The sequence below is a fragment of the Thalia democratica genome, chromosome 6, assembly GCF_965202585.1.
Source record: "Thalia democratica chromosome 6, ktThaDemo2.hap1.1, whole genome shotgun sequence".
NCBI lineage: Eukaryota > Metazoa > Chordata > Thaliacea > Salpida > Salpidae > Thalia > Thalia democratica.
In genome coordinates this window covers 48,860,111-49,000,394 of record NC_139170.1, presented here as the reverse complement: position 1 = coordinate 49,000,394, position 140,284 = coordinate 48,860,111, and the positions used below count along the sequence as shown (strand labels likewise).

Below are 140,284 nucleotides of genomic sequence, written 5' to 3'. Positions count from 1 at the left end.
TGCAGCAGTACTAAAAAAGATTTAATTACAAAGCTTATAGTCCAACAGGTAAAAGTAGTTCTAAGACCTTAGAAACCTTGGAAAAAAATATAAAAGAGGCTTTTTAAAGAAGGTTTTGCACTATTTATAACAGGACACAAATAAACCTTCATGATAACAACTTGTTTTTACTCACAACAGCTGTTGATCCATAGTATTGACTTGAAATTTTTCCAGTTAATCTCAAACAAAAGGTTGTAAGACTACTGAAATCAGAAGTAAAAAATTATAGTTGTCGTGAGACTGGTCAAAAAGGTCAAGTTTTTCTAGTATGGCCTAATAAACCTAAAGCTCAACTACCTAAAAATGATGTTTCCAAAAACTTTTTGTTGTTCTATTTTATATTTAAATTGGAAACAAGTGTATACACTCACAAAAGTGAGCAACAATATTTAGTTGATCAAGAGATTAAGACAGAAATTAAGTTTTTTTGAGTGAATAAATTAATTTGCTGAAGAAACTAAAGAAGCTGAAGTCTTGTCATAATGGAACTCAAACAAGAAAAAATACACACATGTTGACAGGTTTGCAACTTTATAACAACTTAAAATATCAAGAATAGGTTTGTTTGTAGCTTAATGGCGTTGATATGAGTAAATGTTATGTACTATATTACTTACTTTTATATATCTAAACATAAACAGTTGCTAAAGAAGTTAATGTTCACCTTATAGTTCAAACTTTTATAAATAAAAGTATTTGAATAGTTTGGTTTGGTACTGGTTTTAACTAAAAAGTTTAAACATAAGTCACTCATTTAAAAAAGGTTTATTAATTAATTTTGTTTAGATCTTCATCAGAATAAACTTGCTAAAAACTGATACTTATATAGTGCAAATTTAGTTGTAAACAGTAATTTTTAAATACACAGCTAAAAATTGTTACACCATAAAGCAAAAAATTATGTTAAAAATGTTTAAATTATAGTTGAATTATACTTAGCTGACTTGAAGTTGTTTGTAAAACAAAAATGTTAAAACAAAAACATTTAAGATAGTAGAAATTTAACTGAAACAAAACCAAATAAAATGTACATTACAAAATTACGATAATAAACAACAACAACAATAATACTAAAACACGCTTTTTAAAAAGTCTCAAATTGTAAAAATCTCTTTGTTTGCAAAAGTTGTTTTAAATTTAATATAGGTATTTTATTTGTACAACATTCTTTTTCTTAAAGTTAAAATACAACATTTTGCAATAACATTGTATTTTTTTAATAAGATATTTGATTAATCTTTTTTTTTCTAATTAGTTTTATTATAATTAAAAATAATAAAATTAATTAAATAAATTTAAAAAAATTTCAAACCTACAAAAGTGTCTTTGTGCAAAAGTGTCTCTTTTTGCAAATTTGACACCTACCCGTAACTTTTATTTAAAACGATAACTTTTAAGAAAATACTATAAAACTGTTGTGGTCAATAAAATGAAATTAACTGTTGAAATGAGATCATAAGTTTTAGTAAACTTGTAAGAACATGGTAGCCACACTGAGTCAAAATTTTTCTGATAACCTTAAACTAAATCATCCTGAGAATTTTTGAAATTAATAAAACATACTTTCAAATTTTCAAAAATGATGAAATCAAGTTGTTGAACAAAGTTAGTTATAAAATAATAAAATATTGAAACTAAATCAACAAAATTTCATTCAAAATCTTTAAAGAAGCCTGATACAAGAATATTAAATGTACATAAAACTACACAGAGTTTTTCATACAAAAATAAAACTATGCTGAGTCAACCTGAGTTTGAAGATAAAATTCAAAATATCCTAAGCTGTCTTCAATGATCCAAAGATTAAAAAAGACTCAAAATATCAGGAGTTATCTTGAGTGTGTGGCAACACTGTAAGAATGAGAACCTAAAACAGACAAAAATAATATTTAACTATTCAAAAATATAAATTTAAGGGTTTGTTAACAACAGATTCTAGCAAAACTAGTTCACTGGAATATTATCATTATTGTTATTTTTAAATAAACATCAAAATTTTGAGGTAAAATGTGAAGAAAACTGCTTTAACTTAAACATTTGAATGAATTTGAAAGTCCCTTTTAAAGCAAAAGTTCAAATTATGGCATTATGACCCACTTAGGAAAACTCTGGTCTAAACATATTACTTTTGTCTTATTCTAAATAAAACTACTTTTAAATTTCAAGATATTTCACAGGTTATAAAACTATTCAATACCTTTCAATAACTTAATGATATTATTTCAATATTTACACATACATTTATCTGTCCTTAATAAAACACTAAACTGTATCTGTAGTTTAAGACTGGATAACCAAAAGGTTTTTCATACACCAGGTTCTTGAACTAAACTTTTTTTTTCATTTAATAAACAGAAATATGTTAAGAAGTCTTTGTCCAAAAACTATTGAGCTTTTTAACCATTTGTCATAATGAACAAATCATTAATATTCTAACTTCAAGTTTAATATTTCAATAGGAAGTATGGTGTATATAAGATAGCTTAATAAACATGTCATTATGATATTTACATCCAATACACCAGACGCCTCTCAGGGGTTCTGCGAAGCCTTTTGAAATTTAAAAAAGAACATTTATTTAATTAAACATTTTATGTAAAATTAAAATTAGGGGTTCCGCGGAAAAGTTGATCTTTGGAAAAGGGTTCCGTTACTACAAAAAGATTCAGAAGCACTGCAATACACTATATAAGGATGACATTCATTAGTAACTTATCATTGTTATGGTTGACTAGATAATATTTAAGTTCTCCATAAACTCAGAAATGTACATTTGTAAATTAATAAAGTACCCTAATTCGTAACTACTATAAAATACATACTGGTATGGTACTGTACTATTGTTTATTGAACGGCAAACAAAGCGCTTAAAATATTTGGTCCAAAATCCTGATTATTTGAACCAAGGAAACTTTCGGTTATCGAGTCGTTCACCTTTCGGATACAGTTTAATTTTATTGTCCAGGACTATTTGAGTACGGGCCACAAATGCATAGAGTCACATTTGCACGAAACATCACTAATGTAAAAGCTTTTTTATACTAAATTAAGAAATTTACTATTCAACTTCTCTATTTTAAACTTTGTTTTCAAATAAATAAACAAAAGTTTTTGTAAATTGCTTAAAATTTGGGCTTTTTCAATTAAACTAAACATGTGTCACTTACAAAGTGTTGCTACATGTAAAAGTAACACTCGTGCATTTCTGACACGTACCCATATTTTTATTAAACACGGATAATTAATCTACGCTTATAAAAATTATCAAAGGGCCTAAAGGGTTAATAATATATATGTAATTCAACTAAAGTTAGCCATCATTTATTTAACTATTTTGAGAAACTTATCCTCAATGAAAGACATACAATGAAAAAAACTACTAAAAAGAATAATAACTTAAAGTGAAAATAAATGAAACTTATATGGTAGATATAAATCTATTTAGAAAAAAATAAGTTTTGCTAAAACATTAAGTTGTAAAAAAATATTCTATTACGAGTTTTGAAAATAAAATGAACTAAAACATTTAAAATAGTTACAATCAACACTTAACCAATATTATCTAAACCTAAAAAAACACAATATAAAATGACTAGTCATTCTAACAACCAAAATAAGAGCACATTTCGAACTTTTTTTTATAAAAAGGGTAGTCTTTTTTTAGTTTGTATTTAAGCAAAAAAATTCGTCTCGGGCTAGATATTTCTGTTCTCAAGCCCACAGGCCGTACATTGCCCTGTAGCAAACCGGGAATTTTTTATTATTGTTTATTAAACGACAAAAAAGTGCTCAGAATATTTGGTCCTAGGACCTGGTGCACGAAAAAACCTTTCGGTTATCGAGTCGCACACCACTTTATTTTTTAACTTTATTTTTTAACTTTATTATTTACCTTTTAACGTCTTGTCCAGGACTTGTGATGTATTGTATTTTTTTAAAAGTTTTTTAATGTTAGAATGTTTTTAACTACTAGTTTATATTTTCAAATAATAAAATAATGTAAAGTGTTTGTCAAAATAAATTTGACCACTTTGCATAAAATTAGTTTTGTCAAAAAACACTTTCTAAAAATGCTTTACATACTACTTAAGTTGTAACTAAACAAAAACAACTTCATAAAGGCAGTTTTCTGAATGTAAATAACAATAAAAACTAAATTCACACAGCAGTTTAAGTTGTTGGATATCGACGTGAAAGTCTTATTATTTTCACATTGATTGTCAAATATCGAAGTTTTACTTAAGTTTATTAAACTATATTAAATAAACTATTTATTTGAAAACTCATTGAATAATAAAAAACTTGTAATTTAACTCAGGCTAGTTTGATCTAACTCATGCCGATTTATTTTTAGTTACAAGAAAAGCAAACCAATTTTTTTTGATGTCTTCTGGATCTAACATGAAATAACAAGTACGAATCTTAGCTTTTTAATTAGTGCACCTTTAAAGATTTTATAAGAAAAATTTAAAGTAAAATATTTAAACTAAAAAAAAACTTACTTAACATGATACATACGTTTAAAACTTTTTATTTTTTAAACTGAACATTGTGTTTCTTAATATTAAAAGGTATAACTTTGAAAGAAAAGTAAGTTTTAATACCTTTTTGACACAAAGCTAATTTCAAAGATAATTTTTTGCAGACGCCAGAAAGAGTTGCAAAAATTCCGAAGTTCCACCGCTGACCACTGGTCGGTCCTCGAAGACGTAGTCCGTCCTCGAATGTCACGCCAGCATCGAGTTGTGCAAGGCTTGCGCGGACGCGCGGTTTGGAAGCCACAAAAAAATTCCCACGTGCGAAACTAACTGAAGATGTTGTGTTGGTTTTGCATATCAGGTGTAATAAAACTGACATAAATATATTAAACTTCTTATAAGTATGATGACGTTAAGTAGTTATTAGTCTTGTGTCAAGGAACTTATTAAACTTTATTTGCTAAAAATTTTTTGTAACTAATTTAACATATGTAGTGTATATTTATTTAATTGTAAGGTTGAAAAAGAAAAGAGTGATTAAACACCAACTCTTATAAAAAAACTTATGTTTCCTTATAAATTAACTTTTTAAAAACTTGTAGTAAAAACAATGTATGAATTAAGCCGTGTGACAAACTTAGATATAAACCAGAAGTTCGATTAAAAAATATAATGAGTATTATTTTTAAACCAACAAAAAATTGTCTAAACTAAACTATAACCGAAAGGTGTCTTAAACTTGAATAAACTGATTGCTATATTTTTACAAGCTTGTTCAGGATAAAAAGACTAAAAAATGCATTCTTACGGATACTTTAGTTTTCATTCTGTTGTTTATTTCTGTCTTTTAATAATCCTTAAATTGAAATAACTTTCTTAATATTTTGACTACTTTATATTCTTTAAGTACAAATTCTTGAAAACATTTTTGAAAAACGTAAGGTTTTGTTCTTTGAAATTTATTGTCCTAGTGTAAGTTTACTATTTTCCATAACATGTGGTTTAAGTTCAAAACTACCCTTAAACACTCCTAAGACCTTTTTTTTTTGCTCTTCACCATGAACTCTATAATATCTAAAGCAAGTTTAAGTTATGGCCCTCTTACTAATCACAACTTCCCTTTGCAGCTTATGACCCCATTTCAACATGAAATGGTCGCAGTTAACGAAACCCTGGTCCAAACGGAATATTCAAAACTGCTGTATTGCCTCCCGAATTTAAATGATTTTTCTTTACTCTTAAATTCGTGGCAGACCATCAGCGTCGGATGCAGCTTAGTGATCATTTCTATTTGTACTCAAGCTGTAAGCTATTTTGTTGAGGATCACGAGATTTGAACTTCTCTTTTTTTTTGTTGAAAGTTTTCGACGCCGATTGACAGCTCTTTTCTGCCACAGAATTTTCATTATTTGATCTCAGAAGAAACAAACAATCAGTAGAATCTGAGGCAGAAACTAGTTTGGCAGTTTTGCTTTCTACTGCAAGTGGCAATCGTTTGTTTTAATCGGTTGATTAAATACAGGAGTCTGTTCAAATTGAAAATTCGTATAATAAAAAATACAATTTATTACAAAATTTACAGTTACTAAGTTTCACCGCTAAACAGATTTTCATAATGCGATTCTTCTATAAATAAAAACTAAAATGACAAACTCTTCTAAGTTTGCTAAAACATCTAGTCATATATTATAAAAACATGTTGTTTCAATTTATAACTATACGATTGCTAATAAGGTTGTAATAGCATTTGTTCCAATTGACAGAATTAAAAAAGATAAAGTTAAGTTAAAACTCATAAAAATACTACAAATAAAACAAAACCTATTATACATTGTTTACAAATTAAGTTGCTATGGTTTAGGGTTGTAAGCTTTAGTCATACAAAATTATAAGTAAGTATAAACTTCCTTAAACTTTTGTGTGATTCTACTATTTAAAAATAAGTTTAAATTAACTTCGTATTTATAAGGTAGTCTTTAAATTAACAACTAAAAAGTTTGCTTTATTTTTGAAAGTATCAAAGTAACATGGTGTGCAGGAATAGCTAAGCAAAAAATGTCTTTTTATTTTACTTTATTGAAATGCAAAAGCTCAAGCTATTTTCTGTCATAGTTAAAAATATCGAAATGCAAAACCGAAATTGTCTACAAAAGTTTAATAAATCATATGCAAAAAATGAAACTGCAAAAATGAATACTGTCTAAATTTCGGGTGAGCACTTTTTATCATCTTAGTTTATCAGGATCTCTATGTATTTATAGACTCTCAACTCAACTTAAAAGTATTTTTGCTTTGTTTACAATATGACAGTCAATATTTCTTACCTACACGGTCTTATTGAAAAAGATAGAAACACAAACTTGAAATAAATGTTGCTGATATAAAAATAAATTTAGTTTTGTAGGCTGAGCTTACTCATCAGAAAAATATGACTTAGTTTTTTCTATTTTTTCAAAAGTTTTTCATCATTAGCAATAAAATTTAAAATAAGTTAGTAGTGAAAATTTTGTTTTACTTCAGGTTAAAAAATTACAAAAATTATCTAAATTGAACACGTGTTTTTTTATAATCATTTTAGCGGTGTAATTTTTTACAAAAAACTTTTTAACTAATTCTAATGAGTTGAAGTAATACAATAAAAACAGTTTTATTTCTTTTTTTTTGTATAAAAATATCCTTCAAAGACTATTATCTTGAAACAGTTAGTACTTTATAATCATAAACTAATATATTAAACAAAAACTCGAATTTTCAAACTTCATACAAAGTTTGTCTAAAATATAAGTCCATAAGTAAACAGAGAAAAATCACATTTTTAATCTCTAACTTAACATTTATTAAGAGAAAAAAAAGAAAATGTGATTGTCAAAATTAAAGACGCTTAATTGGTGTGCAGAAGGACCTTTCAATCATGAGCTGCGCAACATTTGCTTACAAATAATACTTTAAGCTAAATTAAAAATAGTAATAAACAAAAAGTAAACCAAAAACTTAAAAAGTAATCTATATACAATAATAAAATGGTAAACATCTTTTTTAGCCTATTACTACCAATATTGACCATGGATTTCATAATCTACCATGGGCTCCACCCACCTTGTCTCCTACCCTACCTTAGATTTTATTTTTATAATCCTTACATTTTCCTTGTTGCCCTTTCTACAAGAGCAACGAAATAAATGCATTAAATAACTCAAAATTAAATAAGAGCAAAAAATTGGTAATGTCACTACGATAAAATATTCAGTACAATCATAATACTTATGAGCACGATGTATTTAAAACAGTATCTACAAATTTTGGTGTATGTAGGCAAGTAATAACTTTATATATTTGCCTAACTGTTTTATTAAATTGTAAACTTGTTTTATTGATTAAAACAATAAATGTGTTAAAATGCATAAACTTTGGTTTAATTTGAGTAAACTTAATGAATATGTTAAATTATGAATATTTAAAAAAATTGTTTTAAGTGCTAAAAAGAGTTAAAAAAGTTGCTTTCTCCGTTGCTTATGGTTACTTATGAACCAGTATTTAATAAACTTTTATTTGAACTTTATAAAGTAGATTTTTAATAAATAATTTATATAAAATGAGATGATAAAATACTTTCCATTAAAAAGAATAAACTTTGAAGATGTAGTGGATACAAAAATTAAAAAACAAATAGAGAACCTAGCTTGTTTTTAAAGTTATTGAATTTTTAAACTAATATATTAATCAATTGAACTTTTTGATATATTTATTTATTTAAAAAAACATCAGTCTCAAACTCTAGCCCCTTTTTTATTCTAACAATGGAATTATTTTTATTATGTTATATAAACAAATAACATTATTATTTACTTAACCTTTTTAATAATAGCTTTTAATTAGTTTTTTAAAACTTTTTTTTTAGGAAATAGCTGATTGTAATAATTTTACTTTTATCATTCATCAAGACCTTGTAAACAAAGTATTAGGTAAAATTTAAGTTAACTTAAAACTCATATTTTAACTTAGTTTTCATTATCATACATTAATTTCAGTTTATTAGTTAATTATGTTGTTTAATTTTTCTGAAAGCTTATTTTTCTGAAAGCTTATTTTAGAGCATAAAACTATCATATGTTAACTAAAATTAAAAATCTTCAAGTTTTATGAAAATAGAGGGCGTTATTTTTTTAAAGAACTAAAACGCGAAAAACGCGCTATATTTTCCTCCATAATATTAATGTTTAGAACCACTTGTCACTATTATTTAAGAGCTAAAAGCTTACTTACTGCCAACTTCCAAGAAAAGCAATTTTTTACAAAGATGTATTGCTTTATAGCTACTCATGAGAACTCTTGGTCGGCAAACCGTTCTCGGATTTTACTCGGTAGGAAATGATTGCGGGTGGGATATGAGCGGTTCCCGTAACAGCTATTTAGTTGGTATATTGTAAAAACTATACAAGTTAAGCGATTTTAAATTGAAAGTTAGTCAAATATATACAATGTTCACCAAAAATTGGCTTATACCGTTTACTTTGTTAAGATCAAAAGTTTTTCGCGAATTTGTTTATTAAATTACTATTTAAGACAAATAAGAAAGGCATAGTCAACAGTTAAAACGTTTTACCTATTTAAAGGTTTTAGACATTTAGGTTTTTTAACATTAAAATACTTAAACTAAAAGTAAGACGCTTAATAAATATAAGTTTTTAAACCTTTATAGCAGTAATAAAAAGTTTAGCTTGAACGCTAAAAAAGTAAAAAAAAATATTTAAGGTTCATATATAATTTAAAAATCGAAATTTACACTGAAGTATCTTTATAAGTTTGGTCAGAACTTCTAAGAAATAATTTCTTTGCAAGTTGGACAGAAGTAAGATTTTTTCAGCCAGTTTTTCAGACATTTTCGATGATAAAGGTGGCCGCACTTAAGTTTAAACAGAATTGCATTTGTTTTATAACTTTCCAAACAGATACTACATTCACCTTCTTTTTCGTTTCTGTTGAACCTAATAGTTGGCAAGTTTTTAACGTGTCTCCGATCTACTTTGTTCTCTACAAAAGCGTTAACTCGATCCTTTATATTGTTTGTATCGAGAGCGTAGCGGAAATCTTCATTCAGTCCTAACTTTGGACAAACCTTTTTTGGTTGGAACACTACATCTAGCACTACTTTTTTATCTTCGCTATCAACCAATGTTATATCATCCTTTATATCATGAACAATTGCATTACATTGTTTTGTAAATATATTCATGCTTTTCTGATCAATAAACTCTTTTGGTGTCTAGTAATCAAAATTAACTGTGCATGTCTTTGAAGCTTGTTGGTTTTTACGGCTCAAACAAAACGATTTTAGCTCTATTAAATTCTTCCAACGCGAGCAAAACTCATACAGCTCACACATAACTTCGTCGTACTTACGTTGAAAGGAAAGATTACTTGGGTCATTGGCATCGTCGTTCAGAAGGTTTGCCATAAACGAACAATGATCGCTCACAATACCATAGAAAATGAATACATACTTTTCTTTTAGCTCGTTTGCTTTGGCTTCTATTTTTTTAAAGCAGCTTCTTCTTGGTCTTTTATTTCTTGCACTAGAAGAACTACTTTCCACGTTTCGTTTACTCATGTTATTATATTTATAAAACAAGCTTGTCTGAGGAAACATTTAGATAATTATGATTTTTCCAAAATTTTTATTTAATACAGAATAAACGTTAAAATATTTTTAAATTATACTATGCAAAAGAGTGATAGTTTAAAGTTTTATGAAAAAAGAAATAACATATTTAGATGATTAATACTAGATAAATAATAAAGCTCACCATCAAATTTGGCCATAAAGACTTTTAAATTTAGAATAGCTGTAGTAACTGTAATTGCATATTTTCTACTTGACTAAGTTATAATAGCAGATTTCGTAAATTGACCATTCATAATATATTATTTACGTAAAATCATATAAACTGTTAATAATTACACACTTATTCATTTAATGCAATTAGACAAACTCTATACTACTTTAAAGTTGTTCAAGCAATTCCTTAGGTATAACTAAACAAAATTAAAATTTTTCCTTAGCTTACTTATTTTTCTAAATACTAATAAGAATATTGGATATCTTTACTTGGTTAAGGTTTATTAATAATTACCTAATAAAGTACTCCAAAGAAAATAGCATGCTGTGTTTTATTAATGAGAAACATGTAAAGTTGTTATTAGTTTGTTGCTATATAATTAAATAGTTAATAACTAAACATCTTTATTTCAGGTTAGCCACTCCTTAAGTCTAAAAATTACCCTGATTGGCTGATTCTTTCCTAATACACGCCAAGTTTAAAACTTTTTTTTAAATTTAATGTGAAAAAACGTTGAATGAACTTTTTATAGTCAACAATTGTCAAATTCAAAAACAAGATTGGCTTTGAAAGACTGAAATATTAAATCTAGACAGATATTTTGAAAATAGTCTGAATTATCTTGAGTAAATTAGTTATTATAAATGCATCTACTCTATTATTTAGTTTTAAAATATTAAAGCAAATATCAATTATCTCTTTATCGGTTTAGGTTAGAGGTAGAGAAACTCCTTTTTGTCGATCCAGAGCATTTGAAATCAGTTTTGTGTAATAAATTTACTTAAGTACCAGTTTCATTTCTTCATAATAGAAATTACTTAAATTTTCCTTTTTGTTTTGTGTAATGAAAATTTATAATTTCCGTAAATAACATTTATTCATTATTTCAAAACCGGTGTGTCAAATGCAAATTTCAATTTGTTTTTTTTGGCAAGGTAACATAAACAGGCTTTAAAAAAAATTCCTGAACTAAATATATAATACCTACAGTTTATTTCTATAAATTCTCAAGCTAACCTGTATCACTAGCATATTACAAACTATAACTAGGTTGAACAGTTTTTCAACTTGAACAATTCTTAATAAAAAACAATTAATAAAGAAGAAAGTTTAAATATTTTATAAAAGCAAAGCTTCATTATAGTTATTTTTTTTAAGATTTAACAAATACCTAATTTTTGCTTTTTTTAAAACATTTACTATTTATTAAAAGGTCAAATAATTCATTTCATTTTAAAACTACACTAAATACTTTTTCAAGTTAATTTTAAAGATATTTTATCACGATTGTGATAACACTCCAAAATTACTTTAGTATTATAATAATGGAATTGAAATAATAAAGATATTTTAAAATTAAAAAAAAAATAGTTTATTTTTTTTAGCATTTACAATCTAGAAAACAAAATAATTATTAACTTGCTATACATTCAAGGTTACCATTCTTAAAATTAAAAAATACCTTGAGTTACTTAAATATGCCTCGAGTCCTTCGGAGGTTTTTTTAATGTTTAGATAAATTATATTATTAATAATAATTAAGTTAGCTTTACCATAAATTTATGATAATTAAAAAATAAAATAGCTGCACTTTTGCAACCAAGTTTATATATATGAAATTAATTATGTAATTTGATACTTTCCCTCTAACAAAACAAAATATGGTTTAATGTTCTTTTTTATGTCATTGACTGGCGTTGACGTTCTATATTAAATGTATGAATTAATTATGAAGAACTTTTTATAGAAGAAATAAATCATTATAAAATCTATTAAAAATTTTTGCAGATTAGAATTATGTATTAAATGTTATTTAAAATAAAAAAACTTGTTTACTTGGCTTAATTATTTGGTGGCTAGTTGTAAGAAAGAAAACAAACAACTAAATTTCATATTATACTATGTCGTCAAAAAGTACGCACTACCCGTGCTAAGTACGCACTTTTTGGTTGGATTCAACTTGCGTACTTAAGCGGTAGTCTACTGAAGTTTGTTTTTGAAATCTTAACAAAAAATGGCATTTTTCAAAAACACAATGTAAAAATCATACTGGCATACAGAACTAAAAAAATATTAAAGTACTTAAACATTTAAAACAAGCGATCAGATAAAATTGACACAAATGTCAATGTAAAGTAAACCTCGTCTGTAGACCGAAAAATCCTGCATAGTAGAGACATGTCGTCAATTATATCGAAAAGCTGCTAAGAACGAAACGAGCATAATGCCCTAGACTTGAGCTTTGTAGAATCGAATCTAGCCGTAAAATAAAAATCGAAGTTTAGTACACACGTAGTGCAAATGTAAACATTACTGTATTGACATTTAAAAATGTCACTTTCGCTTTTATTTTTAGTCTAAATAGCTTGTAATAGTTTTTTATACATTTATATAATTAGGTCACAATCATTTGATGCTTTAAGTTCTCTAAACTACATAATTTTGATAATGGATAAATAGTCTGAAAAGCGTTAAGCATTAGTAAATTTATAAAAATGTAGTGGTTTTAAGTTGAAAATGTTTAAAAAAAATTCTTTCGACAATAAAACCAAGAAAAAATTTAATTAAAAAAAAATTCTTCATTGAATTCATTACTTAAGATTTTAAAACTACGTTTAAAAAAAAATCATGTTTTTGTTGTCAAATCTTATATAGTTATTTGTCTCATCTAAAACAGATTGCTCATTTTACTGAAATGTAAAGAGCTTATTTAAATAAAGTTTGTTCGATGTCAAACCTTATAAACTACATTAAACATACAATCAAATTAATTAAAGAATGGTTTTATGTTGTTTTTAGATTTTTATCACTAAAAGGTAAAAGGAAGACAAAAATAATGTTAATAAAGCTGCGTAAAAATATATATATCTTAATAAAAATAGTTTTGTTTTATATTCTGCTATTGTTAAGGTAACTGTAATACTTTTTCCATGTTTGTTAATATTTAAGTAGCTAAAGATCAAAAAAGTAAATTTTTAGTCTAAAGCAGGGTTTCCCAAACTCATTTACTAAATCGCCCCCTTTTCAGTAACTTGAAAAAAAATCGCCCCCACAATTTTACAAAATAGTTTTTCTTTTGAGTACAAACTTTTGAGCTAAAAAAAGTTATGTTCGAAATGTAATTTAGTCTTGTACTTCTTATGCACGCACTTTTGTGTTCAAAGTAGTTTACAGGGCTTGAGAAAATAATTTACAGTTACTTTCTTAGAAGCCCAGTAAAGTGTATTAAAATACTTAGTTATTAAAAAGCCTTGAGTAATCTGTAATCAATCCTGTTTAAATATGATCTGTTTTGAAACTATTGAAACTTTTAGGTCAGTGGTGGACAACTTTTGTAGTCAGCAATTCATATTTACTAAAAAATATTTTCTATTTTCAACTCGTTAGAAAATGTAATTGCGGGCTGCATGATTTAGTAAAATAACAAATAAGAAAATTTAAAAACTCGAGCAAAATTGTAATAAAATGATGTAGTATTATTGTAATTGCACAAGTAGTTTTCAATTTACTTAGCGGGTCGAAATTCGACTGGGTCTGCGACTTGATCTGAGCCGTACGTTACCCACCTGAAATCTTAACTTAAACCTGACATTTTAATAATATCTCATATGACAAATTTCGGACATTTAGAAGTTAATACTAAGTAACTTATTTAAGCCGCACAAAATACTTAAATTACTTTATAAATAGGCTTTTTTTAAATACCTATACCAGAGATTAAAAAACTAAAAAAGAATCAACAGTTTATTTTACACATAATCAAATAAATATTAAAACATTATTTCTGATCTAGTTAAAGGAAGTTTGATCGACTGGTTGATTATCTCACATGAAAAGTGGTTTCATCAACAGCTTCAGTTAATGCAGTAAATTTACTAATTTCATTGCTAAGATATATTGTAAGCAAGTTAGTTCTAAAGTTAAAAACTTAATTTTTAAATTTTTAAACTACTTGTTTCGTAGTAGAATACCATGAAATAACATTTGACTTGGAACAATCTTTAGGGAATTAAACCTTAATTCTAACATTTTTTTTTCTTTATTTAAATTCAAAAAAAAAAAATCCAATGTTTTACAGTTAATTCTGTGAAGAGAAAGTAATCAATTAAAAAAAATATTCAACTAGGTTTAAATTTTGTTTTGTAACTGTAGCAGTCTTTTTGATGGCTTATTTAATTCTGTTTAAAAAGTTTTTTTTTTCTAGCTATTAGCCTACAGTAATTTAACAGAGGAAAATAGTGAAAAACTAAAAGCTAGTGTTAAAATGATGTTATGAATAAACATGAAATCCACTATAACATAAAACAAACTTTCATTAAAAAAATAGATCTATATAAGCTATTAAGTATTATATATACTTTGTTTTATTAATATTTAGTTAGTAATAGACTTTATTTTAGTTAAATTTAAGAAAATATAAATTTGCACCTTTTTTTGGGTAAAAAGTGCGAACTCAAGAGGAAGTCTACCGTAAATAATATTTATTAGGCATTATGCAAACCTGTTGTACAATAAATAGGTTAATAAGGTTGTTACTATAAAAAGACTACTTAAATACAATACAAACCAGGTTAAATAAGAAATACATCAAAAGATCAAATAAAATTTAAAAAATTTCATAAAATAATGTCTGCTACTGAAGTCTAATATAATGTGAAGGATGAGGAATATGACTGCTTGCAAGTTTTTCTAATCTGATTCTTAATTAGTTAAGTAGAGCCTTAAGTCACCTCCTTTATAAATATCTAGATTAGTCCTTTTGCTCAAGATGTTGATAACTGAACTGAAAGCTTTCTAAACAACATAGCTAGAAGGAAAAGCTATAAACAACAATCTAAATTCCTCTAAAATGATTGGATACTTTTGCCTTAGTTTTTGTTGAGTGCAAAAGCTTTCATATCGTTCTTTGGAAGAATTTACTTTAAGTTCAAGGTCAGTTTGTAAGTCTGAGAAGGTTTCCTGTAAGTCGTTTACTTCAAAAGTATTTGCCTCGAGGGGATCCATACTTTTATCTATATGATAGCCTTTTTGTGCCAAATCTAAATTTTACTACTTAATATGTTAAAAATTCCAGATTTTTTCCAGGTTTTTTTTTTGCTTAAATTGTCAAATTCTAGGTTTTTCCAGGTTTCTAGGTAAATTGGCAACCCTGTATAGTTTTATTTCTTAGTCTAACTTATTGACTTTTCAAAAAGCAACTGGAAATATCATGAGGTGATAGTTGGTAATAAATAACATAGATTTTTACAAACCATTTATAACCCCAAATAACATATATGTCAGGTTATAAAATAGTGAGAGGGATTTTAATCGTCTATGATATATGTAATTGTTAAATATGGAAATATATAAATGAAAATATAGTATTTACTTGAAAGTAGGAGTCATAAGCACTAGATTTTTTTCTTTTTTTTTTCATAAATAAAATAAACTTTTTTGTTTAAGTTTTACCTCAGGGTCAAATAATTAATAGCAAGCTAATAATAGTAAAATAGCAAGAAAAAAAGTAAAAATCATATGACAACCCAAAATTTTAAAATCGCCCCCTTACTAGTTATCGCCCCTTACTAATTATCGCCCCCCAAAATACTAAAATCTCCTCCAGGGGGGCGATATCGCCCACTTTGGGAAACCCTGGTCTAAAGCGATTTAAAGCTTTTGAAACTGTAGTTTAAATTTGTTTTGTCAAATAACTTATTGTTTTTTAAACATTTAAGTGGTTTACAGCAAATAATTACAGTATTTGGTCAACAGACAACAACTAATGTTACATCAATCTTCAATTTTAGGGTTTCCAAAACTCTTTTTTGATAACATAAATGCTTAGTATAAGCTTGAAAAATATTAGCCAATCGCGTCCAAGGAAGTAATATCGACAACTGTTCTATAAAGGTATAAAGCTAGCTGGACAGAAAATTTTTATTTGAAAAATATTTAAGAATTTTGTTTGTAACCTGTATTGTGTTTGAAGCAACAATAAATAGTCAAAACTAAACTATAACCGAAAAGTAACTTGAATTAAAATAAACTGAATGCTATATTCTTACAAGCTTGTTCAGAAAAAAAAAATGTATTCTTAAGGATACTTTAGTTTGTATTCTATTGTTTATTTGTGTCTTTTAACAATTTTTTGATTAAAAAAATTTTTGACTAGTATATGTTTTTTGAGTACAAGATCTTGAAAACATTTTTTAAAAACTAGAGGTTTTGTTCTTTAAAACTTATTTTCGATACTCACATAACTTTCAAACTACATAGACACACTATAGTTACTAAAGCAAAAAAATGTTTGAAATTTATTTTGTGATATTTTAATCTTATTATACGTTTCATAAACATTTACTAACCAAGTTTGATTCCTTTTTAAGTTAAGAGATCATTTTATACTAACATTGATTTCAAATAAGGTGAAACAGAGTTTGGCATAAAACTTGAGGCAAATTCACATTGTAAATTATATGTTTAAAGTAGTTTTATAGTATAATATAAATTTGTTTTAAAGCAAAATCATAATAAATTTTTGAATTTATATTTGACATATTTTGTAATTATTAAGGAAAAAATACGTTATTTGGTATTTAGTTAGTATAAAAACTGATATAAATCTATAAGCACACACAAAAAGCAAAAAAAAAAAAAACAAGTTTCAATTTACATTTTATTCATTAACTACCACATTTTTTCTATATTATATATTATAAAAATGGTATAGCATTTATGTGAAAGCTATTAGTAAAAACTGTAAAATTACAAAATAGTAGAGCTTGAAATTCAACCATAACACTAAAAAAATAACAAAAAAACTACTGTTTTAACTTTCCTAATAATTTCTATTATAAAGCAAAAGAATTGTGAGAAAAATATTACCTAAAAGATTAAATTTAATTATTTTTTATCAGGAAGTTTCCATTCTTCATCCGAACTTTCAGAGTCTGAATTTCCATTTTGAGTTTTCTAAGAAAAAAAACAATCAATTATTTTTATCTAAATTTTGAATTAATATACAAGCAAACACATTTTGGTGATTTTTAAAGCAATGCTTTTACAGGAATTAACATTATTGAATTAATTTTGCATTTCACCTAATATAAATAGATAAATATACTTCAAATATAAATTTAAATAATTACAATTCATACTATCATTTGCAAAAAGTCGATAAGTCGATATATATTAAAGTTATAATTAAAAAACAGGTGGGGATACTGGAATTTTTAAATACCAATTCAGTAAGAAACACATTCTACGTTTAAAATTTATTCGCATGACGACGTTTCGACTTTCAATAAGTCATTATCAACAAATTACTGTGCAAAAATAAATAAAATTAGTGATAAACAACTAAGTATACAAAAAAAAATTTCTAAGTGATACATTATATAAAAATTTTATAAACTAAGATTATAAACTCTAATACAAAAGAAAAACATTTTACATAAGTACTAACAAATTGTTACACTAATATATATCAAACTAATCAAAAATTCTTAATGTATGGGTAATACCCGGTTTAATTAATTGTTTATTTAAAATTGGATTATAACGTTTAATTAGTAGAGCTTCATTTATTAGGGTCTCAAATTTATTTCTACATTCTTTCAAAATTCCAAAATTATTAGCAGTTATTTTTTCATTTTTACAAACATTACAATTGCTAATATGGTCCGATACCGATGTTTTGCCCTTTAAATGTTCTTTAATTCTTTCTACTAATGGTCGTGAAGTGAATCCAATATATTGGATACTCTTATCATAAGAGCATTTGTACTCATAGACCACGTTTGATTTTAATTCATGGGGTGTCTTATCTTTATTACTAAAGTAATTGCTTACTTTTGTTGTGGTAAAAATTACTTTGAATTCTTCGATGTAGTTGTTTAGGAGCTTTTCTAGTTTCTTTTTATACTCGATACTAGGTTTTCCAATATAAGGTACCTTTACAACATTTTTGAAGTCTGAGTTACTTAGTTTTTGTTTAGTGCAGTCTTTATTAATATCAAGAGATCTTTCAATTATGTCATCAACAAATTTCTTTGGATATCCATTCTTAAAGAACTTTTCTTTTAAGCTTGTGATTTCTTGTTTGTAAATGTTATGCGTAGAAGCTATAACTCTCGCTCTGTTTACAAACCACAGTATTAGAGCTCTTTTCCATTTAATTGGTGCCACTGCACTAAAATTTAAAATGACATCTGTATCAATTTCTTTTTTATGTACCTTTGTTGTTATTTCCTCTCTCTTTAGTTTGATATTAATGTCCAAAAATGGGAGTTCGTTTCCACCTAATTCATATGTGAAGCTGATAGACTTGTGTAGTTTATTTAACTTTTTATGGAATTTTTCGAATGAGACATCTTTTCGGAAGATACAGAATATGTCGTCGACATATCGAAGGTATAAAACTGGATTATTTTCATCTTCGGTGTTAAAGAGACTTTTTTCCAATGTTCCCATAAAATAATTTGCTATAGTAGGCGCTAATGGGTTTCCCATACTTACGCCATCTATTTGTGTATATAATTGCTTATTATATTGGAACAAACCTCCAGTAACAGACTTTAAAAGATTTAACATATTTGATTGTGGTATGGTACTATCACGTACTCCATTTGCAATCATCTGTAGAGTTTCATTTAGTGGTACATTAGTAAATAGTGAGACTACGTCAAAGCTTATGCAGTAATCACCGTCTTTTCGTTCATATTTAGAAAGTTTTTCTAGAAACTCTTTGTTGTTTTCCACACAATATTGTTTTGGGATATGATGTTTGATTGTTACATCCAGATATTTAGCTAATTTATATGACGGTGTGTTTAGCATTGATACGATAGGTCTCAATGGGTAATCTGTTTTATGGACTTTACACGTGCCATATAACTTGCCCGTCGAGTTGCCACCTGTAATTAGGTTGTTATATGTCTTTTTATCTATAAAAGGTTTAAGGTTTTGTTTTATCATTTCTCTTATATGTTCTATTCTTCTTACTAGGGGGTGTCTGGAGTTTTTCCTTTTGTCCTTTTCTACTAATTTGAATTTAGTTTTATCTTCAACAATAGAATTGAGTTTATTCAGATAATCATCTTTAGACATTAAGCAAATTCCGTTACCTTTGTCATATTTTACGATTTTAATATTTGTTTTATTTTTTAGATTTAAAAGAGTTTTGTGAAACGCTTGATTTTTCCTTGTTTGACAGATTTGTTTACTTTTATTGAGAAATGTTCTTGTTAGTCCGTTAATTTCATATTTTAGGTTATGTGGTAAATTTTCTTTTTCATTAAAGCATTTTTTAATTAGCCGTTCAATTTCTATTTTTATTTTATCTGCATCTATCTTTTTTGGTAAAATGTGATGCTTTAATCCTCTATACAGACAATTCTTTTCCTCAATTGTTAGATTATGACTAGTCAAATCTAGTTGACAGTTTGGGCTTCTTGGTCTTTGTCTAAACCACATTTTTTCTAATTTAGAGTTATGTTTCATTCTTATTCCATTTTCTTTTTTGTTAACCACTTTACTAATAATCATATTTAATTTACAATATTCAAAAACTGATAACTTTTTACCCAATATACTTTTTATTTCAGAAGCTTCTGACTTAATTCCAATTAGTTCATTTTCTGTTGTCTTCAGTGCTTTATTTACGACAAAACTATGGAGGTCACTACTATACTCAAAAAATTTATTTTTAGGTGGTTTCAATTTTAAAAAATCAGGGCAGAGTCCAATATTCAAACATTTTTTCCAAAAAATTATGTCAAGTTTCCTTTTATTTGATTTGATCATTAGATTCTCATATCTTCTGATCAGGTTTATGTGTATATCCCTTCTCTTATCCAATCGAAAGTAAAAAACAGGTGGGGATACTGGAATTTTTAAATACCAATTCAGTAAGAAACACATTCTACGTTTAAAATTTATTCGCATGACGACGTTTCGACTTTCAATAAGTCATTATCAACAAATTACTGTGCAAAAATAAATAAAATTAGTGATAAACAACTAAGTATACAAAAAAAAATTTCTAAGTGATACATTATATAAAAATTTTATAAATTAAGATTATAAACTCTAATACAAAAGAAAAACATTTTACATAAGTACTAACAAATTGTTACACTAATATATATCAAACTAATCAAAAATTCTTAATGTATGGGTAATACCCGGTTTAATTAATTGTTTATTTAAAATTGGATTATAACGTTTAATTAGTAGAGCTTCACTTATTAGGGTCTCAAATTTATTTCTACATTCTTTCAAAATTCCAAAATTATTAGCAGTTATTTTTTCATTTTTACAAACATTACAATTGCTAATATGGTCCGATACCGATGTTTTGCCCTTTAAATGTTCTTTAATTCTTTCTACTAATGGTCGTGAAGTGAATCCAATATATTGGATACTCTTATCATAAGAGCATTTGTACTCATAGACCACGTTTGATTTTAATTCATGGGGTGTCTTATCTTTATTACTAAAGTAATTTGTACTTTAGTAATAAAGATAAGACACCCCATGAATTAAAATCAAACGTGGTCTATGAGTACAAATGCTCTTATGATAAGAGTATCCAATATATTGGATTCACTTCACGACCATTAGTAGAAAGAATTAAAGAACATTTAAAGGGCAAAACATCGGTATCGGACCATATTAGCAAAATTACTTTAGTAATAAAGATAAGACACCCCATGAATTAAAATCAAACGTGGTCTATGAGTACAAATGCTCTTATGATAAGAGTATCCAATATATTGGATTCACTTCACGACCATTAGTAGAAAGAATTAAAGAACATTTAAAGGGCAAAACATCGGTATCGGACCATATTAGCAATTGTAATGTTTGTAAAAATGAAAAAATAACTGCTAATAATTTTGGAATTTTGAAAGAATGTAGAAATAAATTTGAGACCCTAATAAGTGAAGCTCTACTAATTAAACGTTATAATCCAATTTTAAATAAACAATTAATTAAACCGGGTATTACCCATACATTAAGAATTTTTGATTAGTTTGATATATATTAGTGTAACAATTTGTTAGTACTTATGTAAAATGTTTTTCTTTTGTATTAGAGTTTATAATCTTAATTTATAAAATTTTTATATAATGTATCACTTAGAAATTTTTTTTTGTATACTTAGTTGTTTATCACTAATTTTATTTATTTTTGCACAGTAATTTGTTGATAATGACTTATTGAAAGTCGAAACGTCGTCATGCGAATAAATTTTAAACGTAGAATGTGTTTCTTACTGAATTGGTATTTAAAAATTCCAGTATCCCCACCTGTTTTTTACTTTCGATTGGATAAGAGAAGGGATATACACATAAACCTGATCAGAAGATATGAGAATCTAATGATCAAATCAAATAAAAGGAAACTTGACATAATTTTTTGGAAAAAATGTTTGAATATTGGACTCTGCCCTGATTTTTTAAAATTGAAACCACCTAAAAATAAATTTTTTGAGTATAGTAGTGACCTCCATAGTTTTGTCGTAAATAAAGCACTGAAGACAACAGAAAATGAACTAATTGGAATTAAGTCAGAAGCTTCTGAAATAAAAAGTATATTGGGTAAAAAGTTATCAGTTTTTGAATATTGTAAATTAAATATGATTATTAGTAAAGTGGTTAACAAAAAAGAAAATGGAATAAGAATGAAACATAACTCTAAATTAGAAAAAATGTGGTTTAGACAAAGACCAAGAAGCCCAAACTGTCAACTAAATTTGACTAGTCATAATCTAACAATTGAGGAAAAGAATTGTCTGTATAGAGGATTAAAGCATCACATTTTACCAAAAAAGATAGATGCAGATAAAATAAAAATAGAAATTGAACGGCTAATTAAAAAATGCTTTAATGAAAAAGAAAATTTACCACATAACCTAAAATATGAAATTAACGGACTAACAAGAACATTTCTCAATAAAAGTAAACAAATCTGTCAAACAAGGAAAAATCAAGCGTTTCACAAAACTCTTTTAAATCTAAAAAATAAAACAAATATTAAAATCGTAAAATATGACAAAGGTAACGGAATTTGCTTAATGTCTAAAGATGATTATCTGAATAAACTCAATTCTATTGTTGAAGATAAAACTAAATTCAAATTAGTAGAAAAGGACAAAAGGAAAAACTCCAGACACCCCCTAGTAAGAAGAATAGAACATATAAGAGAAATGATAAAACAAAACCTTAAACCTTTTATAGATAAAAAGACATATAACAACCTAATTACAGGTGGCAACTCGACGGGCAAGTTATATGGCACGTGTAAAGTCCATAAAACAGATTACCCATTGAGACCTATCGTATCAATGCTAAACACACCGTCATATAAATTAGCTAAATATCTGGATGTAACAATCAAACATCATATCCCAAAACAATATTGTGTGGAAAACAACAAAGAGTTTCTAGAAAAACTTTCTAAATATGAACGAAAAGACGGTGATTACTGCATAAGCTATGACGTAGTCTCACTATTTACTAATGTACCACTAAATGAAACTCTACAGATGATTGCAAATGGAGTACGTGATAGTACCATACCACAATCAAATATGTTAAATCTTTTAAAGTCTGTTACTGGAGGTTTGTTCCAATATAATAAGCAATTATATACACAAATAGATGGCGTAAGCATGGGAAACCCATTAGCGCCTACTATAGCAAATTATTTTATGGGAACATTGGAAAAAAGTCTCTTTAACACCGAAGATGAAAATAATCCAGTTTTATACCTTCGATATGTCGACGACATATTCTGTATCTTCCGAAAAGATGTCTCATTCGAAAAATTCCATAAAAAGTTAAATAAACTACACAAGTCTATCAGCTTCACATATGAATTAGGTGGAAACGAACTCCCATTTTTGGACATTAATATCAAACTAAAGAGAGAGGAAATAACAACAAAGGTACATAAAAAAGAAATTGATACAGATGTCATTTTAAATTTTAGTGCAGTGGCACCAATTAAATGGAAAAGAGCTCTAATACTGTGGTTTGTAAACAGAGCGAGAGTTATAGCTTCTACGCATAACATTTACAAACAAGAAATCACAAGCTTAAAAGAAAAGTTCTTTAAGAATGGATATCCAAAGAAATTTGTTGATGACATAATTGAAAGATCTCTTGATATTAATAAAGACTGCACTAAACAAAAACTAAGTAACTCAGACTTCAAAAATGTTGTAAAGGTACCTTATATTGGAAAACCTAGTATCGAGTATAAAAAGAAACTAGAAAAGCTCCTAAACAACTACATCGAAGAATTCAAAGTAATTTTTACCACAACAAAAGTAAGCAATTACTTTAGTAATAAAGATAAGACACCCCATGAATTAAAATCAAACGTGGTCTATGAGTACAAATGCTCTTATGATAAGAGTATCCAATATATTGGATTCACTTCACGACCATTAGTAGAAAGAATTAAAGAACATTTAAAGGGCAAAACATCGGTATCGGACCATATTAGCAATTGTAATGTTTGTAAAAATGAAAAAATAACTGCTAATAATTTTGGAATTTTGAAAGAATGTAGAAATAAATTTGAGACCCTAATAAGTGAAGCTCTACTAATTAAACGTTATAATCCAATTTTAAATAAACAATTAATTAAACCGGGTATTACCCATACATTAAGAATTTTTGATTAGTTTGATATATATTAGTGTAACAATTTGTTAGTACTTATGTAAAATGTTTTTCTTTTGTATTAGAGTTTATAATCTTAATTTATAAAATTTTTATATAATGTATCACTTAGAAATTTTTTTTTGTATACTTAGTTGTTTATCACTAATTTTATTTATTTTTGCACAGTAATTTGTTGATAATGACTTATTGAAAGTCGAAACGTCGTCATGCGAATAAATTTTAAACGTAGAATGTGTTTCTTACTGAATTGGTATTTAAAGTTATAATTAAAAATATTTATGCTACAAAACTCATCGAGCCCTAGTTTTTAAATAAACAACTACCAATATGTACACACCTTTGCTGTAGTTTAAAACTTAAATTTTCTGGCTAACAACTAGAACAGGGGTCAGCAGCCTTATGTAACTCGCATTTTTAGAAAAAAAAATCTTTGAGGGTTTCATTGATACAAAAAATTAGTAATCAGTAGCAAAATATTATTTAATATCAAAAATGTGATAAATTGAGTAATATTAGAGCCAGTAGCAAAATATTATTTAATATCAAAAATGTGATAAATTGAGTAATATTAGAGCACTAATAATAGTATTTAATGAATTAAAAGCCTAACCGTAAGTTTTTATTAAAATATGTTTTTTTTTTGATTTTAAGATATTTTTTCGGCTGAAAAGGAGCTCGCGGGCCGCAGTTTGCCGACCCCTGAACTAGAACCATAACAAGATAATCAAATTTATATTCATTCAGTATAATAATATTTTATCAAGAATACCATTCACAACTTAAACTTTTTAATAACTACAATTTAATTACCATTCTCATAAAGTCGATTAATTTTTTCGGATCATTTCCCACTGACAGGTCGTAGAAGTCCTGAGGAATTCCGTACTTCATGTACTCCGAAGGCTGAATGTTCACTTGCTTGTTCACATACCTCAGTTTAACAGTTCTGGAAGCTGCGTAAAGTTGTAAAATATAAAATCTAAAACGTGCGATGCAATAAGATAAATTTTCTACAGTAATTTTGATTATCAAAAGGTGATAATAATTACTCTTTTATTAAAAAATACCAATTTCACAATGCTTGAAGCTGAAGGTATTAAAGTTGAGTTTTATACGTTTTCTAAAGAAAAATAAATTAAAAAAACGTAAAAAAAATATTTTAATACTTTTTAATAATTTCTTATAAACTTTATTAGTATTTATAATTTAAGCAGTAACTTAGACTGACAAAACGCAAACAAAGCACCAGTGTTATTTTAAAGGGAATATTTTAGGGATAAATTTGATAAGTTTTTAGTTACATTTATTGAGTTTAAACTTCTTAGATTTCTAAACTTTTTCAGAGAATATGTCCGAAATATTAGGCCTCTAAATAATATGAACACATAGTATTTTAACAAACTTACTAGAAAATCAACGTGAAAATTACTATATGTTTGAGCAAAAAACCTAGCTGACTTAATCGATAAAAATAGTTTTGATTCCATAAATAAACTACTTAAAATTATAATATTTTTAATATATATGAGCCAATGTTTATTTATCTTAATTAACTTACAATACAGAAATTTTAGCTATAAACTAAGTTTGCAAAATATAATCGAAACATTTAAAAATTTCTCCCAACTTCTTATAAAGTTTATTACTTTTTTAAAAGTAGCTTAACCTCACAAAAAAGCCAACCATTAGTGTTGACTTCAACTTGGGTTATGTGATCTGGGCACTGGTCGAATTTATTTTCTTTTATTTCGTCCCACCCGTACAGCAGCCCGTCTGTTTCCTCGCAATACGGGTTGAAATCGACTATCAGGAAACCGCGCTTCATCTGAAATTTTTATTTAAACACACTGCATAAAATTGCATTCACATAAAGAACATAATGCTTCATCTGAAATTTTTCATAAAACATACTGCATAAAATTGCATTCACACAAAAAGCATAATGATTTATCTGAAATTTTTATTTAAACATACTGCATAAAATTGCATTCACATAAAGAACATAATGCTTCATCTGAAATTTTTCATAAAACATACTGCATAAAATTGCATTCACACAAAAAGCATAATGATTTATCTGAAATTTTTATTTAAACATACTGCATAAAATTGCATTCACACAAAGAACATAATGCTTCATCTGAAATTTTTCATAAAACATACTGCATAAAATTGCATTTACACAAAGAACATAATGCTTCATCTAAAATTTTTATCAAATTGTGTTTTATTTTACAAATTTTAAGAAAAAACAACCCACTAAAAACTGTTGATGAGAATATTGCACAAAACATGATACTAATAATGTTTGTACACCATTTAATTCATCAAACAATCAAAGAATAAAATCAAAAACTGAGTTTAGCTTTTAGTGAGATGGTAAAGCTTAATAAGCATTATAGATAAAAGATTACTTTTAATTTAAAACCAAGACCCTTTGTTTGTCAAACGACTTACAAAATAAAATGCAGAAAATAAAAAAAAATGATTTCAGTTAGGAAAAAACAGCAACTCACTAAGTTGTTTTTTGAAACGTCCAAGACAACTGAAAAAAAGTATTTGTTAGTACGAAATTTTCACTAGATACAAGCTTGCTTGTTAAGTAATGCTTCTAAGCCATGAATATTATACACAAGAAAGTGTTTAAATCTTATGATTGAAAAAAAAAAGTAAAAAAAATATTTCTAAAATTATTTTTATATTAAACATAATAAAGATCTATAATAGTTCTACAAAATTTAAACCTTTTTTTCCCTAAAAAATTCTAGAAAGCGTTAGAGTACTTAAGACTATCTTTTAGCTTTAAAACAGTCTTTTGATTATTAAAAATATTACAAAAAATTCCCATTTTTATTCCTACCAAACAAAACAATTTTCAAGATGATTTTTAAAAGATATTGACAGTTTTGCACTTAATGTTAATTATAAGCTTAATGAAACTGACAAGTATTAAAATAAAAAGTTATTATTAAATTGTGTAAAACTTTAAAAACTCATATTTTGATAGAAATGCAAGAATTATAACAATAAAATAATTAAAGTTTACATGAGTATATGTTTAAAACAACGTGTAATTATAAGAATAAAAAAATAAATAACCTACTTTGACCAGTATACTTTTTTATAAATAATGAATAACCTTACAATATGATAGAAACACAACAATGAAAAAATATTTAAAAAAACTCACAAGATTGCAATGGAAACTTTTTGACAACAACGTCTTCAACGAAACGGCGGAGATCTTTCGCCAACTTGGCATGCTCCTTCTCAATGTGGTCGTAGTGAGTGGTGGTGTTTCGCTGGCAAACTAACATCAATTCACTGTTGCTGACGAAGCACCTGAACTCGCTACCCGGGTGAATGTCCACCCATTTTCTCAGTATAATCTGAAGTATATATTTGAAGCTAATTCTACTTTCATTTTATTTTTCTGAAAATTTTAATTTTTTATTTTACACGTTACAACTCAAAATCATTATGTTGTAAATACCACATTTACTTAAAAGTTTTAATAAGACTATTTCTATCTATTTTCCCAGAACTATCTGAACTGAGATGTTGTTTAGTATGTAGCAAAAAGTTTTAAACTTCTTTAGATTAAACTGAAAGTACAAATAGTTAAACTGAATGTTTAAACGCCTAACTTTTTTAAAGAAGTTTAGTTAAGTAAAACAAATTTAAACTAGTTGTAAATGTGAGACCTGGTGATTTTCAGGTTGATGGTTTTCAGGTTGAACGTCCTCGCAGCAGGAAAACCTGTTTGTCAGGTCGTAAGTTGTGAAGGTTGAACTTTTTATCAGGAGTAATACTTCTCCTGAAAGTTATAACAAATTTTTATCAGCAGCAACACTTTTCCTGAAATTATCTAAATAAAATTGTAGTGTTTATTTGTATTAAACTAAATTTGTAGTGAAACTGCTGTACTTTACTTGTTTTTTCATTGTTTTAACTGTCTAATATCTAGAGTAAAAAAAAAATCATAAAATGAAGTCTTGATGCAGTAAAGTATAGCGTTGAAAAACTTTTTTTAGTTGCATTTATTATTATGATTGTTGTTGATAAGACCTAAAGACTGAGAGTTAGACCTATATTGTATAGTAAAAACTGTGTTTAAACTTATTAGTGTATTTTAACGGTTCAAGTATAAGAAAAATTATCTAAAAAGTATTTTATTGTTTTAGGGTTCTTTAAATATTTTATAGTTCACACAAGTTAAAGTTTTAAAGTATTTTTCACTTTAACTTAAATTATCAATAAGTTTTATATATTCCAAGTTATTATTAAAAGTAACTTATACTTTTTTAAATAGTGTATTTATAATAGTTTTTTGAGGTTCTTTTCATAAAAAATCCATATATCAAACTGTCTGTCTGATTTATATAAGATAGTATTTAATATTTACAACATAAAAATTAAATAAGCTAGAATAAAATTATGACAATTAGTAGTAATAAATTAAGTAACAAACAATCTTCAGTTGCTTAAAAACTTTAATTAGCACTAGCACTTCTCTGAAATCATAATATATTAAATCATAACAAACAACATACAAATAAATGAATTATCAGCAGTAACAACAAATATTTATACAACATTGTAATCAATTCTATATTTTGTAGTAGACTCAGGAATGAAAGTTTTTTAGGTTGCGGTTGATTGGCGCGTTTCTATGAAAACATAACGTGAGTTTCAGTTTGGGGAAAGTTTGCAGTCAGGTACGATCAAAAGTTTGTTTCGTGTATTTTTTTAGTATTTGAAGAATTAAGAAATGAGAAGCATAATAAATTTTTATACTTGTATTTTTATTTATTGATTGTTTTATTTATTGCATCACTGTGCTTTAAAATTTATAACTATCATTTATCTTTATTCTCTATGCACATTAAGGCATAAACGATCTCGACAGATAGCAGGCCTTTTATTATTATAGTTATTATGTTAATACTTACTAGGAGTCATGCATTTTAATGTGCTGTCTTGGAAAACATACATAAAATCATAAAAACAATTATATTTTAAATTATTTTTAACACTAGTATCTACCTGAAGTAATGACCTTAACAGTGCTATCTTGGACAACAAATACATTTATATAATAAACTAACAAATTATTTTTATTATTTACCGGGAGTTGTACACTTGAGGGTGCTGTCTTGGAAAACCCACTCAGCATCCTTGGGTGAGCTCCACCCACATTTAGGGAAAACTTTTCCGCCCAACTCATTGATTGCCGACTTCATTTCATTTAATATTTCAGGAAAGCTCTCCTTGGCTTGTATCTCCTGTGTTGTGTAAACCTTTATTTCAAATAGTGTTAACAACTATTTCAAATAGTGAACTCTGAAGTATTTCAAAATATTTGTAATAAAGAAATGTTTTATGTAGCAATAAAAACAAGTAATTGTTTATCATATGCTTGGAGCTGTTTATGAAAATAAAATATTTACATATACTATATTAATTATACAAAGAAAATGTGTTTCAAGCAATTATGCAAATATTTTTTTTTTGAAAACTTTACAAAAGTGTTTTGGAAGCTGTAATAACTTTTTTTTCTTATAAAATATAACTTTTATTTTAAACTTAAGAAAGCATTACTTCTTTATCAACTTTCCCCGAGATATTTATAAAAACATAACAAAGAAAAATATATTAATTATAATTATTTGTTATGAAGAATATTCTATTTATAGACACATAAGACATAATTAATTTTTGTTCATATTCGTAACTTATTTTTAAAAGAAAATAATTACAGATATCAGCTATGTTGTAAATTTTACAAACATTAGAACTTGTATATGAATTACGATTATTAAAAGTCTTTTTGATAAATATAAACAAATTATTGTAAATGCACTATCAACAAAACTTTTGTGACTACAGTAAAAAAATTTTTAAGATAACTGAAATCACTACGAAATGAAACCATATTAGTAATGTATTAACTACAAACCTGTTAAGGTGAATATTGAAAGTTGTTCTCAAATTGATAAAAACGATTGATATTAGAGTTATTAATACCAAGAAAAAAAAAACATTGTTATACTTTTCTTTAATTGATCATTAATTTTTTCTCATAAATTGATCAAATCAAAATTATAAACTTGTAAAAAACAATTCACATCACATTGTAAAGAACCAAATAGTTTACATTATAACAAAATATACCAAATTAAAAACAATACCTCGTCATCAGACCAAGCTTCATCTTCGCTGCTTTCGCATCTCGAGAATGTCGGGAGATCGAAACCCTCAGGCAGGATCAGGTGGCCCTCCTCCCTTGTCAGGTATCTCACGAAGTTCTCGTCTTTTATCGGAACTGCAATGCTGTGTGGTATACAATTAGTTTTTGTTTAACTGCATTGCAAACACTAAGATCAATTGAACAGCTTGCAACTTACTAAGAGTGTTTAAAGTTAAACAAACTCATAATAAAATGAATTTGTCAGTGACGAAATTCTAAAACCTAATAAAATGATATGAGAAGATTGAAAGTGGTAGATAGAAATAAACAAACTTTAAAGTTTTGTTATTTCAGTATTTCAATGAAAAAACAATTAAAGTAAAGTTCTTTAAATTAGCATATTTTTCTAAGTGAACCAATTTTTCTTATATTTATCAAAATCAGACTAAATTGTAAATATAAGCAGTAAATTTCATTAAAATATATAAAAACTTGGCTAAAATGCTAAATATTATTCGAACTTGACTACTTTTAGTTCTAAGTTCTCATAAAATTAAAAACAAGTTAACACACAAACACGAAAAATTTTAACCTTAATTCTCATTGACTACGTAGATAAATGTTTTTATCTCGTAATTACTTTTATTGTAATAATTATCTATATAAATAAAAATAACAAGCATCTATAATATAATGAACAAACATTCGTATTTAAAAAAAAATCTTTCTAAATCTAGATAAAACTTCTTATGTTGTAAAGTTTCTATTGAACTAGATAAATTGCTAAAAATAAAATAACAAGTATTTATTCAGCTTTCGGCCACCATTCTGGCTTTGAACATTTTATGTTCACTTCACTCCTGTTCATCAGAGGCTCGTCGTTCAAAAAGTCCAGCCTCAACACAGCGAGCCCGACATCACCGTTCACACAAACAATTTTCCCCGCGGATTTCTTCGACTTTATTTTCTTGTACAACTTATCACCAACTTCTAAACCCTCAGAACGATTTAAAACTTGAAAGGGGACCACCCTTTTCCTTTTGACACCAGTAAAATGGGTCCTAGCCGTCAGCTCCTGCCCGATGTAGCAGCCCTTGACAAAACTCACCCCCCACATGAGGTCCAGGTTGTAGTCAAACGGGAGGGACTTTCCCTGCACAAACTCGTCCATACCTTCAGGTATTCCCTTTTGTATCCTGAACTTTGTGTACTCATCAAAAAGCTGACTTTCAGCTTCCAGAGAATTTGAGAGAATTCTCATTCCCATTGAGGATGACCTGGGGTCTTTGGAGCACAAATAACTTTCATTTGCTATCCTATCCATGTTGACTTTGCCATCTTCTCCAAAAGCTTGAAACACTTTGAGGTCGTCTCTGGCTTCGATATCCACTTTCTTTCTCAGCTTGTACCTTTTCAACACTTTTGTCATCTTATCCACTGTTGGCTTGTCACAGTCCAGCAATAGTGTTTCATTTTTAACTTTGCTGATCAACAGATCTTGCTCCACCCTTCCCTGGGTGTTGAGCATCATGGCGTACATTGTGGAGTTGTTTTCCAATTCCTCAACATCATTAGTGACCAGACCCTGCAAAAAGTTCACCGAATCCTCCCCGCTCAGTTGCAGCACAGTGCGGTTCTCCAAATGCGCCAGCTTCGAGTAGCAGTTGAAGGAGAGTTTTGACATGCATTGTTCGAGAGGTCGGTGGCTTATCTTTGTTATTAGTTTAAACATTTCTTACACTAGTTATCTAGAAACAAATACTTGATTATACTAACCTTTTAATAGTGTGGGACTCAAATAAATGGTACCAGTTTGAAAACATGCAAGCGTCTACTTCGTATTTTTTCATCTTTTTATTTTTAAAAAACAATAAAAATATTTTTTTTTTTAATTCCTGTATTAAATTTATCTAATATAAGAACATAATTGGCTAAAATTGTTATACACATCTTTAATACTATTCTTCAATAAAAGACAAAAATTGTTAATTAATATTTCAGTTAAGGTTTTAGGTAAATCAGATATTTAAAAAAAAAGATATAAGCTACTTAAAGTTAAAGCAACAATACATTCTAATTAATTAGTAAAGAAATTAAGTTGAAAGACTATACTTTTTATACTTAAAATAACAGTTTTTTTTTGCACACTTCTCATATATATCAAATAGTTCGAGCATAAAGCAACTGTTACTAATAGTTTGCTGGTGGCAGTTCACACAAACTTGCTCAAAAACTCCACGTATTTCGCCTTCTCAGCGCTTGTGGCCGGAACAAAATGTCCTCCCTTATGCTCCAAAACCATCTTGTCCATATACAGCTCGCTCAGCTCCACGCTCATCTCCTTCTCAATCACCTTGTCGGTGTCTCCCATCACGTGCAGCGTGGGCAGGTTCACTGTGACGTCATAATGCTCCTTGTGCATGGACTGCCTGCTCTTGTACCCCGACACGAATATTGCAAAGTTGAAGTTTGCAAACCTCTCGTCGCTCTTTTCTTTCAAGGCGCAGACTATTGAGAGCAGGGAGGCTCCCTGACTGAAAGCCAGGATGCCGTCAAAGGGGCCTTCCTTCTCCAGGCTGTCAGCTACAACCTGTAGTGAGCTTTCAAGACCAACGCAGGTTTCCGTGTACTCGTGAGCGTCGTAGGAGCTGTCCTGGGCGGAGAACCACCAACCGTACTGCTTCTCCTCCTCCTCCGACTTGATCTCGTTGGGAGCGGTGACAAAAGTGAACTCTGCGTATTTTTTCAGGGATTTTCTCAGCGCGCCCGTTCGCTGCCGGAACACCTGCCCGCTCTGCTTGTACCCGTGGACGCATAATATTTTCAGCTTTCTGTCTGGCATTTTAATATTATATATTTCTGAAAAGATATTCAAATATTTTAAAAATGACATTTTTGTTTTTTACAAAAATGTTTTATAATGCTAAAAATAAAGTATTTAACAAAAACGATTATTTTACTGCTTATGAACGTTTTGCCTAGTTGTTAGAAAGTAAAAAATATTAGTAAAATTCATATTGGTGTTTTAACATATGAAATCTAATACATTACTGCTACTCATACATAAAAAATTGACAACAAAATTGATTATCATGGGTTTAGTTTACTTCAGTTTTAATCAGTACTTACGAAAACGACAAGTCTTAAACATGGGCAAATAAAAATTTTCTGGAGTAAGAATGTTTTAATTTTTATAGTTTATTTAACACTACTGTTTTACAGCATGCGTTTGAAGTGTCTTTATTAAATGGACGTGGCAATTTAAAGGACCACTAGCTGTAGTTTTTGGCAATTTATGTCATAGCAAATTGTTATACCTTTTACCTTTTTAGTTAATAACAAATATATAAAATGCTAATTTAAACACAAAGTAGTTATATTAATTTAATCGAGAACTTGTTATAATAACTTAAGTGCAGGAACATAAAGTAGTTAAAAACAAAAAAAAGTTTGTTAGAATTTTATTTATTTAAATGATACAAGTATTTAATTACTAAGTTAATACCATCTTTCTAATATATTTTTTAATTAAACCGTAACATTTTTATCTTATTTTAGATGCAATTAATTAGCCTCTGTAAACAATGACTGATACAGATTAATAACAAATTTACAGTAAACCACTACGAAATTTTTACACTTTAGTCTTTTTAACTGGAATGTATTATATATATTTAAGATTGCTTATTCATAAAATTATTTCAGAACTTAAATACAAAAATTTTTATCAAAAAAAAAAGGTTTTGTTTAAACAAATAAGACATTTTTTAAACTTCTACTGAGCTGTTTAGATATCAGGGTTGTCAAATTTTTTTGGAAATTTTCTCCAGGTTTTTAAAATTTCTTCGAGATTTTTAAAATCACACGTTTTAGGGTATATTTTTAATTTAAATCAAGTTTAAGGTAGAAATCTGTTTTGTTAGTATAACAACATTAAAAAAATTCTTAAATCTTCTTTTAATGTGTTTTTTGATGATGACAAATTTTTTTTATCTATATGATAGATTTTTTGTGTCAAATCGAAGTTTAACTACTTAATGTGTAACAGTTGTTAAAAATTCCAGGTTTTTTTCAAAGTTTCTCAAATTTTAGGTTTTTCTGGCCTAAATTGTCAATTCGAGTTTTTTTCAAGATTTTTGGCAACCCTATAATATAGCATAATTTTAACTATCTATTTTCTAATACTATAATCTTAAAGCTATAAGCACAAATATTTAGAAAAGTAAAGAAAAGTTTTTCCAAATTAAGTGACATTTCCAAGTAATTTAGTTTAAAAGATAGCTCTTCATTATTACAGGGTTTCCACTGACTTTTGGCAAATTTTTTCAGGTTTTCAAAATTTCTACCAGGTTTTTTAATATACTTGTTTTATGGTCTATTTTTAGTTTAAATTTAAGTTTAAGGTAAAAAACTGTGTTAAATGTTATAAAAACATTGAAAAGATACTGTAAAGCTACTTTAAATGTGTTTTTATATTAAAAAAATTGATGATGACAAATTTTTTTTATCTATATGGTATATTATAGAGTATAATTTTTCTACTTAACATGTAAACATTTTTTTAAATTCCAGGGTTTTAAATGATTTTTGTTCAAAATTCCAGGTTTTTCCAGGTAGAGTGGCAACCCTGTAATTAATTTTGAAAATTTAAATCAAACCAGAATGTTGATAAAGAACAAAATTAAAAAAAATGTACATACTTTTTTAAAATTAGTTTTTATAAATTAAAAATATTTTAAAAACAAAGTTAGCTTCCACGAGAAAAACTAGCCGGAGTAAGACTGAGGTTGTTGCAAAATCCTTAAGAAAATCATACTTTAGTTTAAAAGAAACCTGTTTTTCACAAGCAAATTTGCCTATTTAAAGTTAAAAACTAAACAGTTATACTAATGCAGTTAACAATATTTTTATGGGTAAGCTTCAAAAATAAACTTAAACAAATGTTAAATACAGTACTATATGATTCTAAAAAAAAAGTTTTAATTTACTGAAAAGCTTTAAAAAAAGAGCCTTAATTGACTTACACAGGGTTTAGAATCTTTGAAGCAAAAAAATTAGCTGACTAAAAACAAAAATAAAATTAGTAAGAGTCAAAAATTGAAAACAAAAACTAAGCTTTAATACCCATAATTACTATTGCAACGACAAAAGAATTAGTCTAGAAAAATCACAACTTAAAACAAAAATTCATTTATACTCATAAAAACTAGTTTGATACATATATTAAACTAGCAGGAGTCTTGCAGAAAATACAGTTAAAATTAACTTTAAAAATATAAAATTTATAAAAATATTAATAGACATAACTACTTTTGGAGGTAGCTACGAAATAAAACAAAAATCTAACTGTAAAGAAATTATAATACTATAAGAGTGTAATAACTTAATGATTGACAAAATTTTTATACAAAATTATCTAAAAAGATTGACTAAAAGTTTTTAACAAAAAAATTGTCTAAAATACAACAAGCCTGAATAAGTAGAAATTATGCTTAATTTACAGACTTGAACTTTCACCTCAGAGAGCACAAATATCAGTCCAAACAACCTCAAGTTTTAATTTATGAACACAAAAAGAATAATTTTATTTACTAGATTATTTTTAATGCTTTAATACATTATTTTGTTTGCTACAATAGAGATATAGTATTATAATTATCATACATACTAACAATTGTTTATAAATTCATTGGATTTAAACTTAATGCTTAGCAATGAGAAAAACTTTAGTATCGAACTTATTTATGTAAGGTATCTTTAAATTAAGTTATCTACTTTTTTATATTATTCATTTTCTAAGTTAAACACAAAAATATAAACAAAACGTAATATCAATAAATTTAAAGTACATAATTGTTTATTTTTAATTGTATATTTCAAGTCATAAGTATGTATGAGAACTACGTTCTCAAGTCAAAAATCTGATTAGCATCAGACCCCTTTTCAAGCAGCAGTTTTTCAAACCTTGTGTAATACTTGTCATAATCAGGCTTTTCACTGAAATCTAAACTCCTCACTTCATCAAGAAATGTCACAAATTTGTCACTCAAGCCCTCGCAAATGCTTTTAGCTGATGCTCTTTTGCACTCCACCAATTTTATTCTTTTAGCTTTCTTACAAATTTTATTGTCTCTCAAAAGTTCATCCCAGGGCAGATTCCCTCTCCTGAGCTTTATTAAAGTGTAGGCGAGCGATTCAAGATCATCTCTGCGGCTCAAACTTCTTCCATTTAGGGAGTTCGCCGTACAGTACTTCCATGTTCCCCTGATCTGGTTGGTTTGAGCTTCCCTGATGTGCTCCCCTTCATTCAGGTAGTAAGATGCAAAACCAAAGTCTATCAAGTAGATTGTGCTCGGGTCTTTTCTCCCAACCATCAGGTTATTTGGCTTGATGTCGTTGTGAACAACGCCGCAGCTGTGCAAACACTTCAGTGCATTTAAAACTTCCAAGGCCACCCTCAGTGTGGTTTCCAGCGAAAACTTTTCCTCTTTTGTGTTTTTCACCAACTTCTGCAGGTCTGCTCCTAGCTTTTCCATAATGAAACTTTCCCTGCCTTCGTGAGTGAACCTGAAACTCACTTTGGGTACGCAGCGGAACTTGTGCTTTTTCAGTAGCTTCAAAAATTCATACTCTTGAATGAGAAAATCATTTTTCTTTTCTTCTGGCAGTGAACACTTGACAACCACTGGAACGTTTCTGTATGTGGCGTTGTAAACACAACCAAAACTTCCACTGGCAAGCTCATTTAAGATCATCAGTTTCTTTGGGTTGAAAGAAATTTGCTTTTTTGAGCTGTCCATTTGTGTTTAAGAACTTTCTGAAAAATAATTGTACTTAATAGAAGTTTTTAAGCATGTAAATTAAGTTTAATATGGTTTGAGAATACTTGCTATAGTTTAGTTTGACCTTTAAACGAGAAGGTAGACTCAATTTAGTTATCTATTTTCTAAAATTAAACAATTTTACTAAAGTGAATAACTACATTCAACTTAGAGTAAAATCGAAGTTAGTTTTTTTGCCTAAATTTTTAAAACTCAAGTTTTTTTTAAGTTTACAGGTAAAATTTTTAGCAACTTGAGTTTTTAAAAAAATCTTTATTTTTTTATAGAAACAAGTAGTGCATTATATACTTAATGATGTAACTAAGATTTATAGGTAACATATTCATATGAACAAGTAAAAAAAAGTATTCATTACTTTTAAAACCCAAAATACACTCTGTCATTCAGCAACAGCCAAAAAAATATGGAAGCATGCAAAACCATTAGAGGTGTGGAGCTCAATTCACACCAGACAATTAATCATGTAATGAGTACTCAATTAATTCATTAATGAGTGTGTTTAATAAACTGTTTAATTCCAATTTAATACTTAACAATAATTTAGTAAAGTAGACTACTTGTAAGAATTTTAAAGGGTTTCAATTTTTTTAATGCAATGTTAGACAAATAATATAATTCAAGAGACCTAAGTTTAATTAACAAATAAGGTTAAAAAATATGAAGCAAATAAATTGGAAAAAGTACAGCTTTAGTTGATTTTTAACTATATGTTAATTTTACAAAAATGACTTAAAGTTTTCCATCCACCCTGATAAAAACCACATAACTAACAGTAATTTTAGTAGTTAAATTAAAAATAAACTTTTCTAGTAATGAGCTTTGAATTACAGATAAAACAGATAAAATAAATACAACTAATAAAAACAATTTCAAAATAATAAATCATTACAATTAACTGAAAGTTTTAAATGTAGGGTAGCCACTCAATTTAAGCCAGCCTAAGTGACCGAAAACTAGCCTGAATTAAAAAAAGCTAGCCTGAGTCAGCAAGACTTTATAAGAAAATTGAAAAAAGCTTTGAGTTAAAGCTAAAAAAAATGAAAAGAAAACTTTTGTATAAAAAATACAAAAATTATTAACAAAAAGATTTAAACCACTTATTTAAAGAATATTAAAAAATTTAAAGTAGGAAATACTAGCCTGAAACTAAGAAAAAAATTCTACAGAATTATGTAATTAACAAATCAAGCCTAAGATTTTTCAAAAAGCAAAGATTCCAAACTAGCTGGAGTTGGCCTGAGTTTAAAAAATTTAAGTTAAACTTAGTTATCTTGGGTATTTAAGAGGGGTAGCTGTCAATTTTGCACCTGTGTACAAAATTGCACAAAGACGTTTTTGCACAAGGGGATAAAATTGCACAAAGATACTTTTGCACAAAGGGTCACTTTTGCACAAAGATATTTTTGCACAGGTTGAATATTTTTTAATTACTTTAAATTATCTATTTATTTTTTTATTTTCCTTTCACTGTTACTCTTAACCCTTACCCTTGGTCAGTAGCTTTTTTTTTTTAAATAACCATTTATATATATATATATATATATTTTTATAATAATTTGTATTAGTAATATTTCTTTACTATCACTGTTACCACTAACCCTTACCCTCAGTCAGTTACTTTTTTATTTTTGTTTTAGTCTTGTTATTGATTTTAGTTTTTTTTTGTTTTTATGTTTTTCTGTTTTTTTACCCTTGTGCAAAATTGACCCTTGGTGTAAAATTATTTTCGTGGAATGTTGTGCACTCCTGCAATTTTGTCCTTGTGCAATTTTGATCCATAACCATTTAAAGCATGGTAACCCAGAAACTGCTAAATTATTTTAAAACCAGGTAGCAAAAATTTTGAGAAATATCTTATAGATTTTCTGATTTTCTTCCAAGTTTTCAAAGCACAATATTTCTTGTACTAGTGAAAACTAAACTTAAGGTAAAAAATATTTTAAATGTATAAAAACTTCTTTAAAAATACTGTAAATATTTAAAGTGTGCTATCTTTGAATAATGTATATTTGCTTGTGGTAAATAATAGTTGTTTGTTATATAAGCTAAATTCAATTATCTAGCATTAAAAACCTCTCAAGTTTTTAGGTTTTTTCAGGTTATTTTTACCTTTGTTAAGTTATTCAAATTTTTTGAAATTTCTGACAAAAACTAAATGTTGTATTAAAGATTACAGCAAAAATTGAGCATAAGTACTTCAAACCAGGTAAAAATTGTTATCATTTAGCTAATGGTTTCTTTGATATTTTTCAAGGTTTCTATTTTTTTCCCAGGTTTTTTTAAGTACTTCGAGGTTTTCCAACTTTATTTAAGATGTTTTAGAACTAAAGTTTTACTGGTATTGTTTATAAAACTATTTAAAAAAAATATTTATTAACATAATAAAATACTTAAGTATATTTGAATTCTTATTTTAAGATTGATTGAAATTAAGGCAACTGAGTGAGTTGAACATTTTCCTATTAGTTTATTCTTTTAATACATAAATAAGCTACCAGTAACTTTTACATCTCTATAAAATTTAGAGTAATTATAAATATTAGAAGGTCAAATTTTAAGAGATATCTAGGTTCTTTATGAAACACACAAACTAAAAAAATTAAAATATTATTACTTAAAAACTAGTTTTCTTCTAAACTTCTGAGCAACTAGTTAAAACTAATTTAGTTGAATCTATATAGAACTTAAAAAAACCTGCTGAAAAAAAGTTTAAAATTTTTAATTGAAAGTTTTGTTTTCTTAATGAATAAACTAGTGAAAAATATATTTAAAATAAAATACTTAATTGGTACATCCCAATGTTTTTGGCAACTTTTCTCCAGGTTTTCAAAATATTTACTAGGTTTTTAAAATTATATGCTTGATGGTCTATTTCTAGCTTAAAATTAAACTCAAGTTAAGAAACTGTGTTAAATAGTATAACAACATTGAAAAGATATCCTAAAGCTTCTTTAAATGTGTTTTTTAATAAAATGAATTTTTGGAGATGACAAAAAAAAAAAAATCATGCATACTATAGATTTTTTGTGTCAAGTTGAATATTTTACTACTTGAAATGTTAAATATGTTTAAAATTCCAGGTTTTTCCAGGTTCTTTTAGTGATTTTGTTCAAAAATCCAGGTTTTTATTAAAATTTCTCAAATTTCAGGTTTTACCAGGATTTTTTAGTCTAAATTGTAAAATTCCAGGTTTTTTGGCACCCTGTACATTTATAATTTTTCATCAACAAAATCAGACATAAAAATTATATCATTTTAATTTTCTTTTAAATCTGTTTAAAAAAAAATTCATATTTTAAGGAATACTTCCTGAAAATTTGAGGTCTTTACAGGGTTGCCAAAGGTTTTATGCAAATTTCTACCAGGTTTTAAAAAACAAGTTTTTTGGTCACCTTTTAGTATAAAATTAAGTGAAGTTAAAACAAAAACTGTCTTTATAGCATAACAACATTAAAAGGATAATTTAAAGCTACTTAAATTGGTTTAACAATTGAAATTTTTTTCAATGAAACAAAACTTTTGTCATCTTTGTAATTGAAATTGTAGAAAATTTGTTAATTTACATGTAAAAATAGTTAAACATTCCAGGTTTTTAAGTTTTTTTCGAATAAATTGTCAAACTACAGATTTTACTGGGATACTTTAAAAGAATTTTTTAAGTTTATAATTTAAAAAAGAATAAAATTAACAATTGCAGGCTATAGGAAACCTTTAAAATTATATATATCTCAGAACAGGACAGTAAAGTGCAGTTCTGATTACTAAACTTACTTTTAGCAAGTTACTGCACCAGGCACGTAGCTTGGTACGTTTCTGCAAATCTATAGAAATGTAAACATTTGTGCAAAAAAAACTTGCTTTTCTTTCGATTATTCAGCTTTTAACACCTTGTTTCTTTAGCTTTAAGTATTGGTTTATACTTAGTTTTACACTCCTGAGTGATAAATTTTATTTTTACGGTACTCTCTAGCACTTTTAGTGTTGTAAACATTGAACAAATTGAATACATCTAAATTGTATACAAATTGGTTGGTGTAGATTTCTTTTATCAAATAGCAAACTATTATAAAAAGATCCATTTAAAAGCTGTAGATTTGGTTTAAATGATGTGATAGAATAAAAAAAGTAAGTGTGAGAGAGGATCTTGTACTATTGAAATGTTTATGGTGAGTCAAAAGGAGCTTAACATTTTTTGTGTTACAAAAGAGCAAATACAGATAGAAGATATATAACAAGATGAATTTCAAAGTAGATGAACCTCAAAGTAAACTAACATGAAGAATTAACTTTTGTTTTAAATCAAATTGACTACCTGAGTTTAATGTTTTATATTAAATCCCTGTGGTTGACAAATATAAAAAAATGAAAAACTTTTGAAACAGTGATGATAATATCATTTTCTAAAGTTTTATCAAGAAAAATTATGCAAATATTATTTGAAAGTAAAATCAACCACTTGGTACCATTGACACTCAAAGCTATTAACAAATTCGATCAATCTGAAGTTCAGTTTGTTACAAAGAGTTCCAGATAAGTACTTCAAGAAAAAGCTCTTTGAATGATGTTTTCAGACAACTATGTAAATTATAAAGTTTGTTTCAACTTGTTTTTAAACATTATTGTAAATTTTATTTTTCTACAAACATTGTTGTTTACAATATGAAGATTTTTGTATGTTATATTTTTTTTAAACGTATCAAGAAAATGTATTGTATCTGTTGTTTTAAGATAAGTTTATAAATTTTAAAGTTGTTTACTAAATTTATAAAATATATCAGTTTAATTCTTTAATCTACGTTTGATAAATGATAAAAGGTTTTAAAATAAGTTTTATGTAACTTTTTCAATCTAAGATTAAAAAGAACAAGTTAATACTATTTATTTTAAGAAGTGTTTAGTTGTATTGTTAATTCATAACAAGTTAAAAAAAAAAAAATTTTGTTTTTAAAAATCTTTATGTTTAATTCATTTATATGTTTTACTTGTATCTGAAAAATATTGATGTTTTTTAATATTTAAAGTTTGTGGTTATCTAACTAAGTTTTTTTATTTAACAAGTTTGTTTTGTAAAAAAAAAGTTTGATTCTTTTTTACAGCTTTTATTTAACTTTTTATTTTTTAGTAAGAAAATGTTTTATTCTTTTTTACAGCTTAAATCTTTATGCTACCAAAGCTAGTAATAACATTTACAAAGACGTATACTCTTCCTTTCTTATTATGAATTATTTTTGACAAAATAAAGTAATTGTACATCTGAATTTTATCTAATGTTGTTAACTTTTTTATTTTATATCTCTTTTATTCTTTATTCAACTCCTAAATTTATGATTTTTATTTAATTTTTGTAAATGTTTTCTGAATTGGGGAAACTGTTTTCAAGGTTTATATTTTAGGCCTATCAGTAATACTATTAAAGTTAAGTTCTTAACTAATGTTTTTATTTCAAATGAAAGGTTAATAGGTTCATAAAAATTTCAACACATAAAGAATTATAGGGGGTCAAGAGCAGTACAAATTACCTTGTATTCAGTTATTCATTATACTTAAACTTTCAATTTATTTCAAAACTTTTAACAATACTGCACTTTTTCATATAAAATTAAAGGTAATTAAAACTACTCTTATTCTTGTATATTTTTTTGCAGATTTTTAACTTTTTTGAACTAGCTACGTTCCTGTAGTGCACAAATATATTTATGAAAATTAGTGTAAATGCTGTTGAAGTTTGCTTTAATATAATAATGAAAGTTTAAGCTAATACACTTAGTAATTGTGACTTAATAACTAAAGATATAAAAATTTTTTTATTCACACATTACTATTTTTCAGGGAAAGGGTTAATATGGACCATGACACTTTTGCACAAAGGGTCAAATATGTACCAAGAGATACTATTCCAAAAAGGAAAATTTTTAAACAAAGAAATTTTTGCATGAAGACACTTATGCACAAAAATATATTTTTTTAAATATAAAAAAAACATGAAGATAAGTTAAAAAAAAAAAGAAAAACAAATTACCAACCAAGGGTATAAGGGTTGGGAGTAACAAACATAGTAAAAATAAAAAAGAATTAATAAGTTTTTTTAATGAAATAAAATTAACAATAAAAAACAAAATAAAACTATTTAATGAAAAAATAGTAACAATTAATTAATAACTTGATAAAAGGAAGAAAAAAGTTACCAACCATGGGTAAGGGTTAGGGGTAACAGTGATAAAAAAAATATAATATAATAAAATTAATAAAAAATAAAATTCATAATATGCAAAATATGTCTTTGTGCAAAAATGACCACTTGTGCAAAATTGCCTTTGTGCAAAAGTGTGCCTTTAAGCAAAAGTGTCCCTTCAAGCATATTTGACACCTACCCATTTAAAAAAGGATTGATTTGAGTCTAACTAGTATTAAATGTTTTAAAAATGCTAATATTTTTATCTCGTATATCAGTATTGCTGATAGTTTTTGAGATATATCTTCCGTGTTGTTGATAGTAAAAGTTTTTGGGAATATTATTGGTAGTAAATTAAGTTTAAAGTAAATAACTGTCTTTAATAGCATATCAACAATGGAAAGATACTGTAAAGCTACTTTAAATGTTGTTTTAGTAGTTAAAAAAAACTAAATGATAAAAACAAATTCAAATATACAGGGTTGCCAAATGATGTTGACAAATTTTTAAAACTCGTTAAGGTCTTTAAAATTACACATTTTAGGGTTGATTTTTAGTTTGAAATAAAGCTTAAGGTAAAAAAAAAATTGTTATATAGTATAACAACATTTAAAAGCTACTGTAGAACTTTTAATATGTTTTTCAATAAATTTTTTCAAATCATAATTTTACTACTTAACATTTAAAAGTTGTTCAAAATTCCAGGTTTTTATCAAAATTTCTCAAATTCCAGGTTTTTGACAACCCTGAACATATAATACTTTTTTTGTGCAAAAAAAAAATTCATTACTTAAGATTACATTATTAACTGCTTAAAACTTCAGATCTTTCCCTTTTTTTTTTACTAAAACTCAGAGAATTTCATAGCCTAAATTGTTAAACACCATATTTTTCCAGGATTCCAGGTTTTATAGCAGCACTGCTATATACACAAAAATTTCAATAAATGTGGCCTGAATATGAGGGCTCTTGATTTAAACTTTTCAAGATCTTCCCCAGTGGTTGGTATTTTCTAGGTAGAAAAACATAAAATTGCTTCTTCCCTTTACAGCAATTTAAATTACAAATTACAAAACAAACATTTTATGAAAGTCAAGCAAACAATTTGTCATCACTTGTAATTCTACTCGTTGTTGTTATTATTTCATAATTAATAATCAGATTTACTTTTAAACTGAAGTATATAAAATGATGGTCATCAACAATATGTATACAAAACTTCTAAATATTTTCTTTTTGCCAAAAATAAATAAAGTCTGGAGTACATTCTAAACGTCCTCCAATAAGAAGTCTAAAACCTGAGATTTAAGAAAAAAATTCAAACTAGCCTAGAATTTTCAAAAGATTTTAAAAAGTTAGGATTTTTAAGTAAAGAGAAAAATAAATCAATTATTCTGAGTGTGTGGCGTACCTGTAATAAAGGTTCAAGATACAATGTGATGTTAAGAGGTAAAAGATGTTCCATAGTCTGACTCAAGAATATCAGAAGCTAATTAACCAATGTTGTTTCTTTATGTTTTCCACTTTAGGGAAATCAAAATATACCAAACAAAATGACTTTTTTTACAGCTATGGTTAAAACAGCGTCGGCTGCAGTTCTATGGTCGCTTCTGATTAGCTAATAATTTAAGTTTTAAGTTCCTAAACTCTTATTTTTCGGTTTAAATTTTATATATTTGGGTAAAGTGAGTAAGGGATAAGGGTATGAATGTACTTAAAATTTTGCTGTATTATCAATTTACCTAATTTGTATAATGTTATAATTAAAAACACTTTTTAAGACTTTCAAATGCAGCCGACCCATAAAAATGACAATCTGTCTTTAAATTAAGAGGAAACTTGAGTAATTTTTCTTAAACATAAATTTTTAACATATAACAACTTAATGAACTTCATTCTTCAAGTAATCTTACAAAAATTAAATAGCTAAATGTTACAGATTTAGAAAAAAATCGTTTTTTTGTTTTATTTTAAGTTTATGGGGTGCACGACAGTTCAGAAAACTCGGAAATTTAAATTCCGAAACTTCAAACTTAAAATAATAAAAGGCAATTTCTCAAAAAATAAATCATTTAAAAAAATTATAAATAAAAATACTGTATAAAAGTTTGTTTTATATTAAACACTTTTTCCTAAAGACATTTTTTAATACTTTAGGAGATATGGCTAAAATAGGTTTTAAATTGTAGTAACTTTAAGTATTTTTTAATTTTGTTTTGAATAAATATACTTTTTGTAAAAATGAAATCACAAAACCATTTGAACCTAACTTTTTTTTTTCAATTTTACAACTGATAGCTATAGTTAACCCAACTTTTTTTTATTTAATATTTTAGTTTTGTTAAAACGCTACACGGAAATACAAAATAAATTATCTTCAAAAAAGTTATTTCTATAAGATTCAAAGCCACACAAGTGATTAATTGACAACAAAAATATTATGTGGTTTTAGCTTAATAGTAATAAATCTACTAGAATTGATCGTAAAATAACCTCAAAAGTAAAAAAGTCTAATTTAGGCCATAAATATAAAGTTTAACACTAGAAATGGGCCATTTAAAATCTAGAAATAAATTATTATTAACACGTTTGTCATTTTACGATGTGAATAAAAACTTTTAGTAATTTCTAATTACTCACATTTTAAGTTTTCCCTCAAAATAAAAACCTATTTTACCTTCTGTCGTTAGACTTTAAGCGGCTATATACCAATTACCATTTCAACAATATGTTTAAACTTTTAAAAGTTCTTCTAAATAGCTTGTAACTTAATTCAAATTATGAAAGAAGGTCAAGTTTTATGAAGACTTACCTTTAAACGCCCTTTATTAATTTAAAAACATAAACTTGTACAAAACTGTTTTTTCAGTTTAATTAAGTCTAAAATCAAGTAATTTTTTGAGATATGAAACTTTCTATATAATAAATATATGTTCATAACTGTTATTCAATATAAAAAAATTATTATGGATCTTAATGACGCTTTGAAAACTTTCCGAGTTGAACTCTAAGTTGAAAACCTAATAGTTGACACTAATACAAAAAAATTTAACTGCATAAAAGGTAGTTATATGATTTAATTTTATATTTGACAATACAATTTTTGTTAAAATTCATTTTTAGAAGTTATTTATACTTTTGGTTGTTAAAAACCTTACTTAAGTTCAACAAGATAATTACAAATTTTTTACATTTTTGAAATAAGCTTATTAGTAAATCTTTATGCTGCTACGTAGTTCTTAATGTATGTTAAAGTACATGATCTTTAGTTATGCTTCATAATTTTTTACGTACATTCGTTATTAAACAATAACATAAGTTTCCTTTAACATAGAAAGCAAGTTTTTAAATATAAGACAATCAAATTTGATACAAAACTTTTGCAATTTTATTTATTAGAAACATAGGCAGAAACAATAAAAATAGTTGAAATTATTTAAAAAATTTAAGTTTCTGTACATGAAAAACAGTTCCTTGTATACCAGGGTGAGATGAGAACTGGACTTTACCAACAGAAACGGGCATCATATTGTTATAGAAACAAAATTAGCATTTGTTTATTTCTGCTAAAACATTAGGTAAAACTAAACTATTTGTGAACAAGTAGAACTTTTAAATATGTAAAAAGTACTGTGTTGCAAGTTACTTGTAATATGAAAAAAAAGAGTTGTTAATAATGAACAATAATTATTGTGTTTTGACTGAAATTTAATACTCGAGTTCGAGTAGTTGTGTGGCTTTTTGTTCATCGAAATCTAGCAACTATGGTGTATATTAGTATGGGCAATGTACGGCCCGCGAGCCGGAGTGATTGACCTCTAAATCTTTATTTAGTTTTAACGGAACCCGGCCCGCCATCGAAAGTGACCAGCCCGCTAAGTATTTTCAAGATAGGCAATCATTTAAATGAAATCCGGCCCGCCAATGTAAATATTAAAAAAATTGTAGAAAACTTTTTCTCGTAATTTTCACAAAACAAAACTGTAAGACTTTGGTCCTGACAAAGTTTTCATAAATGGCTTTTATATTTGTGTAGTAATAAAACACCATTTTGTTCTAGTTTTTTATTCTGTTTTAAGACAAGTGAAATACTCTTTTCTCAAATAACCGAAAATCAATTTGCTTACTTAAAACTGATGATCTTACCTACCATAATTTCATTTATAAACAATGGACGTGTCAAAAGTTGCTGTTATTCTCATATAAATTGTGAGTTGTTTTTATAGATATCAAGAAAAGTAAAAGTTTTTCTTTCCAAACAAAAAATTGAAAACTATTTCAAGTCAAACTGCTCATTTTTACATTTTAGTATAATATTTTGAAGGCAAAATATAAAAACATTTTAAGTTTTTTAACTTAACTTTTGTAGTTATGTTTGATACTTTTATAAGAGTTGCCTAACACTCAGACTACTAAATAACTCTGGCTAGTTTAAAGTTCTTTAAAATCTCAGCTAATTTAGGATAGTTTTTTTTTTTTTTGAATGTCAGGTAAAATTTTTTTTTTTACTAATAAAAATTTCCAGGGGCCACGAGCAGCAAGGGGTTAAGGGGGGGCATGATCAGTAAAGGAGCCTCAGGGGAACCATGAGGTCATAACCTGAAACTTACACTATATATTCTGGAGTTGATGATGAAAAGCAAAGATGAAGATCTTAGGTGTTTCAAATGGTAGTTTAATAATATTCTTGAAAGGTTCCATTTAAAAAATGTTTGAGAAACCCTTATGTAGAATAATGTAATTTAAATAGATTAAAAAAACAGTTATATTCAAAATGTCTTATATATATGTTTTTAATTTTGTTGATTATCAAATATATTAAAAGTACTTTTTACTGTATACTTTTATTAACTCTACACTACTAAGCTCAATTGGACCAAAATGTAACTTTTTACTAAAAGTAGATGGAAAAAACTGCACTTTTAAAAGTCTAAAAAAGACCTCTAAAATCTCAAGGTATCCACAAACTCTGGATAACTTAGAACAGTTTGAAAAATTTTAAAATCTCAGGACTACTCTTGATAGTTTGAAATTATAAAAAACAAACTAGGATCACTGAGGCCAGTTTAGTTTTTAATAAAAGTATTATTATAGTTATATGAATCCTGAAACTCTAGGGGCATTTTTTTATAGATTTTTAAATAGATTCAGGTGATTTAGTTTCAATAATTTGTTATTTTATAATTATTTTTGTTAAATTATTAAATTTGTGTAGATTTTGAGAGTTTTCTTTCAAAGATAAAAAAGTCAGGATGTCTCAGGACAACTTTTTTGGCTCTCTTAGCTGCAACCCTGCATCCTGTATTATGCCTTTATGTTCATCAATTTCTTGTAGTTTTTATTTTTTGCCTTTTACGGTAAAGCTGTTTCATATATCAGAACTACTTGTTGTTATGTTTCTTTTATATGTGCAATTATATGTTTAAATTTAGTTTATTAAAATTAAAAGCTAGTAGTTTAATACTGTCATATTAGTTAACTTTTGGGTAAACATTTTCAATGTAAACTCCAGCCAACGGTTACCAAAATGAAACAATTCCAAATACTTAACAAATTTTATAATGTTTTAGCTTAAAATTTAACGCTCGAGTAATTTTAAGTAACTAAATTGTTGTATTTAAAATACTAACTAGTATTAACTCGGTATAGAGATATAATAATTATAGAATAATGAATAATTTATACTGCTGTTGAATATTTTTTTTATTACTATTAATTAATTTTCTTTTTATTTTTTTCACCATCACTGTTACCCCTAACCTTTACCCTCGGTCGGTAGCTTTTTATTTAATTGTTTTTATTTTTTTTTAGTTAAATAATTTTTATTTTGTATTTTTTATTTTCAGTTTTACTATCACTGTTACCCCTAACCAGGGACGTAGCTTGGTAGGTTTCTGCAAATCTACAGAAACGTATTCTTATGTGCGAAAAAACTTGCTTTTATTTCAGCTTGAAAAGACTCTGCTGTCTTAGCTTTTAGTATTCATTTATGCTTAATTTTGCACTCCTGAGAGATAATTTTGACATATATGTACTCTTTAGCATTTTTAGTGTCGTAAAAAAATTTAACGAATTTAATACAATCAAATTGTAACATTTAGGGCGTTAAAACTTTATTTTGTCAAAAAGCTGCAATGCAAAATTGATTCTAAAGGAAGCTGTAGCTTCAAAAATCAAAATCATACAATTTTATGTTACAAAAATTTGCATAATTTGTTGTTACTATTGACTACATTAAATGTTTGATTTTCAAAACAGTATAAATGTTTTTGAGTTAAATGGTGATTTTTTACACTTGTTTTGAATGAAGGGTAGGACTTTTTAACTTTTTATGGGTAGTTTTAAGTATTGGGTACTTTTAATTGCCTTAATTTTGCAAAAAAAAAGTACCCAATGTTTTGATGATGTCATTAACTTTACTTTGGGTAGTTATTAAGGTTAAACTTTGTAAAATAAATGAATTTGCTGTCTAGGCCTATGATAAATTCACTTTGTTTATTTTTCTAAATGTAAAAATAATTGTATCTGAAATAATACAATACTAAAAATTTCACTATGTTAACAAAATTAATAAATATAATTTTCAACCTTGATATTTTTTGTGTAACTTACAATTTTAAATTCAACCACAAATTAAGCTATTGACTATGAAAATTTTTCTTTTATAGATTATTGATGACTTTAAGTTTTCATATTTTATAAAAATTTTATTATTTTACATGTAGAATTAGTTTAAAAATTACAGATTTTTTTATGATTTTTTCTTTAAACACTAGATTTTTTCAATTTTTTTAATTTCAAAAGTTCAAGGTTTTTCCAGTTTTTGTTTAAACTGTCAAGATCCTGGATTCCAGGTGTTTTGGCAACCCTGCTCAAATTTTAAGGAAGTATTCCTTTCAGTATTTAAAAAGTAGTAAAAGATGACAATTAAAACCTAGTGTATTTATAACCTACTCTCCTATTTTAATGTTTTATATCAAAAATTTGTTTCGGTATAAAAAATCTGTATAAAGATACTTGTAATTTGGATTAAATTTCATAAAGTGACATCAACTTGTAATAAAAGTGATCTACACCCTCCCTGTACCCAAGGTGGCTCCTAAAGTTTTTTTGAAACTTCTTTCAATTTTTCAAAATTTAATATATTTTTTTTAATTCAAGTCTTATTTACTTTTCTAGACAAAATAAGTGATCAGAATTTTAAGTCATTCTAGGATTCTATATAACATTCCAAGATTCCCATAAGCATTTAGGTTTGATGGCCACCATGTGAACTTTATTTCAAAATATAAAAAGGTAGCTTTTATTGAAGTACATAACTCATGTATAATTAGTTCAAAATTTTTTATGAATTAAATTCATCAATAAACTATAAAAGAAGAAGTTTAAAAATAATTTTCTAAATTTGTGTTTGAATTTAAAATTGTTACTTTATGTAAACAAAAAATATTTCTATAATTTTGTTAACATAGCGAAATGTTTAGTATTATTCTATTGTTTTATTTCAGATATGATTATTTACATATTTTAGAAAATTAAAAAAGTGAATTTGTCATAGGCTTAGACAGCAATTTTGTTTTTTTTACAAGTTTAAGCTTCAAAACTACCCAAAGTAAAGTTAATGACGTCATCAAAATATTTGGTACTTTTTTTTTTGCAAATTTGCTGCAATTGAAAGTACCCAATATTTAAAACTACCTATAAAAATTTCTACCGTTTAATGAATGTTTTTTTGGTTTACATAAGTGGCAAGACATAAAGAGTCATAGGGGGTGTGGAGCAAATTAGATTGCCTTGTATACAGTTATCACTCGTACCTCAACATTCCATTTTTGATGTATTACTATAACTGCATTTTTTCAGATTAAATTCAATAACATTAGAGGTAGTTTAAATTGCTGTGTTTCCGCTAAAACGTTATCACGAGTTATTTCAGATGTTTTAATTTCTGCAGATTCGTAACTTTTTTGAGCTAGCTACGTCCCTGCCCCTAACCCTCACCCTCGGTCAGTAATTTTTTTTTGTAATTTATCTTTTAGTTTTTTTCTGTTTTTTTTTATACTCTCGGTTAAAAATTGACTCTTGGTGCAGAATTGCCTTCGTGCAATTTTGTGCCCTTGTACAAATTTGTCTTCGTGCAATTTTGACCCGTTCCAGTAAAATACATAGCTAAGTAGTCTTTAACGACACTTAATTAAGTAACGCTAGAAAAACAAGTGTTTCAGTAGCGTTAATCTAGTTTGAAATTTAATAAGAGCTTTAATTTAGCTCGATTAGCATTTATTGCGATTTTTAAAAAATGTCCATACTTTAGATGCAATTATTTTGCTATACTTTAAATCTAACAAAAAAATTTTTAAATTCTAGAGAGAACTCTTATACCTTTAAAAACAAATCCATCGGATTAAGGTTTGAATTTTGAATAGGGCCCCTTAGAAAAAAAATAATTCTTTGGAATTTTTACTATAACGGATGCTTTAGTCGAAATATATATATATATATATTTAATATTCTAAATTTGCTGTGTTCTCAAGGATTCTTGCTTTTTTTTTTAATTTCTAATATTTTAATGATATATACAAGTATTCCCGATTGTATTTTTTTTAAAACCTTCAATTTTCTAACGGTCACTGTAGCAAAAAAAAAAATAACTTATTTAAATACAGTTAATTATGACTATTTTAAATGGTTAAGGCTTTTTTTTTATCTAAACTGTTTTTATGCGAGACATGACCCATGTACGATTTACTAAAAACATCACTACTTGAACATGAAATTCCTCATATTTCTTTCAGTCATATGATATTAAGTGTTTTTTAAATGTTTCACAATTTATTACAAATTTATAATTTTATTTTATCATTATTAAATTTCTTCTACATGTCATCACAGTTGCTATTGTTAATCCATTTGATTTAAAGTTCACATGTTTAAAAAAAAATTAAAATATGACAAGTTTAATTAAAATAAACTAACGGTTATTCAGTGTCTAGAATTTTTTTTCTGACAACTCTGCATGATAGTATTGCAATAAAAGAAGTTTTTTTTTAACTAGAACTAGAATGATTAAATTTAGTATGTTTAGACAAACTCGTGATCATATCCACTTACTCTTATAGCTTCCTGGTAGTGTTGGGTTGTTGCCTTAAACATGCTTTGATTGCTTTTGGAAATTGATAGTGAGATTTAAAATTACAATACTTTTAAACGGCATTATAACAACTTCTTGAGACACAAATTATACTTTGTGTAATAAACCCATTAAATAGTCCTGAACAAGACATTAAGCTGTATCCAAGTGGTTTAATACTTGATAAAAGAAATGTTTTCTTGTTATCACCAGGGCCCAGGACCAATTATTTTCAGCTTTTTTTGTTTTGTTTTATAAGCTAAATATATATAGATAGATATAAGTTATAATATTATACTTATACATTTTCTTTGTTTATAAAGTTTTAAATTAAAAAAATAAAAATTTCTAAATAAATATTTTTTAAATAAATAATGTTATTGATATGACTAATAATTTTTTAACGCAGTCATGACAAAAACTATAAAAAGTACGTTTACTAAATACTAGCAAGCTCTAAAAAACTTGTATAAGAGTTTTACATTGCATTTAATGAAAAGTCTTTAAGTTTCTATAAAATTTTATACAACTTTTATTCTTTTTTGTGCATTACGAAGTGCGTATTTTAATTATAGCTTAAACAAATTGTAAACTTGTTCTATAAGCATAAGTCTTGTTTTAGTTGCAAGTTAGACTCTTATACAAGCTCGTGAAAGCTTGTTAGTACTAAGTAAACAAATTTTTCATATTTTTTATCCTGATTAAATTCAAAAAATAATTAAGGGCAAATAGGCCTATTCTTAGAGCTTTTTGAGACTCCGTAGATCTGTTCTTAAATTTATTTGAGAGCAGTGAAACGCCGTTAGTTGAAACAAAGTTTTAGCACAAGAACATCTGTGGTATAGTGAGAGAGAATATAACTTATTTTATAAGACCGTTACAAAACTAAATAAATAAAGTATTTTGCAGTAAATTTTGCATTGAATTTTTTTATTGTTGTTTATAGAATTAAATTTATAACTAGTTTATGACGATTAAGAGCACAAATTTAGTTTTAGAAAATTAACAAAATTTTATATACTTACAGCTTAGTTTAAATTAAAATAGACAACTTTCTATTACTTGGTTCTAAAAAAGCATGGAAGCTAAGAAAATAAAAATAGAAAGTAGTGAGAACCAAAGCAAGCTTGTAGAAGTTGAGCAAATTTCGAGAACCTTTGCGAGTGATAAACAAAATAGCGTTCTTACACTTTTTAAAAACGAGGCTAAAAGGTATTTTAAAGAAAAAACTTTGCGAACCGCTGATTTCATTAATGGTGCAGGTAAGTAAAACGATGTTTAATAACATTTATAATTTTCATGTGTCTATTTTATATTCAATTTTAAATGAAAACAAAAATTATTTTACTTACAGTTTATAAAATAAAGTTGATAATTTTTTTAAAAATAATAATATTAAAACATTTTTTTCACATTTAGAAAGTAATAGTTTGCACAACCAATGAAAAAACTTCAAACTCAGTACAAAAATTCAAAAGTAGAAGCTGTAGATTTAGTTACTTTCTAAAATAGAACAATAACATAAAATATAGCTTACTGCATGACTTCTAAAAAAAAACTAAATTTTTTAGACTTAAATTTCTAAAGTATAACCGCTGATATATATCTGATAATTTGATATGTAAACTTAAGGCGATAGGGAGGTCTAACATTTTTATGAACAAAAATTAGCAAAATCCCTTTATTAAATCAATAAGTATAAACTATAAGCGACTTTTCACAATAGAGAAAAGTACTTATTTACATTTGAAATAGAGCCAGTTGTGTAAAAAAGTTTCGAAACAAATGAACGAAAGAAAAAAATTTAATCGCTTATTTTCTCAGAGTTAAAAGAATTTATTAAGACCTAAATTACCGTTCATTTTTTGGTCAAATAGCCTCAAACTTTCAAGAAGCGTTTCTTATATAAGTTTAGAAAATCCTATTGAATTGAAAATAAAAAAAAAAGAATTCAGAGTTTTTTGAAAAACATTAAAAAAAAGTACAGTGCTTATTTTTTTATACATACATTTTGGGCAAGATTTTTTTGTAAACATGTCAGGACAAGTTAACAAAAAATTACCGCTAATAATATAATTGCTGTATATTATGCAATGCAAAATAAACAATAAGAGCGTTAAAGTAAAAACATATATTAACTATGAGTAAAAACTTATAAAATGATGAAAAATAAAAGCTAAAATTTAGATTAATTAATGACCCTCTGACCCTTCACTGACCCTCTGCAACAATATGCGCTTTTTGAGGGTCAAGAAAGTAAAATTCATCGTTTGTAATTCCACCTGCCCCAAATTTTAATTTAAAAAAGAATTAATTTTTGTCTAAAGATAAAATAAATTAATTTTATAAAAAAAATAACAATCAAAATGAAAAAATTGTAAATCTATGTCCAGTTTTGAACAAAGTTTGAATGTAAGCTTTAGTAATATTATAAAATCATTATTATAAATTAAATTTAAATATTTAAAAGTAAGCTTAAAATTTTCTTACAACATGAAAACCTAAATATTTGTATCTCACAAAATTGTTTATGTTTAATATTAATTTTTTTTGAATTTATTCTCGACTGAAACTGTCCTCGTAATAGAGCAGCCGGATAAGACAATAAGCACTACAAAAAATGTGTTAATAAATTTTTTTTAAGATTACAATGAAAAAGTTTTAGAACGATTGCTCAAAAACTGTCGGAGAAAAAAGATTTTTAATGAATAGTGTTTTTTTGCTGTTTTACTTTGCTCCTTCCATAATTAACACATTGAGCTCTTTGACTTTGTACCCTCATACCTTAAAAACTAATGTTAATTTTACAAAGCCGTAAAAACAACTGCAAGCTAAGTTACAGATCTTTAAACAAAATCAAAACTTAAAAAAAGTTTTTCTGTCCCCTATGACCTTAAGCTATTTTAAAAGTACAATGAACGTTTACGGACTATTTTAATTTTGTTGAAATTTTTTGTGTGATTCTTGTAAAAAACAAGTATACTTATAAAGAAGTAAGTGTGTAGCTTTTTAAAATGTTTTTAGCTTAATATTTTTTTACAAACTATTTTTAACTTTAAAAGTCTTCTAGACTAGATTTTTTTACAGCTTAACCTTTTAAACTTGTTTTACTTATGTAAATGACTTAAAAAATAACTTTTGTAAAGTAAAAATATCTTATCTAAATACCTAACTTTTTTAAAAGACTTACTATCTTTAATAAGTATGTAAACACACATTAAAACTATTTTAATCGTAATCAGACATGTCAGTAGTATTTAAAGAAAACATTATCATTTTGCTTTATGTTCTCAGGTAATATTGATGAGGTTCATTACAGACTAATCTCAGTTTTAAAGTTAAACAAACTAACTTTAAATGAGATAACTTGGAGTAAAATAAGTAAACTAATCGACGAAGTAAAGCTGTTTCAAAATGCTGCATTTTTCTATGAGTTCTCAAAGTTGTTCAAGCTACATAGTTTAGAAAAAACATCATATGGCTTTATACAATGTTCTTTTGCAACGGTAGTTGATACTCAAAACTTTTTAGAGTTGGATTATACTTCCATCTCGAAAGTACTCGCAAGTTCTAACTTAAGCACTGATTCGGAGCTTGAAGTTTTCTTTGCAGCAGAAAAATGGTTATGCCACAACATCAGAGAACGCAGAGAGTTTGCGAAAAGCATTCTACTAAAAGCCCGCCTTTTTTTGCTACCAGATCACATTTTGAAATACCTGCTAAACAAGCCATCAAATATTTTACTAACTGATGAACGTCCTGAAATTCTTAACAAAGTTCTGGGTGAAAGAGGCAGTTTAAAGAAAACTAATCATAAAACGAGTTTAACCCATAGATGCTGCAATCAACAAATGTTTAGTGTACTGACTTTCGGAGGCTACAACTATGAGTTGAGAAAAACCCTTGAAAGCGCACACCAGTTTGAAGACAACAGTTTGAAAACGTCAGCTGTTCTTCCCCCAATGCCGCAAAGTCGGGTCGGCGCAGAAGCAGTTTTCGTGAAAGGGGAAATTTACGTGCTCGGCGGCTGCGAGGACTTCATGAATAGCAACAAAAGAACGCTATCAGTAGACAAATACTCGCCCGCCACCAAGCGGTGGAACAGAGTGGCCCGCACGCCCGACGATCGCAAACACTTTGTCGCTTGCGCGTTCATGGGTGACGTGTACCTGATCGGGGGCCGCTTCAAGTACTTTGAGGTGACCACATTCAGCTTGCGGCTTAAAGCAAACAGCCGCGAGCTCCGCCCAATAGCCAGCATGGACCAGACCAGGTATCTGGCGGCTTGCGCGGTTTACGCGGGAAACATTGTTGTTTGTGGCGGGATCGGGCTGCACAACCAATACTTGAAATCGGTTGAATATTACGACGCTGTTGCTGATAAATGGACGCCAATGCCCAGCATGTTGGAAGCGCGGTACAGTCACAGCATGGTCGTTGTCAAGGGCAAGCTTTTTGTTACAGGATACAATCGAAACAACAGAAATTTGCAAGTTTTCGACGAGACCAGCAAAAGGTTTGTGGCTTTGGAGACCCCAAACTACTTCAAGCCCAACAAAGCTTTGTCAATTGGAGCTGAAATATTTATTTTTCACCACAACAAAGAGCATGTGACGGTATACAATGTGGATGAAAATGAATGGAGTAGAATAACTTTTGCTGCTACAAACGAAGTGTCGTATTACAGTTGCGTTAAAGTGCCTTTTTTTTAGAATATTAAATAGATATTTATCATCTTATACTTTTACACTAATAACTTTTGGAGAGTTTTCAATAATAAGATGAAAAATTTGTCATTTTAAGATAAAAAGTTTTTTTTAATTTAAAGGGATACTACTTACTCTTATAAGCTTGGTCCTTAGGTTTTGTATATTATAGAGATATTGTGGATTAAAAAAAATAAAAAAATATGTTTAGTAAACGCAAAAGGCTTACAATGCTGTTGCTTAAATTGGTAAAATAGTAAACTTAGGAATGAAAATAATAAATTGTGGACCTAAATATAAAAACTAATTACAAAAAAATATGTTTTTCCATTAAAAAAATTAAAACAAAACTAAATTTAAAAAAGTTTATGAATGCGTTTTTTTAACAAGCATAAAGTTAATTTTATAGGCAAATTTATTAATTTTTCGAAAAAAACATAAAACTTTAATGTCAATTATTTTCCTTATCTTAAAAGCTATCTAAAACTTTTAATTTTATTTTAGAGAACGCACCTTTGTCTTTAATTAAAAAAAATTGGTTTGGGGTTTGAACTATTTCATGGGGTCCCTCCAAAAACAAAGATTTTTTTTTTTCATTAATATGATAATATCACCAAAAATAAATATTTTTTTTTTTAAATTTATTTTTTTTCCCTTAGTTTGCATGTTATTTAACCTACTAAGTGTTTGTTTTATAAATAATGTTAATATCTTTTACGATTTGGCCTCAATCAAGGACCGGATTTGCTAAAACTTAAAAACATAATATAAAAAAAAAAAAAATTGTTAATTAAATTATTTTAGTTTAATTAAATTTGTTGTAATTCACACTACTATTTTTTTTTCATTTTATCAATTTTTTATCTAGGAAATGGCCAAGGCAAATGATAGTGTAATATACATCATTTTGCTTGTTTCTCCTCTTATTTCATAAGGATAAAGGAAAAAAAAAGAATTTATATTTATCTTTTTTAATTATGTCATAACTCATAACACACTTGACATATTTTAAATGGAGACACTTTGTCTAAAATGTGACTTGAAGCAGGAAATGTAAAAAAACAAAGAAAGACGATTTTTAGACAAAGAAACTAATTGCTGCGTTCAGTAACTTTATTATTTAAAATCGTAAAAAAAATGTGTTTCTAAATTAAAACTAAAATTCACTGCTTGAAAGTAACTATTAAAAGTAAAAAATAACTTTGAGAATCTGCAATTATATATTTAAAAAATCTTTCAATGAACCCAGAAAAATAATATAAATAAGGTATATGATTTTAATATTTTTAAAAGACTAAGTTTATTTTCAAAGTTAAAAAAATGAGTTTCATTAACTAAATATGGTTGTTTTTTTTATTAAACTAATCGTTTTTTATGCTGTAGTTTCCAATTTTTCGTTATGTATACTATTAACGTAGAAAAATTAGTAAATTATAAAGTCTCAGATCTGTTTAGCTGATTTTTTTTTAATTTTTTTGTTTATATTTTGCACTTTTTGTTGTGCATTTATTGAAATTTGCTATTCAAGTGTAAAATAATACTTAACAATACAAACTTCTTTATTATTAAAATGTAACACAATCCTTAATATTACAACTTTTAAAAATAAAATTTTATTGAAAAAATAATGAGACAATCATTCTTAAAAACAGTTTTAATTTTTTTTTTAAACAATTTACGGGTTATATAGAATTGAAAACTTAAAACTAAACACGGTAAAAAAAAAAAACATTTTAAGTTTACAGTTAAATAGCTTAAAAACCCATACTCAAAATTTTTATCAAAATCATATTATGTAGGAGTAATGTAGTTCGCTATATTTTAAAGGAAAACTAGTCAATTTATAATACTTGTAGAACTAGTAGCTAAATATTGTCATAGGCCTAACTTAAGAATTAAAAGTAATTCTTAAAAATTGTTTTTTACAAAGCTTATAATAATAATTAAAAAATTGTACTTAATAATGTGAAAATATAACTATCAGTTTTTCTACAAAATGTTTAAGCACCAACTTAGTTAAGTTTAAATAGTATTGTGATTTACATAGAAAACTTTATATAACTTAGTGCACATATTAGTTGTTAAACTACAAATAATTGAATTATATGCTTATGCATTGCTTTAATTATCAACGCAATTCTGTATAGTTTAGTTCGTCAATGACAGTTTTTTGTAAAAATAGTACAAGTTTTATCTTATATTTGGACACATTAAAATAATATTTTATAAATTTTAGGTTTGATTGTAAAAGTCATAACAATTAATTAGAAAGTTCTTTTTTTAATACTTTTTCAAAACTGTCTTCAATAAAATATTTTTTTTTAACGAAGTAACTAAAAATATTGAACGTGAAAACAAATTTAATAAAAATAATCTAAATATATTTAGCGTTTAAACGTGTTTATAGATCCCAGATTTCTTTTAAAACTTACATAGAAAACAGATTAGAACATTAACGTTAAATAAAATAAAAACCTCAAACCAAAAAAAACCGCACACATCCACAACAAAATATTTTTTATTTTTTATTTCTTTGCATAACACTTTTGTCTTTTGTCTCAACTAAACTCGAACTAACATTATACAAAATTAAAATAAAATACATTCTATGCTTACAACAAAGCTAGTTTGAAAAATCAGCCATTTTTCATTTAAATTAAAACTAAATTAAGTTAGTGTTGCCTTTAGTTAAGTGTTGAAGTATTAAAAATAATAACTAATTTTTTTTTATAAATCTGTGTGTGTGACTTTTTCAATATAGTTTAATTTGACCAAGGTTAATGAGAGTTATTAGACAAGGTAAAAATTAATTACACAACAAGATACACAGTTTTACATTGTTTGTAATATTTATCGTATATTATTGTTTTCTTAAATTGACTTGTCTTTCTACCAACTAATTTAGCCAATATTCAACATTATTATATATATTAAACGAGTAAAGTAAAATACTTGCATGATACAAAGCTTTTAGAATAACAATTTGGACCCTATAAGATGTTTAAAATAAATAGCATTAAAATTGTTTTAAAATATGCATTTCATATATAAACTAAAGTTAATTTTAATTTTATTTGAACATAAAATATTCAACTATGTGCAACAAAATAGACGGCAAGAAATGACCAAATTTTAAACTGTCATCATTAATAAATATTTTTTAAATATAAAACTATATTCATGTTAGTTAAAAAAAAAAGCATTTTAAATGTTTTAAAAAAGACAATGGTAGCAGCATGTAATAAAAACGAAAAATGAAATTCTACAGTCGTCATTTAACAGTTTTAAAGCTTGTTTCTTCGCAATTGTTTTTGATATTCTCTATTCTGCAAAAAAAAAAAACAAATTGTTAAAAATACATCAAATTGTACCTAGATTTAATTTAAGCTTTATAACTTATTTATTAGAGTTATAAAAGTAAATTGATTTAAACACTGAAGCTTAGTTGAATATGAAAAACTGCAAACTCAATAAACAGTACTTAAAATTAGACATTAAATGCAGTTCATTTTATCTTTAAATATAAGGTTTTTAGTTTTAATTAGTCTATTTTTAGGTTACTTGGTTTGAGGTCAGTTCAATTATTGATAGCAGTTTAAACTTTTAAAATTTTTGTTTTGTTTTTTCAGTTGACTTTGTTATAAATTTCAATTGAAGTGTTTGAACTTAGTGCGTTCAGAGTTTGGACTAACATAAATTAAACTTATGTTTCTTTTAACTGCAATTATAATTTTTTTCGGCAATGTTTACAAATAGAGGCTTATTAAGGTTTTATAATAAACTTTAATAAGTTATAAAAACAACAGAAAATTTCGAAGTTGTTAATCGAATGTTTTATTGAAACAAAAATGTTTAGTGAATTTAAAAATTCACATTTAATTTGAGGCGATAAAAATTAACATAGCTGAAACGAATTCAAGCAATAACTTTAAATTGTTTTACCCGTGGTGTAAGCTAAATGTAAAAAATGCCTAAAGTGAAACTAAAAAACAAGTTTCCCATCTAATAAAGCTTTGTTAGCTTTTACAACAAACAATGCTCTTTTAATTGAGTATAAAAGTTATTAGTTATTGTGAGCCTAGTATTTATCAAGTGTTTTCTCGATGTGCAGTTACTACAAAATCTTGAAATAATGTGAGTGAATTCTCTGATTCCCAGTGTAAGGAATATTTTGAAAATAAATTACTTTAATAGTTACAAATAACGAGTGAAGTTGAACTTACTTGAACTAAACGCAAAATTAAAATCTTTAAAACAAGATTAATTAGTCAGCGCTTGTATGAAAATAAAATTTTTTAATTCAACTATAGAATAACGCTTTCTGTAAAATTTAACACTTGTTTTATGAGCGGCAAACTTAAGTTTATAACTTCTTTAGATTTTCATTTATATTTTTAAATAATTATATAATTAAATACTTTATTCCAAAAATACTCAAAACTAAACTTGATGAAAAAAATCTATCAAGTAATTACCTCGTATGCTTTTGTTTACTTTTCGTGTGATGATTATTATTGTGAGTGTTGAGTGTTGGACTTTTGTTATTTTTTCCAGCATCAATCAAGTCTTCCAATGATGACAAATTACCTTTTTCCGCTCTCGAATTTCTATCTTGTTTTTTCACCTGAAAAATTAAATATTTGAAGAAAACATAAAAACTGTTTGTTTTAACTTGATTATAAAAATTTTGTTAAAGTAATTGATAAACTTAAGAAAATACTATATACAACCAAGTTAATTTTATTATGAACAAAGTAAATGTTTAAAATGAAGTAGACTGTGGTTCCTTAAATAATGTGCTATTTATAACTTAAAACAAAAATTAAATTAAATAATATCTTATAAAAAGTCGATAATTAAAGTATAACGAATTTTTTTTTAGTTTAAACTAAAATTTGAAAGTGAAACTTTTACAAGCAGCAGAATAATTTTTATTTTTACATTATATCGCTGATAACTCTCTAGGTTTAATTGCTGGTTTTTATAAAACAAGTGAATTCAGTGAACAATTTCTTAGCATTTATAGAACAAACACAAAACAATTTTAATGTATTTGATTACGTTGAAAAAAAATCTTCAAAAAACAGCTTACAATTTTATTTCGGCCTGAATTATTCTACGTATTTTTGTTTGATTTATTTATTTGAGGTGTCACTAAAATAATAAAAGTGTCAGTTGTCATTTTTAAGTAGTTTTGTGCGTCACAACCAACAAAGCCACGGGTACAAAAAGCTTGTTGCCATGACAACCGCAGTAAACATGCCAACAAAAGTTTATTGCGAAATTCGTAAATTGATTATCTTTTTAATAATGAATTCAGAAACACACACCAAAAAATTATAAACATATTTGTTCTATATACATACATGTATATATATAGATAGTTTACAAAAATAGTTTGAGCTTTTGCTGATTAAATTAAGTAGTAATTAGTTTAAAACACTATATAAAACACACTTACAAACAGAGTTTTTTTTTAATTTTGATGATGTTTGACAAATAGTATAAAAAAATAGAAATCAGTTAATATTGGTAATTTTAAGTTTTACTTACCTAAACTTCGTTTGTTTAATGATTAAGTTATATATTAAGGCGGTAGTTTTCAAACTTTTAAAAACCTGAGCAAATTTTGAAACGCAAAACCTGTTTGCAGTGAAATCTTTGCACACTACTAATCCTGAATTGATTAAACAAAACTTATTTAGTTACATCTCAGTTATGTATATTAGTGTAAATAGTATAAAAGTTTTTTGTTTTACCCAAAAATAAACATGATTACTATTCACAGGGTTGCCACTTCTTTATTCAAAACTTTTTCCAGGTTTTCCAAATTTCTTCCAGGTTTTTAAAAGTACACATTTTTGGGTCTATTTTTAGTTTTAAGTTAATTCCTATATAATAAACTGTGTTAAATAGTATAAAAACATTAAAAAGATACTGTAAAGTTACTTTAATGTGATTTTAGTAAAAAAAATTTTGATGATGACAACAAATCTTATTTATATTCTCTTATTTATATTTATTTATATTATTTATAAATCCAGATTTATTGTGTCAAATCGGAATTTTACTGCTGAAAATGTTAAAATTATTAGAAATTCCAGGTTTTTCCAGGTTTACAGGTAAAGTGGCAACCCTGAATTCATTCAAATGTTTCTCTAATAGTTGTTTGTGAGAAACATTTTGGAAAATTACTTTAAAGGTTTCCTAACTTTTCATATTAAACTATTAAGTTAGTAGATAAGCTTGCTACAACTAAAAACTAGTAGTTATAAAAACCAAACTTTATATTAAGCTTGCAAAAGCATGTGGAATTCAATTATAATTTTTATTATAAGAAGTACTAGTAGAAGGTTAAGAATTTTAAACAGATATTTCAACTTAAGTTCTATTCAACTTCATTGTATACAGTTTAAAAAACTATGCTACAGAAGACAACGAAATTTTTTAGTACTAAAAGTATGTTTGTCGAATAAAGTATATATGTATTTCTAAATTCTTAAACAGATGAGTTCTTGGTAACCAATTGTGCACATTAGATTTAAACGTTGCAACAAATCACAATAACTAAACAGTAACTAAAAGAAGTGCTGTTTTAAACTATTTATTATGTTTATAACTTAAAGTTAGTTGTTATACACAACAAAACTAACAAAAAAGCAAAAATATTCCTATAGATTTAAAACTAGTGTGTCAGTTACAAAAAAAGTATTAGGTACGAAATTTTGATACACTTTTTTATTTTTATACTGAGAATTTGTTTTATCACAACTATTATAAAAACAAACATTGCGAATCGGAATGTTGGGAGTTGAATTTGTACTCGAACCGGCTTGAAAGCTGGCTCGCGTGAAAAGTGCCACCAGCGGGTTTCGAACCCCCTTCTTCCCGATCTTGACGTGAAAATTGGGCGACTCTGTTGTGTTGGTTCTGCCGGCTGTTAAAGTTGGTTTGGTCACTTCCGACAGCGTGTAGTCGCTACTTCTATCAACGTATTAATTATTGTTTAATTTATGCGATAATACATTGTTGATGTGTAATCTTTGAAACTTTATTTATTAAAAAAATGAATTTTAAAAGATTTTTAAATAATTTTACTACGGCCGAAGTTTATTTAGTACGATAATGTTAATTTAAAGTTTTTGCAAATAATCTGCATGGACTTAGTAAACTTACATAGTTTAAGTTTGTTTTCTTGTACAATAATTTTATAACTTAAGTATATCAATTTTTTAGTTGTCGAACTTAATTAGTAATGAAAAGGTTTTATAAAAAGTGCTTTACTGAAAACTCTTACACTTTTAAAATCGTGATCAAAACTGTTAAAATTTTTCAGATCAACTACTTTTACTTATTTTTAGATACCAAATGACGTTATTCCAACATTTGTAAATAACTATAGTGCTTTAGAGTTACATCTAACCCTTGGTTCGGCTTTTCCAAGCACAGGCTGCCGAACGTTTTCGTTTTCTTCCGCTTGGCGGTCTCATGAGCCGTCTGGCGGAAATTCGACGTCCTGTACCGGGAGTTGGAGGGACTTTGCAGGAAGAACAGCTGCTTCCTCAGCGACGTCCTGATGGCGGCGATCCTCCAGATGTAGAGGATCGGATTGGCCAGGGAGTTGAGAGTGGCGAGCATGAAAGTGGAGATGCCGATCTTGATGAGCTGCTCATCGTACGATGCTGAGAGGGAATCCTGCATGTTATTATTATTATTATAATTATTATTGTTATTAATATTATTATTATTATTATTATTATTATTATTATTATTATTATTATTATTATTATTATTATTATTATTATTATTATTATTATTATTATTATTATTATTATTATTATTATTATTATTATTATTATTATTATTATTATTATTATTATTATTATTATTATTATTATTATTATTATTATTATTATTATTATTATTATTATTATTATTATTATTATTATTATTATTATTATTATTATTATTATTATTATTATTATTATTATTATTATTATTATTATTATTATTATTATTTTTATTATTATTATTATTATTATTATTATTATTACTATTATTATTGAATGACGATCTTTATTAGTTGCTTATCATACAAAGTTGGTAGAGAGTCCTGGAGCAATATTAAATACACTTAATGTTTATTTATATAATATCTAGTTAAACTTAACAAATTTCATAAGTTAAATCAGCTTTATATATAGTCTTGTTCTGAATACAGACGGAAACCTGCATATAGTTTAATTGTTCTGAATAGTTTGATTTTATATATTCTTTAGAGTCAGTAACAATCGGTACACCAGTAACTACCAGTTTTTTTTAATTTCCAAGCTTCATACTCAAGTATTCACAGTTAAGTGTAAGTTTGTTTTTTCTCAAGTATTTTTTGTTTGTCTATTAAACAACTATTAACAAAACTTGTAAGAGAGTCCAGTAACTTTACTGGTTGTTTTTAAACAGTCATTTTAAAATCAATCTTTAAAAGTCTTTTAACAGAGTCATCCATATTATCCCTTTGTATACAATGTGTAACTCTTTTTTTAGCTACAAATCCAACTCTTGAACATTATAATGTTGTAAACAAGTTTAAATTTGTAAAACCCACTAATATAAGAACCACTCCACAAGGCAGTAATGTTACGATGAAGATTGCCATGATTATCACCAGAGTTTTTATCAGTCTGATGTCCCTTGGCTTCATTTTCTGGTGGAACAATCTCGTCTGTTTTCTCACCTGTAAAAAAATCAGTAATTTTGTATGTTTCAAATAAATCTTTAGTAATTTAAAAAGTAAGTTTTTCAAAAGTCGTCTAAACAAAAGGTTACTAATTATTGCTCGAGTATAACAATCTCCTACATATTTTAAAAAGCTACGATATTCTGATACTGAAATTTTGTTTTTTTACCAAATCGATTAGTATTTGGTTAAGTTGAATTACATTCACTTTGTAAAATAGAACGCAACTAACAGAATAAAGTCAACTAGTTTTATAACGTATTTGTAAATTTAAAAAAATGAAGTAATCAGAAAACACGAAAACCTATCATTACTAATAAAAACAAAATTTTTCGAGTAAGCTCATATATAAAGAAATATTGCTGTTACAGATGTCATTAGATGACAACAAATAAACTTGCGTTGTATAGTCTTTAGTAATCAAAACTAGAAATCAAGTGCATTGTTTTCAGTAAATTTATTTCTATTCAAACTAACTTTTTATTTAATCAGATAATACGATGCATATATTTGTTTCTAGTAAAAATAACCAAAACAGTTTACAAAAAAAAAAACAAAACCTAAAAGTTTTCCTGGTAAAACTTTCAAAACTTGCCTTGTAAAACAGTGCGCAGTAGATGATAATTGGACACGGCATGACCGTGTAAAGGAACACTGCCACCTTTCGAATAGTCGACTTTCTAAAAGGGGGAACCACCAATGAGCAGTCTTCAATGGGCCTGCACTCCATATATTCCCCTGGTATACAACTGTAAAAAGAAAACAAGTTTAATTAAAAACCTATGTGTGTTGTACAGTGGCAGCCCTTGACACTTGATTTGGGAGAGCACAGATTGTTTCATAAAAATGATATATTTTGAATGAACAAAAATTTTAGTTTTTAAAAAGAATCATAAAAAACAACAAGTTCCTAATTTTTCTAATTGCTAATTATACTGCAAGTACATACTTAAAAAAAATATTTTATGTGTACACATTTATTATTGATACATTAAATTTTTCACTTACTACCATTGAAAATATACGCACGAAATAGAAACATTTATAAAAAACGAATACACAATAATTAAATAAAAATTCCGATGGAAGAACAGCTGAAATTAAAAACTAATTTAAAAATATACATTATAAAATGAATTATACTGAAAAATATTCCGCACTGTCAACTGAGTTTTACAACCGCAAGTACAGAATAAAGAGTGTAAATAAAACCTGTAAATCATAAGCATGTTAGCGACTAGACATTTTGATTTATTGTTTTATAATTGTAATAACAAGTTTGACGGCTAAGATTAGCACAGAGTTCAAGTTAAAGCAAGTTGGTATTAAGTAGTGGTATTTAAATAACAAAGATTAAGTAAATAAACTACAAATAAGAGCTTCAAGTTTTCAACCGCATTGTTATGAGTTAAAGCTGAGATAGATATGAATATATTTATAAATGCTTTTGAAAACATAGCCACATTAAATACTTTTTATTTTGAGTACAAAATTATAATAATCGATTTTTGTGTAAGTACTTGTCTTGCAATAAACTTTCATCGTAAAAAAGTTTTTCTTTTTGTTTGTAATTGTAATTTACTTCGACTATTTATTAAACTTATATCTTTATAGCACTTACTATTGAGAAACTATGTGAGATTTAATAATTAAAAAAAATTAAGTTAGTTTGTAAAAGATTTAAAGTTTTTTTGATAAGAAAGTTCATGAAAAAGTTTGCGGATAAACATATTAAAAATGAACTTATTATTGTAAAAGATTAGTGTCGCTAACTGAATGAAGCTTGCCAACAGACGTGCTATTATAAAGTATCATAAAATAGTATTCAAGTTGACACTGTAAGTATTTATATATAAAAAAACTTTATTTGAGTGTATTAAGTAATAAAAAATTGTTAACGACAATCAATAACGTTAAGAACTTTTAACTAATCAAACAATAACAAATGTTTATAATACTAGTATTAAGTTAAAAGTAAACTTTTACAAAAAAATATTTTTAATAGTTGCTATGTAAGTGTTTTTAATATTTAAAAAACCTTTTGATTTTTTCTACATAATCTTAACTTTTTTTTTTTCTTGAGCTGACTGGTATCGAAAAAAAGTAATAATTTAAAGTTTAATATTTGCGCGTTTTTTTAAACATTAAAAGTACTTTTTATAAGTATTAAAATTACAAAACTGTCTTATTGTAATTCTATTAAAAGTGTATTATAGTATATTTTGAACTGTTTGTAACCTATTTTTTACACTTTGCTTGAAATGTATAACCATATTTTTAAAACTTGAAAAATTACTAAATAGTACAAAATTTTCCTATAAAAAGTAAGTTTATGCGACCATGTACAGTTCTTTCACCTGGTTTTCTAAAAAAAATAAAGTTTAGTTATTAATAACTCAGTAACTCTAAATGTTTTAACGTTTTTTAAAATTCTTACTGAAAAATTTCAAAACCTTGTGACTTTAAAAACCCAAAAAGTTAAAAATTTTTTGAAAAGAATTTACAGAAACTACTTAAATACGTTATCAGCTTCTAAGAAGCCTAATTTTTGTTTAACTTAATGGACGATTTTTTAAAAAGTTTTTAAGGTGAAAAATTTGAAAAAATATTTTGAACTGTCAGGAACTTTATGAAATTTAGCACTTTTAAAGTGTGAACTGGAAAAAATTGATAAAATACGAAATTAAATCTTAACAGCTTCCCCAAACCCTCGACACACACACAGTGTGTGACAAGACAGAAAAACCCAGGTATGATCTCCATCGCTTAAACAAACTTAAACTTGGTGCTGGGTATTTCTGTTTTTGTGACGTCACAATAGCTCTCGACACTCGAAACACAATCGAGTGGTTGTTCAGAGCTGACAAGTTGGGCAAACATTCGTGCGGGCGATTTTAACAAAATTCACATTGGAAGTTCACAAATATATGCAAAGTGAATTGAAAAAATACTTTTCATTGCAGTTTTTTACTTCTTATTTTTTGTGAAAACTTCTTAAAATTTTCTACTTTCAACGGTATTAAGCATGCTGTGAAAACCCATTTTCTTTTCTTTTTTGTAAAATAAATAAACTTAAATCTTTCACTCTCAAAGAAGTTCGTTTGTCGCTAAAATATTTGACCTTTGTGAGTTTTATAGAAGTAGTACTTAAGTCCGTATCGTACAAAAGCTAGATGTCTGGCATGAAAATAATACTAAGGATATAATAGACGAAATCATAAGTTTTAAGTAACTATATATGCTTTCATGTTATGGCTTAAATACGAGTTCCAATCCTATCAAGAAATAATGAAGTTTTACTTTACTCATTTGGTTAGAAAAAATACTAGATAAATTATTGTCAAATACAAATCTTAAATTCTTCTACTTTCAAAGAAGTTTGTTTGTCATTGATTTTTAAAGAAATATTGCTTAAGTACATTCCGTGAAAAGCTATATATTTTGTACAAAATTATTTAAAAAAAGAAGGTAATAAACAAAAAAAGTAACAAAGTTTAAGTTAATAGAGTACATTAAAATATTTAAATAAACTCTTTTAATTGTGATTTCCAGTCCTATTGAAAATATGAAAGTTTTAGATTACTTTTCTTATTTAAAAGGTATACTTTAGTCAATAAAAGCAAAACAATCTTTAAAATTGACGTATGATCTTTTTTTAGTCCGCACAAAAAGTGAAGTACAAATAGACATTTTTATTTTGAGTTTAGTAAAGTCATTCAATTGAAGATGATTAAGTTTTAGTTACTAAAACTTAAAACTTTAACTTTTTTTTTTGTGAGAAAATGTAAGTAAGTTAATAAAAATCGTAAATTCGCTTTAAAAAATGCTTTGTACTTCACAAAACAAAAATTTCTGCCTCAGTCACATACTTTAAAAGATTTTATTTTAGTTGTGTAATAAATAATATATATTATGTAACAAACACTCCTTTTTTTAAATACACCTTAAGCATACTTGAGTAGAAAAAAATTTGCGAAATTGCTTCGACTACTAATTTTGAAGTGCTAAAAATTGTCATTTATTTACAAAAACAAACTGTTTTTGCCTTGAACGTTGTACAATTTAGCTTTTATTCAAACTTTAGGTTCAAAATAAAGTTTAAGTCAAATTACCAATATAATACTGCTACTGCATACTGTATAAATGATGATTTTTATTAATTTTTTAAAGCATTTTTAGGATCTTTGTGGACTAGAGTTTTTCTGTTTTTTAATTATAAATACAAGTTTAAAAAACTTTTAAATACATTTTTAAATTAACAATTAAAATTAAATTAAACAAACCAACCGGCAGCTTTCCTTGCACGTGTGGTCCATTACGAGGGGCGGCACCATGCACAGGCACACCGGGACGACCCAGCAGAACAAAATGGCCGTCAGGACGGTTATCTGGTTGAAGTAGACCCGGTGGACGTCCCTGTGAACCACTTGCATGTACCTAAGACCATTATTATTTGTTATAAGGAGAAAATTTGAAAAATCTCGTGATTTCATTGGAAACAGTATGCGAAGAGACCTTAGGTGAAAAAAAATCATTTTATTTTTGCCTTTCCAACCTTGAAATAGCTTAATATAAATATCATGGATTTTTAACTTGATCTAGATTGATACTATAGTAAAACATACAAAGTTATTTCACAGTTACAAAAAAATGCAAGTTTAGGAAGTATAAGTTTTTTTTTTCAAAAAAAAAGTCTTATTATTAGGCATAAAAATATTAAAGAAAACTTCGACGAAAGTTTACAGAATCTAAATTTGGACTTCCGATTCCCGTGAGACAAGCTCGAGTTTACAAAGATTCGATCATCAGACCACAAGCTTTCGGTAAACTGAGACCCGGGTTTCGTTCTTATTGAAACTACTGACTTAATGAGTTTCAAAAAAACGAAACCCGGGTCTCTGTTAACCGAAAACTTGCAGTCTGATGATCGAATCGTTATGGTCAAATTATATGTTAACGTAAGCTAAAATTTTTATTTTTAGTATCTATACTAAGTGAATATTCTATTAGCTTTATTTTATCTAAACAAAATCACCAAGTTTTATGAACTTAAGTCTACTTGTGGTGAAATAAAATAAAAATTTGTTTGTAAAAACTAGAAATAAGTATGTTTATACTGCAAGTAGTTTTGGTATTTTTTCAAATAAATTGTTTGTTATTTTATACTTTTACTTTAATAAAAAAAAAACACGCATCATGATCTCATGCCGTCGCAAAAAGAACTTTTATTTATTCTTCATGGATTTAAAATAATTATGTACATTCATTATTTCAAAAAAAAAAAGACTCTTGCATTGTAGGTAATAGTTCAAAGTATATTAGGTACAAAGTGGTTAAGTGGAGCAATCTTCGGTACTATAGTATTACTTTTGTGAAGTAAAATATTTTTTTTCGTAGTAACTGTTTTCGATTAAAGCTATTTGCTACGATGCGAGCCTACTTTGCTAGGAAGGTCAAATAAAATTAACATTTTTCGTAAATGTGTTTATTTCTAAAAGCGATGAATATAACTTTAAACTACTTTACTTACTTAATCGTTGAATGTGCTAACTATAAGATATATAACATAACCTGATTTTTTACTCAGTAAAATGTTTACTGTAACTAAAAAGAAAATAGATACAATAAAAATTTACCACATAAAGTGTTCTACTTAAACTTTAAGCATTTAACAAAGAAATACGTTCGTTAAACTTAAACTGTTTAAGTTTTATTGTGTTTACTACAATAAAAGTTAAATATTTAAAAGTTTAAATTAAGTTATTTGTTGTAAGTAATTAAAACGGTTCCAATTTGTTTAATCTTTGCCAAGTTAGTTATTTTAAACTTTTTTATTCTTATGTTAATAAAATTTTAGTTAAGAGATAAGTTTTTACAATATTTTTTATTTATTTAATAAAAAAGAGTTTCTCTATGAAATAAAACTATATTTTTGTTAAATAAAACTTTTAAAGGCCAACTTTTGAAAGCAAAATATAGTTTCTCAAACGAAGTTTAAATACAGCGTAACTATAAAACTTAACTTTAATTAACAGTTATCACATAACACTATGGAAAAAGAAGAAATAAAAAGTTTTCTATAAAAAACGTAAGTCTTACCTAAAGATAAAAAAAAAGTAGTCAATTTTTCTGTATCACTTAGTTTTATTTTACTGTTAAGTTTTCAAAATATTTATTTTCAAAAGCCAACATAAAAGAGTAAAGTCAACTGTTGTAAATTTTTTACAAAAAAAAAACAAAAACTACGTAAAACTGCTAGGTAAAACGTTATCAAAAATACAAATTAACCTTACAACAACAATAAAATGTTCAAACTTTTTTAAACTGTTTAAAGAAAAAAGTGTAATGAAAAAGTTTATTTAAAACCACATTAAAGACAATAACTTTTCCACCAGGGTAACCTTGTAACCTAATACCCACAAAGTTCAGTTCAAAAAGTACTAAATTACAAAACGAAAGATTTACAAATATTAACATCAAAAACGTTTTATGCAAATGCAAACTTATATAAGCTGTAGCTTATAAGGTAAACAAAAAAAAAGCACAAAGTACTACTTCATGTAAACACAACTTTTCATTTGCTGCGTATTCATCGATAAATCAATATTAAAACCTGTCTCGGTGTACAAAAGATAAACTTGAACTTTTCAAACTGCACTTTAGACTGGGAATTAGCTGTTTAGTTATCAGGGTTAAAAAGTTTAACTTTAATTCACATAGAAGTTTTAATTGAGATCGTTAATTTTTACATTTCAGTTCATCCAAGTATACTTACATTGATTTTTTCGTGAACATGACTTAAAACTAAAACTTTGTTACCTTTTTTTTTCTTTGATATGCTTAGGGGTTTTAAAGCGTAGTAACATAAGGAAATCATAAGGATTTTAGTGTAGTATTATTTTATTTAGCGGACTAAAAGCTTATACTAAAAGGATTATAAGGCTAAAGTATACGGTAGTGAGCTAAGTTAGTTTCATTTACGAGTATAATAGTGTTGTGAACAAAAAAACTGTTTGTGACTTTCCTTTGAAGAACAACTTGAAATTCTTAATTTAGTTTATATTTAGAGAGAAGTTATTCTTACGCTTGTTTTAACGTTAAAATTTTGGCTAAGATAAATTGTTGCTTATTAAAAAAATATTAAACAGTTTGGATTTATTTTACAGCATAAAAATAACCAAGACACTTTTGTGAAATTTAAAAAATTGTAAACTAAGAAAAACCGCAAGCAGTTACATTTTTTACTATGTACTAATGTACTATGTAGTTTTTTATAATTTACAAAATTGATTTTTTGATGAGTAAAATTTATTTAAGTTTATAAAAGCTTGTAGTAATTTACAAATAAAGCAAATATTATAAAACTTTTCATCATTAAAACGATTACATTGTATTAGTCAATTTTTTGTTTAAACACTTTTTTCCGCGTATTTACATAATTTGAATGACAAAATTTTCCTTCCATAAGACGAATGAGCTCTTACGCTGCTAAAGTTCTGGTTTTACAGCTGTATAAACTTCGCAACTTGTATAAGTCATTTGTAGACGACAGCTTGGTGAGCGGGTGCTAATTTTTCTAATTGAAGCAAATTTGCAAAAATATAAAGTTTGTAAACCTCTGGATGCTAGACGAATTCGAAAGTTTGTAAAAAAACCTTTAATTTCTTTAAAATTACTATTATGTTCATTTTGCAGTTAATTTTTTAAAATATAGAGTAAAAGTTTATAATCCAAAGGTCGTCAGAGTATTTTGTATAGAATATTTGCAGTATAATGTATTGGATACTAATCACTTTTTATACATATCTTAATACAGGTATTTAGATTAAAAGACTGCTGAAAAGGATTTTACCTTACTTAATTGATAAAAACCTATGATGAAATTTATTACTATATATATTTATAAAGTTTTATGTGTAAATTTACACTAATTAAACTGTAATAATGCTCCAAATTTAAAACTGTTCACCTTAAATACAAAATCTAAATAGCCAATAAAATAAACATAAGTTCCAAAAATTAAAATGTTTCAGTAGTTTATATAATATTTAGAAAATATTTCAAAAAACAAACTATTTTCAAACAAATTAAGTTAAGAACCAAAAAACAAAAAATAAAGATACCATACAATACGTATACACTTAAACAACTTAAAACTTACTGGTATTTTGTCGATATCGTTCCTAATTTTAAGTTAAGTTAAATTAAATGTACTGATGGCCGTATTAAAACCAAATTAAGGTCAAAATGCGCATCTTAATGATATAAAAACTCTTTTTCGCACAAACAGAAAGTTTGAGTTTGATTGACGCGTTTTATAAAATTACTAAAATTTTAGTTTTCATAAGTGAAAAATAGTTGAAATAAAAAAATTCTTTTTAACTTAAAGAAATAAAGTTATATTTAAGTTATAAAATATTAAACATGTACTAAAAAAGTAAATTTTTTTGGTAGATAAAGTACTGATGAATATTAAAAAACACTTATCAACAAAAACTAGCTTTGTTTCATAAAAGTTTTACAACAATTACTTTTATTTTATAACTACCTGTGTAAATAACTTATTTATGAACTTGAAGTAGCTAGTTTTTTCATGAATTTTTTAAGTTCTTTGAAATTCTTTAAAAGAGAAACACAATTTAATCTTGCTTTTACTTTAAACTTAAAATAAAAATAAAAAAACTTTCAAGTTTTTACACATAATAGTACCAATCTATTTTCTATTTAATAAATAAGGCTATACAAAGAATTTAATTTTATAAATACTTATAGCAATACTGCAATTTTTATGGTACAGAACCTACATCTTAACGCTTATTTTTCTACTACAAACCTGCTAAACCATTTAAATCAAATAAGTTTTGCTTAAACTAACATACGTCACCTTAAACAAAAGAGAAAAATGTTTAATCTTCTCAACCACTGTAAAATGGTTGAATCGGCTGTTGGAATAATATTTTCACTGGTTAAACTATAATTTTTTATTTTCATTTTCTTTTTTGAACCAACACGCAAAAAGTAAACTTTTCAATCAAGGTTTCCTTTACTAAAAATAGTTTGAGCATTTATTGTAGAGATAATGTTGAATGGTTGAGTTCATCGTTAAATATTTATTCTCACTAGTTCGTTTTCATTTTAACTTTATTTTTAAACCAACACACGAGTCAAACAGATTTTAATCAAGTGTTTGTTTTACAAAAAATGATTCAAGTATTTATTGTAAAAATTTTGTCTCGCCAAGATAACAATCAACTTTCTTTTGAATTCACCTTTAAAACAACCATACGTAATAAAAAAAATTCAATCAATTTTTATTTTACAAGAAATGGTTTTACTGGAAATAACTAGTTTTACAAAAAAATCCACATCTTATATTCGTTTATTCTGTTTAAAACCAATACAGAAAAATGATATAAGTTTAAATCAGCTACTATTTTTGTCAAATGACTATTATTTTTTAATTTTTAAAATATATTTTATAAATTTTAACTACACGGCTTTTAATTTTTTTTTTAAGCTAACTCACAAAAGCTATGGATTTCAATCTAGTATTTGTTTTACGAAAACTAGGTGAAAAATTTGTTATAAAAAATACTTGAATGCTTAAATCGATCATTAAAGATTTCTTTCACTAGTCTAACCATTTATTTAATTTTAAATTTAATTTTTAACCAATACACGAAAAAAATAAATTTCAATCAACTATTTGATTTTACGAAAAATGGTTCAAACATTTATTGTAAAAATTGTGTCTTGCCAAGTTAACAATAAAATTTGTCAAATTTGCTTTTAAAATCACCGTACATTTTTTAATCAACTTCAACTTTTACTAAAATTATTTTTATATAAAATTTTAATTTTTTTTTATTTACTAAAACCAACACAGACAAAAAGATGTAAGTTTCAAAAAATTGTTAAATCAAAAGAACGGTTTATCGTCGAAAACCTTATCACCACCGTAAGTATCATCACCATTTTAAATGGTATTTTACAATAATGTACCTACCGAGTACTATAAATAACAAAGCATTAGTTAAAACCTATAAATTAACTTATCATAATTAAAAGTACTAAGCGTTCACCATTTGAATGTATTGGATTACCTAATACTATAATTTTACTTACAATGTATTTTTTTTTAGTACGGTCTGTATAATGGTTTTTTTACTTGATGAATTTTACTTATACCAAATTGACCGTCTATTCTATTTACTTTTTATAAAAACATTAAAATTTAGTTTGATTTAACCATTCTTTGATTTAAAAAAGGTGTAACGTTGTAATAAGAATTATAAACTGTTGATATTTTTTCTACGTTTTTTTTTGAACTAAGGTATATTCAAAGTTGTAATTATTTGTTTATTTATTATTGATGGTAGTAACTAAAAAATGTTTAAATAGAACCAAAACTACAAGTTTTGGCGTTCTTCTAACAAGTAGCAACTAAAACTATGGGTTAAAGATGACATCTTTTTATCTTAGCTACTACTTAAATTTTTTTTACTTTATGACCTATTTTATGTTCTATAAATAAAGTAGCTTAGTTTGAAATTTATTTAAATTGTGAAAAATACATAACATTCCACCAACCTATCAAGGGCCAGCATGAATATACCCAGCACTGACGCGCAAGCCGATACCAGCCAGAATGAATGGATGACTGTTAGGGAGCCCATCGTGTTCTGAATGTCGAACAGCGCCATCAAGCTGTAGTTCCACAACAGCATTATTCCTGAATTGTTAAATGTAAAATGATGAACATACAAACATAAAACTAATATTAATAAATGTTACAGTTCCACAATAGCATTATTCCTAAAATACTTGTCTAAATTATTATAATGTTGGAAATAAAGTAATATCAGGTTTAGTCTTTAACATGTTCTGCCATCTATTTGGAGTTTTTCAACAGCAATATTCTCTTACGTTATAATTAAATAGTAAACAAATATAAAACTATAAAATAAAAACAATGTAACATTTACTTACACTTTTCCTATTATCATAAAAGCTTAGATCATTTAGGCATGTATAAATAAAGGTATTGTTGTTGGCAATGGTTTCTTTTTTTGTAGAATTTAGCTCTTGATGTATATCAAAAGAAAATTGTAGATAAAATTTTAGCAGTTTTGAGCATTATCAATCTATAACTTTTACTTTATAAACTTCTTAAGAAAATGATATGTTAACTCTTCAGTAAAAGGGCATTGTTATCACATTGATTATTATTAAAAGTTGATGGAGTTCAAATAAATTTTGTCAATTAATAAAAGTAAATAAATTATAAATAACACACAAATTAAATAGAAAAAAATTATTTTTAAATCACGTTTTATCCGTCTAAGGAATAAAATTTAACAACAATTTAAAAATATCAAAAATTATATCTAAATATTCACCTTTTAAAAGTGATGAACCCGATTTTTTAGTGTCAAAATGAAAACGCATGTATCAACATTGATTTAATGCAGTATAGAGATTAATTAAAACCGAATTTTACAGACAATTGAGTTATTAAGTAAGATTTTTTATGATTTTGTTTACCGTACCAATAACACAAAATTTCGAAAATATGTAATATTTTTTCAGTAGTACCTAAGCCTTAACTAGTTTCAACACACTTAAGAAAATAACTTATTTGATGTTAATTCAACGTAGAACCAGTTATCAAAGTTGAATGTTGAACTGTAAACTAGTATATGCCATATTAGCCTTTCAAGTTTTATACACTTGTATTTTACAAACATCAAGTTGTATTGTCCTGAACACTAGAAAATTTTTTACGAACTGTTATTTGCAACATGTCAAAATCTTGAATTAAATTTTTAAATCTCTTAATATTTTTTTGTGAACAAGTTAAATTTTTTTGTTAACAACTTTTGTTGTTTTAGATCTTATACTACTATAACTACGTAAATTTTTAAATTTCAAAAACTAAAGACTCTCAACAGTGAAAATAAAAAACAAATTTTTATTTGCTTGTTGAACAAAAGCAATCTTTCTGGTAAAAATTAAAAGTGTTTCAATCGGTGTCTAAAAAGTTTGAAGATAGTGATAAACTTAATAAAAAGTTGAACATTTTCGTTAACTCCCACACAAACTTAATTATTGATCATACACGGGTTCTGCTAGCGTGACTTTAGTTTTTATCGTAACACTCGCGCCTGCAAATAGTAACATTAATAATAATCTTGAAACAGTATAAACTAATAAAATATTCATCTCGAACGTCTAGAGCACGGCAAAATATAAATATTTCATGTTTTTTTCCTTTGTAGTCTTGTTGTATGTTGCTCGTGTAAAATAGATTTGAGGGTGTATAAAGTATTGAAAAACTTTTTGCCTTGAAAACAGTTTATTGTTTAAAACTTGACATTTAAGCGAAAATGTCAACTTTAAAGAAATTTCGTAGTTTGTTTTGACAGATGTGTAGAAGAAAATGAATAGAAAAGATAAAATCTAAGTGACTTGTTAACAATCTGTGTTTTAGAAATACCTAATTGGTTTCGAAAACAAAGTGAATTATTTATTAGTTCTAAAACAGATTAGCTGTCAATTTAGTTAAATATATTAGTTTTTTTTTCTAAACTTAAACATATACATCAATTTAAACAAATACTGCACTTTGTTCAATACTGTATTTATTTTTTTTAGATAAGCAACTGTGTTTATACATTATACATCAATTTGTTTATTTTTTCTTTACAAACAGCACTAGAAGTTTTTTTTTAAGCTAACATTAATAAGGTATTCAAAAACCCTAGAATATTATTTTGCTTTTGTATAAAAAACTTAACTTAACTCAGCTTTTTATTGTTAAAGGTTATTTTTTAAATACAAAACTAAATCAAAGCTATAATTTTTAATTGTGATAAATCTTTTTACGTCATATATGCTTTGTAAACATTTGACAAAGATCTTTGTTACAACAAACCACAAAGTTAAAGTTTTAATGAAAGTTTTATTTTGTTGTTCAGATTGTAAATAAAACATGATAAGAAAGTAAGAAACTACACACTCATACTATTGTACTTATTTAAATTCCTAGTTATAACTTAACAAAAAAATACTTTTAATAATATCAACAAAGTTTACCCAATAAGAAGTCAGAAAGACTAATGTGCATAAAAACTAAGGTTTTTTTTTTTATTAAGCTCAGAAATTAAGTTACCTCAAAAAATCACCCAACAAGAAGTCGGAGAAACTGTTTACACTTATTGATAACTTTTACCTTATTCCGAAATATTATCACCTGGTTTTAAAGTATATTTGAAGTTGTAACACGTTATTGAAAATTTAAACCAGAAAATTTACCCAGTAAGAAGTCGGATAGGCTGATGTGTACGATAAACCAGTACATGGGCCGGAAAAGTTTGGACCTGCCCCCCAATATGGCCAGTATGACCAGGCCGTTACCCAGGGCGACCAGGGTTCCTAGCACTCCGGCGATTATGTTGACCACTGTTGATTTCATTGGCTCGCATGTCTGTAGAAAAAAATAATGTTTATTTTTAAACAGTCTTAACCACACATATGGTTGTATAAAGGAAAATTTTCACTACAGTGTTTTATTGTAGTTTTCTGAAAAATTAAAATAATTCAAAATGGATTTCAAAGGATGTCTTAAAAAATTTATGCATTTGTTACATCTTTTTAAAACTATTTTTAATGACATTTCTGAATTTTCTTACCTGTAAAATGAGATTGATTATAGTTAAAAACCAGTTTTTTGAATCATTAACGAATCGTTATTTATTGTTTTTTTTTTGCGCTTAGTCTAACAGTTTTTGAATTTGTAATACGCAACTGCTTTCAACTTGTAAATTTTTTTTAGAAATTATGACTTGCACTTGTAACATTTTTAAACAATAAGTATATTATACGAATATTTAGTTCAAGTGTTGTTCTTTTTAAATTAAGTATATTTTGTAAATAATATTACTTTAATAAAAGATGAAAATCAAACAAAATTTATTTCAAATTATTTTTAAACAGATAAATGACATGTGTACAAGATTTCGGTAGAAAAAAGTGAAAAAAAAGGCTGATTAAGTTTCTTGTTTGAGCTATGACAGCTTTGAATTACAAAACAAATAAATTCTAACAGGTCTATTTTGTAACCAAGTTTCGCTGATAGCGAGTAAACAATAAAGCTTGTTCAAATAAAAAAACTTTTATTGAGTTTGTAGTAGATTGATCTTTGCTCTATATGATTGAGGCTTTTTGTATAATTAGTTGTTATTGAAGAAAATTTGATAACAAAAACTTAAGCTAATGGATTATTTTTCTACGAATTGCACTCATGAAAAATAATTTTTTTTTGTTACTGACATGTAACCAGTTACTATAAATTGGTAAGTATGTTTGTGTTATGTTTTAATAATAAACGTTCAAATAAAGCTAGTTAAAAAGCATAAACATAACAAACACGGAATAAAACTGTTTCATAGTAGTAAACACTGTGAATTACTTTTTAAAACTAAATTTAAATTCGTGATTTATAAACTACTATTTTAAAAAGTTACAATAAATAAAATTTGTCCGAATATACTTACTTTAAAGTTTATAATAGAAAAAGATAAAACTTTGACACTTAAAAAATTTATCGTATCTGTTTTTTTATACTAATTTCGAAATTTGATTCGAAACAAAAACTAAGTCAAACAAAAGTTTCTACAAAGCTTTGTTTTCTCATGAAAAGCAGATAGATTTAGAAGTAATTCGATAAACTTCCTACACACACAACATCATTCAAAACACACTGGCCGACTCCGCAGGAGCCATGGAAAGCAAATTAACATTGATTTTGCGAAACTATCAAAGTTGTGTGAGCATCTTACGTTGCTGTGACGTAACAGTGCTCCTGGGTTGAGAAATGTCACGAGGGTGAGAGTTTTTACGTCACAATTGAAGACCAAGGCTGCACAGAGTCTTGTGCATGATTTTATTAAAACAAGTTGTTCAAAGGTTGAGACTCTTGTATTGATCACAGGTTTATTAAATTATTATTTAAAAAAAAAGAAAATTGTTTTGAACAAAGTTTCATATAAACATTGAAAACATGGATATAAATGTTTTGAATAGTACTTCTTTTAAATATTGAAGATATTATACCATAATTTTGAAATTTCAAACTTTATGTTTTGTATTTTTAAAGGATCTTATTGAAACAAATTGTTCACAAAGTAAGACTCTTTTATTGATCAGAGATTAAAAAAAAAAAAAAGGAAAGTAGTTTGAAAATTACTTTATTTAAATGTTGAGTAAATCCACAATTTTGAATTTTATGTTTTCATATTTTAAAAGATCAATGTTTTAAGTTATTCGTATTTTTCTATACTTTTTTAAGCTATTCAGTTACTTATTGTCATTTTCGGAGATATATAGTTATTATATTTTATGATTATGTTTTTAGATACTTAAGTTTCGGTTTTTTGATGCAAATGATTTTAAATAATTTACTAAGTAAAAAAATGTCATAAAAGTAAAAAATATATTTGATAGTTAATTTAATTTATTGTATACAATATTAATTTAATTTGTTTAGAAATAGTTAATATACATTATAATAATACTGGTATAAGCAATCTTAAACTAAAACTGATAACTGCACAAAAAAACTATTAAGTTTTCAGTAATATCATAAAATCTTTTAAGTAAGGTTTTAAAATTTTCCGTAAACGTTTCAACTGACATAAGTCATCTGAGAATTATTTGGTCAAAATAATATATAAAGGTTAGCAAGTGTGAAGTTTAAGTGTTTTGACGATAAACTAAATGGTAGTTGTTTGTACGGTGATATTTTTGACCGATTACTGGTAAATAGTTGGAATTTTTCTTCAATTTATTATAGAAACCTCTTAGAAAAATGTGTACAAAAACTAATTGGTAACTTTAAGCTGTTTGTTTGAAAACTACATCATATAAAAAAAGACTTTCATATATGGAAACTGTTAAAACGTATTTGTACAACTTGTCTATTTTTTAACACACTTTTATTGTTCAAGCTAAATATTTAAATTTATTTTAAAACGTAGTGTTCTAAAAAAAAAAGCTAATTTCTAAAATTCACGAAAAAAAGTTTCTATATTAGTTCAGTAAAGTTTTAGAACTGTTTTTATACTAAGTATATAAAAAGAAGTATCTATAAAATAACTATAAAAGAGTATTCTTATGTTCAATTTAAAATGTTTCACACTTTTTCTAAAGTTAAGTCAAAGTTTTTTTTTTCTCTTTTGAAAAATACAAATTTTAAATACAAAGTTACTGACCTAGTTGAAAATATTATTATAAAACATACAAAAAATTGAGCTTAAACTTCTTGTTTTACTATATATAAAACATTTTTACAGCTGCGCATTTGTACAAAACAGTTTTTAAGACAACTCACTAAGCTCACCAACTTTGAAAAATATCAGAATTTAACCTGATAAAAAAACGTGTTAAAACAAGCTTTCACAAAAAGAATTTGTTTTATTTTTTTTAAATACAAACAGTCATTCATACCTGCGATGCGTTGAAGTTTGTGAAGTTGGATTCCAGAGTTGTGCTGAATAAATTTGTTGTGAAATTTGTCGAACCAATCGGCGAAAATGTGGTCAAGTTTTCCATGTGCTTATAAAATATTATTTTTTACTTTTCTGCAACATAAACAACTTTTTCTTGTTCAACAAAACATATCTTTTTAAGTTTTGTAAACAGACAGTAATTTATCTAATCTGGAAAACACGTGTAGCCGTATAATCTATTCGTAATGACACTCGATTAAAAACACAGCAACTCGAAAAACTAACAAAAAAGGCGAAGTTAAACGATTTACATACTCTCTACCGCCACATAGCGGACGACACGCTAAAGTGCACTCGCGCGTGACGAAGCTAACTTTTGCACTTGAGTTTCCGACGCTGCGAATGTTTACACAAAAACCAAAAGTTTACGCGCGATTTAATCAGCGAAACTGCGTCAATCAGCGCTCGAAGATGAAAAGAAAAATATTGATTCAACGCAAAAGACGTTTTTTTGAAAAAATAGTCATATTTTTACGTCGATGTTTTGTTTGAAAAGTTTGCGGCACTGGAAGTGATCACGCATGCGGCGCGATGAAATGTTTGCAAACACGCTAATCTGATGCGATGTTTTTGAAAACCGCGAAAGGGGCTCAGATCATGACAGTGCGGAAAATTATGTTTTGTGTGTTTTTTGTTTTTTTATTATAAATTAGACGGGTTTAAGATGACAATTACACGCGTTTTCGGTGGAGATTAACAGCGAGCCAATTTGTAAGATGAAAGTTCACAATTTGTCATGACTTTATATTTTTGTAGTTGATTAATCATATACTAACATAATCCTTTTCATTCCGTCATATATCTGTACTTTTTACTTACAAAGCCTTATAAAAATACTCTTTTTTTATAGTATAAAATATAATTTTTACATGTCCTCAGTTTAAACACTTTTTTTCGACCTTTTTTTTAGTGTTTCCGAAAATAAAAATAAAAGTCCAGTCCACGTTTGAAGCTGTACTTTGTTTATTGTTCAATATAGTCTGCATAGGAGTAAAAGAAAACTACAAATCAAAAGCTTTTTCATGGGAGTACGATTATTCAGTTATTTTTGTAAAAACTTTTTTCACTTTTACAAACTCATCAAAACTTATTTTTGCAAAATTTATTGATCTTACTGAAAATTTTATTTAAAAAAATAGTAAGCATAATATAACAGTAGTATAAGTTAAAATCTGTAGTATATACAAGTAAAACGTCTTACACAAGTATAAGTAATTGCAAAAAAAAAAACAGTTTTGTCCGACTCCCAAAACAGGTTAACAATTCTTTTTTTTAACTTAAAAAAAAGTTTTCAACTAGCTAATTCTACAGTTTATTTATAATAATGAAATGACTAAAAAAATCTTTAACAAAATAATTATTCTATGTGCCAAGAAAACTTATAACGTAACTAAAAAACTAACGAATATATTTTTGAAAACTACAAATAGGCTTTGTTTCAGTAGCAATTTTTACAGCTTAAAAAAAAGTTTTTGAATAAGTTTTATGGTACACTTTATACAAATAAAACTTTAGACTAAAAACCTCATTTGCAAATTTCAGATATTATAAAAAGTATAATCTAGTTAAAATGAAGTTATTTAGAGAAATTAAAACTACTAAAACACGATTAAAGATTAACAAAGTTCATTTAAACGTTTAAAACAAATCTTAAATAACGATTTCAAGTTTTTAAATAACAATAGTTAGTAATTAGAAAATACTAAGCCACAACCTTATAAAGTAAACTTTTTTATTTCTTTGTGTAAAAACAAAACGAAGTCGTATAAACAAAGGTTACATAAAATTTGAACATTTTATAATATAGTTGAAACCTTTTAAAATACTTTTATATAAAAAAGAACAACAATCTATTTGTATATTATACGAGGTTGCTTTATTAAACAAAATTTGTCTGTTTTGGTTACAATGATTTCTTGACTACAATGAAGACAATTAAAGACTTTTTTCTAGTTTTTATTGTTAATAGCTTATATTTAACTTGCATTCATGGTAAACTATTTTAATACAGACAATATTTATATTAAAATGCTTAAATCAGTCCAGGACAAAACCAATTTTTTTTTCGTGATTTTTTTTCTGCATCAACAATAAGAAAAAACCAAAAGATAGTTTTGGAAAATCTATAAATTTGTTGCATACCACATAAGTTCAAAATGTTTTCAGATTTATAATTTGTCGAAAGTAAACTTATAAGAAACTAATAGAACTAATAAGACTTTTAATACAGTACGAATAGTCAATTTCGGCTGATATCGGACCTATTTTATTAATAAACCATTTAACTCATTCGTTATTGCTGTAGGTTATACACGGTTTACGACATTAGTAACTAAGTTGCTGTTTTATTTTATACAGTATTGTAGTTACTTTCGAAGTTGTTTTTCAGTTCATAAAATTAATACAGTTGAAATCCTAAAACTTAAGCTTATTCACATTAAAAAATAGCTCCTAAAAACAAGTTACACTAAAGAAACTCATTTACTAATAATAAAAAATTTCAGTTTTAAACTAAGGTAGCTATAAAAACTACATAAAAAACAGTATGTGCTGACAAAGTGTCAAGTTTTAAATAAATACTAAAATTAAACTTCGTAACCAAAAGAAACTTTTCAAGTTTCAAATGTTCACAGCAGATTACCAAAGTCGAATTTAAATTGTGCGTTGAAAATAAGTATTTGATACTTCTTCTAAGCTTTGTTTATCATTTGTTTTATACACAAAAAACTAATAATCGTATTAAGTCCGATTGTTATCATGTTTTTTTCTTCAAAATAAACAAAAGGTAAACACAACCGTAAGAATATTTATTAGAGTTTTCACAATCATTTTAATTCAGCTTATTATTCGAATTTTAATTATTGTATGAAGAAAAAGTTTGAATTTTGTATTAACTAAAGGCATTTTAAAAAAATGTTTAAAATCAAAATATAACAAGTGAATAATACAAAAACAATCAAAAAGATATTAAAAGAACAAAATAAACAAACTTTAATAAAAAAACTATGTTAGTCCAGTATTTACCTAAGATTATTTTAACTACATATACTTTATCTAAGAAAATTATCAACTTTGGCTCCTGAATATTTGTTTTATTTTTTGTTTTATTTAAAAAAACATATGTAAAACAAGTAAAGCATAGTCTAAAATACTAATCTTGTGAATTTAAGCTACTGATTTTTTATATAAAAAAACATTTTTTTGTTATGTATTACTAATCTTATCTACTGTTTACTCTGTCAAATAAATTTAAACATTGAAAATTTATATCTTAAAAATAGATACAAAAACAAACATAAAAGATTTGCAAAAAACTTTATTATAAAGTAAGTTTTATTTATAAAAGTACACAAAAAACATTTTTTTAAATTTTTAATAAACAATGTTTAAAATCTTAAAACTTTAATTAATCTTAGTAATACTTTAATTAAAGTAAGTTCTTACAAAAAGTAAAAGATTAGCTTAATTGTACTAATTAATTTATTTAAGCATATATTTATTGAGTTAAAGTTTGTATAAGCTAGTTTGAATGACAAACTTGATTCTTACTTTTTATATCAGCGTGGTTTTTAAGTTTTACGTTGATTTTTAATGTTAAAAGCTATTCTATTAGTTAAAACTGTTATAACAAGTATTTAACTATAAACAAATCTGAAGCAACTTATAGCTTTTTCGAGCTCAAGTCGTTACCAATAAAACATTAATGAAACTAATCAATATTTATACAAAAGTTTTTCCCTGTTGGTTTACTTTCCTCTTATCTTAAGTCGTAATAAATGTGTATTACTAATGTTAAGTTTATACTGTACACATTTATTGATTCTTTCGTAGTATAATAATTGTTAAAGAAATAAATGCATAAAGCTTGTTTATCTTACCTTGCGACATTAAGGAACAATTGAATATTTATGGAAGTTTAAATGTGCTTGTTTAGTTTTAGTCAACAGCAATTATTTAGATTGTGTTTTGAAATAAAACAACATTTGTTGTTAAACATGAAAAACCATAGGCTCACACATAATAGTATTCTAAATGTTCCTAAACAATACATAATATTATGAACGAATTTCTGTAAGATGCTCAAGGCTTGTACACTAAACTTTATCACAGTTGTTTAGTAGTTAGCAAATTATGTTGTACGCGGTGTTTAAAAGTACTTGAATCAAGTTAACCGCTTACTTATAATAAATATGACTTATTATTTTAACATTGTATCATTACCATTATAAAGTAGTGCTTTATTTTTAGCTTTTTTCTTTAAAAGTTAACAGCAAAAACTTTAATAATAAGTTTTATAACAATACCAAAAATTCTCATTTTTAAGGTCACTTAAACTTTTTAATTACATTAAAAGCGATCCCATACAACTTACAACAAAACTACTTTTGTAATGGAATAAAAAATAAACCCGCTATTGACAAAATTTTATTCAAGTTCTTATGTAGTGCCGTATAAATTTTGCAGTTTTAAGTCAAAGCTTAGAGTTCTAGAATTTAATTGACATATTGACGCTTAAATTTTTATTGTTAGTCCAATACTTTTTATGTTTATTAAAACTGCCCATAAAAATAACTACGTTTTAGTTCATCACTAGATAGTTTAACCGTTGCAGCCTAAATTTACATTATTAAAAAAAAAGTCTATTATTTAAAAACCAAATAAATGGGAAAAACTGTTAAAGCATATTATGTAACTTAAGTAAATGTTTAATTTTCACAAATTAAGCTAGGCTATTAAGAAAAAATTTGACTTCTAAGAAAACTTTTTGTAGTTTGATTAAATTAAAAAAAATCGTTAAACCTACGAAAAGTTTTATAAAAACAACATAAGCTCTGATTAAAATGTTTAAAAATTAATAACACTCTAATGCCGTTGTTTTTAGTAAATAAAAAACAATAAGAATTTTTCTATCTATGTTGAAACTAGTAAAAATAAAATATTACTAACTACTTAATCAATGTATAAACTTTGTAACGATAAAGGTTTTTTTGTTTGTTTAAGAAATTGTAAATTTTACTACTATTTACCGTGTTGATCAGTTATGAACATATAAAAATGAACTACAAGTAGTAAGAAAAAGAAAACTTCTAAACGTGTTTCATTAAAAACTAACATCCGAAGTTTTGAATAGCTTTGTACTAAATAATATGACATTTATAAAATTTTATAATTACGTAATCACAAACAATAAATTTAACTAAAGTACTTTTTGTTGATTACTTGTAAATTGTTTTTAATTTAATAATATTTAAACAGAAAAATGCATAAAACTACTTTTCTTACATATAAACTAACATTATTGAATTAACTATCAGGAAAGTTATACACTAATCACTTGAAAAGTTATCGCAGACGAAATTTATACATACGTTTACATAATAGCAAATAAGGTATGCAAAATAAAATTTTATAAAACTTATCAATTATGCGATGCTTAAAACATTAAAACTATTTAAGTAAAGTTTTACTTTACGAGCAAACACAATAAAAGAGTGTTAAAAGTTTTTAAGAATAAAAAATAACTAATTTCAGTAAAAAAGTGAATTGATATTTAACTAAAAAGAAGCTATACTTTATGAAGGAGCGGTTACATTTTAAATTTTTACCAAAGTTGCGACTTTGGGAAACCATGATCAAAATTTTGAATATCTTTAATTTTCATAAATAATTAAATTAACATGGTTCTAGAATAGACGTTATGAAGACACAAAGAAATAAACATTGAAAATTGATATTGAAAACCGACCAAGATGGTCAAGTGCGCCAAGTCAAAATTAGTCAATAAATTTTTTATCACAGAAAAATTTTGAAACTTACATGTTAGATATTCTCGAGAAGTGCAAAAAAGGCCTAAGGTATATTTAAAGGCAGTTTTGGTACTTACACTAGGTGTTACGGGAAAATTTGAAACTTGCACTAGATCAAGGATTCAAAAAAAAACTTGGCTGTTAAAGAAAGTTAGGGGACTATAAATGCAAAGGGGACATAAAGCTATCATTTAAAACTTACACTAGATGTTTTAGAGTTGTTGATAAAGAGCGAAAAAAAATTTTTTGGTAGTTTTTTGATAAACATTATTAGAGAGGATAATTTCTATTTTGATTTCTTTAAAGGGGGCCTTAATAAAAGATCCTGGTTAATCCTGGTTTATAAACTTCATTAGAACTAAAGACAGATCAATTCGATTTGAATTTTCTTAAAAACTGTTTTATTATCGATGTTATTTAACAGTTTTTTTTTTCAATTCCAAGTGTTTACGTCAAAGCTGGTATAAATAGGTCGATTAAATGTGTAAATTTGTTTGCAAAAAGTTGAAAAAAAAGAAAGCCAATTAGTTTGAAAAGGAGAGAATTATGCAAGTTTTGTTCACAGTATTTTAAATAAATTTGTGTCACCTAAAAGAGTTAGTGACGTACCAAAAAACTTTTAGGAGTTTTTTTTTCTGAAAATTTAAAATATATTAGATGTCTATTTAATTGAACACTTGCTTAATTTAATTTTTATACTTAAACGGATGAATCGCATTTTAAAATAAGCTCTCCGTAGAGCTTATGAAATCATTAGAACTTTGAATTAGGCTGTTTCACCCTGAACAACAACAATATAACTTGACGTCTTTCTTCTTAATTTCTTTTCGGTTTGATTTTCAATTGCATAAGTCCCTGTAAAACTTTTTGGTATAAAGCGCACTACATAAACAAGGAAATCAAAGAATTGCTTGCAGCATGAACCCACAGTTGTGGTGATTCTCATGACTTGCATACATTACTTTTAAAAAGCTAGTTATTAATTATAATTAGAACGTTAGATATTTAATGTTTTTGAATTAAATATAAATGATTTTTTTTCAATGCTTTGAATATTATTTTTGATGGTGTTGTTATATCATTGTTGCTTTGTTTCGCTTTGTATTAACAAAAATGAGTTGTCAGATTAAAAAAGTATCCTTGAATTTATATTATTTATATCGAATACAATTAGTGGTCTACCATATCCACAAAATTAGGCTCCGGCCGGATCCGGACATTAGTGAAAAAAGGTCTAAAACAATCAATTACAAATTATGAATAAATAAGTGATCCTTATCTTATAAGTTTAATAGTTGTGTCTGTTGTGTTACGTACAGTTATTTATTTTACTTGGGACATGTTCAAAATCCACCCGCGATCAAAATCCATCCGATTAAAATCCACCCAGTCAAATTCAAGAACCGCTTACAGATCGAGGGTAAGGGTTAAGGGTAACAGTGATAGTGAAAAATGATAAAAGAAAAATTTCAAAAATGCAAAAAATATATAAAATAAATTAATTAACAACGAAAATATTTTTTAAAATCGGGTGGATATTGATCGGGTTGGTTTTGAAAGTGGGTGGATTTTGATAGTATACCTTTTAAACAATGCCTAATGATTAAAACAGTGTGTGTTTAATAAACTCTAAGTGTAAAATTTAAACTTGTTATCTTTTGCATCCTATTAGTAGAGCTTTCTATGGATATATGTTACTTTTTATTATGTGAACTTACACTCAATTTCAAACAATTTAAGTTCCGAAAATTATTAAAAAATCCTTACCAAAATTTGATATATATGAAAAAAAAGCTATTCTAACCTTATTAATTATTTGCAATCTTTCTTTTTTTAAAATTAAAAAAAAAAATTGAGATATGGACAAAATAAGCTTTAAAGTATAGTAACTTTGAAACTTATCTTTTAATAATTATTGTTTTTCAAACTCAGTTTTTACTATTGCAATCTAATTATCTAAACCATCATAAGATTTTTCCAAACATGTATTCCTTTCTAAGTTGTTGTCCTTCAAACAATTCTTGTTATTTAAACAATTTAAATTTAAATTTTAAATAACGATAAATCATTAAAAAAAATTTTTTCTTAATATCATTACTTACTTTATAATAAGCAAATGTTTTTAAATTTTAGTAGACATATACCATTTCAAAAACTGTTTTATAAACAATTACTATAGAAAATAAATCATTATTTAACAAAAAATTAAAAACCCTAGACACACCTCTGGTGCAGAATACACTGGAATCGGCAAACTGAGGCCTGCAATTCTTAACTAAAAACATACTTCTTAAAGACAACAAAAAAATCGTTATCGATTATTTTAATAGGTTCTTTTAATAAATTTTGTTTTATTGTTGCATATTTATGAAATTTTTCGTTTAATAAGTTATTCAAATACTTACTACTACATTTATTTTAATTAACTAAGGCCTGTAATAAATTTTTTAGGAAAATTTGACCCGTTATTCATACAACAATACTGCTGAAATACAACAAAACTTGAAAATTTGTTAAGCGTTACAAAAACAAGCAAATAAAACTAGCTGAGAAAATTTTAGCCATTTGTAACTATGACTACAGTTTTGTCGAAATCAGGTAAAAATTTATTGCAAAACGATTATGACGTTTTTGAAGTTGAGACTTTTAAATAATTTTATTTGTTCTTCAACTTATAAAACCTGATTGTAAAACTTGCTACTGCAAATACAAAAAAAGATGAATTACTACATAAAGCTAGTGTTCTTCATAGCTATTCAGCTTCTGATTGGCTTCGCGCCTTACCACTATTCTGAGCTCATCGCCTCGGTGTTCTCCGTCTACGCGAGGTCGTTTTTCATCGGGCCGACGAAGTTCCGCCAGAACCTGAAAGACTTGTTCAGAACGCGCTGCAAAAATGGCGAAAATAAGAAAGGACTTTTTCGATTACTCAGCGACGTACTGCTGACTGAGGAGATATTTTTCGTTTGGGAGATTTACAAGCATCGCTGGGACTTCATAAAGATGATCAGATTGGACAACGTTTACTGCTGGCCGCTATACTTCTACTGCTTCTTATCGGCATTGCAGTTCGCTTACCCATTGTTGAAACGGTAGTTTTTCAGAAATGTTCTGTAGTAGCCTAGAGTTTGTGTGTTTGTTTAATTAAATAAAAACTGCAGCAAAAGTAGTAATGATGTTTTTTTTATACAATACTTTAAGACATTTTTCTAACTTAAGAATTTTATTTATTAAATAACATTTGTAAATAAAGGAAATATTTGTCATGACATTATAACTAGCAAAAACATAAACATCACATTGGTAAGTTTTATTTTGTATAACAGATTTGCTGCTGTCGTTTTAACAAAGGTATATCATGTTATGGTTTGGTTTTTCATGCCAAAAGATGAACTTTTGAAGATTTTAGCAAAAAATATGATTGAAAAAGACAGTTTAGTAAGTTTAGAGAAAAGTATAACTGTTTAAATCTGTAATTATTTGAAGTAGCGTAAAATTAAGCAGAAATAAAAAAATTAAATACTGTTATATTTCTTTTAAAGTGTATCAATCTTTGGGATGAAATAATAAGGGAAGAAAGTAAATTAAGAAAAATGTTACTTGATACGACTGAAGATTCCTTACCTGTTCAAATAAAAATTGTAAAGGAAATAATGGAAAAGGTATTTCTATTATTTACTTTAACAGAAGAAACAGTTTTAAACTTTACAAATTAAGCACGAATTGCTTTGATAATTAAATTTCAGCAACTTCATATATAAAAAAGATAAGGGCTCTTATTTAGAATTTGTTGACATTGTATAAATTTTAATTTATATGACCTTTATTCAATTTAAGGTGTGTTTAATTGTCTTCATTGCTAATACAATATGTTTAGGACAAAAGCAAACTTTTTAGCTAAATACATTTGCAAAGTAGATTGATCATCAAAAAGATTATGTTTTAAAAGTTTACTTAAATAATTAATATAAGGCCTCAAAATAATTTTAGTGACTCTTGTAGTAGAGTAAACTTAAGCCTTGGTATATGAAATAGCTTATCATTGTAGCCTTTAAAGTAATTAGATTATTATAATGACATCTACCCAAGTTTGATTTTTAACATAAAAGACATTAATACTTAGTTAATTAAGCTAATTGCTAACTTTAAAATAAAACCAGATGCAACATATAAACAGATTTTAAATAAAAGTGTTTAAGAACTTTTTGTAATTATTTATAGGTGCTTTTTAAAAACTACAAATATTAGCTTTATATTTCAACAGATACAAAAAAACATGAATATGTTCCAACTTGTAATAAGTTCAAAAGACATATCGTGCGAAAAGCTAGATGCTTTAAAAGTTCAATTTGAAGAACAAAAAAGTTCAAAACAAAGTTTCATCGAGGTATTATTACACTTAAAGATCTTTTGTTATATTTTCGTTTTTAATTGAAATTGATGGATTTAAACTTTATACTTTTTTGTGTCCCTCAAAAATTCTTCTTTGTATGAATAGTAGCTTCCTAGCTTGAATAGTAGATTTTTAGCTAGTTTTAAATCAAAAACTTATAACAATAAACAAATTACAGCTCAAGGAGAAAAAAGATTAAACAAAAAACATTGGTTTTCATGAAACGGAAAAGAAAACTGTTTTATAAGTTTAAAAGGGAATAATTTACAAATTAATTTTTCGATGATCAAGACACTGATGTGTACAAAAAAAAAACTTCGTCTAAATCAGTATTAGACACATCAATGAAAATATTAAAAAATAAACTGGTTTTAACCAAATAAACTTGTTGTGTGTGTATGTTAAACTTCTAAAATTTTATACTAATAAGTTTCTTTTACTACAGTTATTTTAAAATAGTTTTTTAGAAATTGTTTTTTTCAAAGTACAGGCTCTGATAAGTAAAACAAGTTAAACAAATGTTCTCTTTCTACAAAAAGACAACGGCATATATACTTTTACAAATCCACTTTTGTTTTTATCATTTTATTTAAAAAAACAGTTAAACTAAATTACAAATTAGAGTAACGAAGTAATAGATTTAAAGGTTTTATTAACTGCTTAAATAAAACAAAAATTATATATGAATAACTAATCCAACTAACTGAAAACTATACTTTCAAAAAGTTTACATATCTTTAGACAACTTTATGATATTACATTTTACCTACTATGTATTTCTATTATCGGTGTTAGAAATACTTTATTTAATATATTTTTTTAAAAGTAAAGAAGCTAACAAAAACATAAATTTTAATGAAACTTTTGAATATTATTTAGTTGTAAACCAAAAAACAAAGTATAATTTTAGTAAACTAACTAGACATTTTTTATATGACAATTAAAGTAACTTTGTTTGATTTTTAAATGGCTACAGTGTGAAATTTTTAAATTAAGTTTAAAAGTATACTAAACTTGCTGTTAAATCTTAATATACTCATTTAGTTTTTTAACTAAAAACTGAAGGTAACAAAAGAAATAATAGATAAAACGAGACAAATCTAAAATGATACTAAGTGTTTGAGCATGTTCCAGTAATATAGTTAAGTAAAAACATTAAACAATGAGTATTATTGTTTTAAAAGTTATAGTTATATTCATAATCACGTAGTTTTTAGCAAAAGTTTTACTGGTAGTTGGTACTTATATAAATGTTTAAATAAGAAATACAAAACTTTAAAAGTATTCTCATAATTGTTAGTTTTTATAATAAGAAAAAATTTAAAAATAGTATATTGCTGCAACACTGTATTTTGTTTACTTAAACAGTTTAGTAATCAGCTTCAAACTTTTTTTTGTAAAATATTTTTGTTTAACTTTCTACTTCAGGGGTTCCCAACCAGGGGTGCTCGCACCCCTTGGGGGTGCGAGGCAGCATTTCAGGGGGTGCGAGATAGCTTTTCATTTTTGTATGATAAATAAGGAGATTTTCACTTTCTGATAAAGTTTATAAAGTTAAAAAGTACAATCTGTTATAAAAAGAAGTTGGCGCTAATTTTCTGAATAAACAAATTTTATTAATACTTCATAGAGCAAGAGCGCTTTTCTAGAAGTAAATTCTTTTTACTATTTTTATTAATAGCTGTTAGTTTATAATTAAAATTTCAGTAAAGCTTTCTTAGAGTTTTACACCTTTGATTTTAATCATTTATTCTTTAAATATTTTATTTTCTTAACTGGCCATTAATTGTTTAAAACAGTTTATGAGCTAGCATCTATTTTGATTGAAATATTTAAATAAAAATTAGTATCTTCAGCAGGTTTTTTATTAGCTGTTAAGTGTATTACATTTATAATGTAATCTTTTTTTAAGCTTAGTTGTGCAGAAAGTGGTGCTTAAAGATTTAACATCAGTAAATTGTAAAATTCTCAGCAATAACTGTGTGTTATACCATTTAATAAAACTTGTTTTTAGCTTTAGTGAAACCAATTTTTATAAATCAGCAAAAGTTTTCAATACATCAACTTTATTTCTTTTAATTCCTTTTTTGAACTTAAACCGTTTACCTTTTTCAATCTACTTTTTTCTTTTTATGTTGTAAGCATACAAACTTTTTTTTTTGTATTTGCTTATATACATATCTTTTGACAACTTAAGACTAAACATCTTTTAATTTTTGTAAATCTTAACTCAAACCTTTATTATTTTGAAACCTCCTAACTGCTAATAGTTTTGAAAATAAAAGATTACATAAGCTTAACTTAGAACAGCTGATTTTTATTTTTTAAGTACATATATTCATAACAAAATGTATAAAAAGTTTAGTTTTAAGTTTAAGCCTAATATTTATTAATTTTCTAGTGCTTTTTCCTCACTTCTAATACTTTTTCAGATCTTAAAAAACTAAATGACGAAGTCATAGGCTGAAGCATTGTTTTTGTATAAACGTTATGAAAAAAAAAATCTTAGTAACTCACTTTTTTATTTTTCTTAGAATAGAGTTTATTTAATTAGTACTCAATCATGTCAAAGATAAGAAAGTGGAATGATAGTTAATTTATAAATAATTACAGTATATAGTGTTAGGGGTGTGAGATCAAATTAATAGACTTTAGGGGTGCGGGGCATCAAAAAGGTTGGGAACCACTGTTCTAGTTTAAGAACAAAAGCAAGTTGTACTATTGAAACAAGTTTTAATATTTACAAAAGGTTTGGTAACTTAATAAATCGCATGTATTCGAACATGACTTGTTTGAGAATAAAGACACTTATACTTTTTATTAAAATCAAAACTGTTTAGTTCATAACCTTTAATTAAATGATCATTCTAGGTTTCCTAGTTATTGTGAAAACATAAAGTTCATATTTGCTTTTATTTTATATGTTTGACCTTGTTCTTCATCTCGAAAAACTGAAGACTTTTAGTTTACTGAAAAAACTTGAATAGACTTTATACATTATTTTAAATAGAAACTTGAATAGTTTTATATAATTTTTGATATTTTAGCTATTAATAATCCAAAAAATCAACAAAAGTTTGAGGATATGTAACACGTACTTTAATCAAAATTTACTAACTACAAGTTTACTACACAGTAAATAGTCTTATTTTTCTAATAAATATTAAAAAAACAATTCAACTGTGTTTTGAATACTTTATTTTTGTACAAACAATTAGAAAAGTTAAAGATGTTTAAATTTACTCTTGCTATAAAAACAATTGCATAACTTGTTTTACACTGGCACAAGTAAAAGTTTGCCGTTTTTTTTACTTAACTTTAATTTCATAAATTTACAACGTTCAAACAAGTTGCTGTGAAAAATTTTCGACTTAACGTTTAACAAAAAGTTAGTTTTCACAAAAGAAAACTCTTCTTGGAGCTCCAGTTGAGTCCCACAGAAGCCCAACTCTGTCTAAATATTTATCTTGGTGTGCATTCACGTACATGTAGTTGTTGTTTTGGGGATGCCCCGGATACCATCGAAAGTCCAGCGCCGGCTCAATGGCGGACCCGTCTGCCCTGAGCCACTTTCCGAAAACTTTGCGAAAACCCATCGCGATACCGCGTTTTAACTTGTGATCATAAAACAACTGTTTTCTCGCCGCGAATGTTTCCAAACCGGTGCTGGCAAGGTTTCCGTTGTACGTTTGTTCGCAAAACTTTTGCGCGCTTAACCATGAAAGCTCTCTGTTCACAAAATAAACCCTTCGCTTTCTGCATACGACCTTGCTTAAATCAACGAGCCCGTTTTTGCAGTATACATTTGAACCGTTTTCCAAAATCAAGCCATTGTCGCAGGTCACTTCTGCTTTTTCACCGTGATGCAAAGGCAGATTAACCAGGCCTTTGTCGAAGTTGTGGGTCACAGAAGTGCAGTCCTTGTAGCAAACGAGAGGTTCTTCTTCGAACGAGGGTACGAATTTGCTGCCGTTGCAAGTTCTTTCAAGCTGGTCGCTGGTGGTGTACCCTGCCTCGCATGAGTAAGCAAGATTTCACGTGGGTTCCTTGGGGAGCGCTCGAAGATGTGTGGTTGATCCTCGTTGCCAGGCAACCTGGTTGGCATGAAAACGGGTAGAGAGCGAACGAAGGGAGAAGTTTACCCATAACACACTGTCTTGTATTTAAGTTTTCCGAAAAAAAGCCAGTGTCGCATTCATACGTCACAGTGTGGTTATGACGTATGAGCGAAGAAGCGTTGTGACGTGCGTTTCGTATTTCTTCGACGTCACAACTCGTAAGTCTTTCAACCAGCTTTTCGAGTTCAGCTGTTCGTTCGACACATTCCTTTGCTGTGCAACATGGTTCAGGTTTTGAAGAACTGAAAAAAATAAATGCGAACAATAATACTGTTTTGAGCTTGATTTTAGGTACCTTCATGGCAATAACTTTTTTGTCATTGCTTAAAATTAAATAAAGTAATAGAAAAATTATTCACTAGTTATTCTTTCAAACAAAGCTTAACTGTTGATTTAAAGTACATCAAAGTGGATTAAAATTTAAACTGTGAATTTATACTAATAAACCAACAAACTCTGTTACTAAGCAAGTTGTAGTGTTTGTATTTCAAAACAAAAGGGAATAAAAAAATGTTAAATATTGCACTTTTGTTGAAAATTGCCTAACTTTTAGTAAATATAAAAACTTGTTAAATAATTTTCTTTTGTCCTAATACAAGCACATTACCTTTTTCAACTGTTATAATTTCTACTTTCTGAATCTAAAAGTAGTATTATATAAAAATTAGTTAAACTTTCGTATAAAAATTATAAACTTTGTGTTTGTTTATCTATTTCAAACAATAGTAAACAAAGTTGTTTACTTAAAGTTTATGAGTTTTATTACAAAACTGTTAAAGTTGTTAAGTTACAATAATATTTAGACATGATAGTAATTTTTAGTATTTTAAACTTTTTTGCTGCTTAAATATTCCTAAACTTAAGTTTACAAAGTTTTATTTTTATCATTATATTACGCAACTAAAAGTATTGATTTTTTTTTTAAATTGTGTTTTAAATGATACTATTCAAGTAAACGATAATATTTTTAACACCAAACTCTATAGCAATGTCCTGCTGCTTTTACAGACCATTAAAATTGGTTCATAAAACTCGGTGTCATACAATCGGTGACTTTTGTTGTTTCGGCCTTGGGTATTCCCGGAAGAAAATACCCACCATAACTTTGTGACAAAACGCGTTGTTTTACTTTAATTAGGATTTTCTATAGAAAAGCACCATGGAAATGAAATTGTTTTTTCTTTCGACTTATGATGTAAAACTTTTTCTTTAATGTTTAAAAAATTGTTAGAGAAATATCGAACAATAGGCCCGTTATCAGCCGAATAGGCTGTGCGGATTGTGCATAGATTGGAAGTTGTGTTCAGAATACACAGCAATAAAACTAATTACGAACACATCGATGCAACAAGTAATAAATAATTGGATAATAAAATAGAATAAAACTAAATTAAATTAAATAAAAATATATATTGTAAAACAATGATTTGAAATGGCTTCGATTTCTTAAAGTGCAGGATTTATTTTCTTTCAGTCTTTTATAGATCGCCATTTTTCGCAATCGTTTGCAAGCTCCTCCAACTCATCAATTCTGACGATCAGGCTTTTCAGGTCGCGTATGCATACGTCATTACAACGTAGTGTTGCATACGTCATTACAACGCATGCATACGTCATTACAACGTAGTGTTGCACTGGTGGTTTTTCTTGCATTAATTTTGTTTTAAGATCCATAACAGTAGCCATGGTACAATCGTTTTAACTTTCCAGCGATTGGGAGTAAGCCTCTTTTTCTGTTTTTCTTTGTCAGGCTACTCGTTTTTAGCTTATTTTTACTTACAACTGCCTTCATAAACTTTAGCGGAACAACATTTTGTTAGCTGATCAGCTAAAGACAGGCGTACATCATCACAACCATCTCGTTTGCACTGGTAGTTTTTAAGATCCATACCATATCAGTACTCTTGGTACGAACGTTCCAGCTTTCCAGTTTGAGAGTAGGTCTCTTTTTCTGTTTTTGTTTGTCAGGTTAATCATTTTCATTTCACTTACAGCTATCCCAATTCATTTAATAAGGAAGGTAAACTGTGGCGGATAGTATCTTATTAGCTGGCTAAAGGCAGGCGGTGGTTGTTTAGTGGAATGCAAAACGACCGATAAAATTGACTTCTGGCGCCCATCCTTTGCCCAAAAAGTATTACACTTGTAAATAGTAACTGACGTATTCCGTGCTGTATCTTCGAGAAAAACCTACGAAGCTTAAGTAACCTCTTAAAGTTCAAAATAAGGGTATAAAAATGAGATTACAGCATGAACACTATCTCAGGAAGAGGCTCATTGGAAAAGCAAAGTAGATACAGCCGATAATCGTCATAGCTAAAAATAAATTTATCAGAGCTTAAAGACAAATTAGAAGGTAAAAATTAATTTTAATTAAAGTTATAAGAAATCGGTAAATAAATTATACGTTATTAAGTAAAATTTAATCAAGAACTTACATATGAATGTAACAAACCAATTGAAAAAATATATATTACACAATTTTAAAGTCATTCCAATTAAAGCAACCATACCAAAAAATATAATGGTAATAAAAGCATCAAATTCTACTCTTGGCAAAGATAAGCAGTTAAAAAAAGAAAGAAATACTGCTGTACAACTATTTCGGATTTGTTTCTGTACATCTTTTTTTTTTAAAGTTTACAAATGTATGTATATTATACATATATTATACATTGTATAATATGTACATATGTATACATTGTGTAACATATACATATTACATATGTATACATTGTATAATATATACATATTCGAACATAAATTTTTACTTTTTGATAAGTTTTAGTGGTTCAACATATATATTTTTCATAAATTAAACTATTGAAATTATCAAAGCAAAAAATTTTAGTATAAAAAAGCATACAACGAATAAGTAAGACAACAGTAATTTTATTTGGTTTGATATCTCAAAAAAAAAGTAAAATTAATAATTTTTTTGCTGTTTTTCGTTTTATCTCTCTCCTTAAAACAGTAGTATACAATTTATTCATTAGAGGGAAAGTACATATATACAGGAATGGTTAAACTTTTGTAAATATATAATGAAAAGTAACAAAAAGGTTTACATATATAAAACATAAACCATGAAACTTAATGTTTACATCTATGCTTAGTAAACTGGTAAGTGGTCTGGTCCTGTTGGTCGTCCAACTGCACACCATTTAATTTTTTCACAATACTTTGAGCTATTTTAAATTTATGGTAATAAAAAAAGAAAAACCTAGAAGTATAAATTAGTATAATTCTAGTATTCAAATAGTAAATGTTAGTTTAAAAAGAAGTGTGCACTTTTATTTAAACCTAATACTGCCAAGGTTATCAATAAAAAACGTAGTTTGCCTTAGGCACTACACTATTGTTTTCTATAATTTATAGAAATTGGTTTTGATAATTTTTTTTAAAATTTTCTTTGTTTATTGTATATATGTTAATTGTTAAAATTTGAAACATTAAATTACATCTAAATTTTCAAGTATTGCTAGGAAAGTTTCTTGACAACTTGAGATATTTATGTATATAACGTAGGAGGGGATATTTTTGTTCATTTTTACAGGGCTAACACACACTCAGGGAGTTCAGGGAAACTCAGGGAATTTTAAGTTATAGAAAATCTAAAGGAAACTCAGGTAATTTTGATTTTTTTTTTAGCTCAGGGCAGTTTTGATTTTTTCTAAAAACTTCAGGGAAAATAAAAATTTTTTTTTGAATTTCAGGGAAAATTTTTTCTAGATATAGAATGAAATTCAGTTAATCCAGTCTCAATATTTTGTTCAAAAAGTTAATTTCATTTATTTTTAAGTGCTTATTAATTTAGATTATTTTTAGCCTTGTGGCTAGTTCTTCAATATTCTTAGAGTTAACATTGTAATTTTTTAATGAATAATAAAGTTTTAAGGATTTGAAAAAAACCTCAGGGAAACTCAGGCAAGTTTAAGGTTACTCAGGGAAGATTTTTTGACTCAAAGAGTGGCAATCCTGTTTTTATTCATATAATATTTTAGCTTTGCCTCCCATAAGGAATCTTTTCAGCTCATCAACTTTTACTAGCTTTATCTCAAAAATAGTTCAAATATTAAAAGTCTGTGAAAAAGCAACTTATAGCTTAGTTAAAACTACACAAAATAGTGTAAAGTTTCTGAAAATAAGACTCACCCCCTAATGCCCTTAAGTTACAGTAATGGTTAGTGAATTTAGAATCAATTTTGTTCATTTACAGTGTACTTTTGATTAGAGTTATGACCAACAATTTTTTTCTTTTAAACCAAATTACTACACATACAACTATGAAAAATCATGTACATAATAGTTTTGGACAAGACGTTAAAAGGTATCCTAGTGTGCAACTCGATAACCAAAAGGTTCTTCGTGCACCAGGTCCTAGGACCAAATATTTTGAGTGTCTTTTTTCAAAAACACTAAATATATTTCAAGCAATTCTCATCAGTAGAGTATAAAGCTAAAAGTAATAAAACTTACAAACCAAGTGATCATAAAGTAATCAAGAGATTATAAAAGACAAAAGCAATTAGTAACAGTTAAAATTAAGTAAGTTCACTTACGTTATAATTGATCTACAGTAAAACTAAATATAAATAAAATGAAAACAATCCTTAAAAAAATATTACAAAAATAAAGAAACAGTATAGTCAAAATCGTTTTGCTTACATAAAACAGGTTTCCTTAACAAAATACAAATGACTTCTAATTTGGTCAAATTGAAAACATTACTACAACTTTTAATAATTTTATATTATAACTGTTTGCACAAGTTGGATTATTAACTAAATGTTCTGCCATAATCAAACTTGTGGAAACAGTTATAATACAAACAGATTTAAAAATATTAAAACTTGTAGTAATGTTTTCGATTTGATTAAATTAGAAGTCATTTGTATTTTGTTAAAGAAACCTGTTTTATGTAAGCAAAAAGATTTTGACTATGCTGTTTCTTTATTTTTGTAATGTTTTATAAGGATTGTTTTCATTTTATTTATGTTTAGCTTTACTGTAGATCAATTATAACTTAAGTGAACTTATTTGATTTAAACTATTACTAATTGCTTTTGTCTTTAATAAATCTCTTGATTACTTTATGATTACTTGGTTACTGTATAAGTTTGTAAAATCTTATTACTTGTTAGCTTTGTGCTCTACTGATGAGAATTGCTCAAAATATATTTAGTGTTTTTGAAGTTGTGTGTCTTGTGTAACTTATTGTATAATTACTGGTCACTTATATTCCAATGTCTTTTTTTTTTGTCGCACAATATCTACTATAAAAGACTTGTTTCACAGTATCAAAAAAGACATAAGTATTGATATTAAAGTTGTTATTCAAACAATGTCTGATATTTAAAATGGTAGAACAGCTTAAGTTGCTATCTCAACATACTCAAACAAATTATATGTCTTATTGTGATCAAACAAACCTAATTATTGTTAAACATATTTACTACTAGGTACATGGTAGCCATTACATCTAAAACAAAAAAATTCAAACAGAAGTAACTCAAAAACCTTAAATTTTGAACTATTATTATCATAAAAATATTTAAATTTAAATAAGATGATAAATAAATGTAGAAAACAAAAAAAATATATTTTTATACCTATATAAATGTAACAATCCACTGTTTTTCAATAAAAGTTTTAAGGGCATAGGGGGGTAAACACTCTTTTTTGTTTTTGATCTTATTTTGTATAGTTTTTACTAAGGTACAAAATGCTTTTTACAGATTTAAAAACTTCAAATTAATTTTTGAGATATAACCGGTCAAAGTTGGAGACAACAGTAAGTTCCTTATGGGAGGCGCAAACTAAAACCGCAAATAAGTATAAATCACTAAAAATCTATCTCCTCCTACGTTTTTTGAGATAACTACCTCAAATTTTCAGGAAATATTCCTTGAGATATTTAGAAAATTCTGTCGGAACAGAATTTAAAAAAATAAAAAATTAAAAAAAAAAAAAAACAAAAAAAAAACAGTTTTTTTTTTAGTTTTTTTTGTTATAAAACTTTTAATTTTTTAAAATTCTGTTCCAACAGAATCTTCTAAATATATCAAGGAACATTTCCTGAAAGTTTGAGGTAGTTATCTCAAAAAACGTAGGAGAAGATAGATTTTTAGTGAAATAGTCTATTTTTGCTGTTTTAGTTTGCGCCTCCCATAAGAAACCTATTGTTGCCTCCGACTTTGACCGGCTATATCTCAAAAATTATTTTGAATTTTTTTAATCTGTAAAAAGCATTTTGTATTTTAGTAAAAACTATATAAAATAGGATCAAAAACCAAAAAAGGGTGTTTACCCCCCTCCTATGCCCTTAATATACTTTCACTGTTACTCTTCAGAAGCTTATTTTTTTAGTTAAAAAACTATTGTTTTATTTCAAATATCTAAAGTAAGTTTCTGAAGAGTTGCAGTGAAAATATATTATAACTTTTATTGAAAAACATTAGATTGTTATTTACATAGGTAAAAAAACTGTAGTAGGCTTATGCTTGTGAAACATATATAAAAGTTTATTACAAGATGTAAAAAACTTGCAGAACTCAAGTTTGGTGCCTACGCACTCCTCAACTGCAAAAAAAGTTCAAAATAAAGTACAAAACAAAACATTCAAATAAAAGTTTAAAATTCAAGCATAAATACATTATGACGTAATTTAAAAACTGTTAAAAATCATGCAAAACTGCTTGTGCAAAAATTAATTCCAAATCGACAATGAAGAGGGCAAAAATTCATAAAACATCAGTGAGTGACTAGAAATGTGAACAGAAAATTGAAAAAGATAAAAACATGATTTTAACAGTTTTAAAATTACGCCATAATGTATTTATGCTTGAATTTTAAACTTTTATTTGAATGTTTTGTTTTGTACTTTATTTTGAACTTGTTTTGCAGTTGAGTAGTGCGTAGGCACAATACTTGAGTTCTGCAAGTTTTTTGTGTCTTGTAATAAACTTTTTTATTGAAAAATCCATTAAGGTGGGCTCTGTTTTAAAAATTTAATTTAGGGTAGTTAATCAACTTATTTCTATATATATATAAATAAACTTTTGAAATAAATATATTGAATTATATTTATAAAATAAATATACTACTTGGCTGAAGACGCGTATTGAACGCAAAAACAGTTGTTCCACGCAAAAGTTTATTTTGTGCATTTTAGTTTAATATATATATATATACACATATATTTTTAAAAGTTTTATATATCATAAAATGAATTTAAAGAAGTATTGCATTATATTATAACACTAGTTTTGTACTAATAAAAACATTGTCTACCTGAGTTTAATTTTCTACTAGAAAATAGACAAGAAAACTTCTATTTTAAAAAATCAGATACCTGAAAAAAAACTATAAAAAACCAGCCTGTAGGAAAATTATATTTGTTGAAATGGAATTATACTTCTTTAAAGTTGTGTTAAAATAAGAACTGTAGATTAAATTGTTACAGTAAAACAACATATAAATGAACCACTTTATGTTTTCTAAAAGTTGTTGTAAAACTTGATATTTTAAACTAAAATTAACAAATACAAAATAAAAACACAAAACAAAGTTTAAAAAAATGTTATATATGTCAATAACTTAAAGAAATGACCATACTAAAAATATTTTCAGTTACCTTACTCGTGATAACAAGTTATGTCATCAAACTACACAAGCTTTCCATGCTCTACTCTGATAGACTATGAAAAACTCAACACCTACATTGAAAGTTAGTGTGTGTTTTGTTGGTTACCTTAAAGTTCTGATTTTTAAGCCTTTAATTTGTGGCCATTTTATAGTTTTATTTTAAAACCTTTTAATTTTTAGTTATAAGCGGAAAATCCGACGGGCTGAAAGAGGAGTCGATTGATAACTTGATGATCGACCTGGAAAAGATCCTTGTTGACGCCACAAAAGTAAAGAAGTCGTTTGATGATCTGCACCAGTCTAAAGCAGTCAATGATAGAAAGGTTTGATAAAAAAATCATTGCTAACTTTAAAGAACATAATATTAAAGATATTGATTGTTATAACTCTTTGTATAATTCTATATGTACCGGGTGACAATTTACTTTAGAATCCTAGAAAACATAATTGCAGTACCTGAAAAAAGTGAAGAAAGAATAGGAAGTTTTTCAACAAAAATAATAGAAAACCTCAATTTCTAAACAATTTTGTTAATATCTGACAATAATGAAAAAAAAAATCCTGGAATATTTGACTTGTTTTATTTATTTTTCAAACAATGTTAATTACACTGTTATTTTTTACTTTAAAGTATACTAAATTAAAGTAGTTTAAAAAACTAGTTATAAACACCTATTTTAAAACAGGAAAAACAATTATCTAATAAAAATATTTTAGAGTTTAGAAACTGCTTTAGTTTTTGTTTACTTTGAATTCATATTTTTAATAAGTCTAAGTAGAAAAAGATTTAATTTGATAGTTTTATAAACTAATAAATCTTGCATTGTATATAAAACTGAACATAAAATTATTTTAAAAACAAAGCTTTAAGTTATAAAGAATCATCAAGCAACAGTGATTTTTTTCAGTATAGATAACAGCTGATGTAGTATTCTAATGTGTAGAAACTCTTTAAATAATCTAAGTAATTTATATAAAAATGTATTTATTGAGTTATTCTTTCTTATTTTAAGTGTTGTTTTAAAAGTTTGTTTATTATAATTATTACAATGTTGAAATATGGTTTTACGTTTATACATGTAACTTTTAAATTGATCATCAATTGTATTTTATAAAAAGCATCTAAAGCAGGGTTTCCCAAAGTGGGCAATATCGCCCCCCTGAGGGCGATTTTAGTGAGTCGGGGGGCAATAATTAGTAAGGGGGCGAAAGGGTGGGCAATAACTAGTAAGGGGGCGAAAAGGGGGCAATTTTAAAATTTTGGGCTGTTATAAAATTTTTACTTTTTACCTTGCTATTTTACTAATTTTAGCTTGCTAATAAATATTTGACCTTGAGGTAAAACTTAAACAAAAAAGGATTTTATATATTATTAACTATCACCTCATGATATTTCCAATAGTTTTTTGAAAAGTCACTAAGTTAGACTAAGAAATAAAACTATACAGCGTTGCCAATTTACTTAGAAACCTGGAAAAACCTGTAAGTTGACAGTTTAGGCAAAAAAAAACTAAAAAATCTGGATAAAAAAAAATTTCAACATATTAAGTAGTAACATTTCGATTTGACACAAAAAAGCTATCATAAAGATAAAGATATGGATCTCTTCGAGGCAGATTTTTTTAAAGTAAACGACTTACAGGAAACTTTCTCAGACTTACAAACTGACCTTAAACTTAAAGTAAATTTTTTCAAAGAACGAAATGAGAGCTTTAGGACTAATCAAAAACTAAGGCAAAAGTATCCAATCATTTGAGAGGAATTTAGATTATTGTTTATAGTTTTTCCTTTGTTGTTGTTGAGAAAGCTTTCAGTTCAATTATCAACATCTTGAGCAAAAAGTCTAATCTAGATTAGAATAAGATCAGATTAGAAAAACTTGCAAGCAATCATGAACCTCATTTTTCGCATTATATTAGACTTCAGTAGCAGACATTATTTTATGAAAGTTTTTTTTCTTATTTGTTCTTTTAAAATACTTCTTAGTTAACCTAGTTTATATTGTATTTAAGCAGCCATTTTATAATTTTATTAAGTTATTTATTCTACAACAGGTTTGCATAATGCCTAATAAATATTAATTATGATAGACTTACTCTTGGATTCGCAATTTTTACCCAAAAAAAGTGCAAATATATTTTTTAAAATTCAACTTAAATAAAGTCTACCACTAACTAAGTACTAATAAAACAAAAAATACATAATATATAATAGCTTATATTAGGGGTAGGGAGTACTTGGGTGATGTTTGCTAGACACATGAAGAGTCTTGATTTGGATGTGTTTTGGTCGAATTAAGAAGAATTAAAAAAAAAAATAATTTAAATTCCAAAAAAAAAAAAACTGCATCCCAAAAAACTGATCTGGACCCCAAAAATCACATAATTTTTGATTTTTCGACTTAAAATAAATAATAGTAATAAAGTCACTCATACATGTCCTAGACTTATATATTATATCTTAAATGAAAGCTAATAATTATAGGCATACCTTTAATGACATTTCAACTGCTTTTGATATATTATGACGTCATAATTACACAAAATATGCAAATTTTGTCTGAATTAACTGTTTCTTCCCAAGAATCAGCTAAACCTGTTCAGCTTTGGCAAAATACAACTTCAATCATGACAGATTCTGTTAGCAAAAACTTAACCATTGAGGAGGAAGTTTCTAAAGTTTTTAAATCAACTGTTCCACCACCAACTCATTTGTTGTGCAAATCCCATCCAGTGGAGGCCTTTGATCGTTCTAACTTGACAGTATTGGCTAAAATAGAATCAAAGTTAGATTTTCGAAATAAGCTTCAAGCTTTAAATCCATTGGTTAAACCATTTTTGCAAGGAAAAAAAGTATAACTGAGTGTGCAATTTCATCAATATTAAGTTTGGTCAGTCATGAAAAGTCAGCGCACACTACAAATCAAGCAGATCTCTTTGACTACATTTTAAACAGAGAAAACCAAGTTAATCGCCTTGCAATCTATCACGAAGGCAGGTTTACCAAACTTGGGTATTCTGCCTCATCTATTTTGCAAAGCCTTCCGTTTATTCGCATGCTTATAAATGAAACGCACCTAAGCAACCAGCATGTGGAAGTCGTCAAACTACTGCTTGACTCTGAATTTCTAATGACTGGACTGAGGCACTTTCTTACTTTACTCACAAGGTAACACTACCATTTTTACACTTTGTTGAGGTTAGCTCTCAACAAGACCTTCTCAAAGTATTTCCTAAACTATACAAAGATCTCAGCAATGGAATAATGAATACTTTGGATGCCTATGTTGTACATTATCCACATATTAAAGTGTTAAACCCAACTTCTGAGATATGTTGTAAAATTCTTAAGAAGATGTGTCTCCATGCCGTTCAAGTTTTTGATCGCCAAACAGGTAGAGAATATGGTTTTGGAAAGTTTTGTTTGTCAAATCCACCACGTGCTACTGAGCTCAACCTATTAAGAAATGAAGAACTGGTTGGACTCCCAACAAACAACTTGGAATCTGAAAGACACCTTGCTGGTTTTGGAAGGCGAGCAGCAGTGGCAAAGTTTAGAAACCAACGATTCACAGCAAAAGGGATAAAAAATGACTGTACATTACTTATATCTGATTCTTTTCAAACTAAACATGAAAAAAAAAAATTAATAAAGTTGTTCAATTTCTGAATGAGATGGAGCAAAGGTGGGTAGCAGATCAAAAAAATTTAAAGCTCAAACAGATAAATGAAAAAATTGAAAAAGGGAAAAAAAGGGATCAATATGTGCAGAAACGTCTCAAACTGTGTAAAAGTTGGGGTGGGCCTGTAGTGAGCGTGGAAGAGCTGCGTTCTATTTTAAAATCTCATCCTGATCGAAATGAAGTTATTGTTCGTAATGAGTTAATTTACTTTAGAGAGTCTCACAAATCTAAAGTGTTATACAATCCAGAACTTTTTAAAGTTAATGGTAATACTCACGAAGAAAGACTTCTAAACTTTTGTGCTCTTGTTGCAGAATACGATGAGTGCTCTCTATGTTCTTTACCAACAAACACTGATGCATTATTTATTGTAGGGGGTTCTTCCCCCAATATACAGAAAGAAAAAAAAATGAAGATATTATGGAAGGGAATTTTTATGTCACATTAATTAGTGAAGGGTCATCAGACACATGGTATATTGCTATGTGTGAAGGTAAAAATGATGATAGGACTTATAAGATGGACCACCTCATGAGAGTTCAAGACAGAAGAAATTCGAAGTGGAAACACCCACCTAAACGTGATTTGCTAAACTTGCATTTAGATTCTATTCTTGATTGTAAAGTTGATGGGGAATGGGATGTTTCTAATGAAAGACCTATTACTTTTTTGCTGAGAAACCATGTCCAAATAGATTTAATAGTAGAACAGATGTCTTTTACATAAAGTTAAAAAGTAGTTTTTATGTATTTTTATGAGTATTATGTACATATAGTCAGTTAGATTTTTATCAATCATTTGACAGTTATTTTATACTAGTATTTTTAAAAGTATCAGTCATTTTGCAGTAATCTCAAGTGTTAATACTAAATGATACAGTGCAATGTTCGTTTTATTATGCAATGTTCTTTATTTCTTTATTATACTAGTCTCTATTTATTTTGCAATCATTAACTTAATGTTTAATGCCATACAACATTATGTTGCCTATAATAAATTATAACTTTTTTGTTATTCGTTATGTTGTTGTAATGCAAATTGAATAACATTCTTAGGATATTTTTAAATACTTAAAGCTAAATGAATTATGACATCAAATATCCCATTAATATACATACAACATCACCTAAATTTTAAAGGTAAGTAAGTATATCTACAAAGTTTTATTTTAAAATATTTTGTTTTAACTAGATTAGACAACCAGCTATGCTTCTTAATTTTTCAAAACGCACCATTTAACAGATAAAATTTACATATTTTGTGTGATTATGACGTCATAATATTCCAAAAGCAGTTGAAATGTCATTAAGTGTATGCCTATAATTACTAGCTTTAATTTAAGATATAAAATATAAGTCTAGGACGTGTGTGAGTGACTTTATTACTATTTAAGTCAAAAAATCAAAAATTATGTGATTTTTGGGTTCCAGATCAGTTTTTTGGGGTGCAGTTTTTGTTTTTAGGAATTTTTTTTTTAAATTCTTCCTGATGATACCAAAACACATCCAAATCAAGACTCCTCATATGGATTTTACAACATGACCAAAAAAATGTGCTGTACTCCCTACCCCTACTTATATAGATCTATTTTTTTAATGAATGTTTGTTTAATGTTTTAGTTGATTTCATGTTTATTCATAACGTTATTGCATATAACATATTTAGATTTATCATTTTGTAAAACAAAATATAGTAATAATTTTTGAGTTTGCACTTTTTGATTTTGTTCAAAGTGCGAACTCAAGTGGAAGTCTACTGTATTTGTTAAATGGTTTATGTTTTAAATCTGTTAATAATTTTATTTTGACCTTGTTAATTTTGTAGTTTATATTTGTCGTTTTACATTACACTAAAAGTTTTTATAGCATAGTGATTAAAGTAGTTGCTTGAAAGAAATTTATTTGACATATTTTCGTTATTACTTGTTTAGTCTGTAAAAATAAAATAACCTTGATAACCATTAAAGTTTTTAATTCAAAAATTTTTTTTGGTTATAAAAAAGTATAGAATTGAGATCTCTATTTGAAATGACTTCAAATTTTTCATTTAAAAGATTCTTAAACTCAATTTTATTTTCTAACTTGATTTATTATTGTAAAAAAATCTATATATCAAGGAACTTTTTACTATTAATACAACTGTTTTTTGTTTTATCTTAATTTTTAATATATTAGCAACTAGAATGTGTTGTATATTTTAATAGTTCAACACTAGCTTTTAGCTTTTCACTATTTTCTTCTGGTAAATTATTATAGGCTAATAATTAGTGAAAAAATATATTTAAACAAAATTAAATAAGCCATCAAAAAGAATGCTACAGTTACAAAACAAAATTTTAACCTAAATAAAAGAATTTTTTAATCGATTAATTTCTGTTCACAGAATTAACTGTAAAACTTTTGATATTTTTTTGAATTTAAATTAAGTAAAAAGAAAATATTAAAATTAAGGTTTAGTTTCCTAAAGGTTATTTTAAGTCAAATACTATTTAATGGTATTCTACCACAAAACATATAGTTTAAAGTTTAAAATTAAGTTTTTAACTTTACAACTAACTTGCTTATAATATATCTTAGCATTGAAATTAATAATTTTACTGCATTAAGCAAAGCTGTTGATGAAACCAATTTTTATGTAAGATAATCAACCAGTCAGTCAAACTTCCTAAAACTAGATCAGAAATTATGTTCTAATATTTATTTTATTATGTTTAAAATAAACTGTTCATTCTTTTATAGTTATTTTATCTCTAGTATAGTAATTATAAATAAAAACAAATTATACAGTAATCTTCCTTTATTCTACCAACATATGTTTCTGTGTGTCAACGAATCAACACACTTCAACTGGGTTGTTAATAGGAAAGATAACTATAGGAAAGAGGTATAGTAATTATAGCAATTTTAGAATATGTCTATTTATAAAATAAATTAAGTATTTTGTGCGGCTTAAATAAGTTACTTAGTATTAACTTCTAAATGTCCGAAATTCGTTATATGAGAGATTGTTATAATGTCAGGTTTCAGTTAAGATTTCAGATGGGTAACGTACGGTTAAGATCTAATCAAATTTCCACCCGCTAAGTAACTTGAAAACTACTTGTGCAAAATAAACAAAATTTTGTTTTTTGATACTTAATATCTTGAAATACACTTTCAATTTGGTTTTCAGTTCACAATAATGTTTCCTAGGTCACAATAGTACTAAATCATCTTATTACATTTTTGCTCGAGTTTTTAAATTTTCTTATATGTTATATTTTTAAATTATGCACCCCGCAGTTACACTTTTTTAACGAGTTGAAACTAGAAAATATATTTTAGCAAATATGAATTGCTGACTAGCAAAGTTGTCCAACACTAATCTAAAAGTTTCATTAGTTTAAAAACAATTCATATCTAAACAGGATTGATTACAGATTACAAAATGCTTTTTAATAATTTAGTATTTCAATACACTTTACTGGGCTTATAAAAAAACAAATGTAACTTATTTTCTCAAGCCCTGTAAACTACTTTGAACACAGCCAAAAAGTGCGTGCATAAGAAGTACCAGACTAAATTACATTTCCAACACAACTTTTTCGGCTCAAAAGTTTGTACTCACGAGAAAAACTAACTTTTTAAATCGTGGGTGGCGATTATTTTTCAAATTTCTGAAAAGGGGGCGATTTAGAAAATGAGTTTGGGAAACCCTGATCTAAAGAGTCTATATTTGTTATATAATCAAACAGATACTCTAAAATTAACTTTAGGTAGTAATTTGTGTTAGGTTATCAGTGTTGAATTTGTGCTAAGGCTTTAAAACAATATTATTAAAAAAAGTTGATTAAAAATACATCTACTGGTTGCAATGAAACAAAATACATTTAAAATTACAAAATTGTATCTGTTTTGTACTTATAAATAATTAAAAAACATCTTTTTATCTTGAGATTAATTTTAAGCTAAAAGCAAAAAAGCTTGTAGTTAAAAAATTCTGAATAAAGTCGGAAAATCCGGAAGAAAATGAAAAAATCTTTGAAGAAATTTCCAAACAACCAGTGGCAACTTAGTATGAATTTAAAATTAAGCACATTTTTATTTGTGTTGGATTTCTCATACTTTAATTAAGGGTTTTATGTTAGTATCATAATAAAATAAAAATATAAAAGTCTTTTTTTTTTCAAAGACTTTATATAGATTTAAACAATCAAAAAAGTTTTTTTGATATTCAATCTTGTAATAATTCTTAGCAAATTTTCTAACACTTTGTTTTAGATATCAGTTAAAAACTTCTTTTTTCTTATATACTAAATATTACTTAGTTTTAAATATATTTAAGAACTTAATATTTTTCAGTTATTTGTAACAATATATTTTTATAAAGCTGTTGTTTTATTTATTAAGTTCTGTTTATTAAAGTTTTAGTTTGTAAATTGTGCTATACATTTTAATTTTGAATGATTTTTATCAACTGCTAACACTTTTAGAGAGAACATGAACTGAAAAGAGCCAAGAACTTGGAAGAGCCATCAGAGACGGTTTCTAAGAAGGCAAAGATTGTTGATACAAGTCTGATGTGTAGGTTCACTCCGCTAAAACTCAAACCGAAACCTTTGCCTGTAAGTTTAAAAACTTTTTACTCAAATACAAACCAAGGTTGCCAAAAAACCTGGTATCCTGGAAAAACCTTAAATCTAACAGTTTAGGCCAGGGTTTCCCAAAGTGGGACAAGTGGCCCCCTAGGGGGCCATGAGCAGCAAAAGGGGAAGAGGGGGGGCCATGAGCAGTAAAGGAGCCACAGGGGGGGCATGAGGCCATAAGTTAAAACTTACACTAGATATTCTTGAGTTGCAGATAAAGAGCAAAAAAAGGTCTGATGTGTATTTTATGGCAGTTTAGAAACTTACACTAGATATTCTTGAGTTTCAGATAAAGAGCAAAAAAAAAAGTCTTATGTGTATTTTATTGTAGTTTATGAGTAATCTATATGTTGAAGGGGGCCATTACTTTTTCAAACTCTTTAAAGGGGGCCATTAGCAAAAAAGTTTGGGAAACCCTGGTTTAGGCTAATAAACCTAGAATTTGAAAGTTTTTGAAAAACATGGTATTTTGAACAAAAATCACTAAAAAACCTGGAATTTGAACAACTTTTACATGTTAAATAGTAAAGTTTAGATTTAGCACAAAAAGTGCATCATATAGATAAAAAAAATTGTCATCATCAAACACTTTTAAAGAGGCTATAAGATATCTTTTCAATGTTGTTATACTATTTTACACAGTTTTTTACCTTAAACTTAATTTTAAACTAAAAATAAACCTAAAACCGTGTAATTTTTAAAACCTGGAAAAAATTTGCAAAAAACATTTTGCAGCCCTGACAAGCATTATTCAAAATAAATTGTTGTTTATGTCCTACCTATAGATATTAGCAAAATAAAAAGTCTGATAATTTTATTACATTTCACTTGTAATTGTTTTTTTAAAATCTTATGTTAATACTTTAAAAAGTAATTACTTAGTGAGTTAAACTTCAGAGAAGTTAACAAAATTTTATATATTTATACTTACAAAACTTTTTTTTGATATATATTTTCAACTTGTAGATCAATTATTATTTGTTTTTAAACAACAGCAATTGAAAAATATATTTCGGAGATCAAAGTTTCTTATAAAAGTTTGTTTTGAAGTTTTGAATAACAGTTTATTGAGATTAAATATTATATTTTCATAAATAAAGGGTAGTTATTAAAAAAAAAAGTACCTTATAAGTTAAAAAGTTATAAAACTACATAATTTATCTTGTAAGTAACTTGAACTACGGTATACTGTTTTTTTAGTACAAATAGTTCGTTTCAGTAGTTTATACCAATGATATTTAACTTCAAAGTTCCTTTCATTTTAAATTGATTCTAAAAGTTTTGTACCCATGTAAATATGAAGCTGTAATATAATATGATATTAAGCTGTTTATACTTTTATAAATAATTGTGCATTATGATGATCAAAAACTAAGTGTTTCATTTACAATTCAGTTACCCCTTTCTTGGTAAACTAGACTAATTAATTGCACAGTTAGCCTTTTGTTTGCTTATGTGTACCCCTTTAAAAACCAAAAAAAAATCAAATATGGTCTACGCTAAAGTTATTTTTCAGTTAAAACTACAGATTTTAATAAATTAATTGATAAAAAGTATACTTTTTTATAAAACATTTTTTAATAAGTGTATTATTTAACAGCTAAACAGAATTTCTCAGCTGATAATTTAAATAATTATGTTATTGTAATGATTATTATTGAGAATATTTTGTTCTGTTTTAAAATGTTATATATGTTGTATTAATAAAAATAAAGATGCAAGTTGGGTTTTGAAGCAAACTTTTATGAATTATGCTTTAAACAGTCAAAATAAATCACACAATTTGTTATATTTAAATATATTTTTATTATTTCATCTTGTTATTAGTTTAGTGATTTAGGTATTTTAAAGCATGATAAACAGAACTTTTTTTTCATTTTTTATTGACTCAGGCTGACTTAGGATAGCTTGATGTAATTTTTGGTCACTTCTGGATTATTTTATTGCTTTCAAACAGTGACTAATGATAGGACATGTTAATGTTATAATTGACTTGTTTTATTATAGATAACTTGTTATTGTTGTTTGGAAGAGAAAAATAACAATCTAAATCAGTTTCGCACACTAAAATTGCTCATATTTATTTCTAAAGGAAAATTAAAGAAAAATAATAAGAATTGAGCGAGTTAAGTTATTAGGCAAAAAGTATTTTAGTATACAAAATTATGATAACTAAAGGTACAACTTCTATCCATACTTATATGTTTATATGTATTTACTTTCATTTCGCTTAAGAAACTTTATTTAGTTACTAATTTATACATACTTTTTATCATTATGTTTGTCCACTAATTAATCATATATTCAAACTGCAGAGTTTTATTGCTTAAAAAAGCCTTTTGGTTGAAACAGTATATTAAAATATACTTTTTTAATATTTATTGTTATTAGTATTTAATAGTACTTTTCCCTTTCAAGAAGTATTCGGAGATGTGAAAAAAAAATTTAAACCAGTCAACTTAAAACTAAATTTACCACAGTTGAAAATTTCATAGAAAGTTTTAGTTTTTGTAACCTAAAAAATGCATTCATCTTAAAGCTGACACATATTCAACTTAACAATTTTTTATGCTTTCAGGAAATATTCGATGACGTGAAACCGGTGGTGACGCCATACGACACGCCCAAGGAGTTTTGGAAGTCCGTTGACCCGTACTGCCCCACAATAACCCCAGAGTTCGTGCAGTATTTGGAGCAGATGACCAAACCCATGGACAAGAACGATGAGATATTCAAGGTGAGAGTAATGAGTTTTAATTGATTTTCTAAAACTTTCAGCTAGTTTGATGCTGTTTCTATAAAAGGGAGTTAAAAATGAGTCTTGTTTTACTTGTAATGTTTGTTTAATTTAAAATTCTACTAATTTTTACTAATATAACTACTACTTGAATTTTTTTAATACACTAAACATTTTTGCTTTTATGATTAAATTTATTCAAGGCTTTTTTTCCTATGGTGTGAAGTTGTTGTTTTTACTATTAATTTCGAATTTAAAAAATGTTTGACTTATTTAAAAACTAGCACTCGCAACTGGTAAATATTTTCATAGATTAAATTAAATTTGAAAAGTTGAAATATTGTCAATGATATATTAAGTATTCAAACTTTAGATCTTACTATTAATTTAAAACATAAGTCTAATTACTAAATCGTAATTTAAAATATTAATTATTTTTACCTAAAGTTTGAAAAATTAAATAAGTGATAAATAGTTCTAAATGTATAAACAATTATTAACAATAAAATTTAAAATTGAATATCTTTCTTTTTTTTTGAAATATCCAATTCTATTTTGGTTTTTTGACGAAGCTTAGTGATATCTATCGAAAGCGGAGAAATTTTTAAATACAAAAATAGTCAAGATATTTTGTGCACTAGTCTTCTTTAAGTTTTGTTTTTAATATAAAGGTTATATTATTGATTTTTTGGTTTTTGATCGTATTTTATGTAGTTTTTACTAAGGTACAAGATGATTTTTACAGATTTAAAAAATTCAAATTAATTTTTGAGATATAGCCGGTCAAAGTCGGAGGCAACAATAGGTTCCTTTTGGGAGGCACAAACTAAAACCGCAAATAACTATAAATCACTAAAAATCTATCTACTCTTACGTTTTTTGATAAAACTACCTCAAATTTTTAGGAAATGTTCCATGCAATGTTTAAAAAATTCTGTCGGAACAGAATTAAAAAAATTTAAAAAATAAAAATTTTATAATAAAAACTAAAAAAAAAACTGTTCTTTTGATTATTATTTATATAAATTTTTTATTTTTGATTTTTTTAAAGTTCTTTCTAACAGAATTTTCTAAATATATCAAGAAACATTTCCTGAAATTTTGAGGTAGTTTTCTCAAAAAACGTAGGAGAAGATAGATTTTTAGTGAAATAGTCTATTTTTGCTGTTTTAGTTTGCGCCTCCCAAAAGGAACCTATTGTTGCCTCCGACTTTGACCGGCTATATCTCAAAAATTATTTTGAATTTTTTAAATCTGTAAAAAGCATTTTGTAGCTTAGTAAAAACTATATAAAACAAAATCAAAAACTATAAAAGTGTGTTTACCCCCCATGCCCTTAATGCTTGATTAATTAACAATTGAAGAATAATACAAAAAATGTAGTATTAAACTTAGCTACCAAGTGAAATAAAGATATATTTGATAAAAGTACGTTGTAAAATACTTATTAAATTGAAAATTTTTAAATAAATAGTTTAAAGTAGCTTATAAATGTATTTTATGACAATAACTACCAAAAATAATTAAATTAAAAATAATAAGTTTGTTTAGATTAACAGCATTAAAAAGAATGTCTGAATAAAAATCTGTGTTTAACTGTGATAGTCAGTATACTAATTCTTTAAAAAGTAAATACAATTGTTACTAAAAACTTCCTTATAACTCAAAATTGTTTAAGTCTTTTTAATTTTTTTTAAACTTTATTTTTAACTAAATTTATACTTTATTGATCTTTACAGTTGTCACAGCGTCAAAGAGTTTAACAAATAAAATTGTGAATGAGCGAACTAGAATAAAAATAATTAAAATACTTAGTGCACATCAAAATTTAATTATCTATAAAAATAAGTTTAAATAATTTTCAGGATAATTAATTATTTCCCAATAAGAACCTTTAAACTACTTAATTTGTATAATTTAATAACTTGTTTTGTCAATTATTTCAAATAATGTATTTTTTTTTCAGATACCCGAACTTGGTCAGAGTTACACAGAGAAATGGAAAACGGAAGACAACAAATCTGATTCCGTAAGAACGAATAGACTGGACGACAAGTTAGTTGAAATAATGTAAACCATAATTAGACTGAGTACTTTTGTAGATATGTGATGATATGTTTTTTTATGGGAGTTACTTATGTTTACTTTTAAATTAGTTTTTCTACTTTAAAAATTAATGAAGAAAATAATGTTTATTTTTTGCTCTTGTTATAGTTTTAAGAAATTTTTTGCTATTAGTTCAAGTATATTGTTTATTAGAATTTTAAATATATTTAAAACAGTTTTAAAAAAAAAAGATTTAATTAAGAAGAAATAAATGGTTAGCTTTAAAATATCTATAAAGTTTAATTCTCATGTTTGTCTTCTGTTTTAAACTTATTATTTAACTGTTTAGATTTGTTTTGAAACTATTTTAAAAATAATATTTAGTAGTATAAAAATTATATTTAGTTTAATCTTTAGATAACAATCAGAATATAGTTTTTTTTTAATTGCTTTGTTTAAATCTTACCATAAAGTATAATTAAAACAGCTAACTCATAAAACAGTGTATAATAAACTTATATATTTTACAAGTTGTCTTATCAAATTTATCTTAAAGTAAATAAATAGTCTGAATAAAGAGGCTTATTTGTATATTAAGATTTTTAATAGTAAAATACACTGATAATTTTCATAAGTTTCGAAGCTTAGTATAAGTGACATTCAATACAATATTTTTTATTTTATCTGTTTGAATAGTTAACTCTAAAAGTATCATAATCATTATTTGTTTCTTAATTAGCACCGTGATTAAAATGATATATTTTTTTATGTTATTTTTATTCACCAATAAGCATTCAACAGCGGAGACGACATGTTTCTGTCGAATTTATTTTCAAACAACCTGACACAACGGCTGTATGGGGCCATGCTCGAAGACCCGACCCACAAGACCCACAACTCCGCGCTTTCCCAAATCGCTTCCAACAACGGTTTGTTCAAAGAAAACATTATAAAAAACTAACATTTAGCTTTTATCAGTGGTTTGTTTGAAGAAAACTACCAAAATGTTCTTTTAGGAATGGGATGCTTACTGAAAAACTATCACAAATAGCTTCTAATACTGGTCGGTTTAAAAAAAGAAAAATCACTAATAATTAAAAAAAAATCTTTGTTCATAACAACATATTTTACAATATTTTTTTTTAGAAACACTATGAGCACAATGAATTATTATGTACTTTTTTAACAGAAAGCTAATCATGTACAAGCCAAGTTAGAATTGTTATTATGTTGTTATCATTAGTAGTAGTTGCGTATAGTTTATACTTTGTAATAGTTAAAACAAAACAGAAATGAAAATCATATGAAATTAATTTTTAACCGTTTTACATGTCTAAAACGTTTTATTTATTTCAAGTTAAAATATTTTTTACTAAACTATTTTACACTGCATGCCCTTTTGTAAAAGTTTTGCATAGTTTAAAAAAAGTATTGAAAATTTTAAAACTAATTGTGCAAAACAAGCATGTAAGCTTATTTAAAAAATATTTTCATAAACTATAGTAAAACAAATATGATAACACAGGCAAGCGAGACAAGTTGGTAGAATGAGGGGGTGTTGTAATATTTGTAATAATATTATTATATAAATTATTATTTGTATTATATTTATTAATAATATATTATTATGCAGGCAAGCAAGAAAGATTAACAGAAGGAGGGGGTGTTGTCAGATTGAACAAAACTTCTGTTGACGCGTTCGAACAACTTCTTAAAAATGAACTTGCTCATCAAGGTGTTTATTTGTTATTTTAAATATAGTCTAGTAGCTGATGTTGCAAATACAATTAATGTATGCTTTGCTGCCGTTTGTTTTTTAAGTTAAAAGCACTATATACCAACCAAGACATAAATATTATACAACTACTATGATAATCCTCCCAGAAATCTTGGAAATAAAGAAGGGCATATATATTACAAAATATAAACAATCAAAGTTTATTAGTTTGAAACTTCAAATAATGCATGCAAGTAACAAATAATAGATATAATAACAAATTATTTAAAATTAGTATAAATCAAATACCCTCATAAAACTTAAGTAGTTGCATTATTACAACCAACAACTGAAACCTCCCGCTGGAATACTGGAAATGAAGAAAAAAAACGTATTAATAAAGTGAATAAATAAATTCGCAGGAATATTGAAAATGAAGAAAAATATAACAATAATTAATAAAGTAAATAAATAAATTCGTAGGAATATTGAAAATGAAGAAAAATATAACAATAATTAATAAAGTAAGTAAAAAAATTCGCAGGAATACTAGAAATGAAGAAAAATATTATAATCAATAAATTGAATAAATAAATTTGCAGGAATGCTGGAAATGAGAAGAATATAATAATAATCAATAAAATAAATAAATTCGCAGGAATACTGGAAATGAAGAAAAATATAATAATTAATAAAGTATGTAAATAAATTCGCAGGAATACTGGAAATGAAGAAAAATATAATAATTGATAAAGTAAATAAATAAATTCGCAGGAATACTGGAAATGAAGAAAAATATAATAATTAAAAAAGTATGTAAATAAATTCGCAGGAATACTGGAAATGAAGAAAAATATAATAATTGATAAAGTAAATAAATAAATTCGCAGGAATACTGGAAATGAAGAAAAATATAATAATTGATAAAGTGAATAAATAAATTCGCAGGAATACTGGAAATGAAGAATATAATAATAATAATAATTAATAAAGTAAATAAATTCGCAGGAATACTGGAAATGAAGAAAATATAATAATAATCAATAAAGTAAATAAATAAATTCGCAGGAATACTGGAAATGAAGAAAATATAATAATAATTAATAAAGTAAATAAATTCGCAGGAATACTGAAAATGAAGAAAAATATTATAATTAATAATTGATAAAGTAAATAAATTTGCAGGAATACTGGAAATGAAGAAAAATATTATAATTAATAATTGATAAAGTAAATAAATTTGCAGGAATACTGGAAATGAAGAAAAATATTATAATTAATAATTGATAAAGTAAATAAATTTGCAGGAATACTGGAAATGAAGAAAAATATTATAATTAATAATTGATAAAGTAAATAAATTTGCAGGAATACTGGAAATGAAGAAAAATATTATAATTAATAATTGATAAAGTAAATAAATTTGCAGGAATACTGGAAATGAAGAAAAATATTATAATTAATAATTGATAAAGTAAATAAATTTGCAGGAATACTGGAAATGAAGAAAAATATTATAATTAATAATTGATAAAGTAAATAAATTTGCAGGAATACTGGAAATGAAGAAAAATATTATAATTAATAATTGATAAATAAATTTGCAGGAATACTGGAAATGAAGAAGAGTAAGGAGGATGAGATCGAGTTGGAAATGAGGAGGTGCCAGCAGGAGTTGATGGTTCTCAACGAATCTTCGTGCAATATTTTCCAGCAGCTCCACCAAGCGGCCACGTCGAGAATGAAGAAGGAAGAAAAAAGAAACGAGGCAGCTCAATTGGCCACACAGGTTTGTTGTTTATTTATATAATATTTTATTTACTTGTTATCAGGGTTGCCACACACTCAGGGAACTCAGGGAATTTCCAAGTTACAGAAAATCTCAGGGAGACTCAGGGAATTTTGATTCTTTTTTTTTAAACTCAGGGAAGTTTTTATTTTTTCTAAAAATTTCAGGTAAGTTTTAAGAATTTTTAAAAAATCTCAGGGATTTTTTTTCTTTATCTAGAATGAGATTTAGTTGGTCCTGCTTAAAAATTTTGCTCAAAACAATTAATTTTACTTATTTTTAAGTGTTTATTTAAATTTTTTTAAGCCTTGCGGCTAGTTCTTCAATATTTTAAGAATTAACATTGTATCTTTTAATGAATAATAAAATTTTAAGGTTTTGAAAAAAACTCAGGGAAGCTTAAGGTTACTCAGGGAAGATTTTTTGACCCGAAGAGTGGCAACCCTGTGTTATGTGTTATTGTTTAATGTAAATATATGAGAAAATAAATGAAGTAGCTCAATTGGCCACACAGGTATGCTATGTGTTGTTATATAGGTCTTATTGTGCTAATGTGATGCTAAACACAACTAGCTACACATATCTGTTGTTGTACACACTATTTTGTATTGCTTACTTTTATTTAAATATACTTTTGTTACCTTTATGCTCAGCACAGATTGCTATATATGAATATAATAGTTTTGTGTTATACATGTCTTGTAACTATGTAATTTTTTTTTTCATGTATATTTTACTTAGTGTTTACTGTTTGAATTTGTGTAAATTAGTTGTTATTATTTGAAATTACATGCTAAGAAACACTTTTTCACTACTTATCCTATTTTTTTATGATGAGAACGTTTTTGCTTAAAGTTGATGCTAAACACAGCTAGCTGAATAAGCAATAAGTGTTTGTAAATATAAGTTTAGTTATTACTTAGTATTTGTATTAAACAACACCTTTAAAAGTTTTTAATTCTAAGCGAAGCCAGAAATGGAACTTTTCTAGTTGTGCACTCCATTTTTAGAGTACTGGTTTAAGTTTTTATATTTCAGTTGTAAAACATTACTGTTGTAATTTTAAGAGTTTTAATCAATTTTCATTTTAATATTTAGTTTTAAAATTTGAATTAGTATTACTGTTTTAACTTCACACTTTATAGCTTTTTTCTACGAACACACCTAAATTTGTACTACTTATTTAATACAATAAGTTACAAAAGACACACAACTTCAAAAACACTAAATATATTTTGAGCAATTCTCATCAGTAGAGTACAAAGCTAACAAGTAATAACATTTAACAAACTTATATAGTAACCAAGTAATCATAAGATTAAAAAAGACAAAAACAATTAGTAACAGTTAAAATCAAATAAGTTCATTTACGTTATAATTGATCTACAGTAAAACTAAACATAAATAAAATGAAAACAATCCTTATAAAATATTACGAAAATAAAGAAACAGTACATATAGTCAAAATATTTTTGCTGACATAAAACAGGTTTCCTTAACAAATACAAATGGCTTCTAATTTAATCAAATCGAAAACATTACTACAAGTTTTAATAATTTTAAATCTATTTATATTATAACTGTTTGCACAAGTTGGATTATTAACTAAATGTTCTGCAATAAATGAACGTTTAGATGCGTTTCAAACCTTAACCGGTATATAATCTTTCTTATCTGAAAGGCAAAAATTTTCTACACATTTTGGTATGTGCTATTTTATTCTTTTCCTTAGATGTCTTGTTGTTAAACCAATATAACTTGCTGTACAACAGCAAATGTACTGGTAGATTACCATACTTTTATTTAATTTTGATACTGAATCTTTACCACCTGGTGTTGATAGTGGCTAAGAGGTTAAAACAATTCTAGGGTTCGCTGGATAATAAGTATTTATTATTAATTGTCTAATTTTCATTTCTAACATCTCTGAGCTTTTATTAATGAATGGAATTTTTAAAGTAACTGCACATTTATCCGGTCCTATTGTCTTTATTCTATCCAAATTTTCACATGTAAATGAACTGTTTTCTTAACTAACTCTTGTGGATAACCGTTTTTGTTTAATAGTATTTTGATTTGTTTGATTTCATTTAGTAGCAACTCTGGGGAACAATTTTTGTGTGCCCGATGACACAAAGTTCTTATTAAATTTACTATTTATTTAAATTTAAGAAAATAACCGTTTTCTTGTGGTGTTTTTTACCATAAAATTAACAGTAAAATCTTTAAAGTTCAATTTAGATTTTCTAGTAGTAAAAATTTTAAGCTTCAAATTTTTAAACCTATATTAGTATATTTGGTGAAAAAAATATTATATTAAAAAAGTAACCATGTAGCCTACTCAGTAAAATATTTAATATAGATTATTTAAAATTACTTGAACAGTATACAATTTGATTTCAAATAAAAAAAATTGAATAAATTTCAGTTCTATACGAAATTAATTCTTAATTAGTTTTTGTTCTCTTTTTCAGTTGCAGAAATATTACCAGCGTCTGACTACGAACAGACAAAAGAAAAAAATGGCGACAAAAAAAGAGAAGAGCGACCTTAGAAATTTGCTGGATCAGTTTGAAAAAATCAGCGATGAAATTTAACAACTTACTCGAACATTTGTATAGAACTTTTCTGTTTAACAAAATATAAACTTTCATCTATCGTGTCTACTGTTTTTACCCATTGATGGTTAAAAGCTAAAAACTTTTTTGTTACAGTGTTTTTAAATATCTTCTGCAAGTTTTAGATCTTTTTTGAGTCATTTATCAAACAATTGAAAGTTTTCTTTTATTAGAAGCCAGTAAATTTGAATTATTTTTGTTTTATTGATGACTTTCAAATTGGTAACAATTGGTTTTATATATTTTTATAACATTTTAAAACAATGCCTGAAGAACAATTATTCAATGATGCTTGGTAAATTGACACAAATATATTTTTTAAACAATATTATCAAAATAAATGTAAGTATCATTAGTTAAACTTACGATTATTTTAAAAATAGTGTACATTGAAATTTAAAGATTTTTTTGAGACGAAAAATTAGGTTGTTTTTCTGCACTTACTATGTACATAAACATTCAAAGGCTGTTTTGAAAAGTAAACTTTTTTTATCAGATTAGAAAAATAAATAAAAAAAATGTCGAGAAAAATGATGAGCTTCCTGTCGCTGCCCAGGGTGAGCGCTCAGCTCAAACACAGGAGAAATTTCTCCGCGACGTTGAAACTGAGTTCGGTTCGGAACCCGTTCGCTAACAGTGACGTCACAAGCGGGTTCGACATGCAGCAAGAAGTCGTCAGGGAGGCGAAAGACGACGTTGTGACGTCACAGGAGATACTGAAGTACAGGGACTACTTCGACGTTGAAAAGCTAGCCAACTTGGAGGACTTGTACAAGAACAGGTGCCATTTCGGACATTACAAGGGAAACAGAAACGAGTTAGTTGCGAATTATCGTTTATTAATTATTGAACATCGTCAAACTTTTGTTGTTCGTCAAATATATACATAGTTTAGTTTTTTCATAAGTTTTTACAAATTACTCGAGTATTTATTAATAAAAAAGTTTGTTAGTTATCTTTCTAATTAGTTGTTTCATTGGTTTTATTAATTTATTTAAATTAAACTAGAATATACATGTTAGTTGGTTGCAAAATTATTAAATCGGTTTTCAACAAACTCCATAATCGCTAAATTTGCGTTAAAAAAAATTGCCCCTTTCCGTTAGGTATCTCCCCTCTACTAGTTAATTTCGACAATCAAGAGGCGATATTGCTAACTATGGGATATAAAACCATTGAAACTACTTTAAATCGAAATACTTCCAACAATATCTCGCAGACATGTGAAGCCGCATTAATGATAACTGTTTAAAATTATAAATTTAAGTTTTGACGAAAACAAATAAGATTAAGCCACCGGTAACTCGCAGCTTATGAAAAGCAGCACAAATTTTTCTACAACTTACGTATAAAACAAGCTAAACTTGCTGTTTAAACAGTTGCTTAATACCTTTCAAACTATACTGTTTTAGTTCAGATTAAATTAAAAAAAAAGCATTTCAACAAATTCCATTCCAGACACATGAAGCCGTACTTGTTCGGCAGCAGGCAGGGAGTCGACATCATCGATCTGGACAAAACCAAGCAGCACTTGTTCAAAGCGCTGAACTTCATCGCCCACATGGCGTACAGGTTTGTTGTTTTAATAAATAAATTATCATATTAGGGGAAATCCCCCTTTACCCCCACGTGCTGTGAAAAAAGATTAATTTTATTTACAGGAGATTAATATTGTTTGCAGGAGATTAATATTATTTACAGGAGATTTATTTTGTTTACAGGAGATTAATTTTGTTTACAGGAGAGCGGTGGTTTTGTTCGTCCACCAGTCGTCGCAGTTCGGCCACCAGGTGGAGCTGTCGGCTAAAAGTTGCGGTGAGTTCAGCCACACCCGGATGTGGAGCGCCGGACTGTTCGCCAATAACAAGGTTGAATTTTTTATTCATTGTTTTTTTATGTTTATATATGTTATAAAGTTCACGTAATAAAAATTTACTTGATATTTACTGCTAGTAACAAAATTTGATTAAAATATTTTATTTGATGTAATTTTTATAAGTAGTGCATCCCGTGTTTTCATAAAACTAGCTTTTAATAAGGTTGTTTTATTTATTATTTAAATGATGTATTTTACTTTTTTTAATGTTTACTTTTTTGTTTTAATTTCTTTTCGCTAATAATAAGGTTGTTTAGATTTTAATTAATGGATTTTTTAATTTAGTGTGTTATAAAAGATATGTTACTTGATTACAAGATTAGATTTTTAAAAATCTTTGTAGTTATACAAAAATATAGTTCAACAACATTTTAAGTTTGAAAAACTAAAATATTTTTGTTTCATTTCAATTTAATGAATTGTAAACAAATATTTTTTCTCCTACTTACACGACACCTGACCCCTACGCGTTATATGACAAAAATAATAACACTAGTTTATTATACTTGATTAAATAAATCAAAAAAATTAATTATTTGTTGGGAAACACCAACCCCTACCCAGACGTTTTATGGAACAAAATGATTTATTTAATTGATATTAAATGAATTGTAATTGTTAAATTAACTTTAAATTATTATTTTAAATAATTTATCAGTTATGAGGATCCGGAACGACCCCTACCCGACGTTTAAATAACATTTAATACTCACATAACTAAAATCTAAAATATATTTCACGCACACAAGCAATTAAACAATACTGATAAATGTTTGAGTAAAAAAATTTTCAAAACATTTTTCCGCAGTTGGGGGATCCCGAAACGACGCCCTACCCCGACGTCTGCATCTTCCTCTCCACCATGTCCGGCTCCCACCAGGAACACCCCGCCTTGCACGAGTGCGCCAAGGTCGGCATAGCAACGGTGGGGGTGGTGGACAGCAACGCCAACCCCTCCCTGGTCACCTACCCGGTGCCTGGCAACGACGATTCGCTTGCGTCCGTCACCCACTACCTCGAGTTTGTTTATTTATTAACAAATATTTAAAAAGTCGATTTTTATAATTTTATATATTAACAAATATTTTAAAAGTAGATTTTTACAATTTTATTTTTAACAGTCTTAAAAATTAATAAGTCTCGTGTTTATTTTTTACTTAAGGATTTGTAAGTTTTTTTTTTCGTTAATATTTTATATTTTTTGGTTGCGTTGTGCTTAAGTACAATTAAATAAGTTTTTTATATTTATATAGCTAGTTATATTTTTAATAGTTTACTTCTTTAGATTATTTTAATTGAATATAAGCTAAAGCTAAAATAATTTCTGTATACTTACTAAGCTGGTTTTTTGAGTAAACTTTTTATTTATTTTAGTGTGTTCACGAAAGCTGTTAAAGCTGGAAAATTACGTCGTGAATTAGATGATGTTATGGATGAAGAAATTGAGTAATAAATATTTTGTTTATTGGCCATTTTAAGCAATTTGTTTTGTAATAATTTAAACACATTACATGTAGGAAAAAACTGAACTTTGTTAAATGGTATCGCTTTGAATCGGACTATTTTTGGTAATGTTTACTTTCGAATATTTAGGTAATTATCTATTTTTTTAGTTTGGTTATCCAAACTTTTGTTGTGCTTTTAAATTGATGGAATTATTTAAAATCAGATTTGGAAGTGTTAAATAAAAACTCATTTTAAATATTTGTGTTGATTCGAGACTCGTGTTTTTTCTACGAAATTGTTTATTATTAAGTAATTTTGTATTTTTGGATGAAGTATTTTTGACGTAGTTTTAAAAGTTGAAGAAAATTTTGAGTTATTTGAATTAATCCTTCCCACACACAAATTATAATAAAAATTACGAGGTTGAATTATCTTGGCAGTTTATCTTTGAAAAGTTTTAGCTAATTGCTATTTTTCAAGTAATAAGTTCAGTTTCAATGAATTTGTGACTGAATTTAATTAATATATTATGATTCCTTTTGGTTTTTTAATTTCGAAGTAGTTCAATTTAACAACTAATATAGGTTCCTACGCTGCGTATTTACTGCCATTTAGTATTTAGATAAATTTCATGCTTAATCCACTTACTTCAGCTAGTTATTTTGCTCTAAAGATCCCCAACCTTAATACGTCTTATGTTAAAGTGCTATTTCTTTGAGGCTTGAAGTAAAAATTATTTTTTAACAGTTGTACAATAAAAAATTATAACAGGGCAATAGACTTGAGCTGTGAAAGGGCCACAGAGGCGCAGTGAGATCATAAATTGAAACTTACGCTAGATGTTCTGGCAATTTGATTCTACTTAATTAATCTGTTTTGACCATTTTCTATTTCCTTAAAAGCCAAGTTCATTTTGTTATTCATACGTTTGATTATTTATATCAAATTGCCTTTATGATAAGTTAAAGTATTTTAAAAACGTTAAAACTAAGCTAAAATAATTGTGGCAACATTTTCACAGGGTTGCCATAAGGTCAGGGAAAACAAAAAAAGTCAAAAGTCAGGAAAAAATGGGGTTTTTGAAAAAAAAGTCAGGAAATTTTCAAAATTTAAAAAATAGTTTAAAACCTTTAAAGTCAGACTAAAATTGCAAAAAAAAAAAAATTGAACGCTTTATATATTTTCAAGTGGTTTAAATTAGGAGTTTGATTTAGAAAAGTCAAGAAAATTTTACTAAAAAGTCAGGAAATTTTTCTCAGCATAATCTGTGGCAACCATGTTTTCATATATTCAAAAAACTAACTAACTTTCTTTTTAACAAGGGTTTCCAAAACTTTTTATAAAAGGCCTCGTTAAAGAAGCAAAAAAAGCTATGGTCCCCTCAAACAAAGTTTTAAAAAAAATTCTGAAGACTAATCTTTGCTTTTCATCATCAACTCCAGTGCAAGTTTCAAATTATGACCTTGTTGCACATTTACTGCTTATAGCCCCTAAATTTCGGTAATTCTCCCAAAAAGGGCCATTTGGCCCAGTTTGAACCCAGCTTTTCATTGAAAATTACCAACTTTTTTTGAAATTTTGCCTTTGAGCCAAAAATTAATGAAGCTTGTTTGATTTAGTACTATAGCCAGATTCAATGGTAATATGAAGTGTATTACATTTTTGTTTTTAATAATTGGTGTTATTATACCTTGAAACATTGTTTCTGAATATTTAATCTATGAAATGTTAGATAGACTTTTGTTGATGGTCGTGCGGTTTAGTTTAGTCCTTATTGAAACGTAAAATCTCAGCTAAATACAGTAGCCTAAATGTGTATTACTTAATTTAAACCTTCAGTGTCATCAACATACTTAAATGTAAGTTAAGAACGAAATCAATGACTTAGTTATTAATAACTAAAAAACTTTTAGTTAATAATAACTAAAAACAAACTTAACATAGGAGTAACAGATGAATAGTTTTTCATTATGAATATGATAAACACTAATAAAACTTATTTGAACACTAAAACTTTTTAGAAAAGTAATATCACTTTTTTACAAGTTTTTAAAACATAGTTGCTGTTTATGAAAACAACCAATTTTTAGTTTCTAATAAATTAACTTAGGGTCTCATTGGATCGGGACATACCTTTGTTAATTTCTTTGAAAGTGGTCTTATAAAAAATTAAATTTTAATATTTTTATGTCTGAAGTAAAGCCTTTAGAGTTAATACTTATTAATATTTACATTATGACGAAGTAATCATAGAGTGTTAAAATTTATCAACAAAATTAGTAAATTACTTTTAACCAATAATATCTTACTACCATAAAACGCTGAAGAACTCAATATTTTAACTTTCAAAATCAAATTTTCAGTATTTAAGTAAATTATCATTACCTAAATAAGAAAAGCTAATTGTCATAAATTTAAATGATTAACGACAATTCAAAAACAACACTATTTGGTTAGGTCTACACAAAGAGGCAGTTTGTGATGTACTTTTAAAATAAGATCTATGTTATTTAAAATAGTCCGCTATAATGCGCAAAATAATTCAATTTAAGTTTATTATTTCCGATTAGACTGACCTCAAAAATCGGTCTATAAAACGATTCTAGTTATCTATGGGTATCAATTATGGAAAAAAGTAAGATTTTAATTATTTAGTAATTGGGCTTTATCTAGCAATAAGATCAGGGTTTTTTGTTTCTACCAAGGTGAATTTAGGCACATGACTTTTCAAGATACATCCCTTACTGTTAGTCGGCGACTCATTAGATTAGTATAAGAACTTACTATTTCGTGTTTTATTATTCGTTAATATAAATGGTATTGTCCTTAAAATTCGTAAAAATTTTAGAGCTTTAATTGTTGTTAAACTGGTAAATACATATCTAACGTTGTACTTTCGAGTGCTAGCTTACTCACTCTTTAACTTCTAAATAAATTCACTACATCTACAATTATACATTCACCTTATTATACTTCCCTTTAAATTTTAAATAAACTTATCTCTTTTATATACTCAAATAGTCATTTTGTTTTAAAACCAGATAGTTTTTTAGCAATTACCTCACATCTTAGTAATTTACCAAAACATAAAACAGATTATTAAACTCCTTTATGAAATTAATATATTTATAAGCATTTGTACGGACACTTAGCCTTCAAAAGCCAAATGCTTGTCTAGAAAAGGTAAATCATAACTCCATAAATTTTCTAAAATTTTTAATTAATAGTTTAGACATTTTCTTACTTTTTCTATAAGAAAAACCTTAGTTTGATTCGCACGAGCCCTAAATTTTAGATTTAAACAGGGTTGCCTGTCTTTAAAGCCAAAAGTCAGCATGTGTTACATCAAACTAGTCTAAGTTAATGAGAAAACTGAAAAACATGGTAGGAGCTAAAAAAAACTTTTAATTTAGCTTAAGTACCTAAAATTTCAAAAATACTAACAAATTGATTTTTAAAGTGTATAACTAGCCTAAAATATTGGAAAAATATTAAAACTAGTTGGAGTTTTCAAAACATTTTAAACCAACCGGAGTTTTTTAAAAACTTTAAACTAGTTTGAGTTATTCCAGGTGGCAACAATAATTTTATCAAAACACTGGTACACTTACTTTATATTAAAAACTTTCATCTATGTGCTTTTGCCTTTAAATCTAAAAGTTTCTTTAAAATAAATTCTCGACTTCATTTATGAATTGAAAATAAAATTCTCAAACTTAGTTTAAGATAGGTGTACTGATATTTTTTACTACAAAAACTAATTATATACTAAAAATATTTTCACATTTTACTCAAGACGAAATAAAAATATTGTCAAATTTCTTTTTGATTTTAGAAATTTCAAGCATTTGAACTGATAATAACAGACATTTTGGCAATTTTTTCGAAAAAAAAGGTAACTTGACGCGTAGAACCCTGTATTAAGTTTACTAAGTATAATGTCTTCATATGCTATATTATAGGACATGCAGAATAGAAAAATAGTGGAACTCCTTACACAATATTAACTTATAATATACGAATTAACTTAAATATTTAAATTACCAAGGGTTATAATATTAATGATTAATATAATTGTATGACCCCTTACTGTTATTATACAACTTTAAGTATTAATACTACCATACATCAAGGTTGTCACTCATTTAAGCAAAAAAATCGTCTCAGAAATAAAAAACATAGTTAAAGTTAAACAACGTTGATTTTTTTAATACTTTATCACTTCCTTTTCATTTATTTTAAATTATACTTAATCACACAACTGGTGAAACCATACTAAGTTAAACAAACAGCCATTATAGACGTACTGATTTAATTTGATGCAGCTTAAAATGCCTATTGTGTTGATAAAATGTAGAACTATATATTTTTTTAATGAATCAAAAATTAATTAAAACGTACAAGTAAATAAGTATTAACCCCAATGTATAAAGTTAGCCAAAAAAAAGGGAATTTGTTACAAAAATTAATTTACAATTAAAATTTCTGCATTAAACTTATCATAACCAAACATAATTGGCAAGAGTTTTATAAAGTATTAACCTAATCCGGTTAGTGACAACCTTGATGTAATGCATTATAAAAATAAATTTAGCCTTAAATAGTAAATAAAATAACTACTTACAAACTACAGCGGAAAAAGCAAAATAAAAATATTAAAACAGTTGATAAACGAAAAAGAAAGATATTCATAGCTATTGTATGTACAAAATATCATTGTATGTTTAAAAAAAAAAGGTCTCTGAACACAACCTGGTGTTAAAAAAATAAAAAATAATTGGAAACATGTTAAAAATAATAAATAGAATCTTTAATACTATTGAATAAATAATTATGTTTTTTTAATATAATATCCTTAAAAAAGTTTAAAACTACTTTAGCACAACTAACGTATTAAAGATTAAGGATTTATTAGAGCTGCTCAAACTGTGAACCTTATATTGAGTAATCTAAAGTAACTGTATTAATAATACAAACTTTAGATGCAAACATATTTAGAAAATTATAAAGCAACAAACTAATCAGAAAGAATATTTTTATTTTATTTAGGACTAATTGTTCAATATAACTAGCATATTTTGCACACAACTTTTATTAAATCAATTCTTAAACATTTTCAAAGCTTAAATTTGCTCTTTTGATTTTTGAAAATTTTTCCACAGATAAACTTAAATAAAGCTTACAAAATTCAAGGAGCCTCATTAAAGAAAACTGTGCCTATATTGCAAAATGCTTGCCGATATAAAACAGCAGATTTTAGTGTTTTGTAATTTTTGTGGAATTAATTTTTTATTAATACTAGTTTTAGTCACTGGATTAACTTAATAACTGGTCATAATTATAAACCTAAGTCTTATCGAATTGAAATTTTTAACAGCGTTTGACAACATTAGTATTTTTAATAATCAAATAATTCATGAAGGACATCACTTAGCTAACTTAAACACTTCAAGTATAATAATTTTTACACAATAATTTGTCATTTGGAAAAAATAAGTTAATGAATTATAAATAGGTTTAATTTATAAAGATAAACAACGTAACCAATACTTATTTTAAATATTTTTCAAAGCTAATGCTGATCAAAAATTTTCACATATAACTTTTTAATAAAATAGCTTGCTTTTTTTATTTCAATGCTAGCTCTATTTGAAAATAAATAAACAATAAGGCAAAAACTGCAATGCAAACTCCTATAACCGAAATCATTATTGAATACAAAAGCAAGAATGTTGACTAATAAAAACTAATTGTTGTCAAATATCAATTAACTTTTGAAAGAGGTTTTAATTTGACAACTTTCAAAGCTTTTGTTTATAAAACACGGTTTTAGTCTTTGGCGGGGCTAACCACTTTTCGCCAAGAATAATTTAAATGTTAAGAAACAAATAAAATATTTTGACTACTAAGCGCACCCAATTTCGCTGCAAAGACTTATACCTTGATGTGTTTTATAAAGGGTAGCCAACATATTATTTATTTAAAATTTAAAATAAAAGTTTAGAAACTTGCAATGCAGCTTTATGAGACTTATAATTAAATATTTTTTCTTTACTAGTAAAAAAACTTAATTTAGTATTAAAAATTTCTGATCAGAATTAACTTTTAGTAAAGGTGTCAAAAAAACTTAACTAAATTTCAATACAACTAAATTTTAACTGTAGCTGCACTAAAAAAGCCACTTAGTTTAATTATTTTTATTCAGTATATTTTGTTAAGTAATAGTAAGTAAATAATTCTAAAAAAATGTTTTGAACAAAAGTCAGCTCGATTCATCTAAACAATCGTCGTAAATAAAACAAAATTTATAATTTTGTTATAATATTTTATAAATAGATAGTTCAATTTGAGCAAACTCTACAAAAAAACTTTTCAAAAATCATAAGTTGATACTTATATAGTAGAAAGATACGTAATATGATTTAAAAACTTATTAAACTTCTTCTATAATTTGTAGCTGTAAGCATCACCCCTTCCAACTGCTCCTAATTTTTCCTCTTCTTGTTCTCTGCGATTGTGTTTCTGTGATTGTATAATTGAAAATATAGGAAATGCGTAAACTTTTTTTAAACTATCTTGTCATATTATATTAATAATAGCCTTCATATTAAGTGTTTTACAATTCCATTACCCTGCAACAAATGCACAGCACATACTAAATAATGGATGGTAGACTACTGGAGTTAAGTAAAACATTTTACAAATGTGCAATAACAGCTTTAGAGTAGCTAACTTTTAGCTCGTGGTGTAGAGATAATTTAAAAAATCTAGTAGTGTATGTAAACAGTTTAGAAAATAAAGGTATATATAAAAAGTATGCACAAACACTGTTGTATAGTAGTATGCTGAAGTTTGCAATTTTAATAACATGAATATGAAAAAGAAATATTTATAAATAATTATTAAAATCATCTGTAACACTCGGTTTGAAAATGCATGTGTAAAAATACAAAAATTACATTACAAGATTTAAAACATAGTATTCAAAATACTAAACTTGAGTATTTTAAAAACAATTAAAAGAAAATCATTTAGGCTAGTATTGCTCAATATTTTTCTTTTACAGAAATTATTTATCTTTTACAGAAATTATTTTTTTCTTTTACAAGCTGATAAGTGTATATCACATTACTCTTATAAAGCAAATAAGCAAAACTTTTTTACAGAATTAAATCTTATATAACTTAGTAGTATAATATACACCCCTGGTCAATAGTCATAAAACTAAATTTTTGAGCTAAGGTTCATTTTTTTTGCGATAATTAATCAGTTTAACTATTGTTTATAACAATTTTAAACTAGTCAATGTTACTTTTTTTATTGATTAGAGTAAAAACGCATATACAAGTTAGCAATTTAAAAAATATTCAAACTTAGAGAAACATAAAGGGCTTATTAGAGCAAGTTCAATAAGCTCTTCATGGGAAATGTATTTTAAAAACGCAAAAAATATTACTTTTTTAAAATCTATATTCACCTCCTACCTTTTTTTAATCAGAATTTTTTAAAGTTTAACATGTTTTTCTTTGGTAAATAGTATTTAAGTATATGATTTTTTTAACTCTTAGAAAACAAGTTTTTTTTTGTATTTAAAGATCATAAAATTTCATATTTTCAGTTTCAAAAAAGTTAACATTCAAAAAATGGAAAACCACAAAAGGCATAAAAATTTTAAGTATTTATCTCAAAGAACGCAAAAGAAATTTTTTTTTTTGTTATTTTTGTTTAATAACCATTCTAATTTCTCTCCCCCTCCCCCAGGAACCTATTGTACTATCCGGAATTAAAAAGCAAGTTGTAGCTAGTTTAGACTTAACAAAATAAGATAAAGTAATAATAAAATAAATTAATCCCTATTGGCCTAAACTGAAATATGAGAATGAAAACACTTTAGTGAGTAAAAATGACAAATTTTCTCCAGTGGTAACATTTAGGTTATAGTAGGGTAAGAAACCTATAGCTTGAAGGCCAGATCAGGCATTATAGAGTAAATATCTGGACCGTGATGTAATAATTAGCTAAAGCAATCTTTAAAAAACAACAAAATTGTGATTTAAAAAAAAATCTTTTTTACAACTTGATCTCAATTCCATGGTGTGTACGCAAAAATTTAAAACTTAGAAATTTAACTTAACGGAGCTCTGTAAAAAAATAAATACTGTAAGGAAAGAATAGAAACTAAAGTAGGTATACATATATGTTTATTAAAAATAAAAATAAATACTAAATTGTAGATAGAAGGTTAATAATAGATAAAATACATACATAATGTTTCAACTGTGGAACTAAACATTATGTATTTTATCTATTATTAAGGCCTTAGGGGTGGAAAACGTTTTTTTACAAAAAATAACTTTGGCTTTTATTTGAAAGCTTTAAGTACAAACTACAAGCCAGTTTTTATAGAATTCAAAAATATAAATTAACTTTTGAGATTTTTTTTTTTTGTAAAAAGTTTCCAATACAAACGTATATGGACCGCTAATTTTTTGGGGCAAATTTTCTTGGAAATTTAAAATATCACTAAAAATCTATCTCCTCCTTCATTTTTCAAGCAATTTTCTTAAAATTGTTCGGAAGTGTTCTTATACTATAGGAAAAAAAACGATATCTATGATATCTAAATAAATAAAAAAGTAAAAATGTTATCATTAAAATTAAAAAAAAGTCTTTAAAAAAAAAGTATTTTTAATCAAAATTTTGTAAAGTCTAAAGTAACGCTTTTTTGTTATTGTATAAAGGTTAGACTGTGAAAGTTTCAAGAAAATTGCTTGAAAAATGTAGGAGGTATATTTTAAACAAAATAGTATTTTTCCACTGCTTTAGTTTTCCCTCCCATAAGGAACCATTAAAGCGGTCAAGCCCACTTTTACCGGTCATATCTCAAAAAATAATTTGAATTTTATGAAATGGTAAAAAGTAACTTGCAGCTTAGTAAAAATTCTATTAAGTAAGATCAACTCGTAAAAAACATGGCTTACTAGTAATTTCATAAGGAACCTATTGAATTCTTTGACTTTGTGTCCTCCTATCTCAAAAAGTACATAATTTAAATTTCACAAACTGCTAAAAAGTAACTGCAAGCTAATATAAAAAGCTTTGAAATAAATCAATATTATAGAAATATCTTACTCCCCTGTGTTCTAATTAAAATAAATTTCACTTATTTTTGATAAAAATCTTAAAAGCATTAAATTATGTTTACAATTTTCGATTTAACGTTTAAGGATAGGATAGGGGGAGTTTCAAATACTTTTATTACAAAAATAACATAGGTATATACAAGAAAGCTTAAAGTACAAACTACAAAACAGTTTTTATAGATAAGAAAAATTTAAATAAATTTTCGAGATGTTTTATTTTTTGTTAAAAGTTTCCAACATAAATGCTTGGACTTAAAATTTTTTGGGATCAAATTTCTTGGAAATTTAAAAATTCAATAAAAATCTATCTTCTCCTTCATTTTTCAAGCAATAATTTTCAAAGTTTCAGGAAATGTTCCTTAAATTATAAAAAAAAATCCTTACTGATGAATTTCAATAAATTTAAAAAATTAAACAATTTTTTTTAATGTGTTTTTACTTGAAATTTTTTAAAGTCATAAGTAAGTTTTTTTTATTGAATAAAGATTAGACTGTAAAATTTTGAAAAAGGTTGCTTAAAAATGTAGGAGATAGATCATAAATAAAATAGTCTTTTTTGCTGTAAAGTTTTCCCTTCCCATGGGGTACCTATATTGCGTCCGAATTTTAACAGTCATATCTCAAAAACTAATTTGAATTTTTTAAATATTAAAAAGCAACTTGAAGCTTAGTAAAAACTTTATAAAATAAGATCAACTTGTAAAAAACATGGTTTACCTTAATAATTTTAATTAAATACCAACCAAGTACTTGATATAGACTTACTTAGAACATTTGAACTCAACTATATAATCAATATAAATTCAAGACAAACCCAGTGTTTGGTGCTAAGGGTGTGAGAAAAAAGACATTGCTGCCGGTGCACTTATTAGTTGTCTAATTCTCAGTGAAGTGAATTGGTTGGAAGCACTGTTCTAATTCTCAAGCACTGCCTTTGGGAAGGAAAACCTGAATATTTTTTAATAAAATTGTTAATTGTCAGCAAAAGAATCTAATTAAAAATTATATTTTTAGTTTATATAATTTTTGTAGTGTGTCAGCCCTAAACAGAAAAAAAAAAGATTTCTAAATTAAATAGATCAATGAAGAAAATATAACTACTGAAAATTGTATTAATTAAGAAGTATATAGTAGTCTGATATAAAGTTTAAGAAAAAGTTAAACAGCAATCTTATTATAAACAGAAATTTTCTTCAGTGGTAAATGATTGAATGTGTGAGAAAAAGTACTAAGTGTTTTTAGGGAGGAGATCTGTTGAAAATAAGTTTTATTCTATGGATGCTAAGCAGTTTTCATTTCTACATATTGTTAAAGTTTAAAAAATCTCATGCTGGAATGAAAAAAATTACAGGTAGGAGCAAGAAAGTTATTATAAACGTAATAATTTATTTTGTTATAGTATTTGAAACTTTAAATATTAATACTTTAAAAATTGCTACTTGAATTTTTAAAGTTTAAAAAACTTGACTACAAAATACATGTTTATTAGAAAAGAATTGTTAAAAAAGCTTTACTGCTAAGGGCAGTCAAAATTTATTTTCAATGTTATCTATACCAATTTGCTTCAAAATTTTTAATCTCTATTTTTTATTTTCTCATTAATTTCTTGAAAATAATTAAATATTACTTTTAAACTCTGAATTTTTTTAATTATTTATTTTATTTAATGTTTAATTTTTAGTGCTTAAATAACATAGTAAACTTAGACTTATAATATAATTGATATTAAAATTTGTTTCTTCAAACATATTCTAAATACAAAAATATATCTACTTAAGTTTTGTGAAACAAACCATATTTAAAGTAAAGCTGTGGATAAACTAAACATATAAAATTTAATTAATAAGGTTAAGGGCATAGGGGGGAGAGGGTAAACACCTTTTTTTGGTTTTTGATCTTTTTTTATTTTTATATAGTTTTTACTAAGATACAAGATGCTTTTTACAGATTTTAAAAATTCAAAATAATTTTTGAGATATAGCCGGTCAAAGAGTCGGAGGCAACAATAGGACCCTTATGGGAGGCGCAAACTAAAATGGAAAATAACTAGAAGTCTCTAAAAATCTATCTTCTCCTACGTTTTTAGAGATAACTACCTCAAATTTTTAGAAAATGTTCCTTGCAATATTTAAAAAAAATTGTTGGAAAGAATTTTAGAAAAATTGAAAAATAAAAATTTTATATAAAAAATAAACAGAATAAACAGTGTTTTTTTAGTTTTTTCAAAACAAAATTTTTAAAACATTTGTTTCAACAGAATTTTCTAAATATATCAAGGGACATTTCCTAAAAATTTGAGGTAGTTATCTCAAAAAACGTAGGAGAAGATATATTTTTAGTGAAATAGTCTTTTTTTGTAGTTTTAGTTTGCGCCTCCCATAAGGATCCTTTTGTTGCCTCCGACTTAGACCGGCTATATCTCAAAAATTATTTTGAATTTTTTAAATCTGTAAAAAGCATTTTGCAGCTTAGTAAAAACTATATAAAATAAGATCAAAAACCAAAAAAAGGTGTTTACCCCCCCTATGCCCTTAATCAAGGCAAAACTAACTAGGTTATTTACTTTCAAATAGTTGACTTTTTGTAACTTAAAAATTAAATTTCAAACCAGTATATTTTGTTCTTGAAAACACTCATATGTACAAGCTATTATGACAAGCAAAACTTCTTTATAAGTAAATACACAAAACTTTGAAAATAAAGACTAACATTTTCCTAATCCTTGTTGGTCTGCAACCACTTTGCATTACAAGTAAATTTAACTAAAATAATGTGTAGCTGTAAGCTTGTAGCCTGTTATGAATAGGACTTTTTGTTTTTATTTTTTTCATTAGGCATGACCTTTGAAACTATAATAAGAATTATAGTTGTCAAACTTAAAATACCAAATAACCACTATAGACATGTTTAATATTTCACTTTCAGAAATCTAGCTTACTCAATTTTGATTTGTTATATAACTTAAACTTTAACAATTTTTCAAGTTTGACAAAAAACTATTTTTGTAGTAAATAACTATGAAGCAAAGATAAATTAAAAAGTATGCTAACTTTCATTTGAATAAGAAAACTTTAATATTAAGTTTTTAAACTGTATTATTTCCAAGAACTTATACTGACAACACTGATATTTTTCTAATATTCTCAATATAACTTATTTAGATTGACAGGCATAAATTCTGCTAAATTAAAGCTAACTTATTTTTGTTTTATTTCAAACACTAAGATAAAACAAGGGAAGTGATCTATAACATTAGTTTTACTTTCAAGTAGATGAACTTATCAGCAAAGATTGAACTTATAAGATTGAACTTATCAGCAAACTAATTGACCTAGATCAGGGTGACCACTAGTGTTATAGAAAAATAATTTGAGGTTTACTGATATTTTTAAAGGTTTTTAAGAGTACAAGTCTCAAATCTTTGTTTATTTAAGATAGAAAATAAAATTTAAAACCAAAATGTAATTAAATAAAAACAATAATACTAATTTTTGTGTCTTTGTTATCTAATGTAAGATTCATTATTTTATATTTAAAATTTCTTAAATGTTTTGTTTTTTTCCTTTTTTCTTTTTTAATTACCAAACTCCAGGGTTTTTTTCTAGGTTGTTTTTTACCTACATTTTCAAATAAAAATTAATTCAGATTCCAGGTTTTATAGCCACAGTGTTTAAGTATTACAGTTATTTTATTGATAAGTTTAAACCTTTAAATGTAAAAAAAAAATTTTAACAATTTTAAAATAAATGACTACAGAGTGATGACATAATATGAAGAATATTAAATTGTATTTGTCAACATAAGTACAACAAACTTTAAAAAAAATTAAATACTTAGTTGAACTGATATTTAAACTTTAATTAAAAAATAAAAGCACTATTATAGAAATTGGAGCATAAGCTAATAAATGGTAATGTAAATAAGCTAATTTTTGTATATAATATTTTTAAGTTTCCTAATCTAAATAGATTTTAATTCCATTTAGTACAATTGTTATTTACTATAGAAGGTCTTAACTGTTAAATAAGAACTAAAATTAATTTGTAAAAACATTTTAATTGCAAGCTATAAAAGTTCTAAAAGTTAAAAATATAGTACTTATTCAATATAAGTTAAATTATTTAAAACTATAAAAATATAAAACTTGAACAATTTCAACTCACCATTAACATGTGGCAGCTAACATGTTACTCAATGTTATGTTATTATCATCTTACTAAGTTTTACTAAGCAATTGTTGCTATGGCTAAAAAACTATTT

At 26.4% G+C, this 140,284-nt stretch overlaps 8 protein-coding genes across 8 annotated transcripts; 3 read left to right on the top strand and 5 right to left on the bottom strand.

Moving 5' to 3' along the window:
- Nucleotides 1-17,127: 17,127 nt before the first annotated feature.
- Nucleotides 17,128-32,076, bottom strand: LOC145837851 (translation initiation factor eIF2 assembly protein-like). Its single transcript, XM_082945313.1, has 9 exons — nt 32,003-32,076; nt 30,228-30,369; nt 29,165-29,321; nt 27,741-27,853; nt 27,227-27,425; nt 26,553-26,581; nt 25,720-25,861; nt 24,847-24,989; nt 17,128-17,311 (listed from the first exon to the last, which is right to left on the bottom strand). The coding sequence occupies exons 1-9, from the start codon at nt 32,074-32,076 to the stop codon at nt 17,243-17,245; spliced, it is 1,068 nt and encodes a 355-aa protein (XP_082801439.1). The 3' UTR covers nt 17,128-17,242.
- LOC145837852 (iron-sulfur cluster assembly factor IBA57, mitochondrial-like) lies at nt 30,695-32,000 on the bottom strand. The gene has a single exon (XM_082945314.1). The coding sequence runs from the start codon at nt 31,956-31,958 to the stop codon at nt 31,032-31,034; it is 927 nt and encodes a 308-aa protein (XP_082801440.1). The 5' UTR covers nt 31,959-32,000; the 3' UTR covers nt 30,695-31,031.
- An 88-nt stretch (nt 32,077-32,164) lies between the features above and the next one.
- Nucleotides 32,165-33,068, bottom strand: LOC145838344 (esterase OVCA2-like). Its single transcript, XM_082945918.1, has one exon. It carries the CDS (start codon nt 33,066-33,068, stop codon nt 32,439-32,441), a length of 630 nt encoding a protein of 209 aa, XP_082802044.1. The 3' UTR covers nt 32,165-32,438.
- A 3,058-nt stretch (nt 33,069-36,126) lies between these two features.
- Nucleotides 36,127-37,026, bottom strand: LOC145839199 (casein kinase I gamma-like). The gene has a single exon (XM_082946807.1). The coding sequence runs from the start codon at nt 37,024-37,026 to the stop codon at nt 36,127-36,129; it is 900 nt and encodes a 299-aa protein (XP_082802933.1).
- Nucleotides 37,027-53,448: 16,422 nt separating this feature from the next.
- On the top strand, nt 53,449-57,082 carry LOC145839198 (kelch-like protein 32). The gene is made up of 2 exons (XM_082946806.1): nt 53,449-53,533; nt 55,902-57,082. Exons 1-2 carry the CDS (start codon nt 53,449-53,451, stop codon nt 57,080-57,082), a joined length of 1,266 nt encoding a protein of 421 aa, XP_082802932.1.
- A 2,980-nt stretch (nt 57,083-60,062) lies between these two features.
- On the bottom strand, nt 60,063-82,455 carry LOC145838293 (sphingosine 1-phosphate receptor 2-like). Its single transcript, XM_082945863.1, has 10 exons — nt 82,320-82,455; nt 79,128-79,299; nt 76,404-76,545; nt 70,101-70,250; nt 66,409-66,562; nt 65,682-65,810; nt 64,500-64,771; nt 63,865-64,060; nt 61,552-61,700; nt 60,063-60,402 (listed from the first exon to the last, which is right to left on the bottom strand). Exons 1-10 carry the CDS (start codon nt 82,422-82,424, stop codon nt 60,348-60,350), a joined length of 1,524 nt encoding a protein of 507 aa, XP_082801989.1. The 5' UTR covers nt 82,425-82,455; the 3' UTR covers nt 60,063-60,347.
- Nucleotides 82,456-99,773: 17,318 nt separating this feature from the next.
- On the top strand, nt 99,774-123,747 carry LOC145837917 (transcriptional adapter 3-like). Its single transcript, XM_082945406.1, has 10 exons — nt 99,774-99,822; nt 104,332-104,428; nt 104,527-104,669; nt 112,500-112,631; nt 115,231-115,389; nt 117,356-117,444; nt 118,237-118,364; nt 119,069-119,170; nt 120,760-120,941; nt 123,416-123,747. Exons 2-10 carry the CDS (start codon nt 104,356-104,358, stop codon nt 123,536-123,538), a joined length of 1,131 nt encoding a protein of 376 aa, XP_082801532.1. The 5' UTR covers nt 99,774-99,822; nt 104,332-104,355; the 3' UTR covers nt 123,539-123,747.
- Nucleotides 123,748-123,967: 220 nt separating this feature from the next.
- LOC145837918 (small ribosomal subunit protein uS2m-like) lies at nt 123,968-127,156 on the top strand. Its single transcript, XM_082945407.1, has 5 exons — nt 123,968-124,376; nt 125,018-125,131; nt 125,301-125,427; nt 126,244-126,455; nt 126,810-127,156. Exons 1-5 carry the CDS (start codon nt 124,078-124,080, stop codon nt 126,883-126,885), a joined length of 828 nt encoding a protein of 275 aa, XP_082801533.1. The 5' UTR covers nt 123,968-124,077; the 3' UTR covers nt 126,886-127,156.
- The last annotated feature ends 13,128 nt before the right edge of the window (nt 127,157-140,284 follow it).

Coding starts and splice junctions, on each gene's coding strand:
- LOC145837852 (XM_082945314.1), bottom strand. CDS start 31,958: ATGTTTAAACTAATAACAAAGATAAGCCACCGACCTCTCGAACAATGC.
- LOC145837851 (XM_082945313.1), bottom strand. CDS start 32,076: ATGAAAAAATACGAAGTAGACGCTTGCATGTTTTCAAACTGGTACCAT. Junction 26,582..27,226: donor AAAGTTTCCATTGCAATCTT/GTGAGTTTTTTT, acceptor ACTTTTTTTCAG/TTGTCTTGGACGTTTCAAAA. Junction 25,862..26,552: donor ACGTTTCAAAAAACAACTTA/GTGAGTTGCTGT, acceptor TAAAAATTTCAG/ATGAAGCGCGGTTTCCTGAT.
- LOC145838344 (XM_082945918.1), bottom strand. CDS start 33,068: ATGCCAGACAGAAAGCTGAAAATATTATGCGTCCACGGGTACAAGCAG.
- LOC145839199 (XM_082946807.1), bottom strand. CDS start 37,026: ATGGACAGCTCAAAAAAGCAAATTTCTTTCAACCCAAAGAAACTGATG.
- LOC145839198 (XM_082946806.1), top strand. CDS start 53,449: ATGGAAGCTAAGAAAATAAAAATAGAAAGTAGTGAGAACCAAAGCAAG. Junction 53,534..55,901: donor AATTTCGAGAACCTTTGCGA/GTGATAAACAAA, acceptor AAAACTTTTTAG/AGTTGGATTATACTTCCATC.
- LOC145838293 (XM_082945863.1), bottom strand. CDS start 82,424: ATGGAAAACTTGACCACATTTTCGCCGATTGGTTCGACAAATTTCACA. Junction 66,563..70,100: donor ACGTGCAAGGAAAGCTGCCG/GTTGGTTTGTTT, acceptor TTCTTTTTACAG/TTGTATACCAGGGGAATATA. Junction 61,701..63,864: donor CCAACATTCCGATTCGCAAT/GTTTGTTTTTAT, acceptor TTAATTTTTCAG/GTGAAAAAACAAGATAGAAA.
- LOC145837917 (XM_082945406.1), top strand. CDS start 104,356: ATGTCATCAAACTACACAAGCTTTCCATGCTCTACTCTGATAGACTAT. Junction 104,429..104,526: donor ACTCAACACCTACATTGAAA/GTTAGTGTGTGT, acceptor TTTAATTTTTAG/TTATAAGCGGAAAATCCGAC. Junction 112,632..115,230: donor TCAAACCGAAACCTTTGCCT/GTAAGTTTAAAA, acceptor TTATGCTTTCAG/GAAATATTCGATGACGTGAA.
- LOC145837918 (XM_082945407.1), top strand. CDS start 124,078: ATGTCGAGAAAAATGATGAGCTTCCTGTCGCTGCCCAGGGTGAGCGCT. Junction 125,132..125,300: donor ATCGCCCACATGGCGTACAG/GTTTGTTGTTTT, acceptor TTTTGTTTACAG/GAGAGCGGTGGTTTTGTTCG. Junction 125,428..126,243: donor GACTGTTCGCCAATAACAAG/GTTGAATTTTTT, acceptor ATTTTTCCGCAG/TTGGGGGATCCCGAAACGAC.